Here is a 144,179-nt window from a genome sequence, read left to right as displayed (position 1 = left end):
GATACTCTGAAAGGAAAATGCTGAAAGTGGCCAGCAAGTGATTAAAAGGGGGTGGGGAGGTATTAGGTTAAGAGTAGAGTAATGATGTAAAGAAAGAGTTAGTAAAAGAGACATAAGGAAAAGGAGTTATGCTTACTTAAGAAGTAGAACCCAGCATGAGTACAGAAAGAAACTAATAGGCATCCCAAAGCTGTATCTAAAGCTTAACTAAAGTTTGCATTAGTTCCTAAGCTTATAAGTAAATATATAAGGTAGATTTCTAAAAGTATAGAAAGATAAGAGTACACATGTAGTAAATCAGAATTCACAATCTGGCTTGTGTAAGTTTGTATGGATATGGGTATAATGAAGCACTCTTGTAACAAAATATGTGTGTCTGGCCAGATTACCACCATTCCTTAAAAAGGACCTACAACATATGGATAATAGCAGTAAAACCCTAATAGGAGACACAGGCTGATAAAGAAAGCAATTAATTAGGATTGGGCTCTAGCCATAAACTAGGTAACAGTAAAAGCAAATTAAGGCTACATTTATTTATTCATTCATATAGCTACTCATTCAGCACATGACTCAGGGCAGCATACGTTATTAAAGAACAATAAATGCAATGAAACCACATTAAAAAAGACATAACAAAACGAAGACTATATGCATGAAGTGTCAAGAAAATAACTCATCCAACAGGTCATACCACTCCCAGACCCAATGCCTGAGGGGGAAAAAACACAGGTCTTTAATACCTTCCAAAAGTCAGGCTTAGCTGGGGCTAGCAGGATCTTGGGGCCAGTGCTGTTCCAAAGGATGGGGGCACAGCAACAGAGAAGTCCCATTTCCTGGGTCCTGTGAGATGATACTGCCTTAGGGATGGAACCAGAGAATGCCAATCCTATCAAATCTTACTGGATAGGCAGAAATAATTGAAGATAGGCAGTCCCACCAGTAGGCTGGCCCTGCACCATGAAAGGCTTATAGGTAAGGAATTGCACCCAGCTAAGTGGTAGCTAGTGAAGCTCAAAGTAGAGGTGTTACATGGGCACACTGAGATATGCCCATTTTATTTTTTGCTTTGATTGTATGTTTGGTTTTATATAACTGTTGTAAGCCATCCAGAGTTAGTGTTAAGATGGACAGCCATATGAGTCTAATAAACAAACAACCCAAGCCACTGAATTCTGGACTGAAGCTTCCAAGTGGTCACCAAGGGCAGCCCCACCTAGAGCACATTGCAGTAATCAAGCCACAAGCTTTCTCAGGCATGAGAGGCCATGAACAGGGCATCCTGATCCAGGAGTAGACCATTGATGCACAAGTTGAAGCTGTACAAGGGCTCTCTGCGCCATGGCTGCCGCCTGCTCTTTGAGCAGGAGCTGTGAGTCTAAGAGGACCCTCAAATTGTATACCAGGTCTCTTTGGGGAAGTGCTACCCTATCCAGAACCAAAGATGAAAAATCTCCAGATCCCAGAATCCAACTCAGTCTTCAGAGTGTGGTGTCTGAGCCTGTTCTCCCCCATCCAGCCCCTACAGCCTCCAGACACCAAGACAGAACCTTGAGGGCATCACTTGGAGGCCTTTGGTTGAGAGACACAACTGATTATCCTCAGATGGTATTTAATCTCATCCAGCAGATGAATTCATCCAGCTTCCTCATGGGGAGTGGGAAGAGAACTGAATTCTGAGACATCTCACAAAGTTATATTAAGATGGGCTTGTGAGAGAGAGGAAAACTAACAGCCAGCCTGGGTAGCTCTGTGCCTAAACAGACTTGAAATGATAATAACTCTAGAGAGAAGCTGCAGTAGTAAGAAGAAGCCAGTAGTAGAAGGACTTCAGCTAACTTCCTAGCTGACGGACAGCATCGGAAGCTGGTCTGGGTTGTCAGAGTGGGAGGCAAACAAACAGAGGGCACTGGAACAGTGGGACAAGGATGGGCAAGAAGAAGGGTTGAAGATGGTGTGTGGAGCAGCTCAACTAGACTAGCATTGGAGGAAGAGAGTCAGAGGGACTAAGCCCCTAAGAAAAGTTCTGGAGCTGGTGGTAGAAAGACAGGGCAAGGAAAGAAGAAAAGGAGAACCTAAAAGTCACCAGTAAAATTGCATGTTGACAGCCCTGGGAGGAGTGTGCTGGCAGCCTTACACCAAAGGAGGCTATCAGCAGGCAGGCATTGGTTGAGCATGGGCATCTGCTTAAGGGAAATATGGGGAGCTTACATTGGTTAAAGAGGCAGGGATTACGTGCATTGGCTTCAAAGTGCAAACTGAAGCAGGAGAATAAGAAGCAGAAGTTCTAATCTGGAGGAAAAGCCATGTTTGCATTCTGAACTTCAGCCTGAGGAAGTGAAAGGAAAACCTACAGAAAAGCTTGGCAGATTAGGAGCTGGTGAGGAACAAAAATATCTCAGAGCTTCTGGAAGCTAAATTCCAGTGCTGGCAGAGAATTAGGCCACAGTTGCCGAGTTTAAGATGGGTAGATTTGCTGAATGGAGAATTCTGGGAGTTGAAGTCCACCCATCTTAAACTCACCAAGGTTGAGAAACACTGATTTAGATACTTAGGCACACACAAACCTTCCTGAAAGAGAAATGTGTAAAGCAGCTCAGTTCTAACACCAAGCTGGGAGACAAGGCAGGAAATCTGAGTAGCCCAGCTAAGCTAAGAGTAATTAGGCCAGTTGTTAAAATAACAAAAAAGCTGAAAGAGTTAGGAAAATTGCCTTAGGGAAGGCAGATTTTTAACAGGTAACAGATTAGTTACAAAAGTAATTTAGCAAAAATAAGGAAAGCGAAGTTAGAATCAGGTTAAAGAGTGCTAAAGTTAAGGATAAGGAGAAAGCACTTTATACAGACTATGGGTAATAAAGCAGATTAAGTATTTTAGAAAATAGGTTAACAGAGGTAAGAGTTAATTATAACTGAGGAGGAAAATGGAATTCAGGCACAAAAGAGTTCTAGCCATGTTTGAGATTTAAGAATTTAAGTGGATATAGGAGATGATATGGAACAGAACAATACTGAGAAACCCATCACAAAGAAGGTAAGATTTGAAAATTGGTCTCTCTCAATTCAAAAAAATAGGGTGTGATTAGTAATGCAAAGAAATGGAGGATAAAAATTGAATGGCAAAGACAGTTACAGTAATCAAGAGAAAATTGTATGCAAAGATGGGGGCGATAGAAGATACAGAACGCAAAGTTCTGCTGGAGAAAGAAAATATGAGGAAGAGAGGCTACAAATATCCAGAAGAACTGTACAAAAACAATCCCCAGATCAATGAGGTGTTCAAAGGTCTGATCCCCTGGAAAGTGAAATTAAATGGCCACTAGAAAATATTGCTAACAACAATACTGCAGGAGGTGGAGAAACACCAGCAGAGCTTTCCAAAATCTTACAAGATGATGCCACTAAATTTGTGATTTGTAAGCAGGTATCAAAAACAAGGTAGTGGCCAAGGGACTGGAAAGATCAATTTATTCTAAAATCAAAAAGGGCAGTGTTTTTTAAAAAATGTTCCAACTACAGAACAATTCTTCTTTCTCATGCTAGTAAGACTCTGCTCAAGATTTTGGAATCTAGACTTCACGAGTATTGTTTATTCGTTCAGTAACTTCTGACACTTCGTGACTTCATGGACCAGCCGACGCCAGAGCTTCCTGTCGGTCGTCAACACCCCCAGCTCCCCCGGGAACGAGTCCGTCACCTCTAGAATATCATCCATCCACCTTGCCCTTGGTCGGCCCCTCTTCCTTTTGCCTTCCACTCTCCCTAGCATCAGCATCTTCTCCAGGGTGTCCTGTCTTCTCATTATGTGGCCAAAGTATTTCAGTTTTGCCTTGAATATCATTCCCTCAAGTGAGCAGTCTGGCTTTATTTCCTGGAGGATGGACTGGTTGGATCTTCTTGCAGTCCAAGGCACTCTCAGAATTTTCCTCCAGCACCACAGTTCCAAAGCATCTACCTTCCTTCTCTCAGCCTTCCTTGTGGTCCAGCTCTCGCAGCCATATGTTACTACTGGGAATACCATTGCTTTAACTATGCGGACCTTTGTTGTCAGTGTGAGGTCTCTGCTCTTAACTATTTTACTGAGATTTGTCATTGCTCTTCTCCCAAGGATTAAGCGTCTTCTGATTTCCTGACTGCAGTCAGCATCTGCAGTAATCTTTGCACCTAGAAGTACAAAGTCTTTCACTGCCTCTATGTTTTCTCCCTCTATTTGCCAGTTATCAATCAAGCTAGTTGCCATAACCTTGTTTTTTTTGAGGTTTAGCTGCAAGCCAGCTTTTGCACTTTCTTCTTTCACCATCATGTGGCTCCTCAGTTCCTCTTCGCTTTCAGCCATCAAAGTGGTATCATCTGCATATCTCAGATTGTTAATGTTTTTTCCAGCGATTTTAACTCCAGCCTTGGATTCCTCAAGCCCAGCATGTCGCATGATGTGTTCTGCGTACAAGGTGAATAGGTAGGGTGAGAGTATACAACCCTGCCGTACTCCTTTCCCAATCTTAAACCAGTCTGTTGTTCTGTGGTCTGTTCTTACCATTGCTACTTGGTCATTGTACCGATTCCTCAGGAGGCAGACAAGATGACTTGGTATCCCCATACCGCTAAGAACTTGCCACAATTTGTGATGGTCCACACAGCCAAAGGCTTTAGAGTAGTCAATAAAACAGAAATAGATGTTTTTCTGAAACTCCCTGGCTTTTTCCATTATCCAGCAGATATTGGCAATTTGGTCCCTAGTTCCTCTGCCTTTTCTAAACCCAGCTTGTACATCTGGCAATTCTTGCTCCATGAATTGGTGAAGTCTATCTTGCAGGATCTTGAGCATTACCTTACTGGCATGTGAAATGAGTGCCACTGTTCAATAGTTTCTTTAGTGTTTCCCTTTTTTGGTATGGGGATATAAGCTGATTTTCTCCAATCTGATGGCCATTCTTGTGTTTTCCAAATTTGCTGGCATATAGCATGCATTACCTTGACAGCATCATCTTGCAAGATTTTGAACAGTTCAGCTGGGATACTGTCGTCTCCTGCTGCCTTGTTATTAGCAATGCTTCTTAAGGCCCATTCAACCTCACTCTTCAGGATGTCTGGCTCTAGCTCACTGACCACACCATCAAAGCTATCCCCGATATTGTTATCCTTCCTATACAGGTCTTCTGTATATTCTTGCCACCTTTTCTTGATCTCTTCTTCTGTTAGGTCCTTGCCATTTTTGTTTTTGATCATGCCCATTTTTGCCTGGAATTTTTAATTTCTAATCTTCTGGAAGAGGTCTCTTGTCCTTCCTATTCTCTTGTCTTGTTCCACTTCCGAGCATTGCTTGTTTAAAAATAATTCCTTATTTCTTCTGGCTAACCTCTGGAATTTTGCATTTAATTGGGCATATATCTCCCTATCGCTGTTGCCTTTTGCTTTCCTTCTTTCTTGGGCTACTCTAGCATCTCAGCAAACAACCATTTTGCCTTCTTGGTTTTCTCTTTCTTTGGGATGTATTTTGTTGCCGCCTCCTGAACAATGTTGCGAACTTCTGTCCATAGTTCTTCCGGGACCCTATCTACTAAGTCCAGTCCCTTAAATCTATTCTTCACCTCCACTGCATATTCCTTAGGAATAATAGTGTGCTCATATCTAGCTGATCTGTGGGTCTTCCCTAATCTCATTAGTCTGATTCTGAATTGTGCAAGAAGTTCGTGATTGGAACTACAGTCAGCTCCAGGTCTTGTTTTTACCGACTGTATAGATGTCTGCCACCTTTGGCTGCAAAGGATGCAGTCAATCTGTTGTCCATCCGGTGAAGTCCATGTATAAAGCCGTCTCTTAGGTTGTTGGAAGAGGGTGTTTGTTATGCAGAGTGAGTTGTCTTGGCAAAATTCTATCAGCCTATGTCCTGCTTCATTTTGTTCTCCCAGGCCATGCTTACCTGTAATTCCAGGTGTCATTTGACTGCCCACCTTAGCATTCCAGTCTCCTGTGATGAAAATAACATCTCTTTTAGGCATGTTGTCCAGCAGGTGCTGCAGATCCCCATAGAACTGATGTACTTCAGCTTCTTCGGCATCTGTGGTTGGGGCGTATATTTGGATCTCTGTGATGTTAGTTGGCTTGCCCTGAATTCGAATTGAGAGCATTCTGTCATTTTTTGGATTGTATCCAAGGGCTGCTTTAGCCACTTTACTGTTTATTATGAAGGCTACACCATTTCCTCTGTGGTCCTGTTGTCCACAGTAGTAGATCTGGTGGTCATTTGATGTGAAGTGGCCCATTCCAGTCCATTTCAGTTCACCGATGCCCAAAATGTCTATCTTTAATCTTGACATCTCACCAATAACCACATCCAATTTGCCCTGGCTCATAGATCTTACATTCCAGGTTCCAATGGTGTGTTGATCCTTAGAACATTGCATTCGCCATTCACCACCAGTACTGTCGGCCGCTAGCCGTCCTTTCGGCTTTGAGCTGGCTGCGTCATCATGTCTGGGGCTAGTTGAGCTCATCCTCTGTTCCTCCCCAGTAGCATTTTGACCATCTTCTGACCTGGGAGTCTCATCTTCCGATGGTATACCGACATATCTCTGGTTGTACTGATCCATTTAGTTTTCACGGCAAGAATACTGGGGTGGGTTGCCATTACCTTCCCCAGGGATTGCATTTAGTCTGACCTCTCTGTCATGACCTTCCCATCTTGGGTGGCCCTTCACGGTTTAATTCATGGCATCATTGAGGTGCTCAAGCTCCAGCACCATGACAAGGTAACAATCCTTTGCTGAAGTCACCAGTATTAGAATAGGCATTTATTTATCAAACTTGTCACTGCCCATCTCCTCCCACCAGAGGAATTGCTGGGTATGTAAACTGGATTCAGAATAGATACGATTCTTAGGGTCACATTATCCAACAATGGAGAATGCAAGGGAGTTGCAAAAAGTTAAATTCAATTAAAAATAAATTCAAAAGGCACATGGAACAATAAATGGTTCAAAACTGGAAAAGGAGTGCATCAAGGTAGTATATAGTCACCTTGTTTGTTTAATATTTTTGCAGAATATATCATGAGAAATATTGGACCACAAGAAATACAAATGAGAATTACAACTGCTGAGAGAAACACAACTTCAGATATTCTGATAATATCACTTGGATGACAGGAAGCAAAGACAAGACTTAAGGAATCTCTTGTTGAAGGTAATAGAAGAGAGTGTAAAAGCTGGCATGCTGCTCAAATGAAGAAAACAAACAAAAAACTAAGATTGTATCAACTTGCAATGTCAAGCCAATGAAAATAGGTGGAGAAGAAGCTGAGCTAGTAACAGACTTCATCTTTCTAGGCTGAAAAATTGTTAGGGGTGGTCACTGAAGCCATGAAATAGAGATGTTTGTTGCTTGAGAGAAAGACTGACAGATCTAGAGAAAATGTTAAAGTGCAAATACATCACACTGATAATAAAGGTATACATTATCAAAGCTATGGTTTTTCCAGCTGTAACATATGACTTTGAATGTTGAAGCAGAAAGTCTGAATGAATAAAAATGGATGCCTCTAGACTGCAGAAAATAGTTGAAAATAGCTTGGATTGAAAGCAGAAGAAGTCATTCAATATTAGATGAAATAAGCCTGGACTAGTCACTGGAAGTTCTAAAAATGAACATAAAGCTTAAGTACTTTGGACACCTAATGAGAAAGCAAGAGTCATTGAAGGAGACTCTGATACTTGGACAAAATCAAAGGCAATCGAAAAAAGAGGTTAGCAAGATAGAGAGTGGTGAGATGAATCAAGATCTCAATGAATCACTTACTGACAGACACGTAATGTCTATCAAATCACAAAGAATCAGAAGTGACTGAATGATTGAGAAGCAATCACAAAATTCTCTTAGATGTAATGGAACTCACTTCTGAGTAAGCCTGCATTGGATTGCATTGTGACTAACTGTAAGTACAAATTGTCAAGAGCATAAAAGAGGCACTTCCCCAAGCTCCCTGATACCTCTTGGTTCAAACAAATATGCCAAATCCAGTGAAAAAGCTATTTACAGATATATGCTCCTTTCCATTTGTGACATAACAGATTCTTTCCTCAACCCAATGGAACCCTCATGTTTTAAGTCAGGATGATGAGATTCTTTTCCAGAAAACATACAAAGAAAAACATCCTGGTTACCCTGTAAGTTCTAAAGCTTCTTGTTGGATCAACAGTACATCCAGAGTTGGCCTGTGAGTTGCTCCTCTCTTCCTAAAGTAAGACAAATATCTCTCTTTGAGGTTAAAAAGCAAGGGAGGAGTTTGCTGTATTTGTTTGTACTTTGAATCTTCCCAGGAGCAGAGCAGGCTAGGGGGAAGAAAAAGACTTGAAGACCATTCCAAACTGTGGAATGTAATCTTCTATAATTCAGGAAGTTATCCAATGCTAAAACTTGTAGAAACTGCACTAGAGGTTTGGTTTGGCTTTAGTTTAAATCTGCACAAAGCCTTGCCCAGTTCTTTTGCAGTTATTTTTCTCAGAGGCTTATGCTCCATTTTTGGGATGGGACCCTATTGATATTTTGTTTACAGTTGCTGTGGGCATCCAGAAGAGCTTGTTGCTTTCATCAGATAAAAAATGAGTGCTGCCTTTTTTGCACATGCATGTGATGTCACAGTTCATGTTCAGTAGGATGGAGGTTGAATTGTTATGCCATGGTGCTGCTTTCATTATTCTAATCGCTTTATTCCCCCCATCATTTAAGTGCCACTGACCCTTGTTATTGAAACCTATTTTTTTTTTCCTCCTAAACCATCCATGTTTAGTTTAAATTGACATTTTTGTGTCTTAGCAGAAGAGATGTAATCTAGTAATATTAGGGCTATTATATCTGTACTGTGAAAATCCAGAAGACCACTGTCCCTTCTAATGGTCCTCTGGATTCTCAGTATTTCTCAGTTAGCAAAAAGGAGGAGGAAGTTTCTCTTTTTGGCCTTGTTCCTGAACCCCAGGTTGTGGGAAAAGAAAAGAAGGTGATAGCAGTGAATACCAGTTGAAGGCAAATAGCTGCTGCATTATCCTAGGCTGACCTGGTAGATGGAGGGAGGTCTGTAAGTGAATGATGTGCCTTACAGAGGGATGACCCTTACAGCGGGATGTGCAATCACTAAACAGAAGATGGACATATATTTTAAAGATAAAATATATCTTTATTCAGACAAGCACTTACACCCTGCAGCAACCCAGAACACCAGAAAAAGGAAAAAGATCATCTGTACAGCATCTTCAACAAAATGGATACCTGCTCAACTTTATCAAAAAGTGCCTCACCACCCAACCCACTACAACCCAACCAATGGAAACTATGAAAAGGATAACACTGCAATACATCAGAAACATCTCAGAAACCACCAACAGACTGTTACAACCTCATGGCATCACCGTAGCACATAAACCAACTAAAACTCTTCAAAATATCTTAAGTAACCCAAAAGACCCAATAGCCCGAGAAGAAAAAACAGGAGTTATTTACAACATACAGTGCAAAGACTGTAATAGCCACTATGTAGGACAGACAGGCAGAAGACTAGCAGCGCACATCCACGAACACCAACTAGCAGTCAGAAGACATGATGAGAACTCCTTAATCTCACAACACATGGACAGACTCAACCATAGTTTCAACTGGGAAACTGTGAGCATCGTAAACCAAACCAAATCCAAAAACACCGGAGAATTCCTGGAAGCCTGGCACTCAGACCAAGCAGCCATCAACAGACACATAGAGGTAAACAACATTTACATACCATTCAAAAGAGACAATAGAAAAGCCAAAAGACCAGTACACTCCCTTGCCAGCAATCAACACCCAGATATGCAAAAATCAACACTAGGATTAACACCAGATGAACCATCAAACAGCACAATACACCCTAATCAAGGAACTATTAACTCAGGCAATCAACCAAGCAGCAAACAACAGCCCAATCAAGGAACTCCCAAGGAGAGAACAACACCCCCACCAACACAAGCAGGGCAAGCCACGGTATATAAACTGAGAGGGAGGCCCACTCCCTTTTCGCACTGAAGATGTTGCGTAGTCTGGCAATGAAATGTCTGCAAGAAAACAACAAGGCTCAGAGAGCACCAAGGACTCCATAAAATATATCCCATTTCTCATTCCTTTGACTTTTGTGGTCCTTTACATTTTTATTCAAGAGTTATTAACATGAGATGAGCAGTACAATATTACCAGACCACAATTTTCTGTATAGATTGCTGTCGATTTATTTATTTTTAGTATGCGAGACTGTGAGTTCTAGTCCCGCCTTAGGTGTGAAAGCCAGCTGGGTGACCTTGGGCCAGTCCCTCTCTCTCAGCCCAACTTGCCTCACAGGGTTGTTGTGGGGAAAACAGGAGGAGGAAGGAGTATTAGGTATGTTCGCTGCCTTGAATTATTTATAAAAATAATAAAGGTGGGATTAAAATTTAATAAACAAAACGTTCCATTGTTTTCTTATGGCTTCTCATTACTCACTTTGTTTCCTTTCTTAAGATACATACATACATACATAGGTCTCTGCCTGGCTGAGGGCTGGAAGCTGAGAGCCGGAAGCCTGATTTTGTATGCTGTTGTGCTTAGGATGAACCTCTGAGCTGTGTTGTTGTTTATTCGTTTAGTTGCTTCCGACTCTTCGTGACTTCATGGACCAGCCCACGCCAGAGCTTCCTGTCGGTCGTCAACACCCCCAGCTCCCCCAGGGACAAGTCCGTCACCTCTAGAATCCATCACCCCCAGCTCCCCCAAGGACGAATCCATCACCTCTGAGCTGTAGCAGACTGCATTTCCATTTTTGTTTCCTTTATTCTCTCAGGAAGATGTTTCTTCACCTTATGGCTGGATCTACAGTATTATTGCTGAATCATTGTTGATCTGTCACTGTATCTTATCAGTCAAGCAATCTTTTCAACTGCTTGAGAACCTCAAGGAAAAGAAATGAACAATTCTTCTTTTCTACCTGTTTCCAAAAATGTGTTTGGTACTGCCTTTGGTGATCTGTTGTTGTTGTCTCATTTACATCGGAAGGGAACTGCCTTCTGCAGAATAACTGTTGGGATATTTCTAATCCTATTACATGTTATATTTTATAACTGCCTCTATTAGGATAAGCAACACTATCTTTGGGACAGACAATAGTTATTCCTTGGAAGAACCCATGGGTCCAGACGCAGCTTATGATTGGTTATTTTACTGCTTCCAAAGACAGATATCTGCAGCAAATCAAAATGATATGTGCATGGTGATGTTATGATGGAAATCACGCCATTACACGTTTGCACCCTGACCTCCGATGTAAGTCATGGTATCATGAGATCACAATGCATGTGTTCTCACTTGCCCCCACTGCCCCTGTGGATACCCATGCTCTTGATAACATTTTTTACTCATGAGAGTTGTTTGACTTAATGGTACGTAATCAATCAAGCCTCCCTACAGTTTGGCAAAAAATATTTTCTTTGAAACTGCAGTGGGGCACGGTTACAGCTCTTTCTCCAGCACATGATGTTCCCAGTCTGTGTTATCCTATCTGCAAACAAACAAAAATCACTAATATGGTTGCCAGGATGTGATTAGCTCTGCACATGCTGTAAGTAGGCCCTATAATCAGGTTCTTGTACTCTAGCAGGACTGAGCAGATTTTCACCACTTAACTTTTGGGGAGGGGAAAGTGAGAAAGGAGAGATCAGGAACAGTGGTTGGACAGCCCACTGAGTCAGGTCAGCTAAAATCCTAGGGGCTGCATTGCCCAACTTGCTAAACCGTGTTAGTTTTGACTGTTGTGTGTGGCTGGCTTGGTTTATGATCCAATGTCAGGCAATTTTGCAAAATGAGTTATTTCAGTACCCAATTTATCTATGGGATTGCAAACCCAACCTATGCGAGTTAGCTACAGACAGCAGCCAACAACAAAAGACCTTTGGGAGTGACACAAATAAGCTAATTAACACAAGAAGTATAAAAATATACCTTGGTATAAATTTAATTAAGGTTAAACAAATGAATTCTAGCCCAGCTGTTTCACAATGAATCGATCTTGAGTTGCTGAGAAGTAGAAACAAAGGACAATGGAGTTGTAGCTCTTTGGTAGGAAGATTTCTGTTAGTTAGCTATTTGTTTAGGAATTTTGGCCCTTCTTGCCTTAGGCCAGTGTTTCTCAAACTTGGCAACTTTAAGATGTGTGGACTTCAACTCCCAGAATTCCCCAGCCAGCCATAGGAACTGAAGTCCGCACATCTTAAAGTTGCCAAGTTTGAGAAATACTGCCTTAGGCCACAGAGAGTGCATATGTCTTACCACACACTAACAGAGTTGGAAGAATTATTTTGACCATGACTTCTGCTAACTGTGTCCCATCAGTTGTCTTTTCCCACAGTCCCAACACCCTCTTTTTATTTTCCACTCTTGTACAATTCAAGTTAACCACTGGACGACTGTGAAGTACATTTGTTCAACTAAAAAGCTTTACAGAGCAAGATGTGTTTATACCAGATACAATTGGAGTGTAGTTGAGAAGGTGAATTATCTCATCTCGTGATGGATGGCACTCCCAGTTTAACAAAAGAGAAAGAGTTACAGCTTTTTCTCTGTTTTGTCCATTAGTTGCTGACCACTTCTGCCAAACCAACCTTTATATTTACTAGAAAAAAACTAATGTGTAACTAGATACCAATAGCTGTGCTCTGGAGATTAAAACTCCTCTAGCAGAAAGGCCAATTTATCTTGTAGGTTTAAATAAAACAATCACCAAATAGTATTTCTTGGAAATGGTTTGACCTGCCAAAAGCAAACAAGATCTATTGGTCATATATCATGGAATATAGTATATAGTGGTCTGTGGCACAGGTGGGGAACCACTGGTGCTCCAGATATTGTTGAACTACAATTCCCAGAAGCCTGCACTTTGCTGAATAGAATTGCTACCTATTGTGATTCAGCAACGCTGAAAGACCACATCTTCTTCACAAATGATAGCCTTGGACTATAGTTATAAAACTAGATTTTACAAGATTTTCCTGCATGCTCTATATTGCAGTATACTGTATCCCACGTTTGGGTATTACCATGAACCATTTACACACAAGCAGGTGCTGGTGTTATGGGAAACTAAAATACAGTGTCAAGAGATGGGATAACTGTAACGTTCCATTAGCAAAAACATGGAATAATTCACACAATTCAGTGGGTGATTCTAATTCAATCATCAACACTTCATGCAGTATTGCTTACAGGACTTTTCTGAAGGCAAAATGGGATGACTTCCTGAGATTCTTGGGAAAATGTATGGTGGTAATATTATAATAAATAAAAATGCAGTTATCAAGGCAATTCTAGAAATATGTGTAATGCTGCAGTAAACTGTTGCAAATTATGTCAACTGTCTGGACTGTTTTGGAAACAGTGGATTTTGTCCATTATTTGGAGGTAAAGTCCAAACTAAAATGTTGGCCATTATATCCAACATCTGCCAAGTAGCCAGTCCATAAAACTGAGGTTGATTCTATAAAGATAGACAAGCGAGAGGGTCCTGAAGCTATGCTTCGGAAAATAGGCAATCCAGACCAGTATGTTAGAGGCACCAAGTCTAGCAGCCGTTCAGTACCAAGAAGATTAGATTTTCACTGAGTCTTATTAGCTGGGCATTTTGAAAAGGACAAAGTGGGGTTAGGTTACCAAAAGCCCGGCAGTTGAGCACATGCTCCAATTTTTTCTCCAAATTCGTTAGTGCATGGATTCCTTGATTTTCCTTCTAATCATCTGTTAATGCAATGGGAAGGTGGCTACCCATTTTCCTGATAAAGTAGGAATGTGTATAAGTTCCCAATCTGTAATATTTTGCAAACCACCGTCTTCTTTCTCCGGCTCTGAGAAGCCTATTACACCCACTGATGATCAGCTGTCCTTCTGTGCTGCTTGCCTTGTCTTGATCTCTGACAAATGGTGAGAAAATTGAATGGCATATGTCAGAGCAACCAATCTGAAGCCCCGCCAGTGTCTGGAGGTTTGTCCCCTGATGGCTATGGTGGGTGAGCAAGAGGGGTTGGACTGGAAGCCGCCCAGCTCTCAGCTCACCATCGCTGTCCAGGCTGGCAAACCCTGCAGGAGAAGGTCCTTCTCAGCCTTCTCTTGTAGTTTGAGATTTATGGAAGAAGGCTGAGTAGCTTGCCAGATCGGAACAATGGAAGCAAAGTTGCTTTGCTTCATTCTTAAAAGCAAGGGGGCCACATTGTTTTATAAAGCAGCATTCAGAAAGCAATTCATTCAATATTTCATCAAAGGAGTTTCACACTGCTCTACTTTGAACTTTTGATGTTCCAGTTACAAAAATGAAGGTCCAGTCAGTGTAAGGACTGGTGGAAAGAAAGAGTAGGGATGAATTGAGAAAGGTGAAGGACCACGCCATCCTTGCCTTTCTGGGCCTGCACTAGAGGCTGGAGAGCAGAGTCAGGAAGGCTTGTCAACTAACTACACTGCAATAGTCCAGGTGAAACACCATCAACGCATGAACTAACTGCTTAGCCATCTCAACAGCATGAAACAGACAGAATGTCTGGCTACTCAGAAGGTGAAATTTAGAGTGGTTTTATTGATTAAAGCCTTTAAAGAAATTTTCTCCTAAATAAGAACGCCCAAATCTCGCACCACTGGAGATGCTGGCAGCTGGCTGCCCTGAACAGTAAACGAAGCAAGAGGAGGCAAGAAAGGATGATTCAGACGAATGACAATAATGGGTTCCACTGTCAGACTGCTCTTAGGAAGTTTCTCCTGTCCTCCTAGCAGACCTGCCTTGCAGCACTCTGGAACATGGAACAGCATTCTTCTAGGACCTCTTTAGAGACTGAAAGGTACTAAGCCAGAGGTAGATACAGAGGTTCCTTCCTTCATTACTACTAAACTTTTCCTCAGAAACCAAACAAATCAAAGCTGCTTCTAAGATGAAACAGCCATAATTTAGATGGAGTCTGTTTTGATACCTGTTTAATTTTACTGGGCTTTATTTTGATTAGCATGGATGTAATTAATAACAGAATCAGCCTTTTGTCACACTTTGAAAGCTACATATTTAACAGCACTGGGCAATGGGAATTAAAAATGTGTTACTTATAAAAGACATTATGCTGCAACAGACTATATAAAATATTCAGTTCAATATTACAATTCAATTACCGTTTGTTGTGCCTAACAAATTCCATTTACTAATGTGAGCGGTTCAGCAGCATGAAGAAAATAATTCCAGCCCAGCAAAGACATGCATAGACTACAACTCCAGCAACACACCTTTTTAACTTAAAGGACAGTGTTTAATTCAGAGAAAGCACATACAGGTAGTCCTCGCTTAACAACCATTCATTTAGTGATGGTTTGGACTTACGACAGTGCTGGAAAAACCGACTTACGACACGTTCTCACACTTACGACCATCACAGAATCCCCACAGTCACATGACCACGATTTGGGCACTTGGCAACTGGTTCACATTTATGACTGTCTCAGTGACCCGTGGTCATGTGATCACCATTTTTGACCTTCCTAGCTGGCTTCCAGCAAGCAAAATCAATGGGGAACCACATGATTCGATTAATGACCATTTGGTTTGCTTAACACTGGTGGTGATTTGCTTAATGACCGCTGCAAAAAAGGTCCTAAAATCAGGTTGGATTCACTTAATGACCACTTTGCTTAGTAACCAAAATTCCGGTCCCAATTCTGGTTGTTAAGCGAGGACTACCTGTATGAAGAATGGAGATTTCTTTTTTTTTCTTTAAGAAATCAGGACCATTTTGTTATTTCTATTATGAAAAATGAGAGATGTCAGAACTCAGATATCTACCTTTTTCCTAGCTCCACATTGCTGCAGTCCACTAAAAATCATTGGATGTCACGAAGTTTCCACTGATACCAAGAGTAACTTATTTTCCAGGATTAATCAAAACGTATGATGGAAATTTCATCAGTATTGAGGGGGAGGGCTAAAAACCTCTTTTTGCTTTTTTAAATATAATATATTATAATATATCTAATATAAATATATTATGTATATTTACTTACTGGTTCCTTGGTCTTTGCTGCAGTCATTGGCTCCACTTTTGCAGAGCTGTCTTCAGTTACCACACTTTCCCCAGAAAGAAGTCCCCCAAAACCTCTTTTCGCTTGACATGGTCCTCAGTCCTTGACTGCAAAGCCAACCCAACTGCTAATGGGGAAGATAACCTACATTCATACAGGCATGCACTGTCACAGCTTCTTATTTCTCTTGTCCTTAGAGTGCAATCCTCCCCACACAAAAGGATTACCTCGGCAGACTCAAAGGAACCTTATAACATGTAAAGTACTAAATTAAAAAAAAAAAACACCTAGGGTAAAACAAAGGCTTTCACAAATAGTTTTCATGACTGTTACAAAGATTTCCAATTTAATATCTGAATTTCAGGAAGCTGGCTGGAGAGGTGCCTGTATAGGGACATATTAGGGGCAGCTGCAGCATGTATTGCTGCATCTTTTTCTTTTTCTTTTCAAATTTCAGATGTTCTGGTGAGTAGTTAAGCAAGACTCATAAGGGAGGCAGATCAGAATACCTGGAAGACCGACACTCCATGCTTTAATATTTTACTCTGAAGCCTACCTGTGTTCCCTAATGCGATATTCTTTCATATACATTTTAGAAGGAACAGGACTGTCCTATTGGTCAATGAGATTTATTCCAAAGTAAAAGTTCTAGGATTTTATCCTAATATTTGCCCACCAAAAACCCAAGAAGGAAACACCACAAAGGCAACTTTTATGTTTTAAAAATTGAGAATGGGAAAGATGAGAAGAGGGAAGGGAAGACAATGAAGGGCTAAAGTAGCAAGCAAGGAATGACAACTGATAGAGTTACATGAACCGACCTTCATGTTAAGAATACATCCATGCAACACAATGTTCTGCATATGCCATGCATACAGACCTGTAGCCTTAAAGGTTGTTTCACTTAGGAGTGAAGAGTAAGGCCCATAGAAAGCTGCATTAAAGAAGCTCATTCTAGAGCATTCATCTCGAACCAATGTATATTCTCTACACTTAGTGAAAGTGTCTCTCCAAAATTTCATAGTCCTCTGTGGTTTCAGATGTACTACATTGGCAAGTTACAACTGTTGTTCATTTAAATGGTCATTTTGTGACTCCAGCACCTCTTTAAATAAAAAGTAGACAGTGAATTACTTATAAATGCATTCTACACCCCACTGGACTCACTGGCAAACTAGACTTGATTTTCACAGCTTAGAGTTATGATATTTAAGAAACCTTAATATTTTTGATGAACAAATCAGTAACTAAAATGCAGAGGGTATTTTAAGACCCAGGATAAGTCAGACCTTCCCAGTACAGCCAAAGTTGGGATGGGGAGCCTAATTTTGACTGAGGCTGTAAATAGATCTGAAAGGTACAACTACGTACAGTATCAAAATGATTGAATGCTCCTCCAGGAAAGGGACTATATTTCAATGGTAAAACACGTGGCTTGTGTTCAGAAGGTCTAGGTTCAGTCTTTGGCCTCTCTGGTCAGAAAGAAAGGGTTCTGATAATTAATAGAGACAATACTACTTGATAAAAGGCAACTTTCTATAAAATAAAAACAAAACACACAAAAGATCTTCAGAACAGAAAGTAGTCTCTGGAGGAATGATTCAATCTAGGTCTGTGCAAAATGGATTGGATTTACCTTCATGAAGATCTTCATGCCATAAAGCCAACACAGTTCTTTTCTCTGAACCTTCATATCAACTCACAGGTTAGTTGGCATTTGCAAGAGCCAAAAAAACCCCATCTCCAGTTATTAGCTGAGGGGTCAGGACAAAAGTGGTCACACTGCTTTGTGAAACAGCTTTGAGAAGATGTTTTGCTCAACACTTTTTGGAGGTATCCCCCCTTGAAGATCTGAAAAGCCCTAATTCTGACATGGCCTTCACCCAAATAAACTATTACTCTCATTGCGGCAGTCAAAATGGCATTTGTCTCATCTGTATATTTATAGGAATTTATAAGAATTGCATCTCCCACTTCTGGGGGAAGTAAATTTTACGTCCACATTGATATCTATGTTTTTCTGAAGTATGTGCTGTGTAATGCAACTTAGAAAAAACAGAGTTAAAAAAAACAATAGTATGTGTAGAAATTGCATGTATTGGGGGAAAACTAAACAAAAAAGCATTATAGTACTGTAGAGGAAAATCTTGAAAAATGTGTATATTGGGAAAAGATCACAACAAAAGGCATGTGGTTAGAGTAAATTTTCTTGGAAATATTTTCATATTTTCATGTGGATGTTTTGGCATTCAAAAAACTGAGAAGCTAAGAGTAAATATATATTTCCTGGATTTATCTACCACTGTTCACTTATATGGCTCCTCCCTGCAAGAAGTGGTTTAGCCCAGCCATTGTTTGATTGTGAGAACTAGATGAAATGATGCTGTCTCTTCCTTTCTATGGACCAGATTTCCCTCCACTGCATGTACATACCCTTCATTCTAAGCAGCCTCTGATGAAGATCAAAATAAATTAAGTAGCAATGCCTTAAGGATTTGGAGAATATTTGCCAGGCACACAAAGGTGCAAGAGAAGGAAATCGTTTCTGTGACATGGATGCAGTCTGGTTTTACTGATGAGAATTGCCAGAATGGCAGAGAAAAAGAAAATCAAATTCCCTGAAAAAGTCAGTCCCAGTTAGAAGGAGAGCTTCTTCTAACAAGCTTCTTTTCTTCCTGGTAAGGGATACAAAATGATCATCAAAGATGGAACCAATTCAACGAATACATTAACATTTAGGTAATGATTTTGTGCTTGCTCTCTTGAAAGCTGTCAACAGGCTGGCACACAGACGCAGGTGCTTCTTATTCAATAAGGTGAGGATGGCAATGAAAAGTGAAAGTGCCATTTGCTCCTGGACTCTAATTATACAGCAAAGGATAACTGATTACCACGAGACAAAGATTAACATTAGCCTTGTTATAAAGAGGTCCCTGTGAGGACAAATTAATCACAGCCCAGGCATCAGGCTTGCAAATCAGAGATTGTCTGTAATGGGCAAAAAGTGTCATCGTCAAGCTGGAGTACAGGAGGGGCTTTTCAGACATCTACCTCGTGAGAAAGCTTCGTTCTCTTTGTCTATGAGTGGTTCTTTTTCTTAACTAGTGAAATTTAACAAAGATCAGATTGATTCAACAGTGGGATGGGTGTGGGTGAATGATAAAAATGAACTTACAAAAGAAAAAGGGAAAGTTCCATAGATGTCTGCCCTTGGAGGTAAGTGAGGTCAAGAAACAGACCTCACAAGAAAGGAGAGTATCATGATGTAACTTTAGAAAGAGAGGTTAAAATATAACTGCTGTGAAGTATATTGGAAGTCACTTCTTTGTATCTTCTTTTTTTTTTTTCTATTTTTCTTTTTTCTTTTCTTGAACTTTTAGCTTCCTCTTTGATTTGTTTCTTTTTCTTTTTTCTTCCTTACTTTATATTAGTTTGTATTAGTCTTTATCTTCCTTTTCAAAAGTTTTAATAACAACTATATATATATAAACAGACCCCACAAGGATTCAAGGAATGTTATTTTATTGTTGTTGGGTATAATAACCGAATCTTGAAACCCTGTCCAAGTTTGTCTCTGCCTCATCTTACATTAAACAAAATCAAGGCGGGGTTATTCTGAGTTCTGTTGTCACTGATGGTGAGCAGGAGGGGGCCCCTATCCAGGGGCAAAAATGCATGCATAGTTTAGAGACTTTGAGCTGTCATTCAAAGAGACACAGAACAGACCCGCCTTGACTTTTGGGGCTTATCTGTCTGGGTTTTCTCACACTTTTTCAGTTTGGTAGGATTTTCGGTCTACTGTAGCAATAATAAAGCACTGGAGACTTCTTCCTCATCTCGGCGTGGTTCTTGCTTAGTCAGGACATCTGTTCTCACACTTTTCGATCTCTGGATTGGGGTAATCCCTTGTTCAAGTCTCTCCTTAACTGCTCACTCCTACCTTCTCCATGGACAGCTCGAAATTCCTTTATCAATATAATAAAGTTATTAATAGTATAATACTAGAACAATAATAGTATTAATATACAACTAATTCCGTCCTTTGACTTATTGTTACATCTAGACCATATAGAAAGATACTCATCCATCTTTTCATTTTTACACTGTAAAGACACTTTAAATATCAACAAAGAGACATCTCTTGAACCTATTCTTTGACATCTGCAACATCATTTTCTTTCTAGCTATGTAGGACAATTTTCTTAGCCAGACTCAATATACCTAGAGTTCTTCATAAAATGTCAAATTCCATATCTTTGGAATGCAGTTGAGCATCACAGTTACTTTTTATCTACTATGTTTTTTCCCAACAGTGTATTAACATCTGTAATGACTTGATACCAATTAGAAGCCATAAAAGAACATGCCCAAATCATATGAGTCAGAGATCCTGCAATTTTTTTTGCAAGACTAGAAAAAAAAATAATTAATTAAAATCTGATAATGTGCTTTTTAAAAAACAATTGCAGAGTCCAATAAATACAAAAATAAGGTTTTCTGATCAATTAACCTCATCTCTAGGTGATAAGAACTGTATTAAATGTTTCTTAAAATTTGGGCCCATTGATTTCCAAAACTGAATATCCAAATCTGTTATTCGAAAGATCATATTTATGTCAATATTAACTTTCATCATCTTTTTTTAGTTTATTATAGAAATAAATTGTTGTTTTACTTGTTGTTTATTAAAGTATAGCATCTCTTAATTATCTAAATATTTCAGGTACTCTGAAGTTGCTAACACATTTGGGCCATATTGTTTTAAGAATATAAATTTTAATTATATACAGTATCTGTTTTCATCTGTTCAGTCATATCCAACTTTCAGAGACTTTATAGATTAGCTCTCACCATTCTTTCCAATGTTTTACAACTTTGTGTGATATTTTTAGGTTTGCACCAGTATCTTGTTTGATGGTGTCTATCCAGCATGTTCTCTTCCAGCCTCATTTTCTAGTACTCCCAACCATTTCTGGCATGGCTGACTTTTCTAAGAATTTGATTTTGACATGGCCAAAATAAGAAAGTGTTAGCTTGGCAATCCTAGCTCCCAGGATATTCTGTGTTGATGCAGTCTAAATCTCTTGTTCATTATTTTTGCTTTCCAAGGTATGCATAATAGTTGTTTCCAAACCCATAATTCAAAGAATTCTAGTTTTCTTCTTTGCTTTTTTTTACTCTCCAACTTTCACAAGCATGAAGGAAAAACAATAACGTACAACAATAGTATTTTGCACTTTGTATTAAGATTGAGTTCCTTGTTTTTCCAGACCTTCTCCATACTTGTCATTGCAGAGTGCTCAAGTGATATTCTATGTTTAATTTTAGGTCCCATGTCTCCTATTTAGTTTATTTTAGAAACAAGAAAAAAATCCTGGACTCATTCAATTTACTCATTGTTGATTTCTAGTCACCATTCCCAGCTGTGGTAATTACTTTAATTTTTTTGATGTATAGTGCCAAGCAAATGATTCAGGTAAATTTATTAAAATAGCTGTTACTGATCACCTGAAGTTTTAATCCCTTGCTTTGCTCAAGACTTCTAAAAAAACATTTTCCTTGTCTTAAAATTAGATGTATGCTACATGACTATTTCTCATGTGAATCCAGGTCAAAATTTAATTGCTTCCCCATTAATGCCCAAATATATCTCTCAGCTTTGAAAGCTGAGAAGGCCATCTTTTGCTTACTGTAAATCAAGCCAAGAACTTGTCAAGATTTCAATAATCACAGATTGTCTCTCTTAAACAAGCTCAGGAGATAATAATAATTAAAAAAAATCATTCTAGATGAATATAGATGCTAAAATCCCACTGATGGATGTTAAAATCCCATTTGAAAATCTGGTACATTAACGCCACAAACCAAGACAACCTCAAGTAACCTTGGCCTGCAACATAAACCTTCTCAATATTTTTTTAAAAATATCTGATAGGAATTAACATCAGAATCCCTTTTAAGATATACATCAATCCAGAGATTATATTCATTTTGATCATATTACTCTTACCCCATAGGCTCAAGGATGATTTATATCCAGTACAATAAATTCTATCTATGCATTTAGATATTCAAGGTATTTTGAGATATTTCAGAGGAAATATAGTCCCAAATATTGTATAAATCCATGAAATTAAAAAAAATCTTACATTAATCTATAATTATTTTTATCATAAAGAAAGCAAATTAAGAGTGATATTCCAACAAGCTTTGGTAGTGATATTGAATAATTATCCAAATGTCATCCGCATACACCTCATAAGAAAAGCTGTAAGAGCATTATTTGTAAGTGTATGAGAGGTATGAACTAGCCACTTCCAAAAGTTGTTGTCTCATACAGCACAAATGTTTGTAAGGAAAGATTAGAGCTGTTGATGTTGATGTCACAGGCAGGACTAGTTAGCACGTGCTTCATCAAAACACTCCTTCCACCTGATGTATTAAGAGAACATGTGAGAAGTTCTTTCTTCTGAATAGGGCCCAGCTTCTTTCTGCATAGTGTCCTCCAGATAAAATGGGATCTATAAATCTCAGAAGATTCTCATGTAGCTGTTGGCCATAGTAATTCTGGGTAAGGGATTGGAATTGCACTGAGTCAGTATTTTGAAGGGTAGATGTTCACAGTTCATGAATGAGAGGAAGGAAGGAAGGAAGGAAGGAAGGAAGGAAGGAAGGAAGGAAGGAAGGAAGGAAGGAAGGAAGGTCCCAAATCAAGAACACTTCATTAGATTGAACTTAAATGTGCATTAAATTTAATCATAGTTACATGTATATTTACAATTTGTTCCAATTTGACACACTTCTCTTAACAGCTCTCAAATACATCACATTCATGTTCAATCATCTGTTCAGCCAAAGAATATAACAAGACCCCTGATAGATAAACTTAATGGCCCTTTTAGTTCAGTATTCTGAGGCACACGCTAGCCAACGAGATACATGTGACTTCCATTGTTGCTCCTTAGCAAATGATATTGAATGTATGCAGCAACTGTGAATCCACAGGTCATAAACAGCTATCAAAATCATTGGGGAACTGCATGAATCTCTTAATGACCACATGGCTCGCTTAATGACCGCAGTGATTCACTTAACAACTGCCGCAAAAAAGGTCGTAAAAGTGGGTCAGATTTGCTTAATGAACACTTTGCTTAGCAACCAAAATCCCTCGCTTAACTAATTGTGGTAATTAAGTGAGGACTACCTCTAGTTCATTCATTGGGACACGGTGTGTCATGTTCACCATTTCAATGTATAGTATACATCGTAACGTTTCACATGCCATGGCGCTGACGCGCGTTTCTGTTTGGAAGGGAGCTGCTGTGAAACCTTGTACCAAGCTCTGTATCTGTGTTCATTTCAATGTTTGGGTTACGTTCTCTGTTCAAGGACTTTTCCCGCAGACCATCAGAAACCATTAGGAGCACCTGGGATTGTGAACTCGAGAAGATTCTACGGGGGGAGGGATCTCATGTGCACCGAGGGTTTTTAGTTTGAATTTGGTGCGCTTTCATCATTCTCAGCTTTCTCTGTGATCCTGCACACTATTCTTTAATAAATCAGATATCTTTGAATTCCTGCTCATGAGTCTGATAGTGTTTTAGAATAGGCAACCATTACACGGTGACGTTTTTCACAACACAAATGTTGATGATGGTGAAAGAACACTGTACAGTTCTTTGTGAGTATAGTTGCACACACAAATAGCCAGTGATCAGTTCCTATTTCTTATTTTCTTGGAAACGGAGTACAAAGTTTGGACTGATTTCATGTACAAATGAAGCTGAACTTGGGATTTTAAATCATTTAAGGAGTATGAATATTGTCCTGTGTCTATTGGTTCTATCTCCAACTTCCAGGTATTCTTCTGAAAGCCTGGACCAGGGATAGAAAGCTATGGGTCTTCAATCTCATCTGTCAGTAGGAAGGAATGATGTGAGTTGAAGTTCATTGACACTGATAGTGGCAGATTCCTTATAGTTAATTCTGCACTGAATCTATTTGCAGTACAAATATTTATAACCAGGCTGTGTACATATAAAAAGAAAAACATCAAAACAATACATCAAAAGCCATTAAAAACCAATAGTAACTAACTAACTAACTAACTAACTAATTAACTAACAGTAATAGTTGGTGGTGTTAGTTCAAACAGAGCAGGCTGCCTGTTGGAAGGAAGGAAGGAATTCCCTGGAATCCAATTCAGCCCTCTCCCAAATACATAATTGCCATTTAGGGAAAGAGGCATCTCAGGGTCAATTATTTACAATAAGGAGGGCAAGATGGGGGTGAGGAGGTAGCTTGGTTTCATATTAAGTCTGAAAAACCAGATCCATGTAAAAGACAAATATTCAAAATTACGAGCATAATTTTATAAAAATGATAGAAATATTTAAATTTATAAAGGGACACATTACAAATATAAAAATAATATTAAAAGACTGTGTCAGAGGTGGGCAAAATTAATGCACATAATTTCCTTATTCAGAACAGTTTACTGAAAACCTGCCATTACGTATGAAGAACCTTGTTCTGCTTTTCAGCATTTACTTACAGCTGAAAATTCTGGTATTCATTTGTTGTGTACTATAACACAATTAGCACTGATCTCCAAACCTCAGTCTAGATAACCCCTTCTTTTTTCTGCCACTGGCACTGAATAAGATTCTCCCAGTCCCAATAGTGCTTACTATTGGCAGTGAAAATAAACTAACAGCAAAATATTGATCTGACACAAAAAGCTGAGTTCACAAATTGCAGTAAACCTTAATGTAGCTTTTTTTATTTTGGCTTAGCACACTGAGCTCGATCATTGTTCATTTTGAGCTACAATGTAAAACAAATAATGGCTTAATGCAATGTGCAATAACAATAACGCAAGGTAGAAAGAACACATGATATGATTTGAGGTGATAATAATAAGTGAAATGGCTAAGTGATCCAGAAATTGTGTAAACTTCTTTAAAAAAAATGTCCTGAAATCTATTTCATAAAATTCTTTTATGCTACTCACTTTTCAGGTTGATTCCATAATTTTTTCCTACTTTTTGTTCAGCCCTTCTGTCTCTGTCCAGCTATTCCTGTCTCTGTCCACCAATGATAAGAATTTCAAATCACTCCTTCTGTTTACTTGGCTTGGCTTATTTAAATCAAATACATACAGTTTTATTTTCATCTGTACAAAGGATTAAATCCATCTTTTTCAAAACAGATTTTCTTGCATATTAGATATTGATTTCCAGTGATATTCTCTGGTCACGTTGCCCTTCATTAATTTCACCACATGTGGTACTAATGGATTAGTACAGGGTACCTTTAATTCACCGATCATACTCACACATTGCTAGTAGATGACCTTTGCCAAAAGTATACATTTTGGAGTTGGATTTTTACTTGTTGAATTCAATTTGTCCCAAATGAAGGGCTGATATAAGCATGAAATGAGCAGCATTTCCACCCATCTTTATTTGATTGTTAATGTACATCTTTTTGCTGTTAAAACTCAAGACACACCAAGAAAACCATTGATTCTATGTAGCTGTTTAGCAAGGAGAAGATATTGGAATGCATGATGCTAGATTATAAACCCACTGGGATAATCAAGAAAAAAAAGGATGCTTATTTTAATAGCTATAAAGTAAGGCTTGGAAAAAGCAGTTCATGTTACTGAGTCTTAGCACTCAGTAATGGTTAAACAGTCTAAGCCAGTGTTTCTCAACCTTGGCCCCTTTAAGATGTGTGGACTTCAACTCCCAGAATTTCCCAGCCAGCATAGCTTTAAGGGGCCAAGGTTGAGAAACACTTGTCTAAGCAAGCAGACAAAAAGAGACAAAGAATTGGAGTAGGTACGAAATTACCCAAAATGGAGCAAGCAGCACTGAAAAAATCCCACATGTGACTACATACAGTAAATTTCCCCTGCCTGCTTTATCTCATTGATTCTAGTTCTCCCAGGACTTTTTAAGGAGGTTTGTGCAGTGCTTTGGATCCCAAACAGAAAAGGTGCTTCAGAGACAGCGTATGATGCTCTTATGAGCACTTTTGGCTCGCAAGGAAAACATGCTTTGGAGTTACAAAGCACCTACAGGATGCAGCAAAGTACTTGAGGATGGGTGTATGTGCAATGTCAGTGCTTGCTTTATCCAAATGCATGACTGAACAGCTACTCTGTGAACCAGGGAATGATGCAGCCTTTTTAAGAAGGCACCCACTGGTGCAGAAGGTACTCCCATTCTGAAGCACCTTTATGGCTTTATATCTGAAGCATTACACTAAGCATTCTCACCTTGAGGCTTTAGACTTGGATTCTTATGCCCAGGCAAATGAAATTTGTTTTCTTCTGGGCTTTGGTGAAGAAGCTCCTCACTTCTTTCTCCTCTTATGGAGAGGACAGTGACTGTGCTTAGAGGGTTTTAAGAGACTGCAGCTAGCCAGTTTTTGTTGTTTATTCGTTCAGTCGCTACCAACTGTTCATGACTTCATGGACCAGCCCATGTCAGAGCTTCCTGTCCTAATCAAAATTATGAGTCCCCTTAATTCACTACAAGTTGCTAAAGTAAATTCCAAAAAACGTTTTTTTTTCCTAACGATGGAAATTCTGTTATTTTTCTTATGTAAATTTCCCTGATACAGATTTTTTTTTACATAGAAAACTAAATTTTGTTTGGTCTAGTAGTGAAGGCACCCGGCTAGAAGACTGGAAGTTCTAGTCCCACCTTAGGCATGAAAGCCGGCTGGGCGACCTTGGGCCAGTCACTCTCTCTCAGCCCAACTCACCTCACAGGGTTGCTGTTGTGGGGAAAAGAGGAGGAGAAAGGAGTAATAGGTATGTTTGCTGCCTTAAGTGATTTATAAAAAAGTAATAAAGGTGGGATGGATGGATGGATAGATAGATAGATAGATAAATCAATAAATTCTGAGTGATTCCTGAGTCTGCCAACTTATGCCAATCATAAGATCCCCTATTTTCTATGAATTTTCAAATAGCTCCCATTAGCTCCTATACACATTTTTTTTACTTTAATCTTAGTATTGCACTTTGTAAGTAGCTTCCTCTGACGAAGCCTCCTATTAAAAAATTGCAAAATAACCTGCATGTATTCTTTGTTATTGAACTTATTCAGGCTTTACTGATGTAGAGTTCCCAATGAACACCCTTTTCCCCCTGGCTAAGCTCCTTAACCAAAGCACCATATGGTAACAAAAACTTTATTTTATGTTTATTTAAGTTAAAATAATGTTATTATTTCAGAAAATTCTGGCAAACCAGAATAATATTCCAGTTATCACCAAAGTAAAACAGATAGAATTTCTACTGATTCGTACATCCCTAAAATACATTACACTGTAAAAAAATTATGTCAAACTAAATGCTAATCTTTTAGGGTTGTGTGTGTTTTGAAAATGATTCGAAATAAGTACTTCAAACCTCATACAAGAGGGAGTTCAGCATCATATATTTGCTATTTGCTATTCACTCAAGCAACCCTGTCTTGTTTCTGGCTTCCAAACAAGTCCAACAAAGGTGCTTTTGCTTTAATAAACTAAATCATGAAAGCAGTGAATCCTTTTTTCACAAAGGCCTAACAAAAGACTTGTTTGCTTTACTGAACACCAGAGACAAGCTGTGCTTGTACAATATCTGAAGCACTTCTGAATAATTTCTAAAGCATCTCTTGATATGCAGCACTGTGATAAACTACTGACAATCTGCAGTATCACAGCTTTGCCCATTCTGATATCCTCCAGATGTTTGGGGATTGCTGTTCCAGAATTCCCAGATCTGCCATATTAGAAACACTGAGCATCTTTATAGAAGGATAGATTGAGATCACTTTAAGCAAGTATAAATATCGATCTGTACCATTCAAAATTCAACCACTTCTGATGCTAAATTCTGCATATTGCAGATCTATTATTATTTAACTGGTGTGTTTCTCCCAGGGCTCAGGAGCGATACAGCTCCCCTTAGGCCCTGCAAACAGGAACATAAATTAAGCCCTAGGAAGTGAGAGCATTCATACAGTTTATGGCTTGCCACCAAAAGCAAAACTTTCTAGATCTGCTGAGAATCCCCAGTGTGACATCATGAAATGGAAAGAATCTGCTTGGTGCTATACCATCTGTTATAGATCAAAGGAGTTGTGGGGAAAGTTAAGAAAATGAGAGAGGTGGGGGAAGTGCAATAGCTGGCCTGAAAAAAAGAGGTGAGTTGTTTAGGGACAAGGAAAACCCCCCAGCACTTCCATATGCCTAAATTATAGATAGATTTTTCTACTATAATCACTACGAGCAACTTAACCCAGTTTTGTACCAGTCAGATCTAACACCCCCTGAAGGTCCTGCTACCTTGCATCATGTGGTGGCAGTGGGGTTGTTCCTGGGAAGGATGAGCAAAGAATGCTGGGAGAGTCCGCCAAGAATATATACTCTCAGCAGGGACTTCCATGAGTCCACTGGAGCTGGGCGGCCAATAAATTTGAACGAATGAATGAATGAATGGATGATCATCCCAGCCACCCAGCTAAAACAAAGAGGCAACTGTATGAGTATTAATGATATAGGAACATGCTGCAGATGGATGATGACAACAGCAAAGGCTTCATTTTGTGCAAAAGAATGCAGTGGTAAACCACTCCTATATTTTACCAAGAAAATAATATATGGATAGACAATATAAACTGATTGAAGGTATAGTAACAGGTGATAGACCCCCTCACGTTTATGCCATTCAACATGCTACTGAGGAAGACCTGAGGAACTTACGGCGTATTAATGGTCTTCAAAGCCTTTGGGACATCATGTTGCTAATGTCGCCACGCAGGAAAAGAAAATCCAAAGCTGCAAAGACAGAATTACACTGGAATATGGGATGTAAGAGTGAAAGATGCACAGTGAAAGATGAAATGAATCTACTGCATGTTAACATCTTAGATTTTGGTGGATTGAAATGGACCAGAATTGGACACTTTCAGTCAGAAGATCATTATTTATTACTCCAGATACAAAAAACAAAGAAAGAAGGTCATTGTGCTGTATATAATTTCTCCTTATTTAGTTAACATATATGTTGAATATATATTGTTGGGGACTGGGTTGGAAGAAGTTGAGTGTGGTTTTAAAACTGGGGGGGGGGGGGGAATCAATAATTTTCACTATGCTGATGCCACTACTCTGATAGCTGAAAAGGCAAATGATCTGCACATTCTAGCAATAAAAGCCAAGGAGCACAGGGAAGAAATGGAGTAAGATTAAATCTAAAGAAGACCAAAGTAATGACAACCGGTCCAATAATTACAGTACCATTAGAATTGACAATGAAGATACTGAAATGGTGGTTGGCTTCTAGCTTTTAGAATCAGCGATCAAAGAAAAGAACCAACAGGCAAGAAATGTGCTACAGTCTAGCCCTTGGTAGAGTAACAATGAAGGCCTTAGAAAATATATTCAAATGGTGTGATCTCTCTATACCTACAACAGTTTAAATCATGCAGGCATCCACACTGGCATTTCTTCTGTGAATTATAGTCTTTCCCTCGGATTAGTTGCTATAACTTCTTGATTATTTGGGGTTGCCATTTTCAAACCTGACCTTATTTTTTAATAGTGACCGAATGAAACTGCTGTGTTCCAAATGTGATGACATTATAGGCTTATCTAAAGGCAATTTTAATTTTATACACACAATTTCCTGATTCCTTTTTTTTTTTTTGGTTCCTTCAAGTCACCGTTGACTCCTGGTGACTGCCTGGACAAGTCCCTGCAATTTTCTTGGCAGAGTTTTTCAGAAGTAGTTTGCCATTGCCACCTTCCTAGGGCTGAGAGAGAGTGACTGGCTCCCCCAGCTGGCTTTGTGCCTAAGGTGGGACTAGAACTTATGGTCCCCCGGTTTCTGGCCTGATGCCTTAACCACTACACCAAACTGGCTCTCTTCTAATTCCTAATCCATGGAATTTACTTTTTTCAGAGTAATTAAACTTTGTGATATAGTCAAAAATATAAATGTACACAAAAATGTGAATGCAAATGTATGCTATCCTATATAAATGTAATTTTCTCTTTGAAGAATGCACAAAAATAGGGCCAAGTACTCTAAATAATTTGGTTCTTGTTAGTAAGCTTAGCCATTTTACAGCTCACTTCTAACTTCAACTCATTTATAACTGAGTTTTTTTTAATGGCATCTACACTGGTATTTCTTCTGTGAAAAGCTCCAAACCTTGTAGTCTTTTCCCTGGATGGGTTAAGTCATGTAGTAGTCATGAAATTTGAGGAGTGATCCTCTTGCAATTGCTGAAGAATAGAAAACAGAGTGGGAACAAATATACAAGGTTCACAGTAGAGAGAGAGATATACAGTGGAATATCTCGAAGACGTACATTGGGAAGAAAGTATTATTGGCTCTAATAGCTTCCTTGACACTGCTATATAATCATGCTGGCAGTCTCTGGGGAGATGGTAGTACCTTTCTGGATCTGTAATTTATATGCCCTACTTTTTAAATGTAGTTGTGGCCTGGGCAACCAATGAACAGACTGGAGAGATTTATCTCTCTCTTGACTTTTCTTTTAAGCTTCCATGTTTGATACTAGTGCAAAAGTGTTAGGCTTTTAAAATACTGCCTTCTCCTTATGTTCACATCATGTTTGACACCATTGTGGTCAAGATTTTGAACTGACTGAACACACTGATTTTACACAAGTGTCTGTGAGGCTACTTAGGATTATGTCCTTTTTCCTTTCTCTCTCTCTCTCTCTCTCTCTCTCTCTCTCTCTCTCTCTCTCTCTCTCTTTCTTTCTTTCTTTCCTTTTTCCTTTTTTTCTTTTCTCTTGCCTTGGCTCCTCCTCTATCTCTCTCTTTTTAATTATGCTCTGCTAGAATGAATGGCATGAAAAATACCATCTGGTTGCTTAGATCAGCAGGTGATGTCCTCCTGCCAGAAGTTCCACTCCCAGGAATAAAGAAAAGGGCCCCTCCTGTGTGGCTCCCAGTCTATGCCATGTGCTCCTCAAGGAGGTACCTTAGCTCACCCCCCCCACCCCACCCCAGAATCTCTTCCACCAAGCTTTTAATTCTAAATTATTGTAATGACTGGCTTTAATTTGGTTTTCATTTTAATTGCATTACTTTTGTTTGGCTTCAGACTTCGCCATTTTTGTTGTTGGAAGGGGCCTAGAGTGTTGGCATCAATTAAAAAATGGGGGTGGGGTGGGGGAGAGGAATCACGTCAATGAGAAATAAATAAATACATAAATTGGATGTGCCACACGCATAGCAAATCTACATCTAGCCTTTGAACCTCATGCACACAAATTCCAGGCAAAATGCCTCAGCCCCGTCTCCCTAAGTACTGATCCCTTACCCCCAGCCCCAGTGATGTTTTCCTTCCTTCACAGCTTCTTGGAGAGTAGGTACAGCTTTCTGGGAACATCAACACACAGCTTCCTATTTTTTCTGGCAACTTCTTCCAGGCCCATTTAAGTTTCAGGGCCTTCCTGAAAACAAGAGAAAGTTAGAATAGTTGAAGCAAAAACTCCACAGGTGCCCAAGATAGAAAATACTTTAACCATTCAGTGGAATAGTCCTTTTCCCTAGCCAAGTATCAAGCAATACGACTATTTATTATTTATTTTTCCTCATTTTTTACAGTAAACATCCCATAATCTTCACTGCTAGTGTTTTTGGGCAAATTTACAAGAGACCTCTGCATCCCTTCCCTCCTCCTCATTATATAAATCTGCATAAAAAAGAAATGTAATCTATCCTGTGTAATGTTATGTAGTCTCACAACAATACTCAATCTGTTTAGTGTAGCTAGAATGAAGCCATTATATTCCTCATCAAGTTACAGAATGGAGTAACCTTCAAATTACGCCTATTCAGGCTTGGAAGAAAGAACTGGTAAGGTCATTAATCTAAGAACACAAAACAGATTTGCTCTGGATTCTAGTTTCACAATTAAATAACAATCCAACACACATAATATATGAAATCTGCATTTTTCAGGGCCATTTTTGAATTATTTAAACAGAAGCTGGTCTAACTAGAAGAGATTTAAAAGGAAAAAGCATATTGAAAACCTATTCCTTCTTTTGTTATGACAAAGGATGCATTCCATTTAATTTGTCTTTTACTTAACAATAATATATCATTCAGTAATTTCAAAAATTCTTTCAGGAAAGGTAGAAGCATAACACTGTTTTATTCCTGCAACAACCGAGAAAATTGGAATATAAATATAGGCTGCGATCGGCAAAGACTATTCAATCTCATATCCCATAATGGATATACAACTCAGATAGTCCGGGAACCCATAGTTGGCCTTTATAGTTCAGGTCAAATTTAGGGTAAGTCCACATTGCACCCTACGCTGTTTGTCTCCCACGCTGTTCCTGGCTGTTTCTAGTGTAAACTTCAGAAATTCCAGTCTGGATTGCATTGAGTTGACAATGGAGTCAGGGTGGTGTTCAGTGTGGACACCACAAGCCCTGATTTTTGTCCTTCTCACCCATCATATAGAGAAGGCAAGCCTTACTGTCTGGCTCCTGTGTGGACCAGTCTACCAGTGCCCAACTTTTCTTTTTAGGGATTGGTCTTTCTCACCAGTCCCTGTACCTTTCCTTTGCTTTCACAGATGTTTGCACCCATGGATGCCTTCACCCACATTATTCCACTAATGCAATTCCTTTCTATTTTTCTTCTTCTTCTGGTTCTATTGGAGCTCTGATGCTACAATAATCAAAGCAGCAGGGAACAGATTATTCTTTCATTCCTATACTACAGAGTTTCTCAACCTTAGCAACTTTAAGATGTGTGGACAACTCCCAGAATTCCCCAGCCAACCATGCTGGGAGTTGAAGTCCACACATCTCTTAGTTGCTAAGAGTGAGAAACAGTATTGCTATACAGTATTGCTCTGTAGGTCCATGGAAATTGTAGCAAGGAAGCACTGATAGTTCATCTTCAAAGAAACAAAGTAGCAAAGTTCCTGTGCTGCAAATTTAAAAATAAACAGGAGGGGAGTTTTGCAGTGCAATGGGCAAGGAGTGGGAAAGCATGGAGGCAGGAACGGAAAGGCTGGATTGAATGGAACATAAATGGAACAGGGTTGAATGGAACATGAGATTCTAGGGTTGAGGACAATTCACTGACTTAACAGGCCATCAGTCAATCAACTGCAAGATTATAAAACCCCCAGCAACTGCTGCTCAGCAGCCCAAGACAAAATGGCTGCCCAGCCAGTGACCAGCTGCTGTAGGGAGGGTGCATGTCAGCTGGGGCTGCTACTAGGATGTAACACAGGCCAAGAGACCATCCACCTTTTTGCTGTCAAGGACTTTAGATGGCTGGGTCAGAAAACAACAGTTCTGAATCGAAGCTGGAAAAGATGGGCACGGTATACATTTGCCATGGCCTGGGAATGGGAGAAGGATGATGTCATCCATTCCTATGTTCCGGAAGTGTTGAGTGGGAGAGATGCATACATGTAGACATTCCAAAAGTCCTAATTATTTTAATCTCTTTTCTGAATTATTTTTACTTGCAGTTTTATGTTCAGGTAAATCTTGCACATAGCTACCTGCAATGTAGCAGGCTTCATCCATTTGAGAAGAAGTGACTATGCCAACAAGTGTTATCCAGGTTTGACAACATTTTCAAAAAAGTGGAGAATCAGTTGTTCATTTCCCCATGTGAATCATAGTGGAGACATATAAGGCTGAAACTCAGCTTTAGAGCCAAGGCAAAGCATGTTGCATGGACAATCCAAATCAGTTGGCCCATTTTCCAAGCAGCCAAAGCAGAAACTAAATTGAGAATTTTCAAGGGATAAACCCCTCTAGGAAAAGAAAGCTTCACAGACAAGGGATGAATTTTTTAATAAATAAATACAGAAAGAAACTTTGAAGGGCAGCCATTCAGTTAGCAGTCAACTTATATTACCTAAGAATTATAGAATTAGGAAGCTGGAAGGAACCACAAGGATTGTTAAAATCCTAATTTCTGGAATCTCACTGTGCCAACTTTAAAGACAAATCTCTTGGCATTACAGGTATCTTGAAAAGAGAGAGCAGCCTTGTTATATTCCTTCTGGACTCATTCATTACAATAGTTCAAAAACCTGCAGGTGCCTGGGACTAGAGTTTCATTGCGGTGGAAATAATGTAACAATATACAATCCTGTGCATCTTATTCAGTGTTATGTTATTACTTGGCATACAATTTTTTTGCAAACATCTTTATGTAATATAATAGCCTCTAAATTTAAATAAGGAAGCTTTTCATGTTATGAACAGAAATGGATGCAGTTTGCAAAATGTGACTATTAGAATATGGAACTCAAAATATACTAATGGGCTTTATGAAATAGGCTCAAGAAACAGCAGCTTTTTAAATGATGCGCTTAATGCCATGGTCCAGAAAAGCTTTGAGTGATGATGCAATGGTCTGCATAAAAGAAAACTTTGGAAATTATAGATCTATGAGTTTTCTTAAGACCTGTTGTTCAACTCAGTCAACAATCCTTCCTGAAAACACACATTTGGCAGCTTGGGTTCAGAGCCACAGCTGTGTTTCTGGAAACTGAAACTGCTTCCAAGTCTTCTTTATGCCTAATTTTACTGTGCCCTCTCAGTAACCCAAAGATCTCATTCACCCACAAAAATTAGCCTCATGTAATTTTAGAACTGCATTTTTCTTTATTTTTTTTTCTTTAGATCTAGTTCAAGGTAGATAAAACATTTATAGAGGAAATGTGTTTCTAAAGCATCCATTTTTTATACAAAGTCAACCAAGTGGGGCCTAGGAGATGTACCTTCTCTGTTGCAGTGCCTGCCCTGTGGAATAGTATCTCCCACCCCCATGATTTGGATGGCCCTGATCCTGTGGGTCTTTTGCACAGCCATGGAAACTTGTTTTTTCCCCCCTGGGGACAAAGTGCTTGATGAGCCCATGAAATTATATATGCTGTGATTGGCCTCAGTATTCTGTTCTAGATGTTTGTGTATTGTCTTTATGGTTCCTTTTTCCAACCATAAGGAAGCCACTGAGAGTTGCTATTGAGAGTTGGGTGCTTATATAAATCATATACTGTACATGCGTACTTCTTAGAGAACAGTTACAGAGTGGGAGTCTGGACATAAATAGATGGGAAATTCCCATCTAATACAAGCTAAAGTAGAACATCAGATTAAAACAGAAAACAAAACAAAACCCCAAGCTGATGGAGCTATGTGTATCCTTTTTTTATCTGTAACACTCATCCCGTTAAGAGTGATCTAGATCAGCGCATATGGATAATTTTAAATATATCCATAATGATGTCATGTGATACAGGGACAAGATATTGCCAATATCCATAGTGCTGCCATGAAAACAACATGAATGTTTCCATGTAGTCACCAGGAATCAAGCATAACTTGAGGGAGACTTTACCATTAGAGTTCTCAGACTTGGCAGCTGATGAGCATGGGACTTGAGTGCCTCATTGCTCCCAACTACTAGCAGTTGTTGTGTTTAGCAACTCTTAGATACTTGTGGCAGCTCTCCTATGGAACTGCTGAATGTCCCATTTCTAGATGCATTTGAGAAAGGTGAAACCACCTACAAGGCCCACCTTGGTCCCTCAGAAGTGGATTAATGTTAATCCACTTCCCAGTCTTTGTGCTTGATCCCTCTTTGGCAAAGGGAGAAAACATTCTAATCTACCTTCCTGAAGTTGATGTCTTTCAGATGTATTGGACTTCAAGTCTCATACTCCCTTCCCTAGATGGGGAAAAGTTGTTCTATAATCTCCTAAAGGAAACAATATTGTGTGCAATCAATGACAGCTTTCTAAGCCTTCTGTACTGGAACTTTGTGGGCTCTTTGTATCTGTCATCTTCTTTGCTTTCCCTGTACATAAGGAACCTTTCTCCTGGAGAAAGAAGGAATGGCAGGGATGCAGAGCTTCAGGTACAATCTTTAGTTGAACCCTGTCCTGTCTATAGAATATAACATCTTGCTGTCAGAAAGACTCTCTGTATTGTTGACTCTCATTGTTCTTTGTTTTGCAGTTGGCTAACAAAATGTGTCATCCTTGTGATGAATATTTTATAGATGAATATCGTGGTGGTGCTGATTGATAGAGAAGGAGCCAATGATATGTCTGTATTGTCTTTCCTCCAAAGGTCCAGGCACTTTCCTCATGTTAATGGCACCTGGATATGGGTCTGAGCTGGTAATCTACTTACCTGGAAAAAACATTGTGAATTTTGCTCATTATGGTGATATCATGAGACTCTGGAGTTTTAACAACCAATTATTGTGTGTTTTGTAGTAGGGAAAGCAGCAAGATTAAGCTGCATAAATCATGGCCTGTGGGCTAACAGTCATAACTTAGGCACATGAATCATGGGAACAGGGAATAAAATTGAAGCTGGTAGTGTATATGCCCCAATTCATAAAAGACTGGCTTTATACATCTACTTCAAATGTATGTTTTTTTAGTTTCAGCAGGAATCCTGGGTTCTCCCCCACCTCCAACTAGATTGAGCCTTAGCTCTGATGTAGCCATGGATTTCATTTAGCAACACCAGAAGGGAATGATTGTTTGTTTGTGGACTTCCTGCTCAAGGGCTTTCCTGGAGAAGATGAGTGGCCACTGTAGAAAATATGCTGGCCTTTGGTGTGGTCCAGAAAAGCTCTTCTTCTGTTCTTGGTGCTTTCTTCATATTCAACTTGATCATGTTTTTCCTGTTCCAAGAAATCACTGTCCCCAGAGACAGGCCATAACTGAAGTATAGTTTGTTTCAAGAGAATTGAATGAATCAAGAGTGCTGCCAGAAAAGAGGAAGTCCTGAGCAAGTGCCTTGAGGTACTCACATATACAGTATTCCACACAAACATCCTGTTTATCACTCCCCCCTCCCATTTTTATCTAGTCCAGTTCTCCATTCCTATTCTTGTTGTCTCCTTCTCCTTCTCCTTCTCCTTCTCCTTCTCCTTCCCCTTCCCCTTCCCCTTCCCCTTCTCCTTCACAACCACCATCATCACTCTTTCTCTCCCCTTTTTTTCCTTGACACACATACTCCTGTTGGTTTTTCTGTCTCCCCCTCTTCCCAGGGATGCCTTACTCCTATCTCACCCTGCTCATTCTCCCACCATCACTACCATTACAAGAGGCCAAAAGGAGAAGTCTTATAGTACATCCATAAGCTATGCAGCTTCCTGGGCAATGCACAGATCCTCTTTTGAGAGTTATTTTTATTTAATTTTTTTAAAGGTAGGTAAAAGAACTTGATTTGGGGGTCCTCTGGCAATGCCACTGAACTATACAGGTAAAACAGTGCCAATCTGAAAGTAAAACCCTGTCAAGAAAAATTCTTGTAATGGTAATCCTTTCCCTCCTGGTTTCATATCCAAACATCAAATCAATACACTTGATTTTGTTCCTTAAGACCATAAGCAAAAAACATTTTAATCCTTCAGTCATAAAGAATTGTATTAATACATCTTTCAAAAGGCTAAACTAATCCTTTCCCTTCCTCCCCCCACCCCATTTCTCTTCGTGTATCAACTATCTTGGCACTACTTGGCAGGAAGAAAAGCACTACTCAGCACTGAATTTGTGGTTTGCTTCCTGATTCTTGTTAAAGTACAGGAAATAAGAAAAATGCAATTTTGAGTTTACTGAAGCCAGTTGGGTGACCTTGGGCCAGTCATTCCCTCTCAGCCCTAGGAAGAAGGAGGCAATGGCAAACTACTTCTGAAAAACTTTGGCAAGAACACTGAAGGGACTAGCCCAGGCAGTCACCAGGAATCAAGACAGGTCCTGCAGACTAATCGCAATATGTTTTATTAATTCTATTACGTGATTTGGTTTTTCAGAGAAAATTTTACTGTATTTAGGGATATTCAAAGGTTATATATCAAATGGGTAAGGAAGTGTTTAGAAAAAAGTGGAAAGTGTTTAAAAGAATGCATTTAGAAGAAAATTTGAACAGTTAATGGAATTTATATAATAAATTGTCTATAGGACAATTTACACACACACACACACATACACACACCTTTTTCACTGGGTATCTCATTCCAATATTCAGGCTGTGAGTAGTTTGGTTAGGTGGCTGAAATGGCAGTGCCCACACTAAAGAGAGAGGGAGCAACCCTCTTTGGTGGGCTGGATGATATGGTTGCTGGCACAATTCAGTGAGAAATGAGTGACAGAAACATGTCATGTTGCTGAATGTGGTTTTGTGGTAAAACTCTGTGAAGGTGCAGTTCCAAAGGAGAAGAGCAGTCACCAAAGCTTTCTGGGCCCTCTGCAGCTGATCAGTAAGTGGTCCTTTCACTGTTCTTTTGTAGGAATCTGCTGAAAGAGTCTGCAGTGGAATATAAAGAAAAGAAGCAAGCTACTTGAAAATTATTAGCAGATGAATATCCCCTTCATGGTTTCAGGCAACACCAAATTTATTCCCACTTTATGCTGCTAGATCAGCTTCTTAATGGAGACCCTGCATCAGATTTCACTCTCCCAAGTTAGTCACACGTTCTGAACTGCACTGGAGTTTTCCTGTCTAAAAGAAAATAAAAAAGAGAAAAATATTTACAGTATATAGAACTAAAAACTAAGACAAAAACAAATGCACATCCTGAATTAGAACACACACATATATACAAACAAGCCTTCCTTGCTTCATCAGACCAGAATGCAAACTCAAGTGAAATCTTTTGATGTTCCTAACACAGATGTTGTGGCCAAGATCTTCCACGGTGATGCAAAATGAAAAGGAATTGAACTACAGGAAGTTGTGGAGACCACAAGTATCTGATACTGCAGACTGAAGCTGCAGTTGACAAAGACAAAACAGAAAGGAAGAGATGAAATCTTATGATGAAAACATGGAAATCTGTGCTCAATAAATATCCATTGAAGGAACAACTGCACTTCCTGGGGGACATATCACAGAAGCACCTACCAACAAAGATATTTTGAAAGGGCTGCAGCCCATTATGAATGCACAGCTTTTCTCTCTGGAGATGATTTGTCTGTTGTGGCAGAAGATCAGTTGCAATAAAAAAGTTCAAAACTTCCTTGGTTGTGCCAATGTTTCCTATCAGCCCACATGAGGATGGTGTAGAATTACCATCATAATCTGGACAAAAGCTAGAGTAAAAATTGAATTCCAGGTCTAAAACAGGAACATTGGCCATCTCCCTGATTTTATCATTAATTATCATTCATTTATCTGTGTGTTTAATGTTGCAAATCCTCCAAAGTTCAGACTGTTTCAAAAGAGCTCAACAAACAAATTTAAACAGTTTAAACACATAAACCAACAAAGGCAAGTAAAAAACTCTTCCCTTTTTGTTCATGCTTTATAATATCTCATGTAGCAATAAGAGCTATGCGGTGACCCAATATTTCTATAAGCACAAATGTCAGGTATAAATTTAATTATAAATACAATAAAAGGAGCTAGTTATCTATAACAGCCTTCTTCAGTCAGTAATGTTGGACTACAATTCCCATAATACCCAAACATATGGAGAATGAGGTCCTTGCAGTTCTCCATGCTTTCTAACCTCTTACAACAGCCCACTATGCTGTAAACGTGGCCACTTAACTATTCACAGAAAATAAAATCAGAAATGAACCATAAAGGAAAATTTGTTGTTGTTTATTCGTTTAGTCGCTTCCGACTCTTCGTGACTTCATGGACCAGCCCACGCCAGAGCTTCCTGTCGGTCGTCAACACCCCCAGCTCCCCCAAGGACGAGTCCGTCACCTCTAGAATATCATCCATCCACCTTGCCCTTGGTCAGCCCCTCTTCCTTTTGCCCTCCACTCTCCCTAGCATCAGCATCTTCTCCAGGGTGTCCTGTCTTCTCATTATGTGGCCAAAGTATTTCAGTTTTGCCTTTAATATCATTCCCTCAAGTGAGCAGTCTGGCTTGATTTCCTGGAGGATGGACTGGTTGGATCTTCTTGCAGTCCAAGGCACTCTCAGAATTTCCCTCCAACACCACAGTTCAAAAGCATCGATCTTCCTTCTCTCAACCTTCCTTATGGTCCAGCTCTCGCAGCCATCTGTTACTACGGGGAACACCATTGCTTTAACTATGCGGACCTTTGTTGTCAGAGTGATGTCTCTGCTCTTAACTATTTTATCGAGATTTGTCATTGCTCTTCTCCCAAGGATTAAGCGTCTTCTGATTTCCTGACTGCAGTCAGCATCTGCAGTAATCTTCACACCTAGAAATACAAAGTCTTTCACTGCTTCTACATTTTCTCCCTCTATTTGCCAGTTAGCAATCAAGCTGGTTGCCATCTTGGTTTTTTTGAAATTTAGCTGCAAGCCAGCTTTTGCACTTTCTTCTTTCACCTTCATCATAAGGCTCCTCAGTTCCTCTTCGCTTTCAGCCATCAAAGTGGTATCATCTGCATATCTCACATTGTTAATGTTTCTTCCAGCGATTTTAACTCCAGCCTTGGATTCCTCAAGCCCAGCATGTCGCATGATGTGTTCTGCATACAAGTTGAATAGGTAGGGCGAGAGTATACAGGCCTGCCGTACTCCTTTCCCAATCTTAAACCAGTCCATTGTTCCATGGTCTGTTCTTACTGTTGCTACTTGGTCGTTATACAGATTCTTCAGGAGGCATACAAGATGACGTGGTATCCCCATACCACTAAGAACTTGCCACAATTTGTTATGGTCCACACAGTCAAAGGCTTTAGAATAGTCAAGAAAACAGAAATAGATATTTTTCTGAAACTCCCTGGCTTTTTCCATTATCCAGCGGATATTGGCAATTTGGTCCCTAGTTCCTCTGCCTTTTCTAAACCCAGCTTGTACATCTGGCAATTCTCGCTCCATGAATTGCTGAAGTCTACCTTGCAGGATCTTGAGCATTACCTTACTGGCTTGTGAAATGAGTGCCACTGTTCGATAGTTTGAACATTCTTTAGTGTTTCCCTTTTTTGGTATGGGGATATAAGTTGATTTTTTCCAGTCTGATGGCCATTCTTGTGTTTTCCAAATTTGCTGGCATATAGCATGCATTACCTTGACAGCATCATCTTGCAAGATTTTGAACAGTTCAGCTGGGATACTGTCGTCTCCTGCTGCCTTGTTATTAGCAATGCTTCTTAAGGCCCATTCAACCTCACTCTTCAGGATGTCTGGCTCTAGCTCACTGACCACACCGTCAAAGCTATCCCCGATATTGTTATCCTTCCTATACAGGTCTTCTGTATATTCTTGCCACCTTTTCTTGATCTCTTCTTCTTCTGTTAGGTCCTTGCCATCTTTGTTTTTGATCATACCCATTTTGGCCTGGCATTTACCTCCCATGTTTCTAATTTTCTGGAAGAGGTCTCTTGTCCTTCCTATTCTATTGCCTTCTTCCACTTCTGCGCATTGCTTGTTTAAAAATAATTCCTTATCTCTTCTGGCTAACCTCTGGAATTTTGCATTTAATTGGGCATATCTCCCCCTATCACTGTTGCCTTTTGCTTTCCTTCTTTCTTGGGCTACTTCTAGTGTCTCAGCAAACAGCCATTTTGCCTTCTTGGTTTTCTCTTTCTTTGGGATGTATTTTGTTGCCGCCTCCTGAACGATGTTGCGAACTTCTGTCCATAGTTCTTCCAGGACCCTATCTACTAAGTCCAGTCCCTTAAATCTATTCTTCACCTCCACTGCATATTCCTTAGGAATAGTAGTGAGCTCATATCTAGCTGATCTGTGGGTCTTCCCTAATCTCTTTAGTCTGATCCTAAATTGTGCAATGAGAAGTTCATGATCGGAACTACAGTCAGCTCCAGGTCTTGTTTTTACCGACTGTACAGATGTCCACCAGTTTTGGCGGCAAAGGATGTGGTCAATCTGATTTCGGTGTTGTCCATCTGGGGAAGTCCATGTATAAAGCCATCTCTTAGGTTGTTGGAAGTGAGTGTTTGTTATGCAGAGTGAATTGTCTTGGCAAAATTCTATCAGCCTATGTCCTGCTTCGTTTTGTTCTCCCAGGCCATGCTTACCTGTAATTCCAGGTGTCAACTGACTGCCCACCTTAGCATTCCAGTCTCCTGTGATGAAAATAACATCTCTTTTAGGCGTGTTGTCCAGTAGGTGCTGCAGATCCTCATAGAACCGCTCTACTTCAGCTTCTTCAGCATCTGTGGTTGGGGCGTATATTTGGATCACTGTGATGTTAGATGGCTTGCCCTGACTTCGAATTGAGATCATTCTATCCTTTTTTGGATTGTATCCAAGCACTGTTTTAGCTACTTTACTATTAATTATGAAGGCTACTCCATTTCTTCTGTGGTCCTCTTGTCCACAGTAGTAGATCTGGTGGTCATTTGATGTGAAGTGGCCCATTCCAGTCCATTTCAGTTCACTGACGCCCAAAATGTCTATCTTTAATCTGGACATCTCACCAATAACCACATCCAATTTGCCCTGGCTCATAGATCTTACATTCCAGGTTCCAATGGTGTGTTGATCCTTAGAACATCGGATTCGCCGTTCACCACCAGCACCGTCGGCCGCTAGCCGTCCTTTCGGCTTTGAGCTAGCTGCGTCATCACGTCTGGGGCTAGTTGAGCTCATCCTCTGTTCCTCCCCAGTAGCATTTTGACCATCTTCCGACCTGGGGGTCTCATCTTCCAATGGTATACCGACATATCTCTGGTTTTTCTGATCCATTTAGTTTTCATGGCAAGAATACTGGGGTGGGTTGCCGTTACCTTCCCCAGGGATCGCATTTAGTCTGACCTCTCTGTCATGACCTTCCCGTCTTGGGTGGCCCTTCATGGTTTAGCTCATGGCATCATTGAGGTGCTCAAGCTCCAGCACCACGACAAGGTATTTTCCTTTGCTGAAGTAAAGGAAAATAAGAAACCATAAAGAAAGAAAATGCTGTTGAAATTTGAAGGTTATTCTTAGAAAATCTTTTGTGTTTAGCCTCAAGCTCTAGGAGATATGATTTAGAACTCACTCCTTGCCTTGTAGAAGATGAATGAGAAAATACTAGTTACACAGTAAAGATTAGCAGAGGTTTTATTCAAGGAGTCTTTACTAGAAAGCAGATTTCAACATAAAGCAATAGAATAAAAGCAGAAAAGGATGTGATACCTGCAGTTTCTAATCCCAGGGAATTTTTACTGAACGATGGTACAGTAATTTATATAATAAAGAAACACTAAATAAATTAACAATTAATGTGTCGATTAAACAATTGGTGTGTCTTTGGCATTAGCATGTACAAGAAATATTACAAAGATTAAAGCTATGGCAAATCTCAAAACACATGTTCCAATGTAGCACACAGAAGTTAAATGGACTATGATGATGTAAATAAAACTACACTGCTAAGCTCATTTTTGTGATGTTTTATTGATTATTAAAAAACTTTTGTTTATTTACTTATTTGTGTACTTACTTGCTTATTTAATAAAATTGACAAACCACTTTAGTAACATATGGCTGTGAGAGCTGGACCGTAAGGAAGGTTGAGAGAAGGAAGATAGATGCTTTTGAACTGTGGTGTTGGAGGAAAATTCTGAGAGTGCCTTGGACTGCAAGAAGATCAAACCAGTCCATCCTCCAGGAAATCAAGCCAGACTGCTCACTTGAGGGAATGATATTAAAGGCAAAACTGAAATACTTTGGCCACATAATGAGAAGACAGGACACCCTGGAGAAGATGCTGATGCTGGGGAGAGTGGAAGGCAAAAGGAAGAGGGGCTGACCAAGGGCAAGGTGGATGGATGATATTCTAGAGGTGACAGACTCGTCCCTGGGGGAGCTGGGGGTGTTGACGACTGACAGGAAGCTCTGGTGTGGGCTGGTCCATGAAGTCACGAAGAGTCAGAAGTGACTAAACGAATAAACAGCAACAACAACAAACCACTTCCCAGTGTTATAAATCATGAAGTGGTAAACAGTCAATTAAAATGCAAACAATAGATTAAAACATTCTTAACCAATATAAAATAACCTTGGATTAAAGAATGAAAGGGGAAGAAAGGGGAACAAAAATAATACCCAAAAGGGAACCCCTGGGTGAAAAGAGAGGTGTTTAATTAAAGTCTTTCTCAAGTTGAATTCAACTCTGGTGAAGACACATCCATGCACATGTTGTTTTCTTAGCTACAGCTCTGAGATTTCCTAGTTGTTTCCCATCCAGATACTAACCAAGTCTGATGATACTTAGGTTTTTTGAGATCAATCAACAGTGGTTAGGAGCTGCCACCAGCTGAAGTTATTATAGGTGATTCAGGAGGGAAAAGCATTGAATATGAGATGTTTGACCATAAAATTTAACTGTTCAATTATGATACTACAGAGTTTGGGATATATCCCCCTATCCTGCCCCTGCCATTAAAAGGAGAATTGCAATGTCATGTAGGCTAATCCCACCTCTACTGAGCCTTCCCACCTCTCATTTTCTGTCTTTCACTTCAGCTCTTGATAAGACTAAAGATCTGAACTGAAGATCTTCTGAGACTTTGGACAACACAACCTAATTAATTATCTCCTTTCTTCCTCTCATCCATAGCAAGGCTTAGCCGTAGGAAAAATGTGTCTCACATGATTTGCTTCTTCTTATTTTTGAAAGTAAAGATATAATTTCACAATTGATCCAGTGTATTTTACTGGATGAACTCAAACCATTCAATTCCAACATAGTTCAGTATCAAATCAAGTGTGCAGAGTATTCATATGTGTTTTTAAAGAAAATGTGAAGGAGGATGAGGAATGAATGAGCTCATTCTACCCTCCTCAGCTGATGTGCCATCTATTGCATAATCATATCCCCACTGCCTACATGCTCAGCCACCACTGGAAAAATCTCTATCTACACCCTAATTTCCGCAAGTCCCCTCCACATAAAAGCAGACCTGGGTGGTTGAGCTCAGCAGGAGTGTTTCCCCATAGTTATTAATGGAATAAATTGGGCCATTTCCCCTCTTGTAGGGAAATATTTCCACTGCAGAATTGTGGATACCTTAGAAATGTTTCCACTAATGGTGGGGGGTGGGGGCATAGGGACAGTTCATGGAGCTCAGCAATCATGCTAAAAACCTTCATATTATCTCCAAAATCTGAAAGACTTCACAGTGAGTTGACTGCCATATGTATGCATCAGTTTCCCCCAAAATGGGCTCCCTCCAGTTGAGTAAACTTCCACTAATGAACCTACTAGATAGGATGAGAAGCAACTTGTTCAAAGTCTCATTCATTTTTTTTTTTCATGCCAGGACATTCCTTCTCTCTGTGCTAATTATGCCATTAGTGATCCTTGTCAGTTTAAGTGAGCTCTTGGGGGAGCTCTTGAGCCTAACTGGACCTACCACTTTTTGATTGTTCACTGATCCTTTTTCTCTGGATTCCTGTTTCACTGCCTGGAGAGAAAAAGCAAATAAAGTGAAGTTGCTAGTCTTCTAAAGCAGTCTAATCTCTACCAATGACCTACAATATTAGCAGTGGATTTCATTTAGGAGCTGAGCTCTCTCTTGGCACAGAGTTTTCCCATCCCAGCCTGTAAACAGTAAATAACATGTGAGATGATTGTATATTTCTCTGCCATGCAATGGGAAAGAAAAACAATGGTGTCCATGGAAAGGAGAAAGTAACTTGAATGGTGGCCATGGCATGAGAACAATCATGTATGGAATATTATGGGTTTTAGGAGAAAGGAGGAGGGTAGATGTTGCAGATCACACCCCTGTTAAATGTTCCCTCTAATATCCCTTGCTCGGTTGCCTAACAAATGTAACTTCTGGCCATGTGATGCTGGCCAGATCACGTCAGAAGACCAATCTGGCATTTAGTATAGAGACATGGGTGAGTGCATTGGGAGGAGTTAACATGATACAGTTGCGTCTACCTGGTTATTCCATATAAGATCAGCATAGAACAAAAATTAAGATGGGCAGTTGACATAATCAATAGAGATTTCATTTTTCTCACTAGGAGATATCTCTCCCATGGTCTGTATCTTCACTTGGGCCAAATGAGCAGACTGAGGCCATTGATGGTGTATGGCCCACCTTATTGCCCAGCTGTATCCCTGACTGAGCTGGCAAAAGTAGTGGTCTTGGAAATGGTGTTCAAAGGCCTCAGTGTTCATGCTGAGGCTGAGATGAGCAGCCAGCTTGGATTTTCATTACCTCCATGGGGCTGTCTGTCTATTTAGTTACTGGTCTAATCTATAAAGCAAGGCAATAACAACTTGAATTAGAATTTGTCTCAAGAGATGCAATAGGTTCTGTGGTTATAGACTGCCTATATGTGAGTTGGCTATGCTGGTCTATAACCGCAATAAAGATTTGATTTGATTTGATTTGATTTGATTTGATTTGATTTGATTTGATTTGATTACATGAGTTGGAGTTTGTGATAGTGGTTATGCAGTACTTCCACTCTTACTTACAGGGTACATTAAACTGCTTGGCAGTCAAGAAACCATTTTATTACCAATCTTATTGAATGTCTGTAAGAAGATGCTGATGAGGTCATCAGGGGATTTGAAATTAGATGTCAGAAGGATTCTGATGGTACCCAGCTCTATTTCTCTTTAAGTTCTGAATCAGGAAAATCTATGCAAAAGCAAAACCAGGTCTTGACCATAGTTGTGGACTAGACAAGGGTGATTAATGAGAAGGTGAGAAAGAGAGCAAAGGACAATTAAGGAAGAAATGTTCAGAAATATCCACACTTTCCAATCTGCACCCTTTATCTTTTTCTTAGCTGTTTTCCCCTATCAGCTGAGTGGTATTCAGGATTTCTGTGCTGCCGTGGCTATTTCCACATTGTGCCCTCATTATGCTGTTTTCCTACATGTTATGTTCTTTTGCAAATTTTGGAGTTTCCTGAAGCCTGCTGCTATCTCCTGCATGCATTCCGTTGGTTTGGCTACATAAAGACTGACATTCTTGCATTTTACTTGGCATTAGAGGAAGGGATGGTATACAAGTTAAACTGCTTTCTGTTGGGGATTGTTATGGTGAAGGTTGCAGGACAGATTCTTGGTGAGGTTTCTTTCAGTAGCAAAGGAACATGTAATGGCTTTAAAAACAGAAGGAAAAGGAAAGTTTAAAGGACATTCTTAATAATGTTTGGATTTGATCTTGAAATCTGAAGCTGACAGGCTCTAATGAGATTTCCATCTATATGTTTGTTACCATGGAAATATGAAGGCTGTGTATGTGTGGGTACATGCACATGCATACATACACACTCACACACCTCTGATGGTCCTCCTATTATTACTGGGAAAAGCATGTGATGAAATTGGCAAACGTCAGACTCAGTGAACAGAAATGCTGCAGGCCTGGTGCTCTTTCAGAGCTGCTGTTTTAAATTCTCAACAATATAAAGCCATTGCAAGCCAGCTGTTATCTGATGTAGGAAGAACAAAGGTATTTGTGTCATATGAAAAATGGTTGTCTATTTAATTTCTCAGTAGTGACCTTCTGCTAATAAAAGACATTCTTTTCAAGGATGGAAGGAAGGCTCACTCATCGGATTAAAGAACACCCGGCAGCCTCTCTCATCTAAGATGGTGCATTTCTTTCGGAAGGGTCTAACCAGTTAATGCAACCATCACCATAACAATCCCCAAGAGAAAGCAGTTTAACTTGTATACCATCTAATATATACAATGCTAGACAAACTCCCTCGTGTTCCTTAACCAGTTCAGCCATCAAAGACCTGTCTACTGCTCTGTCTTACAGCTCATCCCATTTGGATGCTTAAAAGCCACATTCAAACATTTGGAAGATTCTGTTTATAGTCAGCAGGAATGTCCATTGATAGCTAATTATTTTCAGATGGAATTTCAACTGTGCACAATTTTTGCAAGGCTAGCAATGATGTTTTCAGGAAAATGGATTAAACAGGAAACACATGCACATAAAAAATGTGTGTGGTTTTCTGCCCAGATCATTATCTTTTCTGACCTTTCATTATGGAAATTCCTGACCTTGATCATATTTGGTTGTCACTGTGGAATAATTCATAAATACTAGATAATGATTCAATGGTATATGGATGGATTGCATAGAACTGTACAAAGGCTTGAGTTCACATGGCCCCACCCCCATCTCTCTTTCCCTGTTACCAGGAATGAGGATTTAAACTGATTCCATTTCAATGCCTACAATTCCTAGCTTATTGTTATGAAAAAAACTGGAATTCTGGCCTATGATAGAGGTGGACAGCCTCCTTCTGACTAAACAGCTGAATTTTGATGGCACAATTGCCAAAAATTGGTTATAAATATTGGGTACTGGGGAATATTTTCCTATGGGGAATATGCGGTAGATAGATATAGATATATAAATGGAACACATGAGCCATTTTGAGTTTTACTCCATCAGATCATAAGGCAGCTAAGACTCTTCTGGTGGAAGTATAGTTTTCCATTAAAGTCTTTAATTCATCTATTTTTTTACTGGCATCCAAAAGCTGATCAAAAATAGCAATGACTGTTTGAGCTGTTAAAAGGCAATTCTTTGCAACCAAGTCCAGGTCTCCTTTGAAATTTATCCTGGTATAAGCAATGTCCTATTAGAGCCTCATTTTCAGAGGAAGGGCTATCATCCACATCCCAGTCTAATGAGGAATAAGGATTATTAACGGAGGTTACAAGGGGAGAAGGAGAAGGAAAGGGAGACTTACATGCAATGTCCTTAAGCTGGAATAAGTCCTTTATCTTTGGTTGTCTAGAAGTCATTGCAGCCTTGTCTTGTTTGGGATTTTCTCTGAGTGAATGTCCTGTTTGTGCCTCCTTTAATCTTTCTTTTCAGGTTCTTTTTTGTTTCTGCTTTATAATTCCGTATCCTTAATTAGAATTTGAAATTGTATACAAATCCTGGTACTCTAAAAATTTTGGTTAGCTGGAGAGGATGAACCAGTACAACTCCCAGGTTTTCAATGCTGGTATACCCCTGCCCCAAAATTTAAAAATAAGGGGTGAGCCTCTCGGGGTTTATGCATTCTTACTAGGGAAGAATTGCAATGGCAGGGTGAGAAATATTACTCTCCCCTGTAATACTACTTCCCACTAAACTGGCACACTATTATGTTGTTGTGTTGCTAGTTAAGAAACTTCCAGCTTATATAGTTTTCCAAATCAAATGGCAAATTCTGCAAATGAATAGCTCCACTGCTTTATAAATAATTTTCTTATTTGTCTTATATGTATTCTTACACTGGATGCATGCAATGGGAAACGAATATCAAAATGCATTCTCCTTCAGTAAAGTTTGAACTTCATTGTAGATACACCTTAAAAGGTGACTGATCTTATGTTTATACTAATGCCACGGACCCTATTGATTTTCAGTTCCATTTTTAAAGTAGCCAATCTCTAAACGCTAAACACAGCTTTATCCGTAGTTTAATAATAACCAGCTCGTAATGTGATACCTTGCACATCTGCTTTCTTGTTATGCTGGTCTCTGACTGTAATAAAAATTTGACTTGACTTGACTCTTCTGATGGAACATTTTGAGGGGAACACTTTTTTTTTAGCTCAAAACAGCACTCGTTTCCCATTACATGCACAACCCTGCTGTTGACTAAACTAAGCTAATAAACACATTTGAAAATGAAAAACAATTTCCCCAGCCCCACCCTTCAAAACCCCGGGAGAAGGAAGAACGTTCCAGTTCCATCTATCTAGTATTATTACCCACCCCACCTGATCCATTGCACACCTTGGCTATCAAGACATCATCTACCCTGTCTTCAAACAAACCTGTTCAAATCCGTTCAGATCTGTATCTTCCAATCGTAAGGTGGCTGTGCTTATTTCTGAGCAAGCAGACTAACTAAAAGATAAAAAGATGAAAACAATTGGCATAACTTTTTGCTTTCACTCATTACATGCGTAGAAACACCAAATGTTATGGCAGGAGCCGGAGGGTGGGCCATCATTGGGGAAGACACCCCCGGTGTTTGTTACCAGTGGCATGTTCCAGCCCTCAGTGCTCAGACCCAGGTCCTGGTCAGCAGATTAATAGGGGCCCTGGACTCCGGCTACTGCTACTTAAAGCCAGGTCTGTTAACAACAAAGCCCCCCTCATATGTGATTTGATCATTGAGGAGGGGGTGGACCTGGCGTGTATTAACAAAACCTGGCTGGGCCCTGAAGGGGGGGTGCCCCTTTTGGAAATGTTCCTGGCCAGGTTTAGGGTATGGCACCAGCCGAGACCCCAGGGCAGGGGAGGAGGGGTGGCTGTTGTCATCCGAGAGTCTCTGGTGGCCTTCAGGGGCCCTGCTCCACAAGTGGCTGCTTGTGAGACCCTGTTCTTCAAGTTGGGCTCCCGAGAACAGTTGGGAGTGTTGCTGCTGTACCAGCCTCCCTGCTGTGTAGCAAATTCCCTGCCTGAGCTGCTGGAGGCCATCTTGGGGTTGGCGGTGGAGTTCCCCAGGCTTATGGTTCTGGGGGACCTCAATCTGCTGTCCCTGGGGCATGCCTCGGAGGCGGCTTGGGAGTTCATGGCTACCATGGCAGCCATGGGCCTGTCCCAGATTATTCAGGACCCAACTCGAGACAGTGGTCTCACCCAGGACTTGGTTTTCTTGTCGGAGCAGTGGCAATGTGACCTGAGGGGAGATTTACAGCTGTCCCCATTGTCATGGTCAGACCACGCCCTGATGGCCCTGAGATTCTCCTATGCTGTCCCCCTCCGCAGGGAGGCTGGACCCATTCAATTGGTCTGCCCCTGGCAACTGATGGACCTGGTAGGGTTTCAGAGGGAGCTGGGGGTTATACCCAAGGATCTGCTGCACAGTCCAGCGGAGGCCCTGGCTGCTGCTTGGAATAAAGAGGCAACTGGGGCCTTGGACAGGATCGCGCCTGTGCGACCTCTCTTACCCCATCGAACCCGAAACTCCCCATGGTTCACGGAGGAGCTGAGGGTTCTGAAGAGGATTAAGAGACGTCTAGAGTGCCACTGGAGGAAGTCAAAGACTGAATCTGACCAAACACTAGTTAGAGCCACTATTAAGGCCTACCTGGTGGTGATAAAAGCGGCGAAGCATCAATACTTCTCCACCCTTATCATGTCCACAGAATGCCGCCCAACAGCCCTGTTTAAAATCACTCGATCCCTTTTGGGGATGGTGGGCTGGGTGGCCCACCTACAGGGCTGTGTGGAGGAGTTTTCAGAGCATCTGCAGGATAAAATCGCTCGGATCTACTCTACGCTAGACTCCAAGCATAAGGCATGGTCCGTGGAGATTCCAAGGGAGCAGACTTACCTAGTTATCTGGGAACAGTTTGATCCTCTTGGACCCGAGGAAGTGGACAGGATCCTCCAGACAGTAAATGCCACCACGTGCCAGCTAGACCCCTGTCCCTCCTGGATGGTGAAAGCTGCTCGGGAGGTGACATGTGGATGGGTCCAGGCGATGGTTAATACATCTTTGAGGGAGGGGTTGTTTCCATCTGTCTTTAAGGAGGCATTGGTACAGCCCCTCCTCAAGACCCTACTATATTGGACAATTTTCGTCCAGTCTCCCACCTCCCCTTCTTGGGGAAAGTGGTTGAGAAAGTGGTGGAGTTACAGTTCTAGAGGGTTCTGGATGAAACGGATTATCTAGACCCCTTTCAGTCAGGATTCAGGCCCGGATATGGGACAGAAATGGCATTGGTCGCACTTATGGATGCTCTCTGGCGAGAGCAGGATGGAGGCAGTGCATCCATCCTCGCTCTTCTTGACCTCTCAGCGGCTTTCGATACCATCGACCATGGTATTCTTCTGGGACAACTCAGGGAGTTGGGGGTGGGCAGCGTGGTTTTGCGCTTGTTCACCTCCTTCCTCCAGGGCCGGTCCCAGTCAGTGTTGATTAGGGGGGAGAGATCCAGCCCTCGACCCCTCCTTTGTGGGGTGCCGTAGGGCTTGGTTCTCTCTCCTCTATTCAACATCTACATGAATCCGCTGGGTGAGATCATCCGTCACCATGGGATGAGGTATCATCAGTATGCTGATGATAATTGTATATTTCCATCCCAGGTGAGGTAAGTGATGCCGTAGCTGCCCTTTCCAGGTGCCTGGGGGCTGTAGGGGCCTGGATGGGGAACAACAGGCTTCAGCTGAACCCTGGTAAGATGGAGTGGCTGTGGGTTAAGGGCTCTTCCTTACCCGGGACTTTGTTATCTTTGGTTCTGGATGGGGTTGCACTGCCCCAGACAGACCTGGTGCGTAACGTGGAGGTCCTCTTGGACTCACGGCTCCTGCTCAAACAGCAGGTGGCAGCTGTGGCCAGGAGGGCCTTTGCGCAGCTTCGTGTTGTGCACCAGTTGCACCCCTTCCTGGATTGGGAAGCCCTTCAAATGGTCACTCATGCCCTTGTTATCTCCCGTATTGACTACTGCAATGCACTCTACATGGGGCTACCCTTGAAGAGTATCCAGAAGCTTCAGCTGGTCCAAAATGCAGCTGGGTGGGCTATTTGTGGTGCCCCTAGAAGGGCGCACATAACACCTTTGCTATGCGAGCTGCACTGGGTGCCAGTTTGCTTCCGGGTCCAATTCAAGGTGTTGGTTACCACCTATAAAGCCCTACATGGCATGGGACCAGGTTATGTAAGGGACCACCTCTTCCCTGTTACATCTACCCGCCCCACCCGATCTGGCAGAGAAGGCATGCTGAGGACCCCGTCAGTAAGAGAATTCCATCTGGGGGGGTCCAGGAGGTGGGCCTTCTCTGCAGTAGCGCCTGCCCTTTGGAACATCTTGCCCCCGGAGGTGAGGCTAGCCCCTTCGCTCCTGGCCTTTTGGAGAAATTTGAAGACCTGGCTCTGCCAGCTGGCCTGGGGCAGGGAGGAGAGGAGTCATGCCTGGGGTTAGCTAGTGCCTTGAAGTAACCCTTCCACATGAAGAGAGAATGAGATATAGCCATCTGGACTTTATTTTTATTTATATTATTAATAATATGTAATTTTATAATGTATTTTATATATTTATTGTTTTATTGAGGATTTTGTTGTAAACCGCCCAGAGTCCCTCCAGTGGGAGGAGATGGACGGTGACAAATTTGATAAATAAATAAATAAATACCAAATAGAAATCAGAAATACCAAATTTTAACTGAAACACAATAGGTTGAATCACTCTGCCTCAGCATTATGTGGCATCTGATTCACTGGGTTTGCACACACACTAGCCTAAGGTAAGCTAAATGGGGTTGGACAGTTTGTTGTACAGCATGCCTAGGGAACCCAGTTATTTAGTTTGTTCACCCAGGTTTGGGGGTTTTAATGTGTATGAACCCACCCGCTGGGTAGCTCTAAGCACCCATCTCTTCTCTTTAATCCTAACTGTGGTATTGACTTCTCTTGCAGATTTACTGTTAAGTAGTGTTGGATACAATGCAAAATAGTTTGAACCCTCTAAAATGTAAAGCCATCTAACCATCCAAAACACTGGATAATGGTAACATTAAATTATTCTTAATTTGTAGGGTTTTGCCTACATAAAACTGCAGTCCTATGCTCACATCCCTGGGAATAAGCCCACTGAACACAGAGGCAAATAACTGTGAGTAAACATGAATAGAATTGGATGCCACATCATTTGTCCCAGAGAAAGCCTTAAACCATCCTGAACTCAATGGAGCTTTCATCTGAGTCAATATGTATAAGATGACATAGTAGTTGCCTTAATACCCAATGAATATTAATTTATTTTGGTAGTTATGGTAGTAGTTGGGACCAGGGCCCCAACCCAGCACAAATGGTAGCAAACCTAACACACCCATTGAGATGCAGAGCTTAAGCACATCTAGTTTAGCATTATGTCTTCTTTGGCATAAAGAGTTCTCCCCTCCTTTAATATAAATTCTGCTTTATTCAAAGACTGCAATCCATTCCTATTTCCCCAAGCTGTCTTTAGGCTAAAACTGACTGACTACCAGTTGCTCATAAAGCAGCACTCTGGTTCTTGCAGTAGCCTGAAGAAAGGTTCAGAAGAAAAACCTACAGTTTTTGTGATATTCCCCCATATTCCCTGCTGATCTTTTGGAGGCAACAGAAGTATCTCTTAAAAGTGGGAATGTGATGAATAGAAGGCCAAAGAAAAGATAGCAAGGCGGAGTAGAAAGGATCCTGTCTGGAAAACAGACAGCTATCAGGCAACGGGGCTGTCTGGCCATGAGATAACAAGGTCTTGCAGTGTCTGCATAGAGGTGGAGGTAAAGTTAGTTCTTCATCACAGCAAACGTTTTTCTCAGTGACTCATATCGTAACTATCCAAATAAGTCCAAGAGAGTGTCTTGTGTTTGCATTTATAGTTTCTCTCCCCTGCTGTGAATTTACAACCTTTAAAAGCGGCAGTTAGTTCCATCCAAGGAAGCTTTAAAAATAAAAATTGAGCCTGGGATATCAGCCACCCTTCCCCGCTCCCCCCCCCCCCAATTTACTTTCTTGGCTCCAGTGCAAGGCCATCTTGCGGCCATCTTGATCTACAAGTAAACACAATCCTTTTGCTTATCTCTTCACGGTCCCTTAGATTCCCCCACTCCCAGAAGTTGAAAAGAAAACAAAAAAGGGGGAAAAAAATCAAAAGGAAAGAAGAACAAATAGATGAATAAGAAGGGAAAGACTTCCTCTCTCTACCTCTGTATAATTTGAGTATGAGATCTAGAAAAGAAAGATCTTTTGTGATAGTCAAAAATGCTTTCACAGCTTTGTTATAAAGTATCCTGGTTCCCCAACTTAAAAATGTGACATTTGAAGCACTTATGTACATCGACCCACTGACACATGTACATTTAAGAACAATTTTTCCAGGAACTGGAGCCAATCACAGCACCTCCCCCACATATGCAGTAGCAAAGCAGCACCAAGTTTACGTAATTCTGAAAAGACTGGAGAGATTGCCAATCTGCAGAGTTCGTTTTTTTCCAAAGAGTGAGACCCATTCATGGAATATTTTTTTTAATCTGTTCAGTCATGTCCAATTCCCACAGACTGCCTGGACAAGTCCCTGCAGTTTTGTTGGCAAGGTTTTTCGGAAGTGGTTTGCCATTGCCTCCTTCTTAGGGTTGAGAGAGAAGGACTGGCCCAAGGTCACCTAGCTGGCTTCATGCCCAAGGTGGGACTAGAACTCACGGTCTCCCAGTTTCTAGCCCAATGCCTTAACCACTACCCCAAACTGGCTCTCTTCATGGAGTATAGGAGTAACCTAGACACATTTACTAGAAAAATCATTCATGTACAGAGGCAGTACAATTATTTTCATTATTATCAGAGTACCTTCTGAGGCAAAATCCTCTCTAAGTAATGGATAGTGTGCTTGTAAGTTTCCCAAGGCATCTAACTAGGCTGGTGGGAAACGCAATGCTGCCCGCTTATCATATCTGCTGCAATTGTCTATCAGGCACTCATTTCTAAATGTGAAGTCGGTCAAAAGCCTTGCTTTGTGGAATGTTTATTTCCTAATGGATATATTTATTCTGAGCACAAACAGCTAAAGCTGAAACCCCTCCAGCAGTGCACACTATGAAGAGAGGAATTGCTGAGGACACTGAACAGAAACAGTGTGCTGGGTAGACCCAGGTTCTAGCTCACCTTCATCCATGGAAGCTTGTGGGTGATTTGAGACCAGCCACTCTCTCTTTGTCCAACCTATCTCACACAGCTTTTGTGGGGAAAAAATGGGTAGAGGGAGTACTTTGTAGGCCAGCCTTGAGCTCCTGAAGGAAAGATGTATTTTAAATTGAACTAACACACAAATGTCTAACTTAGCTGGAGTCATGATGGCAAGTCTGCTCTTCAGAATTTATAATTCAGTATTATAAATGTACTTAGAAGTTAGACTTGCCAATAATATTACTTTCAATTAAGTAGGTATAGATGTAGAGCTAAGGGGCCTACCCATCTGAGATGTGGCTAAAACATGAAGATCTCTAGGGCTTTTGCCCACCCCAAACTACAATAGAAACATCTCCTTATCTTATCTCCAGTGCAAGTGTTAATGGGTATGACTTAAGTCGGCGTGGTGTCCTTAGCTATATTGGTGCAAAAATAGTGTTTTCCCCCTTCAGCCAATGACATCCAAAGACAACCTTCCATTACTTCAGAGGTAAAATCAGGTGATCAGTCCTGGGTGGGATCTGAGTGGTGGTTTCAGGCTTATGCAGGCTTGACCTCTACCCTCTGGACCCTGGAGAGCCTGTATGCAGCTATATGGCTCTTGTTTCAGGAAAGAGCTGGACAGAGCAGGGCCATGCCAGTAGACCATCAAAACTGCACAATAGGACTAGACTGCTCACTTCGCAGGACTGTCACTTCTTTGACTCAGTGACTCCTACAATTTCGTGCAAGGCTCAAAGAACAACAGCAGCAATAACAACAACAGCCAAGGACATGACATATCAGTGGAACAGTATTTACAAGCTATCTCCTCCCACTTTCGCCTTCTGAACAGAACACAGTGATATTTGGAAGGTGGGATTTGCTGCCTGTTTTTAAAAAAGGAATGAGAGGAAGAGAAACAGATTTAGACACAAGTAAAGTAGCTGCTTCTGTCTAAACCCCTTTCATGACTGTGCTGGTTTTTTCCCCACTGAATCCAACTTGGGTTTTGACTGAATGGAGAATAAGAGAAGAGGCAAAAGAAGCAGCCTAGAAACGATAGACCCACCTCATTTCTGCTCCAGTGGCATGACTGGCTTTGGGCAGAAGAAGAAGGATGTCAAAGCCCAAGATAACAACTGTTTGCTTTGATAAACAGACAGAACAGAGGCAATAGGCAGGGGGTCCCAGGGGAGTACAGTAAAAAAAAAGTCAAGATGGCAACAGCAACCATGCTGTCAAAGCCCCACCTCTTTTTTACATGTATCACATGTAGAAAGAAGGGGCAAGGCTCAACATCCTGGTAGACACTCCTGGTTGTTTGCAATTAATTTGGGTTACTAAAATGTAGATAATTTGGTCTGAACTGCAAACCTGACCCCATTCACTGCTCAGCCCTAACTCCAAGTGGCAGATGTTGGATGCATATTCTCCCAGATGTTCTCACTGATTTTTTTATTGTCCCCAACATTAGCAAACCAAGGTATGTACACCACACAACCTATTCTGGTACACCTAAGCTAGATTGTTTTGAATCTGTGATTTAAGACTTTAATCCATTGTCAGAAATCAGCTATCTTCTGCATCGGAAATTAGGAGAGACCATCTTGCACCTTGCCTTAGGTAATGAAACATTTTGGGCTAGTCCAGAAGTCATGGGCTAGGCCAATGAGCTCATTAAAATTAGGGCTGTGAGTGTTTCGATGAGCTGATTTATCCAAGCAGTCACATCTTCCCCCCCCAACCCCCCAGGCTCAGTGGAAGACATAGGGGTACTTTAATGAGTAGTAGAAAGGTGCTGTGCTCAGGTCATTGGAAGTTCATAGCCTTTCCTCTGAATCATTTCTGAAATATGTGCAACTGTATGAAATATATCACCTGTTTTCAGCCTACGAGAAAGCCCACTGTGCCAATATGGCTTTAACAACCAACTAGCAAACCCATCTCAAGAAAATCAGCACACTCTATGACAGGACTGGACATGCCCTTTATTTGGTTTGGAAACGTTTCTGATCAGTGTTTACATTTTGTAAGTGTTTAGCCCTTACTTTGGGAGGGCTGTATACATTTGCAGGCCCCTTTGCTCCAAGTAAAAGCTTGATGCATTGTACACATTCTCTGTTGTTTTCAGAGACCTGACGCTCCCACATGTAGCCAGCTGTCTCCGAATCAGCTTGGAGATTCAGCCGCTTTGCAAGCCAGCAGTAAAGCTGCCCTTAAGCTCTCGAGGGCCAACTGCTGCCTTGCATTATTAGCATTCTTCTGCAGAGTCCTTTTCACAATAAAGAGTGTCTACAGATAATCCTCAGGCTCATCTGTTTCACGTCCTCAGTAGCCAAACTGTGTGGCTCTGGCTGCCTCTGTCTTTTTTTTTTTTTTAAATCAAGACATAGGACCTAGCATTAAACACAAGTTTGTCAAGCTTATATCTTACATTTCCACCAAACAGCACCTTTAGCTGACATAAAATAGGAAACAAACTATTAGCAGTGGTGATAGTGTTACCTAGAAAAAATGAATAAGTGCAGAAAAAGAAGTAAAATAAAATAGAGACAAAAATAGCAAAATAACATGTGAATGGTGCTTATACACATAGTATGGTGAGCCGCACAGGCTAAAATTCTGATTAAAATATTGTTCTGGCAGAAAGGCTTTGCAGAAAGAGATAGACCAGCCTCTGTTATCAAAGACTATTAATGCTCGGAAGCCATCATCAAGATGGCCTTGTCTTGAGTCTCAAACACTTTGGGTACTTGATAGTATGAACAGAGAAGCCTGTCTTGAAAAGTTTCTGTAAGAAATTGCAAGTGAAAATGGATTGTTAGTAACGTGAGTATCACTGGCTCCCTGTGAGATTTCTGGTCAATAGTCTGGTTATAACAATAGGCCCATCGAAGAGAATATTTGTAGCTCAGGGTTGAACTGTGGAGTCCTTGGTGCTCTCTGAGCCTGGTTGTTTTCTTGCAGACATTTCATTGCCAGACTAGGCAACGTCTTCAGCGCCCTGAAGATGTTGCCTAGTCTGGCAATGAAACGTCTGCAAGAAAACAACCAGGCTCAGAGAGCATCAAGGACTCCATATAACAATAGATTTTGAATACTTTTCAAAAGCACTCATTTTCAGACATGGTGCTCTTACACTGATGAATTCTCAAACTGTAAAGGCAACACATCACAGGAATTATTGGTCTTCTCCTTTAGGGCGGTCTTCCCTAATCTGGCACATTCCAGATGAATAGGACTTCAGTTCTCATAATACCTAGGTACGCTGGAGGAATTGAAGTCCCTAACTTCTGGAAGGCACCATAATGATCAGTAAGTCCCTGGGAGAATCATGAATGAAAAGATCACAATTGTCCTGGCTTTTTCTGTTTTTTTTGGGGGGGTGTGTGTGTGTTTTTAAGTGAAGACAATTAGATCATTAATTCTATCCTGTTTCAGTTGTTGTCATTAAAAGCTGAATGAAGGTCTGTGCCTCCTTTTGCATCTGCTCAAAATGTGTTTTACAAGCACACTGCTTTGCACTGCCAAGTAGTACTCCAGGGTCCCCTGAAGTAAAATAATCATTCAGAAAAATACTATACTTTCACAGCTGGATTCCTGTTTTGTTCTGCAAATCAGAAACAAATTCTTGATGCAACTAAAAAGAGAAAATAATGACCTGCACATTTATACTAGTATCCAGAGATTATGGACCTGATGCAAGACTATGAAGAATGATGTGTGAGATTCCAGCAAGGATACACAGAACTTTTGGATTGAGTGAGGCTAAGAGAATGAATGATGAACGTATTGGACCAGTCTGCTCAAAGTGAAATACTGGGCAGGAAACAGTAATATGTGAAAGAAATTGTAGAGCAAAAGGTAAGATGGTTTTCCAGGAAGGCATGCTGTATATCTTTGTCTTCTCTGCTTGTTTATAACTTGTTCTAAGTAGCAACAAGAGGAAGTTCTTGGGTCAGGATCTGAAGACATATGATATGGCAAACTGTTTTGCTACTAAGCAGTGCTGTATCTGGATGGGAAATTGACAGACTGAAATCTGTAAGTCAGTGCCGTGAGATACATAGAAGGAAGAAGGGGTGTAAATACATGATATAAGAGCACTCTTCAGTAATATTTACAGTTTGGTATGTCACATCCCCTTGCATTATCTTGCTGGTTTATGTACTATCTTTCTTCAGGCCCCTCTGCCCAATTCTGCAGAGATGATTGCAAGTAAAATAATTTACTTTGCCACTTCTATTTTTGTTCTTTGGGTAGATGCCTTTTGCAGCTACAGGTAGTCCTCAACTTATGACCGTTTGTTTAATGACAATCCAAAGTCATGACAGCCTCAGAATGGTTGCTTTATGGCCTGTAAAGCACTTCCAAGTGTTGCAAAACATTGCACCATCTCTTCAGTCACATGATCTCATTTTGGGCGCTTGGCAACCAGCTCACATTTATGACTGGTTGCAGCATCCCATGGTCACATGATCATATTTTGTGACATTTTTTGCCATTTTCCAGCAAAAAACACCCATTGGGGAAGATGGATTCACTTAACGTCTGCCATAAAATGGTCATAAAATCAGGTTTGCTCACATGGTGACTCGACTTATGACTGCAACAACTTACAATGGAAATTCTGGTCCCAAATGTGGTCATAAGTCAAGGACTACCCGTATTAGAGTGTGTGTGGATATGTCTTAGGGCATTCCTCCTCTGCTAAGTTAAAGTGCTATCTACCCATCCTGGAATTAGCAGAACATTACATTGGCAAGAAATTTGCTGTCTCCATTGATGATCCCAATGCTTCTTCTATTGTAAATTTAAGTATTTGTCTAGCCTAGCCTGCTCCATCCTGGCATCCTCAGCTTTCTGGCAGGACATTCTGGAGGAAGCTATTCAAGATGTTCAGAGGGCATCAGTTGGGGAAGACAATCCTTCCTCCTTAGATGCCATTTTTCTATGAGCAGTTCCTACTGTGATCCATAGAAGTTATTTAGCTGGTTCAGTCCAGTGAGAACCAGCAGTGCAATTTCTTCTAAGACAGGGTGCCTCTCTGCTCAGCCTTCAGTGGGGCTGTCCAGCAGTTCACTTAGGAGAGTGAAGGGACAATAATACAACTGCAAAAAAAAGGTGACTGGCAGTGCCATCCCAGAAGCATCAGGGATTAAGCACAAGGTAGGCACCATCCTCCAATTTCCAGACAGCTGAGAAGGAGGAAGGGAACCCCCCCACACATACACACACAGACTAGGAAGCCATCTCTGAACATATTGATCCAATCGACCCAGCCTCCTGCTGTTTGGCTTACTACATCTGCTCGGGAACTGGTTGCTGCTAAATGTAGCAAACCCCCTTGCAGAGAGCAATGGCCTGGACAGGGTTGAACCAACTGTAGAAGCAAAACAGTTTAATCCTTTAAGAGTTACCCAATAAATTGTTATCCCACTCAGCACAGAAAAAGCCCTTCGTTCAGCTTTCCAAATGTGCCATCTAGTTCTCTCTCTGTATTATATCAAAGCTAATGTGTTGTCAATTAGCTGGGCGGCTTATAGAGGCTTTGAGTAACTTAGGGATAACACAAATGACTTGTTAAACAAAGATGTGCAGCCTTGTCTAAGACTCCTAAATATGAAAAATAGCAGTTTAAATATCACATTGACATAACTTCAGTTGCTTAATTCCACCAGCTTCCTAATAGCAAACATTAATGGAAGTTACCAGAGCAATTCTGCAAGCAATTTTCTGCTTCTGGCCATCAATACACATCTTGTTTTATGAAGTAAGGTTGTGTGTTATAAACTTCTTGCATTAAAATTGTCCTATACGAATCCAGTTAATATGCCAATACTCACAAAGAGTTAGAATAAGAACCTGATGAAAAAAAATGACACTGAATTCCTGGTTGATTTCTAAATAATTCATTGATTTAAGTAAACATCAAAGAACACTGACTTGATAGTTGAATTCATAGCATAAAATCACCTCTTTCTGGACCATGCTGTTCTTTAAGCAATTATCTGCCAACTTATTTTTCCTTCTTTCCCCTCTGTCACATCTTGAAAGGCGTAATACATTTGTTTGCAGAATAGAGCAGAAAACATTAGCAGTCTAGAAGACAATAAAATCTAGAAGAGATTCTGTCAGGGGCCCCCTGAGGAATTTTTTTAGGGTTCCAGTCCACCATGCCTTCCTGTCAGATGGAGAGCTTGTCTTCCTGAAGAGGCATCTGTATGTTATCAACAGGGCAAACCACAGGCCTTGCATTTCATCTGGAGGCCTATCTGAATGGGGGATGGGAATAACAAAATAGCAAAAACTACGGCATGTATCACCTTACTCCTTGAATCCGATGGAAGAGAAGATAACTATTCTTCAATATAACAAACCTTTGGCACAAGAACAAAGAAACCCCTATAAAGTGAGAGGTTGTTTTTTTTTTCAGATGAGGGGAGGGGTGAAAGCAAAAAGAATGGCAATGATGTTTTGTTAGTGTTTGCACAAAATAGATATCATGGTTCAATTAATATCAGAGCATTTTTCAAAGAAGCAATTATTGTTTGCATGTATAAATCATGGGAGGTATGCAGCAATCACCTCATTTTTTGTGGGTTTTGCAAATTAGAGTTTGCTTGTATCCTGGCAGTGTAATCCTATCTGATCTCCACAGATTGCATACCACTATTATTATGTATTTGTCTCTCCCAGGCTGCCAAAATTGCATACAGCACAGCATTTGCAATTTGACCTCTAGCACAAGCTGTACAATGGAGTCGATTCCTTGTTCCCCACCCCTTAAAACACACACACACACACACACACAGAGGAACACACACATGCACACACAGAGGCTCTTTTTCTTCCTTTTCCATGGCTAATATCCCTCATGGTTGTTCCAGTAAGAGTTTGGCCTACATGAGATATGCCAGTTGGAGAGAATGCTAAATTATGTATTGTAGGGTCCGTTATCTTTAAGTAACAGAGTACAAGGTAGAGCCGGTATTTGACCTGATGGTTGAGGCAGCCAATAGAAATGCCTTATTATAATCCTCATGGATTATAAAGCACATTTTTCCTCTACTGTACCTTTTACGCTATTGGTTATGAATAGCTTTTTAAAGAGATACAATAGACTCACTGTATTCAAACACCTGTTTGAGGGCCTCCTTTACATTAGATTCAAGATGCCAAAGGTCATCAGTCATAATTATTTTTAAACAAAACACTCTTAGTTCACAAAAGCCAGACCATGAATCATGAAAGATGTAAGGGTAATGGAGAAACATAAATTAAAATCTGGTTTAAGAAAGGGAGCTTTCACCTTGGGTCCAAAATGTTCCAGTTGATCCCATGAGAAATATGAATGCCAAATCAATGTGAGAAATTCAGCCTCCACTTCTCTGCTGCTGGACAGTCCTGGATTAACTGTTATGGCAAAGATGCTGTACATCCAAGGCCTCATTCTCAAGGCCCCTTAGTTAAGAATTTCCCAGCTTTTAAAGAAAGCACGCACACAAGTGGCTAGCTCTGCAGAATCCAATACATATGACTGCTTTTTGAGAAAGAAGCCTGCTCCCAATTTTCATAGCGTTTAGTTGGTGATGTCTCAACAGTTCAGGCCTTTCTAGTTAGAACTTCTTTCATATCATTTTATTTCTCACTTTGTAGGCTTTTAAAATCAGCTTGCACCATTTCAGTACAGCTATACAAAACTGCAGGTGCTGGGAGAGTGTGGTATAAAAAGATGGATGGGTGGATGGATCAGTGATGCTATCTAACCATCTCTGCCATCCCCTTCTCCTTTTGCCTTCAGTCTTTCCCAGCATCAGGGCCTTTTCCAGTGAGTCCTCTCTTTGCATTAGGTGGCCAAAGTATTTGAGCTTCAGCTTCAGTATCTGTCCTTCCAATGAACAGTCAGGGTTCATTTCTTGTAGGACTGACTGATTTGACCTCCCTGCAGTCCAAGGGACTCTCCAGCATCGCAGTTCGAAAACATCAATTCTTTGGCGCTCAACCTTCCTTATGGTCCAACTCTCACAGCCATACGTCACTACTGGGAAAACCATAGCTTTGATTATATGGACCTTTGTTGGCAAGGTGATGTCTCTGCTTTTTAATATGCTGTCTGTTTGCCATAGCTTTCCTCTCAAGGAGCAGGTGCCTTTTAATTTCATGGCTGCAGTCACCATCTGCAGTGATCTTGGAGCCCAAGAAAATAAAATCTGTCACTGCTTCCATTTCTTCCCCTTCTATTTGCCAGGAAGTGATGGGACCAGATGCCATGATCTTAGTTTTTTTAATGTTGAGTTTCAAGCCAGCTTTTGCACTCTCCTCTTTCACCCTCATCAAGACTCTTTAGTTCCTCTTCACTTTCTTCCATTAGGGTGGTATCATCCGCATATCTGAGGTTGTTGATATTTCTCCCAGCAATCTTAATTCCAGCTTGTGATTCATCCAGCCCAGCATTTCTCATAATGTACTCTGCATATAAGTTAAATAAGCAGGGTGACAAAATACAGCCTTGTCATACTCCTTTCCCAATTTTGAACCAATCGGTAGTTCCATGTCCAGTTCTAACTTTTGCTTCTTGACAGTTTTCTCAGGAGAAAGGTAAGGTGGTCTGGTACTCCCATCTCTTTAAGAATTTGCTACAGTTTGTTGTGATCCACATAGTCAAAGGCTTTAGTGTAGTCAATGAAGCAGAAGTAGATGTTTTTCTGGAACTGTCTTGCTTTTTCCATGATCCAGCGAATGTTGGCAATTTGATCTCTAGTCCTCTGCCTCTTCGAAACCCAGCTTGTACTTCTGGTAGTTCTCGGTTCACATATTGCTGAAGCCTAGCTTGTAGGATTTTGAGCATAACCTTGCTAGCGTGTGAAATGAGCGCAATTGCACGGTAATTTGAACATTCTTTGCATTGCCCTTCTCTGGAATTGGGATGTAAACTGACTTTTCCAATCCTGTGGCCACTGTTGAGTTTTCCAAATTTGTTGGCATATTGAGTGCAGCACTTTAACAGCATCATCTTTTAGGATTTTAAATAGCTCAGCTGGAATACTGTCATCTCCGCTAACTTCCTAAGGCCCGCTTGACTTCACTCTCTAGGATGTCCGGCTCAAGGTCAGTGACCACATCATCATGGTTATCAGGGACATTAAGATCTTTCTTGTATAATTCTTCTGTGTATTCTTGCCACCTCTTCTAAATCTCTTCTGTTTCTGTTAGGTCCCTTTATCATGCCCATCTTTGCATAAAACATTCCCTTGATATCTCCAATTTTCTTGAAGAGAACTCTAGTCTTCCCCATTCTATTGTTTTCCTTGATTTCTTTGCATTGTTCATTTAAGAAGGCCTTCTTATCTCTCCTTGCTATTCTCTGGAAATTTGCATTCAGTTGGTTATATCTTTCCCCTTCTCCCTTGCTTTTCGCTTTCCTTCTTTCCTCAGCTATTTGTAAAGCCTCATCAGACAACCACTTTGCTTTCTTGCATTTCTTTTTCTTTGGGATGGTTTTAGTTGCTGCCTCCTGTACAATGTTACGAACCTCCATCCATAGTTCTTCAGGCACTCTGTCTACCAGATCTAATCCCTTAAATCTATTCATCACCTCCACTGTATATTCATAAGGGATATGATTTAGGTCATACCTGAATGGTCTAGTAGTTTTCCCTACGTTTTTCAATTTAAACCTAAATTTTGCAATAAGAAGCTCATGATCTGAGCCACAGTCAGCTTCAGGTCTTGTTTTTACTGACTGTTTAGAGCTTCTCCATCTTTGGTGGTGAAGTACATAATCAATCTGATTTCTGTATTGACCATCTGGTGATGTCCATGTGTAGAGTCATCTCTTGTGTTGTTGGAACAGGGTGTTTGCTGTGACCAGCGTGTTCTCTTGACAAAACTCTATTAGCCTCTGCCCTGCTTCATTTTGTACTTCAAGGCCAAACTTGCCTGTTATTCCAGTTATTTCTTGACTTCCTACTTTAGCATTCCAATCCCCTATGATGAAAAGGACATCTTTTTTTGGTGTTAGTTCTAGAAGGTGTTGTAGGTCTTCATAGAACTGATCAGCTTCAGCTTCTTCGGCATCAGTGGTTGGGGCACAGACTTGGATTACTGTGATGTTGAATGGTTTGCCTCGGATTCGAACTGAGATCATTCTGTCATTTTTGAGGTTGTACCCCAGTACTGCTCTTCCCACTCTTTTATTGACTAGGAGGGCTACTCCATTTCTTCTAAGGGATTCTTGCCTGCAGTAGTAGATTTAATGGTCACCTGAATTAAATTTGCCCATACCCATCCATTTAAGTTCACTGATTCCCAAGATGCTGATGTTCAATCTTGCCATCTCATGTTTGATCACATCCAGCTTACCTTGATTCATAGATCTTACATTCCAAGTTCCTATGCAATACTGTTCTTCACAGCATTGGACTTTCCTTTCACTTTCAGACACATCCACAACTGAGCATCCCTTCTGCTTTGGCCCAGCTGCTTCACTCTTTCTGGAGCTACTTGTAATTGCCCTCCACTCTTCCCCAGTAACATATTGGACACCTTCCGACCTGAGGGGCTCATCTTCTGGCATCATCTTTTAGCCTTTTGATACTGTCCATGGGGTTTTCTTGGCAAGGGTACCCACTTCATGGAGTGGGCTGCCATTTCCTTCTCCAGTGGACCACATTTTGTCAGAACTCTCCACCATGACCTGTCCGTCTTGGGTGGCCGTGCATGGCATAGCTTGTGGCTTCATTGAAATATGCAAGCCCCTTCACCACAACAAGGCAGTGATCCATGAAGGGGAGGTAGTTTTAGAAAGTTGTTAAATTATGCCTTAAATACAATAATATTCCTTGAGTACGTATCTGGGAGGCCCATTACAGCCCTTTAGTTTCTGGGGTTAACCTGGTCTTGATGTGGTCCTGCCTCCAGGTTGCTATGACATCATGCTGCAATGACAAAAGCCTCAAGTGGCCTGCTGAGAGGTTAGGTTGAAGACCTTATTGGCTTGTTCACTGCCTCCCTGTCACATTGCAAAGCAATTTCTAGGTGTCAGTTGATGAAGACCCTTTACTGGGTTGTTTTATTCCATTATTTGAGAAACTTACCACACCCCTGTGGATTTAGGTAGTCACCCAATGAAGCAAGCTAGCATTTGCAGCTCCACTGACAAAGGCCAGAGATGTATGGAACCTTGTTTGACCATCTATTCAGTCTTTGTAATTTTCAAGTTTCATCCCTGACTGACTACTGTGAATATTTAAAGGCCAGAGGCTAGTCTGAAGTGCCTATGAACTCCACCATTCTCACTTCATGGAAGTGGGCAACCACTACCAAGTTCTCTTAAGATAAACATGTCAGGCAAGTTGAGATTGATTGGAGGAGTAGGTCAGTGGCAAGTCATGTAGGGCTTCAAAGATTATAACCAGCACTTTAAACTGCAGTTGGAAGCAGCATTGTTAGGTGCCAGCAGGCTGCCACAATTTGGACCAATTGAAGCTTCTGCATGGTACACACAGAAAGCCCCATTTACAGGACATTGCAGTAGTTTAATACACATGCACACACATATATAGTGGCCTTTATCTAAACAACTCATTTTACTCAGACTCAATCATAAGACATGGGCTTATGTCTTGGGATAAAGCCTAAATTTCCTTTTAGGGAAAATAAAAATGCAGATACATCTCTTTTTACAACACAATTAGAAACCAGGCCTGAAAATAAGTTTCTCATCCTCCTTGCTTAAAACCATATGTAAGAAATATTATATAACATTAATACTTTCAAAAAATAAAATACAATTTCTGGCTATAGTTTTATATTTTTTGCTCACCTGACCCAAGGCGATGCAAAATGATTGAAAACTCATCCTTTAACACCAAAAAAAGTAGAATCATTCTCTTGTTGCCCTTCAATGGACAGTGAATGGTAGAAAATAACTCTAGAGTAAAAAAAAATGTGGAGAGACTTAATTTGAAAGAGAGAGAGAGATTCAGCGAAATAGTTTCCAAAGTTGTTCACAGTAAGAAACAAATTAAGTGTAATAAAATCAAGTCTCTGGAATCAAAAATACCAGATAGAACAGGTAGGGTTCCAATATAATGTTTTGTTATATGGTTTGTTTAACTTTTGTTTATGACTTAGTCATGCAATATGGGAATCCAGTATAGTGAATAATTTATGAAGTCCAGAATGTTGATTGCTGTGTTCTCTATTAAACCATAATATAACTTTCTCACTATTAAAATGTTTCTTATCCACTCTGTATTGTGGTTCTCTGAGCAAGGTACAATTGATTAAAAAAAAATTAGTTAAAGCAAAACACAACTTGTTAACAGATTCATTTGCTTGAGCAAATAGCCAGAACTTAAATCCTTCAGCATGCTGTCAGGTACTGTGCACTGACAACACTTCAGAAAAGGAAAAAATTCTGGGCAGAGATGGTCCAGGAGATCTTTATAGATGCCTTCTGCACATGGTTCTATGTACTGTAGACAGACAGCAAATGTGTGTATATTAAAATAATCAGAATGGCATGTGATTTCATGGGAAACTAGCAGCATTTGGCACCATTAAAGTAAAGGTAAAGGTTTCCCTTGACGTAAAGTCCAGTCGAATCCGACTCTAGGGGGCGGTGCTCATCTCCGTTTCTAAGCCTTGGAGCCGGCGTTGTCATAGACACTTCCGGGTCAAGTGGCCAGCATGACGACTCGGAACGCCGTTACCTTCCCGCCGAAGCGGTACCTATTGATCTACTCACATTTGCATGTTTTCGAACTGCTAGGTGAGCAGGAGCTGGGATTAACAACGGGAGCTCACCCCGCCGCGCGGTTTCGAACCGCCGACCTTCCGATCAGCAGCTCAGCGGTTTAACCCGCAGCGCCACCGCGTCCCCTCCACAGCGCCACCGCGTCCCCTAGCAGCATTTGGCACCATTACATAAGTGATATTACATGAGATGTCATAGAAATATCAAATACAAAGTTAGATAATAGGCTGCAGACTTATATGTTATGATTTAATATCCTGAATGAAATTATTTAAATTTTCTGAAAGCAAGATAAGAAGATAAAAGAGACAGGAAAGAAATCCTTTGCCACAACAATATTGAACAGAGTACATTAGTGTGGTTTTAAATCTCTGTGACTGAACCAGTGCATATTTTTAAAAAAATAAGAATTCAGTGATGCTTCCTGAAAGAACAGATTTTGTCTTTAACATTCAAAACAACAGTATCATTGAAGTTACTCAATAAAAGGACATAAAAAGGAAGACCTAGGATACAAAGAAGAAAGCTCTGATACAGAACATTAGTTTCCATTTGAGCGAATAGTTTGGTTCAGTGTTCATTTGTATGCTGAAATACAAGGCAAGTACAATTCTGTTCTTGAATGTTACTGTTACCTCTTCAGTTGTGTGAAGCTGTTGAAGTACAGCCGAAATATGACTTGACTGAGTAATCCTAATCATTCATTAATAAATTGTGTCAAAGCCAGTCACAACGAGATGATAAGAATGATACCAACAGTATGCAAACACTATGTATATTCAGAAGTATGAAGAGGATATAGTATATGTTATATTAATACACTGTGCACAAAGCATGAGCCATCATTTCAGTAATTTCAAGCTGTCCAATGTATTTAAGTTCTGGTATTTTGACTTTCCCCAACAGAAGAGTGAAATTTTTCGGATAGATTTCTTGAGCCAAAAGAAACGTCAGTGCCTTAGAAGGAAAACTTTCCCATAAAAGAAGACACAACCTAAAATAATCTATCAATTAAATCTCAGCATATGACATTTTATAGTGTCCAGAAATATGCTACAACTTCCTGCACTGGGAACTTTCATCCTGCTCAAAAGCAAATTAAAAAGAGTAGGATTTCATCTGGCACCAAATTCCAAGAGGAAATGGCCAATCCACTTCCCTACACATTCCGATCTTTCCTCACTGATATTTGCAAATATTTCTTCAGAAAAAGTTACATGGCAATAAAATGTGTTGCTTGAACACTGAACACCTATAAATTTATTTCTGTAGTAATCCTTTCTGTGGCAGAATGTTATATTTAAAACTATAATGTGCAATAAAACAGTGATAGAACAAGAATAAAATCAGGTTAATAATTAAATCTGAGCTACCTGCATCCGATGAAGTTTTAACTCAATGGACGAGTTCATCCATCTTGGTAAGGTATGGATTTGTTTTAACCATGGTTTGCAGAATAAGCCACAAGCCCTGGGTGGCTAGTGTTAAACACAACCCATAGTCCGCAAATCACAGTGGCTGGTTTCATACATTGTGCAATCCACCTTAAGCTTTAGCATGATACACAAATGCAACCAGTCATTGTCCAAGGGAACAGATAGGACTTGAAGACCTGTAACAATGGGATTTGGCGTTTATCAGTTTGGAACAGACTCTCACAAGCTAGAGCCTTCCCTATTCTTGCATTCACATCATTGCTTTCACAGAACAGCCTGGTAAGAGTTACCAGTGTGAATCTCACTGATATTTATGGCCATTTTCTGTACATGATAGCAGTGTTTTTAAATGGAATTAAACATACATTGGTGCAAGAATATAACTTTCCAAGTCTCTTATACGGAATTTCAGTTTAAAAATGTGAAACTACATTTTTATTTTATGTATTTATGATTTATTTGTTCTTCAGCAAATGATTGTTACCTTGTCGTGGTGCTGGAGCTTGAGCACATCAATAGTGCCATGAGCTAAACCGTGAAGGGCCACCCAAGACGGGAAGGTCATGACAGAGAGGTCAGACTAAATGCGATCCCTGGGGAAGGTAATGGCAACCCACCTCAGTATTCTTGCCGTGAAAACTAAATGGATCAGCACAACCAGAGATATGTCGGTATACCATCGGAAGATGAGACCCCCAGGTCGGAAGATGGTCAAAATGCTACTGGGGAGGAACAGAGGATGAGTTCAACTAGCCCCAGACGTGATGACGCAGCTAGCTCAAAGCTGAAAGGATGGCAAGTGGCCGACGGTGCTGGCGGTGAACGGCGAATCCAATGTTCTAAGGATCAACACACCATTGGAACCTGGAATGTAAGATCTATGAGCCAGGGCAAATTGGATGTGGTTATTAGTGAGATGTCAAGATTAAAGATAGACATTTTGGGCGTCAGTGAACTGAAATGGACTGGAATGGGCCACTTCACATCAAATGACCACCAGACCTACTACTGTGGACAACAGGACCACAGAAGAAATGGAGTAGCCTTCATAATTAATAGTAAAGTGGCTAAAGCAGTGCTTGGATACAATCCAAAAAATGATAGAATGATCTCAGTTTGAATTCAGGGCAAGCCATCTAACATCACAGTGATCCAAATATACGCCCCAACCACAGATGCTGAAGAAGCTGAAGTAGAGCAGTTCTATGAGGATCTGCAGCACCTACTGGACAACACGCCTACAAGAGATGTTATTTTCATCACTGGAGACTGGAATGCTAAGGTGGGCAGTCAGTTGACACCTGGAATTACAGGTAAGAATGGCCTGGGAGAACAAAACAAAGCAGGACATAGGCTAATAGAATTTTGCCAAGACAACTCACTCTGCATAACAAACACTCAACCTAAGAGATGGCTTTATACATGGACTTCACCAGATGGACAACACCGAAATCAGATTGACTACATCCTTTGCAGCCAAAGGTGGCGGACATCTATACAGTCAGTAAAAACAAGACCTGGAGCTCACTGTAGTTCCGATCACGAACTTCTTATTGCACAATTTAGGATCAGACTAAAGAGATTAGGGAAGACCCACAGATCAGCTAGATATGAGCTCACTAATATTCCGAAGGAATATGCAGTGGAGGTGAAAAAGAGATTTAAGGGCCTGGACTTAGTAGATAGGGTCCCGGAAGAACTCTGGACAGAAGTTGGCAGCATTGTTCAGGAGGCGGCAACAAAATACATCCCAAAGAAAGAGAAAACCAAGAAGGCAAAATGGCTGTTTGCTGAGACACTAGAAGTAGCCCAAGAAAGAAGGAAAGCAAAAGGCAACAGTGATAGGGGGAGATATGCCCAATTAAATGCAAAATTCCAGAGGTTAGCCAGAAGAGATAAGGAATTATTTTTAAAGAAGCAATGCGTGGAAGTGGAAGAAGACAATAGAATAGGAAGGACAAGAGACCTCTTCCAGAAAATTAGAAACATTGGAGGTAAATTCCAGGCAAAAATGGGTATGATCAAAAACAAAGATAGCAAGGACCTAACAGAAGAAGAAAGGATCAAGAAAAGGTGGCAAGAATATACAGAAGACCTGTATAGGAAGGATAACAATATTGGGGATAGCTTTGACAGTGTGGTCAGTGAGCTAGAGCCAGACATCCTGAAGAGTGAGGTTGAGTGGGCCTTAAGAAGCATTAACTAATAACAAGGCAGCAGGAGACGATGGCATCGCAGCTGAACTGTTCAAAATCTTGCAAGATGATGCTGTCAAGGTAATGCATGCTATATGCCAGCAAATTTGGAAAACACAAGAATGGCCATCAGACTGGAAAAAATCAACCTATATCCCCATACCAAAAAAGGGAAACACTAAAGAATGTTCAAACTATCGAAAAGTGGCACTCATTTCACATGCCAGTAAGGTAATGCTCAAGATCCTGCAAGGTAGACTTCAGCAATTCATGGAACGAGAATTGCCAGATGTACAAGCTGGGTTTAGAAAAGGCAAAGGAACTAGGGACCAAGTTGCCAATATCTGCTGGATAATGGAAAAAGCCAGGGAGTTTCAGAAAAACATCTATTTCTGTTTTATTGACTATTCTAAAGCCTTTGACTGTGTGGACCATAACAAATTGTGGCAAGTTCTCCAAGTAGCAACAGTAAGAACAGACCATGGAACAACAGACTGGTTTAAGATTGGGAAAGGAGTATGGCAGGGCTGTATACTCTCACCCTACCTATTCAACTTGTACGCAGAACACATCATGCGGCATGCTGGGCTTGAGGAATCCAAGGCTGGAGTTAAAATCGCTGGAGGAAACATTAACAATCTCAGATATGCAGATGATACCACTTTGATGGCTGAAAGCAAAGAGGAAGTGAGGAGCCTTATGATGAAAGTGAAAGAAGAAAGTGCAAAAGCTGGCTTGCAGCTAAACCTAAAAAAAAAAACAAGATTATGGCAACCAGTTTGATTGATAACTGGCAAATAGAGGGAGAAAATGTAGAAGCAGTGAAAGACTCGGTATTTATAGGTGCAAAGATTACTGCAGATGCTGACTGTAGTCAGGAAATCAGAAGACGCTTAATCCTTGGGAGAAGAGCAATGACAAATCTCGATAAAATAGTTAAGAGCAGGGACCTCACACTGACAACAAAGGTCTGCATAGTTAAAGCAATGGTGTTCCCCGTAGTAACATATGGCTGCGAGAGCTGGACCATAAGGAAGGCTGAGAGAAGGAAGATCGATGCTTTTGAACTGTGGTGTTGGAGGAAAATTCTGAGAGTGCCTTGGACTGCAAGAAGATCCAACCAGTCCATCCTCCAGGAAATCAAGCCAGACTGCTCACTTGAGGGAATGATATTCAAGGCAAAACTGAAATACTTTGGCCACATAATGAGAAGACAGGACACCCTGGAGAAGATGCTGATGCTAGGGAGAGTGGAGGGTAAAAGGAAGAGGGGCTGACCAAGGGCAAGGTGGATGGATGATATTCTAGAGGTGACGGACTCATCCCTGGGGGATCTGGGGGTGTTGACGACCGACAGGAAGCTCTGGCATGGGCTGGTCCATGAAGTCACGAAGAGTCGGAAGCAACTAAACGAATAAACAACAATTTATTTGTTATTCATCTACTTATTTGTTTGTTAAGGCCAGCCAACTCCCAAAAGACTACATTTTGGAGTAGGTTACATTTTAAATCATACATCATTAAGCTCAATTGCAAGAGAAAATAGGAGAAAGCCCAAGAAATAATAAATAATGAAAAAGCGCTAAATACATAGACAAGCTTACAAAGGACACCTCTTGTGCTGTCAAGCAGACTCTGTGCCACTATCTACTTTTTCATTTTTTAAATATGAAAAAGTTATTTCAACTTTAAACACAATTTAAAAGGAAGATGTTATGCTGGAAAGTACCAGATTTCAGAATGATCTTTTTTTCAAAGAATGGCCTTAGACTCCTTATCAGCTGTTCTTAGGTATTCTTAGAACAAGAAAAATGGTAACATTACACAGTTTGTAAATATGTCCCCTGCAAAGAAAGAAAAAAAAATCAAGGTAAGGTGGGCATGATAGTGAACATCTTGGGCAGCCAGGAAACTATTCATCAGTTTGCTTTTCGATAACTTGTGATTAGACCAGGGTTTCTCAACCTCAGCAGTTTTAAGATGTGTGGACTTCAACTCCCAGAATTCCCCAGCCACCCTTGTTAAGGTTGAGAAACCCTGGATTAGCCATTTTTATGAATAGGTAAGCAACTAGTTACTCAGAGCACTCACAACATGCTCACTCACAATGTGCTTTTTTCTACCAAAAAGTTGGGGACCTCAGGAGAAGATACACAGCAAGCACCACAGAAAATTCTTTATCTGCTTCTGGAGACCTCCTACTCTCACACAAATGGCCTTGCTAACTTTTCATGGGTTGGCCTTTCAAAGTTCCGTAGCTATAAGAGAGGGGCCCTCCAGATTTTGAAACACAAAGTGACCTTAATTTAAGATGCTCTTTTCAGCAAGTCTTTCAGAATGGCTTGATGCAGGAGTCATACAGAAAGAGATATTTCTTGGGATAATCAGAATCTAGACCATATAGGATTCTGGCACTAGTTGATATCAGTCGGTGGGCAAAGAATGTGGAGTAGTGCCATCAAGCAGCTGTTTCCCCCTCCCCCCATTAAAATATTTGGAAAAGAGCAAGAACCACACCACACCCTTGCATGAGAATAAAGAAGCTCTGTTTATAGGTTTTGTAGAAATACAAAGATTTATAACTAAAGGCAAGGGTATATCCTTCTACAGACTGTCTCTACCAAATTCCTGAATGTAAACCTGATTAACACTCAGCACTAACAAAGAATGTACCAGATCTAATCCCCTGAGAAAAATATGTTCCATTTGGTGCTTTCAGGTACAACATACTTTCAGGAGAAAATGTTTTTCTTGACTACAGTATCATTTAAAACTTCTCTTAGAAAAGAAGTAAAAGAATAAAGGATAGATACTGTAGATCTCCTGATTTATTGTGAAGCAAGATCCACCACTAGCCCAAACAAAAGGAGGATCAGATAGTTGCAATTTGATTCCCAAAAGGGATGAACCTGTCACATTAAAAAGGGAAACTATAGTGGTTATCTGATCCTTCTCCTCTTAAAGGAATGAAATCAAGTTTCCAGCCTCTTGAGCAAAGTAGATTTTCTGAGTTACAATGCCTACAGTCATTTGCCACTGGCCAGAGTCTAAATTTCATTTCAAAAAAATAGAGAGACCCATTAAAGGAATTCCACATAAAATTGCTTGACTCAATCCTTGGAAATTTCCTTTGGCCTCCTTGCTTCCAGAATCTACATTCCTTAGCTTTTATGCCTGTAAATATTGGTTCCACTTATTTGGAGGTTCATTCCAGCTAACCTCATTGCCTTCCTGTCACTCAAACAGTTGTATTTTGATCTGAATTGAATCTTGGATATTATAGATAATTACACTGACTCTACCAATCAACAGATTTACGCCTTTGCTACTTGTTTGTCGGAAACAATGAATCACAAAAGGCGGCTTCATATAGGGCTCCCATGTCTTTAATTCAACCCCTAATTTCTTAATTTTCAGAATGGCAACTTGTCAAGAAACTTAAATGAAGAGCATTTTCAGATTTTGCTCAGCAGAGACTCTATGGCACAGAAATGATCACACATCAGTGCAAGTTTACAATTTGGAATTTAGCCACATTATTAAAACATTTTCTCTAAATAGTTATCAGCACATAAGTTATTGCTGCAGAATATTAATTCCTACATGACAAAACTATGAGTGTTCTTCAGATATTCTCATTTGAATGACATTTTTCCAATTAAATCTTTAAAAAAACTTGCTACTTCTGAACAATCTGTGAAATTCAATCCTTTCTAAATGTTATTTTGTCCCTTTTATTGCTTTTCATTCCCCTATCTCTGTATAGTGTAGAATGATTTGTAGGAGGATAGGCATACATACATAGATCTTTCTAAAACCATAGCTTGGTGATGCATTGCATCCTGAATAGCTGAGATCCAAAAGTGACCAAATTATGGAATCAGCAGATTAGAGATCATGAAATGAGGTAGTTTTATAAGCGGAATAATGTTGCATAATAAAAACACTACAACATAGTGGCCAATATTAATCCATGGACTATAAGACACATAAATAATGGGAAATGCCATGTCAAGGTTCATATAATTCAAGCAGATGAGATCAAATGTTATTTTCACATAAGCATCATCGAACACATCAGTCCAATTCATTTGGAGGGCACCAGGTTGGGGTGGATCACTTCCCACATTCATATTTCTCTTGTGAAGTCATAATGCAGCCATTATCACATGGTGGAGATTAATCTAGGGAATCAGACCTGATTATTCTACCTGACCATAAACGGCATACATAGTGTGATCAACTCATTAATATGTAACATGTGTGATAGAATTACAGAAAGGTCTACTACGTTATTAACTGTTTAAATGTACTTCATCAAAATATGTGATTCTTCAGTTTCCATGGTAGCAAAGAAAACAAGGTTACTTTATTTCTCTCTGGATCTCTTCCCACAATTACTGGATTTCCTATTCTTTATTCAAACCCTTGATTAAGGTCCAGATTCACAGTAGGCTACAGTATTCCAAATGATGCTGATTCAAACACATCAGGAGAAGACAACTCATGGCATGCAGGCTATGATATGCCATAGAAATTATAGTGCTGAATTTTGGCAACAACCTGCTGAGAAAGAGAAGTGCTATTTTTCTGCTATTTTTCAGCAGAAAAAAAAAATGTAAACAGCATGAAAAGATCCTACTGAGAGGATCATTGGCATAGATCTTTATAATTTAGTCCAGTAGAAGTCTATGGCAGATTTCTTTTACATCCTAATGAGATCCATGAGAGCTTTCCTCCAGGTTGCCAAACACTGTTCCACCCTGTGCTGCCTCTGTAGTTTTCCTTGGGAGAACCATAACGATTTTATACAAAAGATATTTTGTTCTACCCTATATTGATAATACTATATCAAGATTAGGTTGATTGTATGAACATCTACATCAAAATATGCAGTAACTGTGTGACACATGGTCATGAGGTGATGGATGATGATATGGAGATTGAAGGAGTGGCTCTTAGGATGTTTTATGTTATGACTTATCACAAAATGTGGAGTCCTTGGTGCTCTCTGAGCCTTGTTGTTTTCTTGCAGACTAGGCAACATCTTCAATGCAAAGAGGGAGTGGGCCTTGCTCTCAGTTTATATACTGTGGCTCTCCCTGCTTGTGTTGGTAGGGGTGTTGTTCTCTCCTTGGGTGTTCTTTGATTGGGCTGTTGTTTGCTGCTTGGTTGATTGCCTGAGTTAATAATTCCTTGATTAGGGTGTATTGTGCTGTTTGATGGTTCATCTGGTGTTAATCCTAGTGTTGATTTTTGCATATCTGGGTGTTGATTGCTGGCAAGGAAGTGTACTGGTCTTTTGGCTTTTCTACTGTCTCTTTTGAATGGTATGTAAATGTTGTTTACCTCTATGTGTCTGCTGATGGCTGCTTTGTCTGAGTGACAGGCTTCCAGGAATTCTCTGGTGTTTTTGGATTTGGCTTGGTTTAGGATGCTCAGTTTCCCAGTTGAAACTATGATTGAGTCTGTCCATGTGCTGTGAGATTAAGGAGTTCTCATCATGTCTTCTGACTGCTAGTTGGTGTTCATGGATGCGTTCTGCTAGTCTTCTGCCTGTCTGTTCTACATAGTGGCTGTTACAGTCTTTGCATTGTATGTTGTAAATAACTCCTGTTTTTTCTTCTTGGGCTATTGGGTCTTTTGGGTTACTTAAGATATTTTGAAGAGTTTTAGTTGGTTTATGTGCTATGGTGATGCTATGTGGTTGTAACAGTCTGTTGGTGGTTTCTGAGATGTTTCTGATGTATTGCAGTGTTATCCTTTTCATAGTTTCCATTGGTTGGGTTGTAGTGGGTTGGTTGGTGAGGCACTTTTTGATAAAGTTGAGCGGGTATCCATTTTGTTGGAAGATGCTGTGCAGATTATCTTTTTCTTTTTTCTGGTGTTCTGGGTTGCTGCAGTGTGTAAGTGCTCATCTGAATAATGTTCTTACACAGCTTCTTTTGTGGGAGGTTGGATTATCATCCAATAGGCTGAGATGCAGCCTACTACACAATCTACCTCCACCATCTAAAAACCATTTGGTCTTATATTTGGCAAATATACATAGCTAAGATATGCCTACCTGTTATCTCTTGTGGTCACCAGAATCCACAAACCAAACACCATCTTGAGATATGCTCTTGAGGGAATGAATATATTTAAAGTTAAGATGGCTTGAGCTGTTCAGTGGCTAGTATTAATATACAGTATCTGGCTTCCTCTGTGTCTTCTAATTCAGATGAACTAGATCACATTAGGCTGGATTCCCAGGCAAAAACCTTTGCCAGCTAACTCCCCAAATAATCTCGAATGTTTGTGAGGGATAAAGCACTAGATTTTCTACATGCAGGTATGGGTGTTTATGAATTATGATCACTTGTTTTGGATGCCTTGTCAAAATCAGGTCCAAGTGGTTGCAGAAGAGGCTGTAGGCGCACAGGCACACTGCACAACCACTGCTTTCCTTTCTGGATGGGCCTTACTCAACACTGATTCTCAGCATGTAAATTAAATATATATGTACAAGGTTAAAGCTTGTTGTTGTAAGCCCCCAGAGTCACTCACTGAGATGGGCGACTATAGAAATCAAGAAAGAAAGAAAGAAGGAAGGAAGGAAGGAAGGAAGGAAGGAAGGAAGGAAGGAAAGAAAGAAAGAAAGAAAGAAAGAAAGAAAGAAAGAAAGAAAGAAAGAAAGAAAGAAAGAGGAAGCAAGCAAGCAAGCATGAAAGGCACACATATGTAGGCACAATAACTTTAAAATAAATTGTCCTTTCTTGCATTTTGCCATAATGTATGCTGTACCTTCTATTACCTCCTGCTAACCTAGCAGTTCAAATGCATGCAAATGCAAGTAGATAAATAGGTACCACTTTGGTGGGAAAATAACAGGGACATGAAAGGAGCCCCCTTGGTTGTCCACCAGGCAACGGTGATGTCACTGGCAAATCCTTTCAATACAGAAGCGCCTTGGTAGGTGCTTCTGACACACACACACACTTTCTGTTACAAGAATCGCTCAGTAGAGTAGTGTTTATAAAACTTGCCTTTTACATAGAACATCATGGTTCAAAACCTTCAAGAATGGCAGCATTCAGCAGATAAACATGTGGTCTTTATTTAATCTCACAGAAAGTAGCATTTGCTAAATTGTGCATGTGGTTCCATTTTTTAAGATACAGAAGCAACTGGAGGGAGAGGACAGGAACAGAGAATGCTAATTAATGTGTAGGGAAACAGGAAGAACAGTGGAAGGACTGTGAGACACACTATATTGCTTCTTCATTCATTGCAGGGTTTCTCTACAAGTTGTTTACCTGATGAAAACAATTAATTGTAAACATGGGTATACTTTACTCCCTATCAAATCCATTGACACAAGAACCTTTCTGGAGTTCCCATCACAAGCTGCAAACCTGTTCTTGCTTGTCTAGAAGCATATCTTACTGAACACACCATGGTTTCTTTCTGAGGATAAATACATGGAATTGTATTGCTAAGACAGATTGCTTAGTCATGTAAGGAATGTTAGAATGAATTCAGACTTGTGTATACAGTATGTTGCTGTCGTGTTAGAACTGCTAAGCATCCTTTTCTCAGCTTGAGAAATGGAATGAAAAGACACTGTTTGCACAATCAATCTGCTACATAATCTAGCCATAACTTTTCCGGTAACCAGTCCCATCTGTCATGTTTGTTGATATATAAGTTGCATTTAGCAAATATGATCAAAAGCATTAATTAAAATTTTGTCCTTGTAGGTCCAACTTGTTGTCTTGTTTCTTAATCAGCATGACTAGAATAGAAACTGGCTTTGAGAAGCAGGATAGTGGAGCTGTTGGTGCACCAGGAAAAAAAGAGACCCTACATTCAGGTCTGTAGAAATCATGGGAAATCTAATTCATTCCATGGCCATGCCATAAATGTATACAGTAGAACTTGCTTATGCTTATTGAAGTACTACTGATAACTTTTATTATTTTAGAAAGTTATTCCAGCTTAGGTTGAAAGTAGAAAGACAGCACCAGGGAAAATGAAATACAAGGGGCCCTCAGTGATGTTATCTGGAGATTTGTAAGAAGTAAATGAATGAAGGATAACAGTTCTGGAGAAAGTGCCTAAGACACATCTCCCTGTATCAGTCTGAATGAAAGATAGCACACTTGCACAAGAATTTCTGTTTAGGCTGATGAAGTAAATGGTTGTGCAGAGCTTAATAACTCTGGTGATATAAATAAGCTAAGGGATGCCCTGCATAGAAAGAAAGAAAGAAAGAAAGAAAGAAAGGAAGGAAGGAAGGAAGGAAGGAAGGAAGGAAGGAAGGAAGGAAGGAAGGAAGAAAGAAAGACACCTCCAATGTTATTGTAAAAGTTAGTGCTTGTGTAAGACATGCCTGGAATGAATTCACGAATGCATCAATTCACTGAGCTGTAAAAGATGCTGTTCTTCAGTCATTGTCCCATAGGTATCCTTCACAGGTATCAAGGCTACATAAGGCATCCAGACACCCTCTCATCCATTTTGAGACCTGTTATGCTTCAGTTTAACCGTAGTCTCATATAAAATGAATATGTTCCAAAATCCTACATGTGATATCAGGATCCTTAGACTCTTGCTCCGCTACTTAGAGTTGTTCATGTAAGAAGTAGTATAAGGCCCTGGTTTGTTTGGCTCTGTGAATGCCTCTTGATCAAAGTTACTCCTAGGACATCACCAAGTTGAAGAGGGACTTCAGCATGTCCTACATGGATCTTTTTCACTGTTACATTTTCCATAATATCCAAAGCATTCCTCCACCCAGGAATAAGCCATTGGGAAAAATTGCAGCCATCTGTGGGGCCCAATATTTGGACAATGTTAGATAGTAAGGAGTATTTCCCAATACGACAAAGACAGATAATCCTTCCTACAGTTGTCATCATGAAGGAAAAAATGGATGCTTCTACTTCAAACTGTTTGTATTTCCTGTTAATGTTTATTTGATTAATGTAAAATGTATTTAATCCCCAAAACCTCTTCGTTTTCTTACAATCTCATCATAAAATAGTAACAAAAAAGAAAACACAAAAAATACATAAGAGAATCAATCATCATCAAAAGATGAAACCAGCAAAATAACAATGTGCACTCAGAACCCCATTAGCAATCAAAGTATCGCCTCCTCCTATTCTAGGCGGCTTTGAAGGTGACAACCAACCCCTTGAATCCCATTTGGAAGATGACTAGCAACCATTGCAGTTCCCTAGGCACCCAGGTATACCAGGATACCCACCATTACTGCCTGGACAGCTGAATTCCGTACCAGCTGTAGCTTCCAAATTTTTTTCAAGGCAGCCTCATGTAGAGCACATTACACATTAGTCTAAGGAGGAGGTGTCTATGGCATGGGTGACCTTGAGAAGAGCCTCACAACCCACAAATGGCTGCAATTGGCGGTCAAGATGTAACTGTGCAAAAGCCCCCCTAGATACCTGCTCCTCAAAGTTGTGAATGACCTATTGTAGGGGAGACCAGCTGGTCCTTTAAATCATCTGACCCCTGAGAGCCAATAAAGGAAAAGAAGGGGGTTCTGGCAGGTTGGGTGTGGGAGAAGTTTTGGAGAAAGTTGGCTGCAGTCCTGGAGGAGGGAGTGACCTCAGGCAAGGCTGGAAATTGAGTTGTTTAGGTACTCAGTTTCAGTGACTGCCTTGTTTAGCGACCATTTGAAGTTATGATAGTATTGCATAAATAACTTTATGACCAGTCCTTGCATTTACAACATTCACAAGTCTGTAAAGCAAAGGAAAGCTGAAGTAAGATCATAAGCACAGTCACATTTTACTTCGCGACCGCTTTGCTTAATGACTTGCTGGGCCCTAATGTGGTCGCTAAACGAGGACTACCTGTAGTTAGAATTGTGTTAGGATTGTATTTTATCTTTTTTTTTCCAAACTCTGTGCTGTGTGTAGAACCCAATCTTCTTTTGGTACCTTTAATAATGTTGATTTTTGTTTCAACCCTGGAATTGACTGGTGGCCTTCCATTAGCCACCTCAGCTTGGCTCAGCCACAGACTCTCAAAGTTTTTGTTTGGTTTCCCTTTCTGAATTTAGCTATGGGAGGCCAAGGATTTCCCCTTCAGTCTTCTCCTGGTTCCCCAGAGGGCTGGTGTGGAAGGCAGAAACTGGTTTATAATGAAGGGGGGTGACAGCAAAGGGACCTAATTTTCCAGTCGCTGTTCACCCACATGCGTGATTGCCTCAGAACTGAGGGACCTCAGAGGGACAGGCTGGTTCCATCCTGAGTGCGCTTTTTCCCTTATTTCATTTCTGAATGAGGGAGTACGACTCCATTCAGAATCAAAGAAGATATTTCGCTGGAATCATTAGGCCACAAATCCAAATCCACTCCATCTTGGAGGGATTCAGTCTTAATTTGTTCCTCCCCATCCAGGCCCTGTCAGCCTCCAGGCACTGGGTGAACAATTCTCCTACAGTTCAGCCAGGGCTGACATGCATACCTGGGTATCATCAGCATATTGGCAATACTGAACCCCATCCCAAACATTTGTTTCTGAGGATCATATTTAAAAAATTGTTTAAAAAGACCTATATATAAACAAGCAGCCATTTTGATACTTTCAGTAAAACAAAATGTAACTGTTTATTTAGAAATGAACATCAAAAAGACAAAGACCTTGTGCTTAGAAATACAGACAGAATTTCCACCTGGACATCCCCCTAAAATAATGGAGGAATCCATCACATCTGAAGTAGTCCAGATGAGGCAATTACAATTATGTTAAAATACATTATATTTGCAAGGTTTGCATTACTGTATATACTCACGGATAAGCCAAGAATTTTAGGTGCCAAAATACACCCAAAAAATCAGGTTCATCTTATCTGCAGATGAGCTTATCCGTGAGTATATACAGTAATATGGGTTGGTTTATCGCAGGTGGTTTCATTTTTCATGGTATTTTGGTTAAAAATTCGAGGATTGGCTTATCCGCGGATGGGCTTATATGTGAGTATATATGGTAATTTGCCTCACTTGGGTAGTAATGTTATTATACAAATGATGGAGATCACTGTGAGTGAAGTTCTTTCAGGTTTTAGTGGATATTCCAGGGTGATGGAAGCTCCTTCTTCAAATGGTCTGATAAATCAAGGTTCTACTGGAAGTATGACTAGCATCTGTTCTTATGGAAAAGTTGTTTTTTTCAGAGAACAACACATAAGATCTGGTCTTTGTTTCACCTAGATTTCATGATTATGAAATATCCAAAACTGCTATGAGCAATATCCATGTTAGTGATTCTATTTAATCCTTAAGAGCATCCTTGAAGATTTCAGTTAAATAAATACAGTAATAATTAATTGTACCCTTGATTGGCCCCTTGTCAAATAAACCTTGGCCTCTTTCAGTTGTATGATTGTTTGTATGGTGTTTTGTTTAATATTATAGAATAACAAGTATTCTCTTGATCTCTTTCCAAATAAAAATCTTAGTAATATGTAACTTTGGGTTTGCTATATGCTATCTTTAATTCTACCCTCCACCCAGTCTTAAAATTCTATGCCAATTCTTTAATTAAAGGAACTCGTGCAGCAGAACATAGTTAAGCCATGTTGCACATACATGAACCAATGTGCAGTTAGGGAGGATTCAATAAAGGTAGCTGAAAGGTAATTGTTAAATTATATGTATGCATCATCGCAACTCAAATACGCAGTTTTTAATTGTTTTTTGGCATCCAAGGAAAGAGGGGGAAAGTGCTGAGCTAACAGACAACATGTAATCCATCTGTGTTTGTTTTGGTGCATCCTGGATTTGTGAAAGATATTGGCAAGAATTGTTGCCTGGGGTACGGTGACCTTTGCACACCCAGTGAAGTAATAGCACACGAGACTAACAGCGTGTAAAACAAGAAGGCTGCTTGTCTTTAGATGATGACCTGGATCACTTCAAGCATGTGGGAAAAATGTGTTCAGATAAAAGCAACAACACCGTTAGCACTTTTAATTATACCTAGATTACTGGGGGCATTATCCAGTGAGCAAAGTTCACATTATTGAAAACCTTATCAGCTGCCATTCAGTGAATGGCCTGGCTAGCAACATCTTGGGTGGATTTTTCTGGGCACATTCATTCATGTTGTTTGTCTGTCCATTCAGCTGGATCTTAATCCCAAACCACAATAGCAGTTTCATTCAGTTCTTCATTATCACACGGTGCTTAAATCACTTCCTTGCCAGAACTGCCTGTTTTTTATGTGCTGGGTTATTTGGCACAAGTTTCCAATACAGCTGGCCCTTACTCAAATAATTCTGCGCCAAAACAATCCAGTAGGAACCTAAGGTGCTGTTTCAGTTTTTATAACCTTGTGACTGCCTGTTATGGGTCACTTCACATACTCTGTTTTTAGTTTTGTTTAGGATATGGGGGCCCTATTTTGTCCTTCTCCTTTAGCAACAAAGTATCTTGGGCTGAGCCAAGATTTCCTATTACTTTTAACTGAACATATATTCAGTGAATGGACTCGAACAATATGCAGAACTATGATTTTGTTAACCATGATTTGTTAAATCACTGGCTATGTTCACTCAATACGATGGTTTATAAGTCAGAGTAGCTGGATCCACCATATATAGTGAAGCCTGTTCAGTCAGGCCTTCTCTATTAAACAGTCCTTTGGAGTCCTTGGTGCTCTCCAAGCCTTGCTGTTTTCTTGCAGACATTTCATTGCCAGGCTAGGCAACATCTTCAATGCAAAACAGGAGTGGGCCTTGCTCTCTGTTTCTATACTGTCCAGCTTGTGTTGGTGGGGGTGTTGCTCTCTCCTTGGGAGTTCCTTGATTGGGCTGTTGTTTGCTGCTGGGTTGGTTGTCTGAGTTAATGGTTCCTTGATTATGGTATATAAGCTGGACAGTGTATAAACTGAGAGCAAGGCCCACTCCCTGTTCTCACTGAAGATGTTGCCTAGCCTAGCAATGAAACGTCTGCAAGAAAACAACAAGGGTTGGAGAGCACCAAGGACTCCACAGTTCAACCCTGAGCTACAAATTTTCGCTTTGATTGGTAAACAGTCCTTCCCTGATTTCCATTCACCTAAGAGAGCCATTTGGGTGTTGTGGTTAAGGCACCAGGCTAGAAACTGGGAGACTGTGAGTTCTAGTCCTGCCTTAGGCACAAAGCCAGCTGGGTGGCACAAAGCCAGCTGGGCGATCTTGGGCCAGTCACTTTCTCTCAGCCCTAGGAAGAAGGCAATGGCAAAGAACTTCTGAAAAACCTTGCCAAGAAAACGGCAGGGACTTGTCCAGGAAGTCTCTGAAAATTGGACATGATTGAATAGAAAAATATATATATATTCCAGTTGCAAGATGAGAGTAGCAGTCAGTACTTCAGCACAGTGAAGAGGGAGGAGCTGTCATTTTTTCCCCTATTCATTACCATCCCTACCAAATGGCAGGCTAACTGTTTTAGAGATGTAGGTCACAATAGCAGCCCTTGGGACAACTGTCTCTTCCCATTTTTCCATGGTATTTGCAGCCCATAACACAGCGCTGATTACAGTGAAGGTAAGAAAAAGTGAAAGACAAAAAAAACAAAGAAAAGAACTATTTCCTCACTGATTGCTAGGACTTCCTTGATTCCTTCCTTCCTTGACATAAAAGGGATGGAAATGCTGGACTGGCTGTGATGATGTGGGTGTTTTCAATATGAGATTGATTTCAAAAGCATATCAATTTCCTTGGGTTTTTTGGGGGGAGAGCAGGGATAGAATAGAACAATTATAAATTAAATGAGGAAAAATGTTTGGAAAGATTGCCCATCTGTAGCCCAGACTTTTCATAAGCTTCCAGGATGACATCTCTCATAGTTGAGGGCATTTTAATTTGGAAGCTAAAAGGTTCCATCACAAATGAACTAGCCATTTTCAGGGTCATGGATTCTGAATGCTTGTGGTGAAAGCTATCCAGTCCACCCAGAAACTGTACCTATTTAATAGTTGTGGCTAAAGAGCTTGTAACCTGGGATGAAATGCCATACACACATTCAGAATAACAATAACAAGAGCAACAACAAAACCCTATCTTGAAGTTAATTCAGCAACCTATTTCCAAGAGTGGCCAGCTGGATATTTTTAGGGATCAAAAGTAATGTGAAGGCTTCATACCAAGCTTGTCTATGAAACCTTCTCTCTTTCTGATCTCTGCATCCCAAGCAGACCCAAGAAGGTCAGACACATAGTTTCACTGCAGAGAATTAGGAAACTATATGTACAGAGAGTTCTGTGTGTAGCATCTCAAAAGAAACTTGTTGGATATGCTTGTTGGTCTTCAGGTTCAAATTCTGGGCTGTTCACTCCTGCTTTTCCGAGTTAACAGACATATGGCTACTCCTTTCCCATCCTTGAAGCTGAAGCTTGAAGTTTCTTGCTTACAAAATGGTTTTTTCCTGAAACATTTATAGATCTACCCACTACATATATAATCATCATTTAAAATCATCAAAACCAATTGTCATATTCCATTTGTTTGTTTCTTTGATTGGTTGATTATGTACTATTAGTCTTGGATGTTAGTGGCCACATAGAAATATTTTCTCCAAGATGATCTGTCTCCAGTTTGCTCCTTCAGGGTTTCCAATAATGCATGCATCACCACTGTAATTGAATCCATCCACCTTGCTGCTGATTGCCCTTTTTTTCCTATTTCCTTCTATCTTTCCCAATATTATGCATTTCTCAATCATGCAAGGTCTTCATATTATGTGTCCAAAATAATGTGATGATGATAATTAGAATCTGATCATTTGTTCCTTGAGTGAGGATTCTGGAATGATCTGTTATATGACCCATTTGTTTCTTTTTTGGCTATCCATGGTATTCTCAGGAGTCTTCTCCAACATCAAGGTTTAAAAGCATCAATACTCCTTCTATCCTGCTTCTTTGAAGTCCAACTTTTGCTTCCATAAAGTGTCACAGAAAGAACTATTGCCTGCACAATACTTATCTTTGTAGATTTGGTCACAACATGACCGCAGAATATCTTTTCCAAGGCCTTCATTGGTACTCTATCAAGTGGTAGTCTGCAGTATATTTCATGACTGCTGGTTCTTTTAGTGTTGATGATTGATCCTAAAAGGCAGAAGCTTTCACTTCAATATCTTCATTATCCATTCTAGGGCTGGTTGCTGTACCTGCTGTCATTAGTATGATCTGTTTTATATTTAATCTTACTCCCATTTTTCACTGTGCTCCTTGACTTTCATTTACTTGAGTTTCATTTGCATTTTCAGTTGTCAGGGCAATGTGATCAGAAAAGCACAGGTTATTGCTGTTTCCTCCTCCAGTGTTAAAACCAGATTCATCTCCTTCCAAACAGCTCCCCTCAATATGTATTCAGCATATAGGTTGAATAAATAAGAGTATACAGCTTTACATGATTCCTTTGCCAACCTGAAGCCAGTCTGTTTTGCCATGTTCTATATGAATTGTGTCTTCTTGACCTTCAAGGATAATGAGATGTTCTAGCATTCCCGTTTCCCTAAGCATATTCCATAATTCAACAGAGTTGACGTAATTGAAGGCCTTTCTATAATCAATGAAGCATATATTGATTTTTTTTGTATCCTTTGGCTTTTTCAGTTATCCAACATGCATCAGAAAAAATGTCTTTTGTTCCTTGGCCTTTTCTAAAGCCAGCTTGAACTTCTGGCATATTCCTTTCCATGTAGAGCTCTGTGGTTGATGATCCTAAGCATTATTTTTCTAGCATGTGACCTATCCACATTAACTGGAACAACTTCCTTGCATTGATCTTCCTTGTCTGATGCCCTCCAGATATTTTGGATTATTTTGACAGTCTACGAGGATGGGTCATTTTGCTTGAAATTATGGGAGAATAATAAAAACAAAAACCATTGGGGGAGTACCGTTTGAAGATGTTTGCCATATTTTACAGTGTGTAAAAAGAATGGAATATAAGAAGTTTGTACTTCCCTGAGGGAAAAAAGTTTGAAATCCATATATGAATAGTTTTCTTTTTAGTGAAAGAGAATGTATTACGCCATTTTGTTCCTATTTGTATCATTTCAGTTAGAGAATAAGACATCTTTTCTTAGAATCAATCTCAATATGTTCACATTCACATATGTGAGAGGTACAAATTTCTTTTCAAACGAAAATATATCCACTGGGGCTCTTCATCATGTAGACTTTGCATATACACAGTTAATCATGCAGATTAAATAATTAGGAACAGAACCTGAATGAGTAATGTAATTGGAAAATGTTTACCTGATTATGGATATTCTTATATTTTACCATTTCAAAGGCTGTGTGAGTTTTGACCCCAGAGATGAGAGCTTTTCAAGGATCAATGTGGTCCATATGCTTGATGAATTGTTTATCGAAATGTTGCATGGAATTGTGTTTCCCAGAACACCAGATCAGGCAGTCAAAAGAGAAAAGAACAATTAAGATTACACCTGACAGGGAAGCAGAAGATGGGGAGGAATTTAGGAGTCCAGAAAAAGAAAGACTATACTAAATTTGTTTAAGAAAAATCCAGCATATCCATCTTTTGTTCTTTGTTTTCATTATGTTGCAGAACTGTTTGGGAGTAATCATATACATCTCTACATTTTTTACTGCGCGTGATCTGACCTACAGGATCTGGCCATCAACTTGAGGAGACTCAGTGTCTCAGTGTCAGCCCACTTCTTCTGTCTCTACAGGAACATCCATGGGGGGGTCAACAACATTAAAAGGGCAGGCACACCTAGGTAAATATTACATCTCCCTTTTTAGATGTGTATAATACATGCAACACACATTAGAATCACAGAATCATAGGGTTGGAAGGGACCTTGGAGATCTTCTAGTCCAACCCCTGCCCAAGGCAGGAGTCCTCAGACCATCTCAGACAAATGGTTGTCCCATCTTTTCTTGAAAACCTCCAGCGATGGAGCACCCACAACTCTGGGAGGCAAGCTGTTCCACTGCTTAATAGTTCTCACTGTCAGGAAATTCCTCCTTATTTCCAGGTTGGATCTCCCTGAGACGAGCTTCCACCCATTGCTTCTTGTCCTATCCTCAGGTGCTGTGGAGAGTAAGTTGGTGCCCTCTTCCCGGTGGCAGCCCTTCAAGTATTGGGAGACCGCTATCATGTCTCCCCTCAGTCTTCTCTTTGTTAAGCTAAACGTACCTAGTTCCTTTAGCCGTTCTTCATAGGATTTGGCCTCCAGACCCCTTATCATCTTTGTTGCTCTTCTCTGCACTCTTTCTAGGGCTTCAGCATCTTTTTTGTATTGTGGTGACCAGAACTGGGTGCAGTATTCCAACTGTGGCCTCACCAGTGCGGTATAGAGCTGTACTATCACTTCCCGTGATCTTGATACCATCCCTCTGTTAATGCAGCCCAGGACAGCATTAGGGCTTTTTTTTTTTTTTGGCAGCTGCAGCACACTGCTGACTCATACTTAAGCAGTGGTCCACCAGGACACCTAGATCCCTCTCATAGGCATTACTATTGAGCCGGGTACTGCCTATCTTGTACCTGTGCATTACCTGTGCATCTGGTTTTTCCTGCCTAAGTGCAGGACCTTACATTTCTTGCCAGTGAACTGCATCTTGTTGGATAGGGCCCAATGCTCAAGTCTGTCAAGATTCTTCTGAATCTTGAGTCTAACTTCCGAAGTGTTATCATTTCTCCCCAGTTTGTGTCATCCACAAATTTGATGAGCGTCCCTTCAATCCCCTCATCTAGGTCATTTATGAAGATGTTGAAGAGCACTGGACTCTTGAGGTACCCCACTACCTACTTCTCTCCATGTAGATGTAGTTCCATTGAGGACCACACGCTGAGTGAGGTTGGTCAGCCAACTGCAAATCCATCTGGTAGTGGTACTGTCTACCCCACATTGCTCTATCTTACCAAGAAGTAGGCAGGGGTCTACTATATCAAATGCCTTACTGAAATCTAAGTATACTATATACATCACATTTCCTTGGTCCACTAATTTAGTCACTTTATCAAAGAATGCAGTAAGATTTGTTTGGCATGGCCTGTTCTTAACAAACCCATGCTGGCTTCTAGTAATCATCTTGTTCATTTCTAGGTGCTCACAAACCTGCTGCTTGATTACCTTTGCCAGGATTTTCCCAGGTATTGATGTCAAACTGATTTGTCTGTAAACATTAAAAAGAGGTGGGGCTTTGATTGCCCAGTCTAGCTCACTATGTTGATGTCATTAACCATCCCCCTGTGGACATCCCTGTATTCCTATCCAAACATAGGATACCAAGTATAGCTCATTTAGGTATATTTCATTTGCGCCTATCTGTTCAATGACACTTGCATCCATGACATGCTTTTCTGAATGGCTTTCCGTTAAGCTCTGGTAATCATAGGAAATGTATTTGTTTATCTTTCAAATTTCTAGGCCACCCAAGTCCAACAAAATGGACCCAGTTATTCCTGCCTTAATGCACAATAGGCATTTAGAGCTGCCAGTTCTTTTCCACATTATTTTTAAGCCACATTTTTTCTTGGTTTTCAGCATGGACAGTTACAGATCATTCAGAAGGCTTTAATATTTTTTTTTTCATAAAGGATGAAAATAAAGCAGAATTTTAAAGCATGACAAAATAAGAACCACCTAAATTCAAGAGTTCAGCACTGGCTATGCTTTAAAACCTTGACAAGGGGAGGGGTCCTCCCTTCCCTTCATCTTAACCATTTTTTTCATTCATAATAATTGATTATTCATCTCAGCCCATCTCCATTTTAACACCCCAGGAATCTAATGAAGTTAGTTCAGCCAGAAGGTAGAGGCGGCTGATTAAGATATTTGTCAAATGGCTCCAATAATTATATAACTAATTGCTGTAAATATTTATTGCAGTGATCAGTAAAATGGATGCCCACAAACAAGTACTCTAAAGAAGCACTTTTCCTTCATAATGATATACAACAGCTATTTGACTGCATGTTGTGAAACAATGTCTGGTAGTTTAACCAGTGAAGGAATGCTGCTGTTTATTTCTGGATTTCTTAAAATAATTCTCACTTTGTTTTTCTTTTCTTTTTTAAAAAGTATTTCCTAAAATCCTTATTACTTTGAAGACTCTGGTTAATATGTATATTTTGGTCATACTTCCCAACTTTCCTGTACCAAGTTCCCTACAATTTAGCCAGTGTACAATTTGCCCACTGAAGTACTGCAAATATAATGTAAAGAGAATGTCTCATCCTAAGAAAATTCTCAATTTTCATTGCTGCAGTTCATCTTCAGAAAATAGCATTTCAGTCAATGGCTTTATCCCCTTCTTTGTTGTCCACTTATCTGAGGCCTTTCTGGGGGCCTGGAAAGATAAATTAGTGTAATTTAGCCTGCCATTGTTTGTAGCAGTTAGGGTTTTTAATTACCACTGATGTAATCCCAGGAAACCAGGCTGTGATTCTTCAACAGCGATTAATAACCACTGTGGTAGCAAAGAGCTGAGAGGTAAGCTAGAGACAGGTTAAACTCTCTGAAGTGCTTGTTAATCCTCAAACAACAGCTCAATACAGCTATTAACATGTTTAGCCATTTCAGAGGTCCCTACAAATGGGTGCAGTGGTGGGAAATGGCTAGCAGTAATTGCTTTGTACAGCCTTTGCCTTGAGCTTTGAAGATAGGCCACTTCAAAGTGATGGCACCTCACTCCTTTGTCTTGTGACTTCATGTCAATCGCATGAGCTCTGAAGGGACTTACTTGTGGTTTTATGAACATTGGGGCTGTCAGTATCCCCCAACACTGGATGAACTCTAGCAGTAAATTGTTTCCAGAAAATCCTTGCCTCAGCTTGTTTCCATAGTGTTAACTTTCAGCTTTGCATTTTTGCTGACCAAGACTTTGATTACCAACTGAGCATCTATTGCTAGAAGCACCAAGCATGTTTTTTTAAGAGAACCCAATTTATTCATGGATAAAATATGCCACCAGGACTGATTAGACAAGAGCATCATAGCTGTTTCTTCTTCACCTTCTCAGCACATGATCAGTAGTCACATTCATTTATTTAATGGTCTCCTGAATGTATAAATTTTTGGGGAAGTTTGGGAAGGGGATAAGCAGTATGTTTAAAGTGCACATATAAAAGCCAACCTGTTCATTTAAAACAGGTAAAGCTGTGTAAATATTAGTATTATGTTTACTTGAGTTTGACATGAGACGTTTAAAATATAAATGCTTATTTATAGGGGAGACAACACAGCATTCTTACAATGCTGCCACATACGGATCCTCCAAAAAAGGCATTTCCAAAGCTTAAAGCTAGCTAGTTCTCTTACCACCCCCAGCAATTTCCTCCAAAACCTTCATAAGAAAGTGTGTTATGAAAATACAGAATAAACATTAGGGAACTTTGGAAGAAGTCAAAGTCATCTACATTAGAAGTAGAAGGAACAGGCCAAGTGTTTTCTTTTCTTTTCTTTTTTTCCTCCTCCAATTAAATCAGGAATGGGTAACATATGGATCTCCAGATGTTGTTGAACTTTGTCAATCTACCCAGTCTGATCAATAAAGAGTGATGATGGGTACTGCAATCCAGCAATATCTGGAAGGCTAAAATGGTTGTTGAGACCTAAGTGATGATATAGACACTTTCCCAGGGACAGGCACGAGAGGAGGAAACAGAGCCGCCCCCAGAGGCAAACATCACTGGGATAATACAGCCCATCTTTAGAACATGGCTAGTCAACACTGCCAGTGCATTGGCCATAGGAAAATGTGCAAATTTATTTCTTAAGCACTGAATCCAGTTTTCTGACATAGCATATAATTAACACATGATTCCTAGGTATCCTAGGTATTTATTTATTTGTTTGTTTGTTTGTTTGTTTTTATCCCGCCTGTATTATTTTTACAAATAACTCAGGGCAGCGAACATACCTAATACTCCTTCCTCCTCCTATTTTTCCCACAACAGCAACCCTGTGAGGTGAGTTGGGCTGAGAGGGAGGGACTGCCCAATGAAGAAAAGATTAGCTTACTATTCTTGAATAAGACATGTTTAGCCTGATTGCATGGCTATTAGACATAACATAGCCAAGCATTGCCAGTTTGTTCTCTTCTTTTCCCCGTAGACCATCTTCCCCGTAGACTAACGTAGCTTGGAAAGAACTTATTGTCCAAATGTTCTTGGCATGTTTACATAATCTTTCCTTCAGTCCCGCCTCATGGGCTCCTTTATACTCCAGCTCCCATGTGGGAAAAAGAATATAGCATGCCATGCCCTGAGCAGAACAACGTTGCTATGAAAAATTTCACTTTAAAAGTTACCAATATAAATGATCTCTGGAAAGATGCCAAGATTACAATATAGACATTCTTGATCAGCTTATTATCCTTGTGTGAACTTCGTAGATATTAGCAAGCATCAGCAGCCTACAGAAATCTGAACTTGGGACACAAATATCACATGTGCAGTATGTTTAAAAATGGCATCCATCTATCTAATGTTTTCCTTCCTTGTGTTTTCAAGTAAGTTTAATCATCAGGCAGTGCTATGTTTTCTTCCCACTAATGTGTTGCAAATGTGTTAATGCAGTTGCAAAGCCTTTTGTAAAAAGCACCTTGAAGACTGCAGTTGATTGAGTTCAAAGGTTTTTTTTCAGTGTTGGTTCTGGTTCAATGTATTAAACTTTAACAACTAAACCCACGTATGATCTCTGTCCTTACAGCAGTTCAGTGAACTCTGGAGCATTTCTCAGCCAATTCTGATCTGGCTTTGGAATCAATACGCTCCTAGAGTCTTGGCGAATGCTTTGTAACTAGGAGATATTCCTGTATGTATGTATGTATTTCCTTAGTTTATAAACTACCTCAGTTAATGAAGTATTTTGATATGGTCAATTGACTAACCAATAAAGTTATTCATTCATTCAGTTAATGAAGTAATTCTAGGCAACATGCAATCCATGAAAACCCAAAAACAAAGTAAAAGAAACAAAACCCCTAAACACAAAATGAGTTAAACTTGTTCATCTAGTTTTGAAACCCTCGGGTTTGTGAAGATGCCTTCTAAGGTCTCATGGCTAGTGATGACAGTAAAACCTCTCCTTTGACCTGCTGGCTTTGATACTGCCTGCCAATATGGGGCATTTGTAAAAGAAAATACTATACTAGCTGCTTTTGTTATTGCTGCTGTATTTGCTGCTATACAAAAATGCGTCCACAATTCTCTTTGCTTGGAAATGCTACAATGTTTTCCTTAGTTTGATTTTTTGGTTCGGTCTCCGGGTTGATGCTGAAGAAGGCTTTGCCTCTTAGAGGCATCTCACCCTACCTTAATGCAGCAAAGCATGTCATTAACCAGCTGCTTTACCATATAGTTGCAAACAGTACACAAAAGCCATTGCTGTTGAGCAAAGCATTCCCTCTACTCTACTGATTAGGAGGAGGGTACTACCTGCCTTGTGGAGGCCCTTGAAGGTGACACTTCCTTCAAATCTCCTAGATGCAAAGTGCCTCAGAGAAGAGATGCACAGCCCTAGTAATCTCCTTCACCAAGTCCCATTCTGCTGCTTTATCAAGGTGGAAGAGTATTTCTGGGAGGAATGAGAGAAGAATGCCAGAAATGTATGACAGGAATATCCCAGCAGAGTCATCCAAGGCATGAAGGTCATCCCAACTGCCCAGATAAAACAAACAGGTATCTACTGTATATCAGACAGCAGTGATATAGGAGGATGCTGGAGGTGGATGATCACTTTAGTGACAATCGTAAAGGCAGCAATCCATATTGCATAGGAGAAGGCACTCCTGTATTCTACCAAGAAAACCACAGGGGCAGAGAATATAAAGTGCCAGATGATATAGTGCCAGAAGATGGGTCCCTCAGGTCAGATGGCACTCAACAAGTACTTAAGAAGAGCTGAGGATCTTTCTGAGTACTAATGGTGTTTATGACATGGCAACATTAAAGCCTTTGGAATGTCTAGTTGCCGATGCTGCCATGCAGGAAACGAAAATCTGAAGCTGCAAAGACAGAATTACAGTGGGAGCATGGAATATGAGAAACATGAACATGGGAAGCACAAAACCATGAAAGATTAAATCAATCAGCTACATATTGACATCTTAACCATCAGCAAACTGAAACGGACTGAAATTGAACATTTTCACTCAGAAGATTTACTATTCAGGTCATGAATAACAAAGAAGGAACAGTGTTGCTTTCATAGTCAGGAAGGAAATAGCAATGACAATACTTGGGTACAATGCAGTCAGTGATGGAATAATAACAATTAGGGCTTGTGGAAACTATTTAATATGATGATTATCCAAGTTCCAACCATTGTTGCAGAAGAAAAGGAGCTTGACAAATGTTATGATCAAGTTCAATCCGAAATCAACAGTGTATGCAGGCAAGGTACGCTGCTTATGGTTGGAGTCTGGAATGCCAAAGTTGCCAATTATTTCTTCACTGATAACCCAGTCTTCCAACAACCAAAATAGCACCTATATAAATGGACATCAGAAGATGGAATACACAGAAATTAAATCAATTGTATTATTGATTGATAAAGGTGGAAATTTTCAGATATAGCAGCAAAAATGTGGTCATCAGCTCACTGTAGAACAGATCACAAACTGATTATGTGCAAGATCCAAGACAAGCTAAAGTGGAACAAGAAATTGAACCAATTTCCACAATATGATCTTGAGCGTATAACCACAGTTTTTAAAGAGAACATCAGGAATTGCTCTGGAATTCTGAATCTCATTGATAGGGAACTAGAGGAACTGTGGAATGAAATCAAAGGAGTTGTTAAGGATGAATATGAAAAGAAACTGCCAAAGGTCAACAAACAGAAGAAAGCAAACTGGATGTCAGAACAAACCATGGAAATTGCCAAAAAGAGAAGAGAAGCCAAAGCCAAGAAAGCATAGATCTCAAGAAGGAACTTAACAAAAATTTCAGAAAACTGTTAGAAGAGTCAGGAGGAAGTATTACAACAATCCCTGTAACGACATTGAAAATGGAAACACACACACAGAAAAACAAGGAATGCCTTTGAAAAGGTCTCTGAACACAAAAGGAGTTTCTAACCTTGAATTGGTATGCTAAAAGAAACCAATGGACAGATAGTGACTGATGCAAAGAACCTTGAACAAAGTTGGAAGGAGGATACAGAAATTCTGTACAGTAGAGATGTCAACATCCAAGATACTTTAGAAGATATTCCATACTTACAAGAACTTCTAGTACTGGAAGATGAAGTTAGATCAGCACTCTGGTCATCACCATGTTGGAAGGCTACTGGAATGATGAAAAAGCTATAGAAATATAGTAAGCACAGAAGACAAATTGTAAAGGTTCTCACCAAATTATGCCAGCAAATTTGGAGAAAAACACAGTAAACAACAGATTGGAAGAGGACAGTTTATCTACCAATACCAAAAAAGAAGACTTAACAGAGTGTGCAGAGTATCATACAAAATCATTAATTTCACATGGCAGCAGAATAATGTTTAGGATTGTCCAACCCAGATTAAAGCCCTACATGGAAAGGTTCATGCCTGATGGTCAAGCTAGCTGGCGTATATGATTAAGGAAGGAATAATTAAAGATGAAATCTTCACCATTTGCTTACTGTTGATATTTTTGGGGAGAGTCTAGTTTACACATTGTCCAATGACCATAGAGTCTGTACAATACAATGAATTACATGTTTTCATTTCTATTCCAAGAAGTCTGTATGGTCATAAGGCCTTGTAGGATGAAGGTGATTTCTTGAATAATCTGTCCTTTGCCTTGCAAGGCTGATTAACTACACAGACCACTTGGTCTGATTTCTGACTTAATGATCAATAAGCCTTGGAAAAAGAGGACAACTCAGGAAATTGTAAACAGCTGCAATATCAGTAAGTTGTGAAAGACAGAGAAGTGGAAGGGAATGGAGAAATTGCAGGCACCTATGATGTGTGCCCCTTCCTTATATAGATTGTTAGATACAGTATATATATTTTAATTAAGAATAATAATAAAAATGGTGCCCATATTACAGCATGGTCTTATCAAGATAATTTAACTTGATGTAGCCATCTCTGGAGCAGGAAAGAAACAGAATAAATAAACAAAGTAACCATCTGGAATAGCTGATTCTTTTTCATTTATGCTAACAACCAGAACATACCTTAATTGCAAAGAGAAGCTTATGAGCATTATTACATATTATAAACATGTGCCTCTTAGTCATACTCATAATCAGTAGCATCTGGCTGCAGTCAATGGCTTTCTTTCAAAAGGTGCTGAAATTGTCTGGTTCATTGATCCATGCACACAAGCCCTGGTGCCATTCAGTTATCCCTTACCTGTAGCAGTGATGGCGTCATAGGCTGCTTAGTTCAGCACATATTTATAAAGAAGGAAAGGCTGGTGGATAACTATGATAAACCACATATCAAGGATGAGAATCTCTGCTCCTTGACCACATGCAGCCCCAGCTCCCATGCTGCATGACCAAGGCCACCCCAAGTGCATCATCAAAATAGTAGGATATCTGTATGGCTCAGTTATTCACATAGAGCAAGATTTGGTTCCACCATGCTGTAGCTTGGCAATGATCTCAAGCAGCAGTCCTGATAAATCCTCAGACTGGTAAAGAAGCAAATTGGGCAGAGATAAAATATTGGTATCGGGTCTGATTTGCAGGCTCCAGTTCCTCCTTTTATCTAAACAGGCAGGTTAAAAGAGAAATCTTTTTATCTGAAAAGACACGTTATCTCTTCAGAAAGCATAGGTTTTTCTGTAAGTATGTGAAATTTACCTCTAAACACGATTTGCTGATCATGTATATAAAATAGTCTTGCATCAAAGGCTTTGGAGCCTCAAACCTAAATCTGGGTCTACTTTCTGACATGTAGAACGGCTGAAGGAACTGGACAGAGACCGTGGGGTGGGGAAAAGGAGGCCAAAGGAGAAATTGGCACCTTTCACATAGGATGCCTGTTCCAGCAATTCCAAATTCAAAGTTTCCATTATGACCCTGTTTATTTGGAATGTCCTAATGATAGTCCAGTGTGAAAATCCTCTATGAATGTTATTGTTATTTATTCATTTAGTCGCTTCCGACTCTTTGTGACTCCATGGACCAGCCCACGCCAGAACTTCCTGTTGGTCGTACACACCCCCAGCTCCCCCAGGGACGAGTCCGTCACCTCTAGAATATCACCCATCCACCTTGCCCTTGGTCGGCCCCTCTTCCTTTTGCCTTAATCCCAAGGATTAAGCGTCTTCTGATTTCCTGACTGCAGTCAGCATCTGCAGTAATCTGCGCACCTAGAAATACAAAGTCTTTCACTGCTTCTACATTTTCTCCCTCTATTTGCCATCAGCATCTTCTCCAGGGTGTCCTGTCTTCTCATTATGTGGCCAAAGTATTTCAGTTTTGCCTTGAATATCATTCCCTCAAGTGAGCAGTCTGGCTTTATTTCCTGGAGGATGGACTGGTTTGATCTTCTTGCAGTCCAAGGCACTCTCAGAATTTTCCTCCAACACCACAGTTCAAAACCATCGATCTTCCTTCTCTCAGCCTTCCTTATGGTCCAGCTCTTGCAGCCATCTGTTACTATGGGGAACACCATTGCTTTAACTATGCGGACCTTTGTTGTCAGTGTGAGCTCTCTGCTCTTGACTATTTTATCGAGATCTGTCATTGCTCTTCTCCCAAGGATTAAGCGTCTTCTGATTTCCTGACTGCAGTCAGCATCTGCAGTAATCTTTGCACCTAGAAATACAAAGTCTTTCACTGCTTCTACATTTTCTCCCTCTATTTGCCAGTTATCAATCAAGCTGGTTGCCATAATCTTGGTTTTTTTCAGGTTAAGCTGCAAGCCAGCTTTTGCACTTTCTTCTTTCACCTTCATCATAAGGCTCCTCAGTTCCTCTTCGCTTTCAGCCATCAAAGTGGTATCATCTGCATATCTGAGATTGTCTATGAATGTACAGTAGATATATGATAATTGATTTTAGAGAATGACATCATTCATCTTTCAGACAAGAAGAAGTCAAATATTAAAGAAATAGTAAAGAAACTGTCAGCTCAATAGACCGTACCCTTGAACTTTGCCAAAGGATGAGAAGTTTTAATTCTCATTAATTTTAGCCATGCTTAGATTTTTTTAAAAAAAATATTTGTATTAGTTATTTTTATGAACAATAGATGCTATTATTGGTATTGATATTTTCCACTAACATTTTCTATATTTAGGATGTATTTAATATTGTAACCTAATTATCCTGTTGTCAGGATAAAATGACCTTCATTTTCCTTGAACTTTCAAGGAAAAAAGTCAGGATCTAAATGCAATACTTGCATGCATACATGCTACAGCTTGTTGCAGCTCAGTATAATGCAGATTTTTATTCTGTTTTATTGCTTTAAAGGGAGGGAGAGAGGGGGGAGGGAGGAAAAGACAGAGAAAAGAAACAAGAAAATCATATTATGTTAGATATAAGAAATCCTTCAGTCTAATTTTTAAACACACTTGACCACTTGGAATAATACTCATCAGTCTTCCTATTATATGATTAGAGAATCAATTTGTGAGCAGAAAGCAAACGTATATTGGTCATCCAAGAGTGTAAACCTAAGGTCATATTGTTGTTCAAAAAGCAATCTTTTCTGCTGCCTCTCATGCTTGATAAATCAGTGATTCTTCAAATAGTGAAAAGTTCCAAAGTTCTAAGTATATAATCCAAAACTACATTCACATCTGTAAACTTTATTAATCTTTGTAATAACATGTTGAGAAACTTACGGATAATTAAATCAAATGGGACAATAGTAGAACAAGCTCATACCATATGACTCAGTGTCCTCTTATTCATTTTACACTTCTAACATAATAAAGTTGACAACCAACCTTATCTAAACATTATCCGGGATGTCTAGTAAGTACAAAAAATAACCTTTCGTTGAATTAATCTCCTTCTCCATGCTTAGTTTTTGCAGAGCTATAAAAACTTGGCTATTGGATAAGGCCTTCAGGGGATGTATGTTAGGGGCTGCCCCCAATGGATAGTGCTTTTATTACAGTATTGCTTTCATTTCTTGTTTCTACCGCCTTTTCTTGTAAGCCACTCAGAACCAGCCTGGGATAGAGCAATATAAAAATCTGAATAATAAAAATAAAATAAAATCTTGGGATCATAATCAAGAACTTTTAACCCCCATAGCCTTTGATTTGTTAATATAGGATATTCCAGCCCTTTGTTCCACACAAATACACACCCATAGAATTAGAATAACTTAAAACACATTCCAACAATGTGGGAGTTTTAGATGGTACGAATGTATCTGGATTATATTGTGAAATCAGTTGAGGTTTTAATGGAATATGCCACCATTTTGTAATTTATCTGGACCACATTTAACATTTAACAAGTTAACAAATCTTGCAATAACTGAAATGTTTAAAAATTTCATTTGGCAGCTGACCAAACATGTGTCCTCCTTTTTATTTTAGTGAAAGATGAAAATAGGTAATCGGACAAGTAAAGTTGTTTAAATCACCATCCTGTCCAATAATGTTTGGGAGGAACTACATTAAAAAAACTGGATTCTGCTGAGCTTCTTGGATTCAGATTCTCAAAATTACAGAGTCTGCAATCTTTGGAAGAAGGAAGACCGCAGTGGGTGCCACCTTGAGCTCCTAAAGAGGGAGTTAGATATGAAACTAACACAATAATGATGAAAATAACCTGATTTCACTGATATCTGAGGAAATTAACTAATTCCAGATATTGATAGGCTACTATTCCCAACAGCCTCAGCTAGCATAGCAAATAATGGGGGATGTTGGGAGTTGTAGTTCAGCAACATTTGAAGTGACATCGATTGCCTACTCCTTTATATATGGATCTCGCTAGGACTTAAAATGTTGGGAAGTCTTTGGTATGTGTGCAAGATGACAAACTGAACTGCATTACTGTCAAACTGGAGATTTCTATCCAGCCAATGGAAATGGGCAAAGGGAATGGGCAAAGGAAGGATGCCCCTCAAACTTTCTAGATTTTATTGCACATCCAAAAGCTCTGACAAGTTACAGATTGAAGTGGACCAGCAATAACCTCTTCTGATGTGATGGGCTTAAAGTCTTTTACCTAGCAATAGCATTTCTCCTCTCAAAAGTCTTGCTAAACATATGTTGCCATCAAGCATGAAGTATCAAATAAACCAATTTCATAAGAACGTCCTGTTCTGTGCAATAAAACTGTGCTGATTTCTAGCTTGCTCTTATCTGTTCCTCATAACCATATTTCTAATAGTTCCAGCAGTTACAGTATACTTTTTCATGTGGTTTTCACTTTGCTCTTGTAAATAGATTAAAAAATGTTAATGTTGTTCACGTAGGCTCTATTCACTGACAAGACAAACTCAGAAGGAAAATAGGGATCTTCCTTCACCTCCTGGCACTGAAGGAGCTGATAAGGCAGACTCTAGAGTTTAAAGAGGTCAGGCCTAAAAAAACAAAGGCAATGTTGGAGCGAAGGACAGTGTTTGGGAAAAAAATCAGTTTCATTTCATGAATAGGGTTGTTTTTCCATGTATCTGGCCATTTGAAGTGATACGTTCAGTGGCAACATAAATCAAGGTTCTGATAGTTAAACACAAAAAAGGTAAAATTGAGCAATTTCTATTTACTGTAGTGAGATCCATATATAACAGGGGTAGGCCATCTATGTCACTCCAAATGTTGCTGAACTACAACTCCCAACATCCCCCATTATTTGCTACTCTAGCTGAGGCTGCTGGGAGTAGTAGCCCATCAATATCTGGATTTACACAAGTTAATTTCCTCAGATATCAGTGAACTCAGGTTATTTTCATTATTATTTTGTTAGTTGTAAATCTAACTTCTTCTTCAGGAGTACAAGGTGGCACCCACTTCCTTCTTCCAAAGTTTCCCAACAACATCTATGGGGGGAGATTGGGCTGAAAGAATGTGTCCACTAAAAAGAGAGTCAGTGTGCTTCCATGGCCAAGGACATACTTGGACATGGATATCCCCAATCCTCATAAAACCCTAACCATTCCACCAGATTTGCTTTCATTTTGGTTTGGTTGTATAGCCAGCATGGAGACACTGTGAAATAAAAAATAATAGAACTAGAGCCAGTTTGGTCGAGTGGTTAAGGCAATGGGCTAGAAACCAGGAGGCAGTGAGTCCTAGTCCTACCTTAGGCATGAAATCTGACTGGGTGACCTTGGGCCAGTCCCTCTCTCTCAGCCCAAGAGCCAATCAGGCATGGTATGAGAGTTTTAGTCCCGCCTTAGGCATGAAAGCCAGCTGGGTGACCTTGGGCCAGTTGCTCTCTCTCAGCCCAAGAGCCAATCAGGTGTGGTAGGAGAGTTCTAGTCCCGCCTTAGGTGTGAAAGCCAGCTGGGTGACCTTGGGCCAGTCACTCTCTCTCAGCCCAACTCATTTCACAGGGTTGTTGTTGTGGGGAAAATAGGAGGAGGAAGGAGTATTTTGTATGTTCGCTGCCTTGAATTATTTATAAAAATAATAAAGGCGGGATAGAAAATAAATAAATAAAATTAAAATAAATGAATATTAGCATGCTTCAGGAACCCAAGCATTTGCAATGCCAGGAAAAAAGTGTTTTAAAAAATTAAGGAGAAAGGAGGAAAGAAAAGTTCCAAAATGACTTGATGCTAGTCCAGAAATCTTGCAATTGCTTCTGGTTGCCTAACTTCTGACTTTTGGATTCCTTGGAAATTCTACTTCTGACACATCTGGAGGGCACCAAGTTTGGGAAGCTAGCCCAGGAATTTTTGAGAAGTTCCCTGTACTGACGTATTATCTTCATTTAGTGCCAGACACGCTTTTCATATCTTAAGAGGAGCAGAAGTGAAAGATCTTCAGGGACAGAGTTTTTGGATGACAGTTCTGTAATGCCTTTCCCTGATGTAATGTTAACCTTATGGCAATACTTTTCCTTTTTATCTATAGTTGATCTCTTTGCCTCATGTTCTTAGTGGGATGGTTCCACCTCAAGAAAGAGACAATCATATGCAAACCGTATAACATTTTCTTTCTTCTCCTCCTGCTTGTCTGTGCAAACTCTGAAAAGTACTCCACAAGACAAATATCTTTTTTCAGAGCCACTCGTGCTATGCATGGGTATGGAGGGTTTATTATGTCAGATTTGCCTGGGAGCTTTTGAAATAAAAGTGAGGTGGGGGAGAGATAAAATGTTATATGCTGTTATGAAATTTTAAGTTTTCAACACACGGTAAATTATGCTTGTCATACCAACAATGAGCATGCTGCAACTAAGACCTAACCAAAGTACTGGAACAGACGTGACCATCTTTTAACTCCCAGAACTACACACACCCTTCTCTCTGGATGGTTGGGTCATAAACATTTAAGATTCTGGAGGGGCAGGCCAATTGTCCATCTATTTCAGCATCCTATTTCTCAATATAGCCAATAGGCATGTCTGAGATATCTACAAGTGGAAGACAATAGACTTCTGTTTTGCTCACCGGCAATTGGTATTCAGCAATGAACTCTCCTATTTTTACTACTTGTGGCAGTCATAATTAGTAACTGTTGAAAGACTTTGTGTATGTATGCATGGCAACATCTGATTACCACCTTATCTAAGCAGCTCTAGGTGGTATATTTTTCTGGTAATCTTTGAAAGTACTCCAAACCAGCACCCATCACAATTGTGTGTCTGGATTAAGTTTTTATTTCTTTGCCTTCAATGAATCTATGACTGACATCTTAATAATGATTTAGAACTTGAACATCTTTCTTGGATTTGGACAGAAAAGAGAATTAGAGTTGGTGATTCTGAGCCTCAAAATCCTGAAACTCATGTATAAGTAATATGGGAAGCAAGATGGTTCCTACTGAATTATGAATAAGCTATCAAGCAGCTATTTCCCAGTGCCATCTTTCGAAATCACTTTTCCAAGAAAGTGTGAGGTCCTATGAATCTGTGCCTGTTGTCTTCCTTTTACTTGGTTTAAAAGGACATTGTGGTTTATAGGATTGAAAATAGTTGAAAAGTAAAGCAGAACCAATAGAGACATGCACTCTATCGAGTTCCTGTCCAAGGTGTTCAAAGTAGTCTCTGTCCTTTAACCAAGACTGATGTCATGTTCACTGTTTCAATGTGCAATGTACATTGTAACATTTCACATGCCATGGTGCTGATGCACGTTTCTGTTGGGAGGGACCTGCTGTGAAACCTTGTGCCAAGCTCCGTATCTATGTTCATTTCAATGGAATGTGTTTGGGTTATGTGCTCTGCTCGAGGACTTTTCCCGCGGACCAGCAGAAGCCGTTAGGAGCACCTGGGATTGTGAGCTTGGGAAGATTCTACGGGGGGAGGGATCTCATTTGTACCGAGGGTTTTTAGTTTGCATTTGGAGCGCTTTTTCCATTCTCAGCTTTCTTTGTGATCCTGCATACTATTCTTTAATAAATCAGATATCTTTGTGATCCTGCTCATGAGTCTGATGGTGTTTTTGGATAGGCAATCCTTACATATAGCTGAGAATCACCAAAGTTGTACCGTTAGCTCCTGCCAAGATTAGTTTCTTGTGAGGGAAAACAGTTAACGATAGCCAAATCCAAACCCACGATCGAGAGACTCAAGGAGCCGACTAGCTTGATGCCTGAGTCAACGGTCAGGAGCAAAGAACTGAGCCTCACCCCAGAAACTTCAGGTTCATGGCAGCATTCGAGTTCCAGCCCTGAGGGAGAGGAATCCGAAGATGGGAGAGCACCAGAGCAACCGGCACCCAGCAAATCGCCCGCAGAGTTGATCACCTGGGATGAAATGGGAGAACCCCAGCCAGGGACGTCCCAGGCGTCCTGGAAGTATCGGTTCCCGCTGGCCCCAAACGTAGAATCTACCACAGTATCAACAGGGAGACAGACTAACACGCAAGGGAGGGAGGAATCTCAAACCCCTGAAAGGCTAAGAGTGGTAGAGGCCAAAATAGAATCGATGGAGTACATGCTAAGAAACCTGTCTTTGTCATGGGGGGGGGGCAGCCGAGGCGCGAAGGAAATTCCAGCTCCACGCAATCATCCTCCATCCCCTCACCCAGACAGCTGGTGGAGCGGGGCCGGAGACAGCGCCGGGATGAATCTCCACCCCGCAGAGCTCATCCATCAGTGTCCCCACCCCGAGGAGGGAGAACTACTGTAACCTGAGGCCCAACCACTCAAGCAGCCACTAGTTCAGCTCCAACAGGAGTGGGGGTAAAAGATTTTTCTGTCAAGTTTGATGGGGATCCAACTAAGTTATCTTTCTTTCTCACTAATGCTAAAAGTTACATGAGGCAGTTTGGACCATACTTCCCTTCCGAAGAGGCTAAAATAACTGCCATTGCCACCAAGTTGAAGGGACAAGCGGCTGACTGGTATGTTCAATTAAGTGAGGCTGACTCCCCTGAGCTTGAGTATTTTGAGGACTTCATGTGGGCATTAAAGCTGTATTTTGAGGATCTTCTAGCCAAGGCAAGAGCTAAAAAGGCACTGAAAGATCTTACCCAGGGCCAACTGTCTGTAGCTGATTATGCCCTGGAGTTTAAGGCTTTAGCTGGGAAAATCCCCGACTGGTCTCAGTCAACCTTAATAGAACGGTTTAAAGAGGGACTCAACAGGGGCGTCCTGTGGTGGGCATTGTGTAGAGACGGCCCAGAGACATTGTATGAATGGATCTGTCTGGCCGGCAAGGCTGAGCACGCCCAGCATACCTTCATGCAAACCAAACGACCTGAAAAGTAACCAGCCACCATGAGGGGACCCCGAAGTGCCGCAACTGCTACCCAGCCAGGCTATAGAGCCTGGGAAGAGGAGAGAGATCGGCGCTATGCGAGGGGTCAGTGTCTAAGATGCGGAAAGGAAGGGCACTGAGCAGTTGATTGCCCAAAAGCCAAGGCTGGAGACCGAGTGGGCAAACTGCCAGCCAAATCGCTGCTCTCATTGCAGCGGATGACGGCAGCCAAGGGGGCGGCCAACGCTGAAGAAGTACCCTACTTCTTGGGAGAGGCTGAAGACAACTCTAAGGAACCGGTGGGAAACACCAGCCACCTGCCATGAAAAGCGCCTGCGGGCAGGTGGAGGAGGATGGGCGCGAAGATGCTATGGTGAGTGCTGACTGTCCCACTCTAGCAGTAAAAGTGAAATTGGGCTCCTGCACAAAGACTACAGAGGTCTGGGCTTTAGTTGACTCTGGGTGTTCCAGGTGTCTGATTCACCCTGATCTGGTTGCTGCTTTGGACCTGCCTAGCTTTCCCCTCCAGCAGCCTTTGATCTTCACACAGTTGGATGGTTCAACAGCGGGGGGGGGGGGGCGGCGGTGACCCATTTCACTGGAATTGTCACAATGCAAATGGGCAGCCACCGTGAGACTTTAAAATTTATAGCAGCACCCGTTGGCAACCCCTTAGTGATTCTGGGAATTCCCTGGTTAACTTACTGAAGCCCCCATATAAATTGGGAACACAGAACTCTGACTTTTAAGGATGGGTTTTACCAAGCCCCTGCCACAGAGAGGGCTTCAAGAGCAGGGGTTGGAAGGGCTGCAATTGCCATGCCGCACCCTAGTTTGGCACGTTTAGAGGGCTTGCTCAATCGATACCAAGATTTTGCAGACGTTTTTGGAGAAATGGAAGCAGATCAGCTACCCCCTCATCGGAAAACTGATTGTGCCATAGAGTTGGTTCCTAACGCTCAATTGCCCAAGCCAAAAATTTATCCAATGACTCAGAAGGAGCTTGGGGCATTATGGGACTTTATCAACAAAAATCTGTCAAGGGGGTTTATTGAACCTGCAAATTCCCCAGTTGGGGCCCCTGTGCTATTCCGGGAAAAGAAAGATGGCACACTTCAACTCTGTACGGACTATTGGGGGTTAAATTCCGTCTCGATCTGCAACAAATATCCTCTACCACTAATGAAAGACATGTTAGCCCATTTGTCAAAGGGCAAGATTTTCTCCAAGCTCGACCTTCGTGAAGCCTATCCACATACGAGCTGGAGATGAGTGGAAAACCGATTTTAATTGCCCATTGGGTTCCTTTCAGTACAAAGTCCTCCCTTTTGGGTTAGCAGGGGTGCCCGGGGTCTTCATGCGATTGATTAATGAAGTATTACATGATCATTTGTTTAAAGGGGTCCTGGTTTATTTGGACGATGTGCTCATTTACACTGAATCCGAGGAGGAACACGAACGCCTTCTCAAACAGGTGTTAAGCAAGCTTAGAAATGCCAAGCTTTATGCCAAGCTTTCCAAATGTGAATTTCACAAAACCCAACTTGACTATCTAGGTTATAGGGTATCTGACAAAGGCATTGAGATGGACCCTGAAAAAATTCAGGCGATTTTAAGTTGGGAACGTCCCCGCACCCAGAGGCAACTACAAAGTTTCCTAGGGTTCAGTAATTATTATTGGCAGTTTATCCAGGGATTTGCTGAGATTGCTTTGCCCCTTACTGACTTGCTACATACCAAGGATTTGGGAGAGACACGCAAGGTGAAAAACCCTGGGGCAATGCTGAATTGGACGCCTGAATGCCAGGCGGCATTCGAGAAGTTAAAAGCCCTCTTCACTGCTGAGGCTATTTTACAGCACCCCGATCCTGAATGCCCCTTTGTGGTCCAAGTTGATGCTTCTGACTCCTCAATTGGGGCTATATTGTTACAGAGGGATTCTGACAATCACTTAAAACCCTGCGCTTATTTGTCTAGAAAATTTTCTGAAACTGAACGCCGGTGGCATGTTTGGGAAAAAGAGGCTTTTGCTGTAAAAGCCACTTTGGAAGCCTGGCATCACCTCCTGGAAGGCGCTAACTGCCCTTTCGAGGTTTGGACTGATCACAGGAATTTGGAAGCCCTCTGCACCCCCTGGCATCTCAGTCCTAAACAAATTTGCTGGGCTCAATTTTTCAGTCGCTTTAACTTCCAGTTAAAATTTATTCCGGGAAAGAAAAACTTTCTGGCCAATGCTTTGTCACGGTTACCTCAGGACTCTGACCACGTGACAGATATAGTTGGGACTGTTCTCACTGAACCACAACTAGGCTTGGTTGCCGTCACCCAGAGCCAGACCTGTGCATAGGCAACCCCGCCCCCAGCCCCGTCTGTGAGGCGAAAAATGCAAGTTCCTTGTCAGTTACAGAAGGACTTTCTCCAGGCACTGAAATCTGACGCTTGGTTGCTAGCTAATAGAGACAATGTTTCTTTTGAACACGGTCTAGCGTGGGTGGAACACCGCCTTTATGTGCCTGAAACTTTGAGAGCTGATGTTTTGCAGCATTCCCATGATGACAAACTTGCTGGACACTTTGGTTTTGTCAAAACCTTGCATTTAGTTTGCCGTCAATTTTGGTGGCCAATATTAAGGCGTGATGTAAAGGACATGTTGCTTCCTGTCCTGTTTGTGCCATGTCAAAGTGAAAAGGGGGTAAACCACAGGGGCTTCTGCAGCCAGTGGCCAGCCTATCCCATCCCTGGGATGAGATCTCTATGGACTTTATTATGGACCTACCCCTCAGTCAGAAGAAAACTGTCATTTGGGTTGTAAAAGGTTTTTTCTCCAAACAAGCCCATTTCATTCCATGTGCATCCATCCCGTCGGCCCCGCAATTGGCCCACCTATTTCTCATCCACATCTACCATCTCCACAGTAGCCCCTCCCGTTTAGTCAGCGACCGCGGGACACAGTTCACTTCCCAGTTTTGGAAATCATTTTTAAAATTGATTGGCACCAAACAGGCGTTGGCCACATCATCGCATCCTGAGACTGACAGATCTACAGAGGTTTTGAACTCTGCCCTCGAACAATTCCTTAGAGCATACATAAATTACCATCAGGACAATTGGGTGGACTTGTTGCCCTTTGCTGAGGTGGCTTACAACAATGCTGTTCATCAGAGCACTGGGCAGACCCCTTTTCATGTGGTTTCTGGTCACGACTTTGTTCCCATCCCTGAGCTGCCACAGGCCCCTCCCCAGTCCTGTTCTGCCTCTGACTGGGCTGTTAAGCTTGCTGATTCCTGGCTGGTGATTCAACAGGCTTTGGCTGATGCCCAGGCTGCTTACAAGTTCCAAGCCGATAAACGTTGTTCTTTGCAACACAATTTCAAAATTGGGGATCAGGTTTATCTTTCTACCAAATTCATCAAGTCCACACAGCCCTCGAAAAAGCTTGCTCCCAAGTTCATTGGTCCTTTCCCTATTGTTGGTCTTATCAATCCAGTTACTGTTAAGTTGGACCTGCCTCACAATTTGAAACGCTTGCACCCTGTTTTCCATTGCAGCCTGCTCAAGCCTGTCCATCACTCTTCCCGCTGGCATCCCCAACCTCCTCCTCCTGCTCCGATCATGATTGACGGGCAACAGCACTTTGAAGTCAAGGAGGTCGTTGATTCTCGCAAGCTTCGGGTACCTGATCCACTGGAAACACTTTCCTCATCCTGAATGGGTGCCTGCTTGCCACGTTAATGCTCCTGATTTAGTTAACCATTTCCATTTGGCTTGCCCATTGAAACCTTCCGCTTAATGTTTTCTTTCTTTTGGCGGGCAGTATGTCATGTTCACTGTTTCAATGTGCACTGTACATCGTAACGTTTCACATGCCATGGTGCTGACGCGTGTTTCTGTTGGGAGGGAGCTGCTGTGAAACCTTGTGCCAAGCTCTGTATCTATGTTCATTTCAATGGAATGCATTTGGGTTATGTGCTCTGCTCAAGGACTTTTCCCGTGGACCATCAGAAGCCGTTAGGAGCACCTGGGATTGTGAGCCTGGGAAGATTCTATGGGGGGAGGGATCTTGTTTGCACCAAGGTTTTTAGTTTGAATTTGGTGCGCTTTTTCCATTCTCAGCTTTCTTTGTGATCCTGCATACTATTCTTTAATAAATCAGATATCTTTATGAACCTGTTCATGAGTCTGATGGTGTTTTAGGATAGGCAATCCTTACAACTGAAACTAGATTGAAATGGATCCATATAATCCATCTAGAAACTCCTCAAGCTAAGAACCCCATCATCACCAGTTTGGAGACCGAATGGTAAAGGACTACCAGCTTTACAGAAACAATAACAGAATAAATTTGCCTCCACTAAAGCCTCCAGCAGAGACAGATAAGAGTAGACATACAATTTAACATGGGGAAGCACAAGAAGCAGATGCCTCCTCTTGGATGTCTGCAGTACGAAGATAAAGTAGCAATAGCTTTAACTTCTCATCCCAGCAGAAACTCAAATGGCTACAAATAAATCATATTTCAGTGGAAATGTGTGCAAAGTTTGATAGGAAATATACTACCCATATATATCCATATATACAATATCCCAAGGTATGGGAAACTTAAGACAAAGGTGCAGGTATCTTTTCTAAATGTGTATATTGTATTATTATATTGTACATGGGAACCCTGTACAATTGGAACTCTGTCCTTCTTTTAAAAAGAAAGACTCTTGAAATTTAATGTCCTACTGAATCCCTTGCAGTGTCTGTGGCCAGCTAATCTACCTTGGGACCTGAAAAAATAGTTTATCATTTTAAAGGGCTATATGAACTTTAGACTGATTTTTTAAAATGTGCTACTGAGTTAACATTTCAAAAATCATAACTAAAGATAGGCATAGCAGTCTACATATATTCAGTTGGGAGACACAGAAACCTACCATATCTTGGCTGCAAAATTTTCAGAAAACCTTTAGATGGCAGAAAGGAGATAAACTCTAAAACTTTGCCGCCATACAGTGGCTGCCTGGAGTTTTGCAGCTCAGCTATTGTGAGACTAGCTAAAAGGAGGCAGAAGAAGAATGTGGATAGCAGGCTGTGCAGAGGACTGAATCCAAAAGGCAAAATTGATTTGGAGGACATCTGAACACATATGCAACACCTGTTGGGAACACCGTATCACAGCTGCCTCTTTTCCTGGGATTATGCAGCTGCTTTCCACAGTTGGTGCATGATCCCAGGAAAAGACACGCTTGGTTTCAAACATTCCCAGCAAGAGCTATTTGAGGGCCCAATCTCTCTCCAAATCACATTCTGGTCTTTGGATCTCTGCACTGCCCTAGTGAGGGCTGTTGACAAAACCTCCTTTGTATGTCAATATCCACTGAGTTGAAGGGGACAGAGGGGTGAATGTGCCAATTTCATATCCCAATGTCTGCACATGAGAAGCAATCTTAGAGCCATACTGACTTTTTCATGCAGAAGAAAGCAGTTCTCCTGGATTCTTCAGGAAGTAAGTAAAATTTATTATTGTAACCACAGGTCATAACATAGGAATGCAATCAAACAGAATAAAATAGACTCACAATAAAACAATAAAAAAGTGAAATTATAAAATGAAGTAATAAAAAAGCATTAGATATAAAAAGGTTACAACAAAATAAAGCCAAAGCTACAACTAAGAACTTAAATATTTCTTCCTAAATTTAAGTGAGAGCAAAAGTAGCAACTTGGTTGCTCACAGTTGGAAAAACATCTGCAAGAAGATAAATCAGCTTTTCAAGGTCAGAGCCCTTGAGTTCATCTGCCATTAATAATCTGGCCCTGATCTCACTGTGTTTGGGGCAGTGGAGGACATAATGGATAACGTCCTCCACTTGACCAGCACCACAAGGACAGAGGTGTTGTTCAACAGGGAGCTTACAGAATCTCCCTTCGAGATGTGCGGAGGGCGTGGCCTGCAGGTGAAGGGATGTTAAAGCCCTTCTCAGCAAAGCACTGGTTATGTTAACCAGGTACTGGGAGAGGCTTCTGTGTTTCTTATAATGATGGTACCAGGATGAAAATTTGGATGATTGTACAACAGTTGCATCTTTATTAGCATCTTTTTCAAAAAGCCGATGTCACGAGCACTGATGGTGAGCAGGAGGGGGCCCCTATCCAGGGGGGAAAACGCATGCGTAGTAGAGAGAATTTGAGCTGTCATTCAGAGAGACACAGAACAGGCCTGCCTTGACTTTTGGGGTTTATTTGTATGGGTTTTCTCACGCTTCTTCAGTTCGTTAGGATTTTCTGTCTAATGTAGCAGTAATAAAGCACTACAGACCTATTCCTTGTCTCGGCGTGGTTCCTGCTTGTTAGGACAGCCAATCTCTAATATTTTCTCTATTCCTTTTCATTTAGGCTAACTGCAAAACAGCAGCAGCAGTCTTTATTGGGATCATTAACCAGCACAAGGAATTTAGTATTCAAATATCCAAAATATCCAAAACTAAATCGACAATATCAGGGTAATTAGGAAAAGTACATAATTTTGGTTAACAGATAATATTAAATCAAAATATGCTAAGGGGCTTGCTCAGGCTACACATTTTTTCTATTCCAAGATATAAGTTCTCCCAAAGGTGGTAGGGTATACATTTGTAGAATGGGTGACAAAAGTTTAGTCCATTTTTAATAAATTAGTCCAGATTTAATCCATTGATTCCCAGCTATGTAAAAACATAGTTTGACAAGATGGGATTCTTGAAGGCTGCCCTGCCTCTCCCAAAAAGGAGGTCAAGATTTGCATAAAATTCTTGTCCCTCCTTTTTTCTTCCCTTCCAAAGGAGGGGGTTTGAGAAAAATGACAGAATTTGAAATACTTCTACATACCTAAGATCACCTTTAGGACACATATATAAATTGTTATTGAAATATGATATGTAGATGGGACAAATTAAAAGTTATATGACAAAGTGGATGCAAAACTTCAAAGATATAATCAGAGTATAACAGTGGGAAGATTTAGGGAAAAATCAATAAAATTTACTGCAGTACACCCCCTTATAATTTAAGGGAAAATTGGTACAAAATGTTTTACAGATGGTACATAATTCCATCAACAATTACCAAGCTAGACAAATCATATAATCATAAATGCTAGCATTGACATAACAAAGAAGGAGCATTTTATCATATCTGGTGGTTATGAAAAAAAACTCAAAAGGACTGAAAAGAAATACATCAAAATATTCAGAAATTTTTAAAAATAAAATGAACTGTGAACTGAAACTACAGATATTTTTATTAGGAATAATCTCAGAAAACATAAATGAAAAAAAATCACAATTTATTAAAATATATACTGAGAGCTGCAAGAAGAAATTTGGCACAATTTTGGAAAAGAGAAACCTTGATGACAATATCAGATTGGGAGACCAAAACTGGAGTACACGCAACAATGGCAAGATTGACAATATATATCCATAATAGAAGAATTACCTAACCAAATTTAAGCAAGAATGGCTCTCTTATATACAAAACATTTCACATCAGGGCAAATTAGATATTTGGAATATGGCTTAAAGGACTTAAATAGATTCTAGCAATAATCTGTAATATTCAGTGCGAAGAATAAGGATCAAGGTCAGTGTTTCTCAACCTTAACAACTTTAAGATATGTGGACTTCAACTCCCAGAATTCCCCAGCCAACAGTTCAACTCCCAGAATTCCTCAGACCATTCTTTTAATAATGGTTCAAAAGTGCTTTATGACCTGTACTTGCACTTTACAAGCTGTACTTGCACTTATGACTGTCGTATCACCCCATGGTCATGTGATTGCATGATTTGCAACCTTTTTTGCCATTTCCAGCAAAAAATGTCCATTGGGAAAGCTGGATTCACTTAACGACCATGGCGATTCATTTAACGGCTGACATAAAAAATGTTCATAAAATCGGGTCCAGTCACATGGTGAGTTGACTTACAGCCACAATGATTTATGACAGAAATTCTGGTCTTTCTCCTGGATCTCTATCTTTAAATAGCTCAGCGGGGAGCAAAAGCAAACCAACTTTGGGCGAGTTAAAAAAAAACAAACTTGGATGGGAGACAACAAAGATATTCCAGGGCTGTGAATTAAACTCACCATTCAAGAAAACATCTTGGAAGTATAGAATACACCCTTCCCATTTTACCTAAAACAGGACTTTCTTCTTATTTTTAAAGTAAGTAAATGGGTATTATAGAATAACATATGGATTACAGCTATGCAGCAACTTAAAGTGTGTTGGTTCAGTGCACACGTGAATGGCTCACATCACATCCGCTGACACCTCTTTAAATGAAACACTTCTTTTCCTGGGGCAGCCATGCAAGCTGAAGAAAAGACACAACGTCTTTAAGAAGATTCCGACAAGCGGGACATGCTTGCCCATGCTTGCTCTATACCCTCTTTTCTGTTTCCAGTCTGGATCACTGCATAGCTCAGATAAAGATTACTGTGTCTTTCAGAACCTGAAAACAGACCTTTTTTGTAAGGGTACTGTTGTGTCTCTCAAGGAAGGAATTTTGCAGGCACAAGTGGTGTGACCTTTTTGCAGGCACAGCTCTTGTGTTGAACTGACCTGGTTCTGCTAGAAGATAAGTTTTCTTCTTTTTATTACCTTCTGCAAACAGAAAGATAAACATATCAGCTGGTTACTAAGCAAAACAGTGGGTTTGGTGGTGTTCTCACTCTTAACAAAGCTTTTTTTTTTGTTCTACTGCAACTAGGGTCTTCTTTCTTAATCAAGATTCGGCTTCTGAAACCAACCAAATGCACATGCAGTTTATTCAGAATTAGATCTTACCGAGTTCCATGAGGCTTGCATCTAGGTAAGTATGCATATTATTGCAGTCATAAATGCCTTAAAAATAAATGAAGTCTGAACTGGTTGGACTCATGGTGCATCTCAGGCTTTGCATGCAGGAAGGGCTGGATAATATGCTTTAAACTCCAGAAAGCAGTTATCATTCAGTGTTGAGAAGACTAGAATAGATGCTCCCCCTAAATCTAATGTATTTTCCTAAGTTCTTCATAGTTTAAAGATTTATTTATTTATTCATTCATTCATTCGATTTCTATAGCCACCCATCTCAGTAAATGACTCTGAGTGACTTACAACAATAAAAACTATAAAACAATTAAAACAATTTCAATTAAAGCAATTAAAATACAAAATAAATATACATGACCATCAAGTAAGCAATGCATGGATGTTAATATAACCAAGAAACAGGATCCTTCACATACTCGGGGTCCCAGACCCAGGCACATAACCAGATCTTCACAGCCTTATGGAAGGCCAACAGGGTTGGGGACATCCTAATCTCTGTAGGGAGAATATTCCAGAGGGCAGGCACTATGGAAGAGAAGGCATGCCTTCTAGTCCCTGCCAACCAACATTCCTTGGCTGATGGGACCTGCAGCATACCCAACCTACTAGATCGAATTGGATGGGCAGGAACAACTGGGAGAAGGCAGTCCCTTAGGTAACCCAGTCCCAAGCCATGAAGGGCTTTAAAGGTGACAACCAGTACCCTGAATTGCACCCGGAAACACCGGCAGCCAATGCAGCTCACATAGCAGTGTGTTACGTGTGTCGAATATCCAACTCCATTTACTACCCGTGCAGCCACATTCTGCACCAGCTGAAGCTTCCAAATGCTCTTCAAGGGCAGCCCCATGTAGAGCGCATTGCAGTAATCCAGACGGGACATCACGAGGGCACGAATGACTGTGAGCAGGGCCTCTCGGTCCAGGAACGGGTGCAACTGGCGCACAACCCGAAGGTGTACAAAGGCCCTCCTAGCCACAGCTGCCACCTGCTCTTCCAGCAGGAGCTGTGAGTCCAAGAGGACCCCCAGATTGCACACTGGGTCCATCTGGGGCAGTGCAACCCCATCCAAGACCAGTGATGGAAAAACGTTGTCACCGGGAGGCCCACAAACCCAAAGCCACTCAGTCTTGCTTGGGTTGAGTTGAAGCCCATTGCGCCCAATCCAGGCCCTTACAGCTTCCAGGCGCTGGGACAGGACATCCACAGCATCACTCAGGCGGCCTGTGGTGGAGATACAAAGCTGGGTATCATCAGCATATTGATGATACCTCACCCCAAACCATCAGATCACCTCCCCCAGCAGCCTCATGTAGATGTTAAATAGAAGAGAGTTAAATAGAAAAGATTGCATGTGAATTCTTAGTTTTATTTCTCTTTGGATCTAAAACAACACCACTCTGTTTTTATCAGCTTGCAAAGATCTATACCAATACCTTCATTTGTATGTTTTTCACTTACATTCAAATCACTGGAGAACATTTAATATAGACTTTTCAGTGGCCACAGCTGGTAACAGTCCCCTCATACACATATACTACAAAATATACATTGTCCAAGCCCAGAGCTCTCCTTACTTTAGGCTGTGTGCCATGCATGGCCTACTCTGATTCTCCTCAATGTAGCTTGTTACCTTGCAATGTCAGCAGTGTTCTGGTGCCTTTTCTTAACTTTCTCTTGGGCAGCAAATATTTTGGCCCTGTGTAAACCTAATTCTCCCCTGCCCACTTTAAGCCCCAAGCTAAAGGAAAGCAGATGGCAAATACATTTATCTCAGTTCAGCCTTCCCCCCACCCCCCAAATATTTTTTTGAAGCAGAAGGGAAAACCCATCCTGTTCTTGGTGCAGCTGCCTCCCAGATCAGTTAAGGTCCTTTATCCTTAGTGAGGAGATGGGCAGTGATAAAAACAAATAAAATGTAAACCTTTTAAATACAGCCAACAAAATATGGTAATTAATATTAGTGCTGGTCAGAAAAAAAATCTGGCATTTTCTTTTATTGGTTGTCATTCAGTTTCATGAAAAAGTGTCCTTTAGAAATGTATAAAGACGAGCCTCTGAGGATAACCACGGCATCTGGGCAAGTTTCATGTGGAAGAGGCCCATTCTTCTTAAGGAACTGCAGGTTTTGGAAGACTAAGTAAGAGAGAAGCCAGGACCTTGAAAGGGACCAGGACATGTTTTGGAATCCAGTTCAGATGGGTTGTGCTCCATGTGCCACCTCCAACATTTTGTTCTAATGGATGTTTTCAAATTATCCTCAGAGCCAGACTTGGAATTTCTTCCAGGATTCCAAGAGGGACACTACCAGGACATGGATAACTACTGCTAGATTGAATAGCATTCCTCAAACTATGCAACTTTTCTCAGTACATCATTGCAATCTAAGCATAAAGGTAAAGGTAAAGGTTTCCCTTGACGTAAAGTCCAGTCGAATCCAACTCTAGGGGGCGGTGCTCATCTCCGTTTCTAAGCCTTGGAGCCGGCGTTGTCATAGACACTTCCGGGTCATGTGGCCAGCATGACGACTCGGAACGCCGTTACCTTCCCGCCAAAGCGGTACCTATTGATCTACTCACATTTGCATGTTTTCGAACTGCTAGGTGAGCAGGAGCTGGGACGAGCAACGGGAGCTCACCCCGCCGCGCGGTTTCGAACCGCCGACCTTCCGATCGACAGCTCAGCGGTTTAACCCGCAGCGCCACCGCGTCCCTTAATCTAAGCATAGTCCCATACAAATTACAGTTAACCATGACAGAATATAGTGGCCACAGCATGCGAATTAGCTCAGTATGTAGAATCAGAAATGGTCAGAAATATAGGGAACCCCCCTTTAATTAAACAACACATCTATGCATAACTCTGTCCCATTAAAAACAGATCTGTAGCAGGAGCATGTCCTAAATTAGCAGCAGGCAGCTTTTCTTTGGTGTAATTTCATGTAACCAACAACCCAGTTTCAAATCTGCTATGAGGAATAAATCAATTCAGGTCTTCAGTAAGAACTATGTGTCTTTTCTCTTATAGACATTTGCTTAATAAAGGGAGAAGACTGCATCAAAATAAGAGGATTCAGAGAAAGAATGCATGCCCCTAGCCACTTCGGATGTATAGTTCTGGCCCCTTCCACCACTGGAGTGTAGAACCAACAACTTATTCCTCAAAGAACACAGTTCACATCAGAAGAAAGTCAACTCCTTTTTCTAAATCCAAAGGGACAGTGCAGCACCATTAGAAGTTCTGAACATAATCCATACATTTTTTTTCCTTGAGCTGCCTAGCTCATACGTAGTCATCAAGGAAAGCCATGATCTGTTTAAACCAGCCTTTCTCAACCTTTTGACCCTGCAGGCACCCCTGAAATGTTTTTCAGGCCTCAGGGAAACCCCTGCACATTCAGGCTCAAATATAGTCCAGAAGTTACAAAATTATTATATTCATTTCATGGGTAGGCCTGTATATGCATTAACAGTGTTCTTAGACTAAAAATAAAGAATGAAGCTTACCTCTTTAATGTGAAGTTGCCCAAATTTGACATAATTTTTTTAATAAATTGTGATCTCCCAGGGAACCCCTAGTGACCCCTTGTGGAACCCTAGGGTTCCACAGAACCCTGGTTGAGAAATCCTGGTTTAAACAGTTTGGTATATATGATCTCAGCATAGAAAAAACTGACCAAAGTAGAAATATACAAAATCACTCCAGGGATCCTTTTCCCTCCACCACCACCCAGGGTGGGGGAGGAGACCTACAAATAATACATGATCACTGAAGATGGAGCTAGCTCATCTTTCCCCATCCTACTACCCTCCAGACCAGTTCAGCTTCCATAATTCAGAACCATAGGAATTAAGAAAACCTACTGATCTGGATAACATCAGTTTAGGAAAAGTTGGGGAAGTTCAATGGGAAGCTCACACTTGAGTTCAACCTTGTTTATTTCTCAGAAAATGTTATTTGTGGTGTAATGGTTAAGGAACTGGACTAGATCCAAGGGTTTAAATCCTCCTTCAGCTATGGAAGCTCACTGTGTGACCTCTCAGGGTGGTTATTGTGGGGAAAAATTGGAGGAGGCAGTGCTGCGTATATCACCTTGAATTCCTGGAAGAAAGACAGGTTATAAATCTAACAAACTAACAACAGAAGCAAAGCAAAAGAGTTGGAATAAATGGGCAATTTTCAAGCACCAATCTTGGGGATTATTTGTTCACTCAGATTCCTTTTGTTAGGATCAACATGAAGCTCTAATAACATCCAGTAGCAAAATTAAGGAAAAATTCAGAGAATCTGAAGGGGACTTGACTTTTTCACAGAAATGTATACCCTGATGTTGTCAAGCTTCCCATCAAAACTGTCTGAAATTGTCAGACAGACATCTTGACACAGCAAGGCATGGCTGCTCAGCTTAATTCTACCACTGTTTTTCAGACACACAACATGGCATGGGTGGATAAGAATTTTTATTGCATACCAGGATGAAGCCACTTCAGCAGTTGATTGTCCTCTGACAGAGTGGGAACACAAACTCCCTCTTCTATCCCAGGGCAGTTTAAACTACTACTTCTACTTCCTGCTTCATTGTGTGCTTGTGTACTTCTTAAACTCAGAGTTGAACAGTTGTTGGTATACTGACATCTCTGCCCTGAAAACCGCTGTGGGTAACCAGAAAAGAGACCGTGGGGTAGCTCAACAAACATATTGGCTTAGGATGTGGCAACTGTGAAAATTCCATACTAGATAGGAATCATTACAAAAGGGATTGAAAACTTTAAAAAATGCCAACATTGTAATGCCCTAATATGTACCTAAGGAATATCTGCGGCTGGAATACTGTGCACAGTTCTGGCTGCTATATTTGGAAAGAGATATAATAGAGCTGGAGAAAATTCTGAAGCAGGCAACTAAAACAATTAGGAGGATCGAACACCTTCTGCACAAGTAAAGGCTGAAATGAATGCTTGAGCTCTTTAGCATGAGGAAAGATGTTATCGAGGTGCATAAAATCGTGCATCTCTCAAGACACTAATTAAATATTATGATTGCTATTACTGATTAATTTAATTATTTTAGGATACACACATTTCCATCTTAACTAATTCCAATAAATTAAGAAGTATGACAAAAACTCCAACCTATTCTCTTATACACAAACTCCAGTCCCATATACAGAAAAGGTAGTCAAATGCATCAGAAAGAGGTGGTCTGGGTGAAGGAGTTGTTGCTACTGGGGAGAGAAAAATTGGCAAGACATTGGGGGCTGCACAAGACCCCACGGCAAGTCACATTTGACTCCCAGACAAGATTATGCTCCTCGGGACTGAATCACCATGCCCCACTCTTCCCACCAGCGATCCAAAATTTGGTGGCAAAATGTTCAATTTTCAGTGGCACAGATTTTTGTGGGGGCCAACAATAAGGATGGAAATGGAAGTAGGAGGTGTTTGGGAAAAAGGTGTATCAGTTTCCACCCTTTAAACCTCCCCAATCACACCCAGCAATTGCGCTAGCCGTGGGCTAGATGGTCAGATAGAGATGGAGAAAAACAAAGTGACTTTGCTTTGGAGACAGGTAACTAAAGACACTAAAATATTGTTCATTTCCAACCTTATTGAACATAAATTGAGGAACAATGAGAATTGCAGTATTACAGTATTGAGGTAGTCACAGTTACCAACCCCTGAAATAAATAGATTTCTTTCCTTTGTCTGCATCACATCTTTTCATCAATACACTTGTTATAAAAAAAAGTTCTATGCCATGTTTTCCTGTCTTTTGCCATAACAGCTTTTCATATTTCCAAAATATTGTCCTTTCCAACAAAATGTATTTGTGAAGATTGTTACTTGTCCAGATGGGTGGGTAAAATATTAAAGCCATTTGGATTCTACTTTTATCTATGATTATTGTATTTGTAACTGTATTTTAAATATGGTATTTTTATATATTGTATTTTTATTATATATTTATTGTTTTACTGACTATTGTTGTAAACTGCCCAGAGTCCCTCTGGTGGGAGGAGATGGATGGTGACAAATTTGATAGATAGATAGATAGATAGATAGATAGATAGATAGATAGATAGAGAGAGAGAGAGAGAGAGAGAGAGAAAATAAACAGAGAAATGTTGTTCAGCTTAGTATAACAGAACCCTGGGCCTAACTAAAGCTCTCAAAAACTGCTGCAATATTATTACATCCCTACTCTTGCAAGAACAGACACAGTGGTGCTAATATTTATGTCTCTGTTCTTCCATGTGTTCCTGAATATCTAATTCCTTGAGCTGGCTTTATTTCTGTTTTATAGCTTTTCACTTCATTGCCCTTGTCTTATGTTTCTCTCTGTCTATTCATGCATTAAGGCATTCCTAGTTGCAAACACTCTGTGTGATTTCAGTGCAATTGAGTAGTTCCATGGGAACCATCTACAGTAGGTGTCTTTCACCATAAATGTGCCTTTTTATATATATCATTGTAAGGTCTAAACCAAACAGCCTAAGTGAAGCATCAGGGTTTTTTTTTTCCCTTTATCTGTGGCCAGCCATAAAAGCTTGGGTGTGCCTACATTACCAGGACTCACCAGCGCCTGGAGACCTCTGACCTGCATGCCCAGGAGGAAAGCCTTGTTCATCATGTTCAAAAGTCCTACTGCATTGGGGAAGAGGGAGAAGTGATAGAAAGAGGGGAGGGTTTCACAATATAGCACCTGCACAAAAAATTCTAGGCTCAATTTCTGGCACCTCCCAGTAAGGTTGGGAAAACTTCCACCTGAGAAAACAGGGATCTGCTATTTCTACCCCACAATTCTAGTTTGGTTGGGCCTGGATAATACCTACAGAGATGTACCATATAAGCTACAGCTTACTTAGTGTGCCCAGTGTATTTAGTGCCATATATTTAGTAGTAAAAGACATGGTTTTTTTACAGTTAAGCAGCCATCCTACAGCCTCTAAGATGTCAGAGAAGAGGAGCCCCCTCCCCAAGGTCAGAACAAGACCCCTGTAATCCCTCCTGGCTCCTTAGGAGCTTTCAGTGCTGGTTCTTCTTGAGGTTTAAAAGAAGGCATGCTGGCTTCATTTTTTTTCCATCACATGCAAAAAAACGAAGCAAACATGCCTTCTTCAAACCTATATACGTTGAAAGTGAATAAAGTTCTCATTTAAATAAATAAAAAAAAGGAAAGAAGGCATGTTGGGTCATGCTCTTCATCGTCTGAAAGACAGGAGACAAAGGCAAAGGGGACTCTGTACTTACCTTGAGACTTTTTCCATTGAACATAGTTCTTTGGGACAGTTCACACTTCGCAGGAATAATATAGTCCAGCTCCCACTTCTTACAGCCTAAAAGCAATAAAATTAAAGAAAGAAGGGCCATGCACCTCCAGGAGACCTTGAAAGGGGTCAAAGCAGCCATGCCAAGCCTGAGCAGCAGCTGTTGAGGCTTTGCAGCTTCAAGAAGCAGATACGAGGAAGGACGTTTGCTCACAAGCAAAGAGCTCTATTGCACAGGGCTTGGATTAAAAAGAGAAGTGCCCCCAGGAGCTGGGATGAGCTGGAATATCATGGCATCACCAAGGCTTGGGAGCAGCAGTTTTAAGATCCTTGGGAGGAATCTGGCTCCTGTCTCCATAGGAGACACTTCTCCTGTGGAGAAGTGGAAACCTCCACAAGGTTTCTCAACCTTGGCAACTTGAAGATGTGAGGACTTCAACTCCCAGAATTCCCCAGCCAGCATTGAGAAACACTTTTCCATGGTGAAACGCTGGCTTTGACACACAGTGTCAAATGGCTTTACAGCTGGGATCATGACTGGGTGGCAAAGAGGGCATTCCCTACCATAAGTTTGTGACTGATTTACAAAGCAGTGGAAGAAGGGAAATTTCCCCTCTCTTGATTTTCCTCTTCAGTCCCTCCACCCTCTTTTCCCCCCTACCAGCCAGGGGAAGAGATCCCAGGGGTTATATGCTGGGGAAGGTTTAATTCACATCACCTGTCCAGCACACTGCTTCTCCCCTGCTGATGCCCCATTTCCCCTCCTCCCCAGCCACTTTGCTTGTAAGGAGCGAGAGTGTGATTGAGGAATTGGCTGCCAGGCCTGCTGTGCCACATTGGGGGTCAGCCATGGGTAAACAATCTCACTGGCTTTGTGAGGGGATTTTTCTGAATGAAACGGTGCGTTTGAAAGCAGCTGCCAGGATGCTATGGCAACCACAGGATCTTCCATATGGCTTCACTTCAAATGCTCGCATCCCGACAATCAGCAAAGGAGCAATGGGAGGGGGTGGGAAAGCTGAAGCACAGCTTTTGCTACTGTAGCTCCCAACTTGTGTTGACATTCTCAACCTGCTCTTTCTCCAGAGCTGCTGGTTGATAATAACATTGGTCAGCAGGAGTGTCTGGAGGCTGTGGTGAAAAAAGTCATGGTGGTATAATTGAAGTGGAGTTTTAGACTGCGCTGCCACAGCCGCCATCTTGACTTTTTTCACCACACCCTCCAGACACTCCTTCTGGTTAGTCAGCTAAGTGCTATGATGAACTTATTAAAAGCATTATTTTATGTATTCATTTTGTTTTATATTATGCCTGTCTTCCAGCAGCTCAGGCAACATATGCATCATCACCCCCTTCCAGTTTTTCCTCACAACTCTGAAGCAGGCTAGGCTGAAATATCAACACCTTATTTTCTGTACTATATCTATATTTATATATCTCTAGCTCTAGCTCAACATCTTGTTTTCTGTACTATATCAAATGACTCCTACTTTCCAGAATGGGGAACATTATTATACAAAGCAAAATATGGGGCTGGGGGCATGGAATTTGAATTTATTTATTCAGATTTATTCTTGGAGTTTTAAAATGTAATTCACCCATTTTAAAAATCTGTATTAGGGAAAACCTGCAAAAATGCATATATCCAGGGACAATAATATACTAATGTATTATATTAGGAAAAAAATGTCTATTTTAGGCAAATTTTCCAATTCTTTCCATTCTTTCAAATTTTAGTGGCAAACATAAAAACAACTCTCAGACCAGGATAGGCATACCATGAACCAATCTTAGAAGAAACCGAAATTGCCAGATTCAACTATTCCTACTGTGTCCTGCCCTCTTCAGAGCCACACCAGGAAATAGTCAAAGCAACAAGGTAATAGTTATTGCTTTCAGACATTTGCTGGGTTCACCTATCACTCTAATGTTTAACCATGGGTTCTTGAATAAGCTATCATTGGTTGGATTCATCAGCCATCATGCTGAGCCCTAATGCATAGCACACCTTATAACCTCAGGTAGAAGATTTATAGTCTGAACACACAGATTGCAGATTGCACTAAACTGCTTATCCATGGTTTATTGAATAAGCTATTAAAACCTGGATTCAGCCAAAACCAGACAGATCTCTTTGTATGTCAATATGTTGTTTAAACCAGACTTCAAAATCCTCTTCAAGGACCATCGTGATCCTGAGAATGTCATCATAAGAACTGTTCCTCTCAAGTTGCATAGACTGTATCATGGTTTGGGTTTGGCTTTGTATGTTTTCTGAAATGAAGTAATTATGGGTTTGTCAACAAATCATTAACAAGCAAATCGTGGCTTAGTATAATTTAGGGATTTAGGGATCATTACATTGTCATGGTGCTGGAGTTTGAGTACCTCAATGATGCCATGGGCTAAACTGTGAAGGGCCACCCAAGATGGGAAGGTCATGACAGAGAGGTCAAACTAAATGCGATCCCTGGGGAAGGTAATGGCAACCCACCCCAGTATTCTTGCCGTGAAAACTAAATGGATCAGCACAACCAGAGATATGTCGGTATACCATCAGAAGATGAGACCCCCAGGTCGGAAGATGGTCAAAATGCTACTGGGGACAGAGGATGAGTTCAACTAGCCCCAGACGTGATGACGCAGCTAGCTCAAAGCCGAAAGGACGGCTAGCGGCCGGCGGTACTGATGGTGAATGGCGAATCCGATGTTCTAAGGATCAACACACCATTGGAACCTGGAATGTAAGATCTATGAGCCAGGGCAAATTGGATGTGATTATTGGTGAGATGTCAAGATTAAAGATAGACATTTTAGGCGTCAGTGAACTGAAATGGACTGGAATGGGCCACTTCACATCAAATGACCACCAGACCTACTACTGTGGACAAGAGGACCACAGAAGAAATGGAGTAGCCTTCATAATTAATAGTAAAGTGGCTAAAGCAGTGCTTGGATACAATCCAAAAAACGATAGAATGATCTCAATTCGAAGTCAGGGCAAGCCATCTAACATCACAGTGATCCAAATATACGCCCCAACCACAGATGCTGAAGAAGCTGAAGTAGAGCAGTTCTATGAGGATCTGCAGCTCCCACTGGACAACACGCCTAAAAGAGATGTTATTTTCATCATGGGAGACTGGAATGCTAAGGTGGGCAGTCAAATGACACCTGGAATTACAGGTAAGCATGGCCTGGGAGAACAAAATGAAGCAGGACATAGGCTGATAGAATTTTGCCAAGACAACTCACTCTGCATAACAAACACTGTCTTTCAACAACCTAAGAGACGGCTTTATACATGGACTTCACCGGATGGACAACACCGAAATCAGATTGACTACATCCTTTGCAGCCAAAGGTGGCGGACATCTATACAGTCGGTAAAAACAAGACCTGGTGCTGACTGTAGTTCAGATCACGAACTTCTTCTTGCACAATTTAGGATCAGACTAAAGAGATTAGGGAAGACCCACAGATCAGCTAGATATGAGCTCACTAATATTCCTAAGGAATATGCAGTGGAGGTGAAGAATAGATTTAAGGGACTGGACTTAGTAGGTAGGGTCCCGGAAGACCTCTGGACAGAAGTCCGCAACATTGTTCAGGAGGCGGCAACAAAATGCATCCCAAAGAAAGAGAAAACCAAGAAGGCAAAATGGCTGTCTGCTGAGACACTAGAAGTAGCCCAAGAAAGAAGGAAAGCAAAAGGCAACAGTGATAGGGGGAGTTATGCCCAATTAAATGCAAAATTCCAGAGGTTAGCCAGAAGAGATAAGGAATTATTTTTAAACAAGCAATGTGTGGAAGTGGAAGAAGACAATAGAATAGGAAGAACAAGAGACTTCTTCCAGAAAATTAGAAATATGGGAGGTAAATTCCAGGCCAAAATGGGTATGATCAAAAACAAAGATGGCAAGGACCTAACAGAAGAAGAAGAGATCAAGAAAAGGTGGCAAGAATATACAGAAGACCTGTATAGGAAGGATAACAATATCGGGGATAGCTTTGACGGTGTGGTCAGTGAGCTAGAGCCAGACATCCTGAAGAGTGAGGTTGAATGGGCCTTAAGAAGCATTGCTAATAACAATGCAGCAGGAGACGACGGCATCCCAGCTGAACTGTTCAAAATCTTGCAAGATGATGCTGTCAAGGTAATGCATGCTATATGCCAGCAAATTTGGAAAACACAAGAATGGCCATCAGATTGGAAAAAAATCAACTTATATCCCCATACCAAAAAAGGGAAACACTAAAGAGTGCTCAAACTATCAAACAGTGGCACTCATTTCACATGCCAGTAAGGTAATGCTCAAGATCCTGCAAGGTAGACTTCAGCAATTCATGGAGCGAGAATTGCCAGATGTACAAGCTGGGTTTAGAAAAGGCAGAGGAACTAGGGACCAAATTGCCAATATCCGTTGGATAATGGAAAAGGCCAGGGAGTTTCAGAAAAACATCTATTTCTGTTTTATTGACTATTCTAAAGCCTTTGACTGTGTGGACCATAACAAATTGTGGCAAGTTCTTAGCGGTATGGGGATACCAAGTCATCTTGTCTGCCTCCTGAAGAATCTGTATAACGACCAAGTAGCAACAGTAAGAACAGACCACGGAACAACGGACTGGTTTAAGATTGGGAAAGGAGTACGGCAGGGCTGTATACTCTCACCTTACCTATTCAACTTGTACACAGAACACATCATGCGACATGCTGGGCTTGAGGAATCCAAGGCTGGAGTTAAAATTGCTGGAAGGAACATTAACAATCTCAGATATGCAGATGATACCACTTTGATGGCTGAAAGTGAAGAGGAACTGAGGAGCCTTATGATGATCTATTGTTCATAAAAATAACTAATACAAATATTTTTTTTAAAAAAATCTAAGCATGGCTAAAATTAATGAGAATTAAAACTTCTCATCCTTTGGCAAAGTTCAAGGGTACGGTCTATTGAGCTGACAGTTTCTTTACTATTTCTTTAATATTTGACTTCTTCTTGTCTGAAAGATGAATGATGTCATTCTCTAAAATCAATTATCATATATCTACTGTACATTCATAGACAATCTCAGATATGCAGATGATACCACTTTGATGGCTGAAAGCGAAGAAGAACTGAGGAGCCTTATGATGAAGGTGAAAGAAGAAAGTGCAAAAGCTGGCTTGCAGCTTAACCTGAAAAAAACCAAGATTATGGCAACCAGCTTGATTGATAACTGGCAAATATAGGGAGAAAATGTAGAAGCAGTGAAAGACTTTGTATTTCTAGGTGCGCAGATTACTGCAGATGCTGACTGCAGTCAGGAAATCAGAAGACACTTAATCCTTGGGAGAAGAGCAATGACATATCTCGATAAAGCAATGGTGTTCCCCGTAGTAACATATGACTGCGAGAGCTGGACCATAAGGAAGGCTGAGAGAAGGAAGATTGATGCTTTTGAACTGTGGTGTTGGAGGAAAATTCTGAGAGTGCCTTGGACTGCAAGAAGATCAAACCAGTCCATCCTCCAGGAAATAAAGCCAGACTGCTCACTTGAGGGAATGATATTCAAGGCAAAACTGAAATACTTTGGCCACATAATGAGAAGACAGGACACCCTGGAGAAGATGCTGATGCTGGGGAGAGTGGAAGGCAAAAGGAAGAGGGCCGACCAAGGGCAAGATGGATGGATGATATTCTAGAGGTGATGGATTTGTCCCTGGGGGAGCTGGGGGTGGTGACGACCGACAGGAAGCTCTGGCGTGGGCTGGTCCATGAAGTCACGAAGAGTCGGAAGCGACTAAACGAATCAACAACAACAGGGATTTAATCAATCTTCTGACACAAAATTTTCCCAATAGATTCTGAATATAAAAACTAATAAGGAGGAAGCCAATGGGGGGAAAATTTTAACATTGTGTTTAAAAAGATTACAGACCAGTTGTGATTTATACAGATAGACCTTAAAAGGGCATGGTCCCCTCATAGCAATTCATTTATCATCATTACTATAGGTGACATAGGATATATATTATTAATTTATCATAACAAATTTGCCTTAGTCTTTCATTTTTCTTTCCTTTTAATATTTTGCCCTCTTCGGTTTTCAGCACTAATCCCCTCTCAGAATCCTATTTATCATGTATTATTTCTGCTGCTTGCTTGCTTTTTTTTCACTGCTTCGAACTTTAACCCACTGCAGATTTAGAAGTTTTCCTCTCTCTCATTAAGATGTTACTTCAAAGCTCTTCCATTTAGTTTTCCTTCTCCTTTAAGAACCTACATCATTTCATGCACCAAAGTGGGCCTACAGTTGGTCACCTACAGCATTTTTTTAAGCTCAATCCTATGTAGCCAAAATGGTAAGACACAGCTAAATTGAAAATAGGTTGACAAATCTACACTGAGTCCAAATCTAGTCCAGAGGGCCAGAAAATGATGGTGGGGGGAGGGGAGATGGACTTCTACTGCATTAGGATTTAGAATCTTCTCAGCAAGACATAACTTTTTGGTCCTATTGTACGCTTTTCCCTAGTCTGTCTTAAATTGGGAAAAGTTGTAACTTGATGTCTCGTTTGCTTTTCCGTCCTAGGGCTACCATATCAGGGCTGTAAAAATTCAGAAGACAGCTAGATGGCAGCAAAGAGACTTTTCTGAATCTTTCTGTTGCCACCTAGTGTTCATCTGTATTTTTGCAGCTGAGGTAAGGTAGCCTTAGTTGCTTCTCCCCTTCACTTCAACAGATTTTTCAGCCAGCTCAAGTGAATTGTGATTTATTTTAACCCAGCCAAGTCAGCACCTTTTGAAAAGTGTGTTTTGCATCTTACTTGGTGGTTATGTTGTAGTTTTGCTGCCAGATATGGGGAGAGAGACTTCTGGGGGTTTTCTACCTCAGATGCCAAAAAACTTGGTTAGCTCTGCACTGTACACTTTGATTTAGGGAACAAATGTGTGTATATGTGTATGTGCCTTCAAGTCATTATTGACTCCTGGTGACTGCATGGACTAGTCCCTGCAGTTTTCTTGGCAAGTTTTTTCAGAAGTGGTTTGCCCTTGTCTTCTTCCTAGAGCTTGGAGAAAATGACTGGCCCAAGGTCACCCAGCTGTCTTTGTGCCTAGGGTGGGAGTTCTAGTCTCCTGGTTTCTAGCCCGGTGTCTTAACCATTACATCAAATGAGGCGAGCAAATGAGGGGCACAAAATATATTCATATCTTATCAACCTTTGGCACCTTATTCCTCTTTTCCCCTGATTTCTTTTCTCTGGGTTTGAACTTTAGCAGAGTTCTTTGCCTTCTAACTTTGCATATTGCTTCAGTTTAGCAACAGGTATGAGTAATATATCACAATGAAGTAATATATCACTCTTTTTCTCTGAGTTTAAATCCCAAATTTGGTGGCACTTACCCAAGCATAGCTGAGGGTAAGATTGCAGTCCACTCACACAGATACCCTTTGAATTTGGGAGCTCAAGATATCCTTTTCGCATTTCACTGAGATCAGGCTCTGATGAGAGGAGCACACTTCTGAAGGGCTTATTGAACACAACAGGACAGAAGCAGTCAAGCAGCGCTGAGCACATGGTTTTACACAGTAGGAAGACAGAAAGAAGAAAAAGCAGGCAATAAATTGGAGGGTAGTTTTACCGAAGTCTTATGGTGCTTTTAGTATACCCTTTGTGGAAGAAAGGCAGCAGAGTAGATGGCCTTCAAGGTTAATGCAGAAATCAGTGAAGGAAAGGGAGATACAGATACGGTATCATTTTTCACCATCAGAGCCCCCAGGCTCCAGAGACACAATTGACAAAATCAGTCTCAAGATAAATGGGCCTCAGCTCTCAGTTGTGGAGAATAAGACAATGTTATCTCCAAAGTTGTTTGGTTTGACTACTACGGTAGGCACAGTGAGATCCTTCCTTCCTTCCTTCCTTCCTTCCTTCCTTCCTTCCTTCCTTCCTTCCTTCCTTCCTTCCTTCCTCCCTCCCTCCCTCCCTCCCTTCCTTCCTCCCCTCCCCTCCCCTCCCCTCCCCTCCCCTCCCCTTCTTCTATAGAAATAACTTCATCAGTGGGTGATATTACTGTCAGAGTGCGGGAAAAGACCCAACAAAATACACTCACCCGGTTCGTTGGCTCGAAGGAAGGAAGTTTATTTTCAACTTTGCAAAGCTGGGCTCCCAGGTTTTGGCTCTACTCGCAGGTAGACCAAAGTCCCGAGAGCACCAGGTTAAGCATTTCAAGCTCTTTTATTCCCTCTCTGCCGCCCCTCCCTTAGGAGGCTTGGCTCACAATCTTCCTCTTATTATTTGACACATAAGCATTTTAGCATCAGCAGATGAAAGCCAGTTATGGCCAGCTTCTACCACTTCCCTACTTCCATGAGTTTGAGACACGTGTACACTTTTGAACTTTTTACCTTTTCCTTTTTGAACTTTCTAACTTCCCCTTTTTCTGCAAGCAAGTTAACCATATCCTTACGAAAGCGAGAAGCACCCACCCCAGTTGCAAAGCTTCCTCAGCTGCAAACCCACTTGCCGGAGCATATGCGGTTTCTTGTGAGCAAGCATAACAGGGCATCAGAAGGTCAGTTACCCACATCCGTGTCTTCAACTTTCGTTAGTCTCTTCCTGTTTACTACTCCCTTGAATTTGAAGTACAGTTATTAAATTCCCCTCTCACATTACCAATGACAAGGCTGCATAGAATTCATAGAATTCATGAATGATCTTATCTTGAAACCATCCCTCAGAAACTGTATTTAGGAGCAGACTGAATGAGGGGAAGCACTCCAAGGATATTCCTAGGACATATAAGGAGACCATAGGGAGAAAGGCATTGCTTGCAGCTCAGTAGTAGAGTGCATAGTTTCCATGAAGGTTACAGCTTCAATTGCTTGAATCTCCAGTTTAAAGAACTGGTATCATGTAGTGGGAAAGTCCTCTTCTTGATGAAGTAGGACAGTACTGATCCAGATGGCCTGATCTGCCATGTTCCCCATATTTAATCACAAATTAGTCAGCCACATGTCAGCCTAGAGTATTGTGCAAATCTGGACCACCCAGATAGTTTATAGTAGATTGCACCACCCTAGGAGTCTGGTTAAAGGAATAGACCATTGTTAAGGAAAGCATGGACAAGCATATCATGAGAACAATCCAGCAGAAATCCTACAGAGTTCCAAGCAATATCCTAAAGCGTTATCTTAAAATATCAGTTCAATAGAAGCTTATCTATAATGGCTTATTTTTATTACTCAGAGCACTTCAGTCTGAGGAAAGGACAAGAATGTGAGTTCACACAATATGCTGAATCATTGTTTGCTGAACATAGTACAGTGGCTAGATTCATACAGCACACTGAGCTATAGACCATGATTTGCAAACAAACAATACCATATTCATGAGCCTAACCCAGTCAAGCACATGATGATTTAATTGAGGGTATGACCCCATTTATAATGTGCCTTTGGATATAATTTCAGACATACTCTTGTCCCTCTCACTTGGAAGTGAGCTGTACACATGGGTAACCCTTGAAAAACATTGGACAAAGCTACAGACACCCCCCCATTTCCCCCCAAATTTCAATCGCTTGTGAGAAAAGGCAGTGTTTAGTTCATAAACTGCTAAATACTGAAGTCAATATCATACAGTCAGTCCCAAGGAGCTGCATGGACTGAGGAAAATCTGTTCTGCACACATTTAGAATATTTTTTTTATTTCTTATGTTTCCAGTCTTTCTAGGATTTGATTGCACAGATGCAGTCAAGGTAAGGCTAGACTAAGACTGGGGAGACTTAGTTTTAAATCTCTACTCAATCAGGGAAGCCCACTGGGTGATTATGGGCCAGTTATTATCTCTCAATCCATCTCACCTCCCAATGTTGTTATGGGTTTAAGTTTGGAGAAAAGCGTACTTACCTAAGTAAAGTCCTGGAGTTATAAGGGGGAGATGTGGCCCTCAGTCTGAAAAAAGGGAGTTAAACCTGGTATAAAATAAACCCCCTCATTCACAATGGTACAAGCCACAGTTCAGGGTTTCTTTGGAACCATGTGTGCATGATAGAGAGTGAAAGACTGAGAAAGAGTATGTGGACTTAGCACACAGGATTTTTCTCTTTCATAGAGAAAATATATTACCTTCTTTATATAAATATGAACAGAGCAAGATAAACATTAAAATTGGCATGGCAACCAAGGAAAATACTGAGAGGTCAACTGAGACATGGAGGCAGAATTAGATGATAAATCTGTCTTTGTGTCGCAGTTAGAAGTAACAAACCCTACATGATCCTCCCACTGCTATCAGACAGACATTTTTGAAAAACCACTTCTGCAGATATGCTTTTATATGCTTACATTATCCAATGTCAATATATCATGTTTTGTCCTTCTATCCGTTACAAAAGTGAAATAAGCCAATGATAGTTTAACCCTTGCCAGGGGACATTCAAATTTAATTTTAATTCCTCTCCATCTGTTTTAAAAAAAAACTCTGGTGCCATAGATGTGCTTCCTGAGACATATGGCTGAGGTGGAGCCTTGTTTTATTATGTTATTAAAGGGACTATAAACCAAGCCCTGAAGATCACAATTAGAAGGAAATAAGCAGGTAGACAAACTTGCCTGTAAACCATTTCTGGCCTTTGGAAAGTGAATAAAGTTTAAGGAGTGGCAAGATGTTGTGGTGGTTGTCCTTGTGCAACAAAAATCTAGTGTACCACCCATGCTAAGAACTGGCACTGAATCCATTCCCTTTAGCACGACATTTATTTTTACGAGCATTACATAAACGATCAACATGCACCACTGATTTTATTTGTTTCCTTGCTGCCTTCAACAATGATCATAGCTTTGCCTTGAATAAGATTTGAATTATTATAGCTTTATGATGGCATCTACATTGATTGCTCACACTGGTTGTTAATTTGGTCATACATTTTATTTGTGGATAGATGCTGTCAGGTTGATTATTATGTTGAAGCAGAAGAGCAGCTAACATAAAAGCCTTTCATTTTGAGATCATTTATTTATCTAGTTTAAGGTCTTGGCCTATCCCAGATTGTGGAATGAGTCTTCAGAAAGAAGGACAGAAACTATCAATAAGGAACTTTCATTGAGACATAAATTATAATTTCTCCAATACAAGACAAAGTTACCAATTTATTCTTTTGGCCTGTATATAGAGAGATGTCATTTTAGAAAGCATTTTGGGAGAGCAGGAGAAACAGAATGAAGTCTGGTTGACTTAGCATGCTGTGAAGGCTCATTTTATACATTTTTTTAATACCCCAAAAAAATAAGGCTGCACATTATAACTTTTCATTACTCTACAAAAATCACAATTCTGCTTAACTCCTTTACTTATGAACTCCATTAAGTTTGTGAATCTCTTTGAATAATTCAGTTGCTTTGACTAACAGGGACACAAAGCACTTGTTAATTTGACCAATCAAGAGGACATGTTGTTTATAGGATGTAACTTAAGGAAGTGTAAACTAAAAACAGGAAAGGTAGGAGACAAAGAGCAGATGATCTACTGATCTTGTGTAGGCTACAAGTACTAACCAAGTACTAAGATTCAAACCAGGATTCAAACCAAGTACTAACACAATAGTCCTAAGGCCAGACTGGCTTGAATTAATAATAAAGATATACCTGAAGTAATATCCCTGAAGTAAATAGTGCTGAAGCATCTGTTTCAGGAGTCCATGTTCTAAAGGATATTACTCTATTTTGTCAGTGTTATCCAGATGGCATGAGCTCTGCTCTCATGTGTGTACACACAAATACATTTATTTGCTTGATTACTTTTTGTTTCCCTGAATTCTACCATCTGCTCTCTGAATTTTTCTTGGATATTAAAAGCATCTGACTCTGGATTATCAGACTGGATCGTGGAGTTCAGTGGCATCTTCTATTTTTCTAAAAGACATGGCTTAATCCTGTTTAAAGAAAATAAATCTAGACTCAGTGGGTTCGAATAATGAAACAATACTGTCAAACTCCTCATTTTTAGATAAAATACTAAACAGAATTTCACTTCCAGATGGTTTAGGATGATAATGATTGTTTATATTCATTCCAGTTCTGGCCACTGGACTGAACTTGAATCATTGTCTTGCTGCGTGACCTTCACTGGGAGACGGGCAGAAAGAAAAGAACCTTTTTGGTACATGTCTTGATGGAATAAAGCTTGGAAGCCAGATGTTATGGGGATTACTGTTCTTTCTGAGGAAAGAGACCAGTTGTGGTACTATTTATAGCCCATGTGGCTGTTGTGTTTGCAATGCCTCAAGATTTCAGCCTGTCCCTACTGTTTGCTAGTATCTATTAGAGCTGTGTGAGCTTTGAAAATGCTCAGAAGAGTGGCAGAGACAAATAACTAAAATTATATGGTCTAATAAAAGATTGAGGATCAAGCTTAAAATTTTATAAGACTTGAAAGAATAAGGTGGATTAGCAGTACCAAATTTCAAACTGTATTACCAAACTAGCTGCTTCATTTGGATTACAGATCAGATTATATCACTTTATGGCTGGATTTTGTTTCCATCATGGGAGCAGGACTTGCATAAACACCTTTGGTTTGATGCAAATAGTAAAATGCCCAGAAGCTCCTAGGACTCTACTTTTTCTAGATGACTATAAGAAAGCCTTAATAATCCATCTTTTGAGCCTGCCTTTTAATAATTTTTTGTATCTTAAATGATTTTGATTTTATATTGACTTTAGTCTGTTATGTTGTTTTAATGGATTTAAATAAGCTCACTATTGTAAACCACTTGAGCCATTCAGGATAGGTGGATTATTATTATTATTATTATTATTATTATTATTATTATTATTATTATTATTATTATTATTATTAAAATTTATAGGCTTCCCAAGTCTGTATGGCTCTTGGGTGGCTTACAACAGTAAAATCAATACAAAATACAGAAGATATAATTGAAAAGAAAGTCCGGAGAAAACCAACAATCAATTAAACAACCAAAGCATCCCACAAAAGGGACTACCAGCCACCATAACCCAGGGCTTGGAGACAGAGTGGGATTTTAAGGACTTGTTTAAACAGGGCCAGAGTGAGGTGGCTTATTATTATTATTATTATTATTATTATTCACAACAAAGTGAAATCATAGCTGCCAGTTCTTTAGCTGGCGTTGGCCTTCATTTGCATCAAGTTCTTCCCAAGAACCTAGGATGTTGTAATGTATCAGGGTAGTATATGCGCTGATCCAAGCAGTGTGGCCTTTTGTAATTGACAGATGGAAATTTTGTCAACATGCAGATTTTCTAAGAGCCGTCCAAGGTTTTTTGGTATGGCACCATAAACCCACCATGGCCGGTTTATGCTATAATCCCACGGCCAGTTTATGCCGTTGTCCTCGTCATCTTCATCTTACCAGGCACAATTTAAATTGTTGGTATTAACCTTAAAACTGTAATTGACTTGGCATGCAACTCTCTGAGGGAAGCATCTCTTCATGACAACCCTGTAGAAGCCTTAAGATCTGCAGGAGTGGCCCATCTGAGAATACCACCCCAGTTTTTCTTCTCTGTTGCTCCCAGGCTATGCAATGTGTGCCTCCCTTGGACATTGGGCTGAGACCCCATTATCTCAGCAGTGAGACAGTTGGTTCAGGTGCATGTCTTTCACCAGGGATTTAGCTAGTCAATGGATTTAATTAATACATTGATTAGTATTATCTGTGTTGCTTTTTAAAAACGTAATTTAGTATTTGTGTTGTGTTTTCTTGATGTTGAGTACCTTCAGTGCTGATTTGAGCAGAAAGATGGGCTAGAAAGCAAGTAAATAATTGAAAAGGGGAGTGATACTTTTGGCTGGCCCCTTATCTCATTAACTCATAATAACTGATGGTATGTTGTGTGTGTGTGGTGTGTGTGTGTGTACATACATACATACATGCACATCTATCCCCCATAATTATAATGAGTTAATATATATGTGTGCATGTGTTACTAATTGTTTGACTTTTAAAAAACACATTTATTATAAGCTGCTTTCGGAAGTAGAGGAGAAATATAAAGAATAAATACATCTGATGTGTATCCGATCTAATGGCATAATGAAGTAGCTGGAGCTGAGTCAGCAGGTACAGGGAAAAGCCAGAAAAAGTGCTCTTCCTCAAATGCATTGAAATGGCCTTTTGCAATTATCTACACAAGTTGGCAACGGAGAAAGTTCTCCCAACTTCTCCACTAGAAAGAAAACAAATTACCTTTCAGCAAATTGAATTAAAACTGGAAAGAAAAAGATTATGTGGGATTAAATTTCGCTCCATACTTCTGACCCTGTGTGGTGACTGGTACCATATAGGGAAGTCTGTATCAGGATGTAGGTACCTGAAAATCAAGAGTAAACACAGCTTTCATTTTTAATTTCTCTTTGAAACCCACAATGAAGAGAGACTATTTTTGTACCTTTGTTAACAATACCCTAATTGCCTGGAATTTCTTAACACCCAAAAGGCCATATTCATCTGGAAAAGGGGGCTGTGACCTTGTTGTCAAAAACAAAAAATAGTGAACTATCCAGATGGTATATGAATCACTAGCCGTTTTAGGATGATTGCATTTATTATTTAAGATTTCCATGTGCTTTTCTCTTTTAGCCTTCTTTCCTGGGAAATATGAAACTTTGACACATTAGAGGAGTGAATGATGTATCGAGTGACTTTTGAGCACTGTCCCACAGAAAGGGATTACTTTAGAAGTTTGGTCCTCCAGAGTATTTGTTCCTTACTGCTGCAGAATGTCATCCATACAGCCAGGAAGCTGCTATCCTGTCAAATATGCAGGATCCAAGCCAGCAGGATACATTCAATGGATCCCTTAGCCAGTGTTGGAAAATGAATTGAATCTGTGACCCAAAACATAGGAAGTATATAGATGAGCACTCAAATACAGCTGTTGCACTTGGAGCTTGTCACAGATACAAGAAAAGTTTTGTGTCCTTTAAAAAGCACGCTGGTTGTTTGTCTCTAAACTCTTACCAAGCCTACACCAGAGTGGTTGGTAAGGATGATTCCTGCACATTCTTCAAATATTGTGTAATATTTCAGTTGGGAAGGGTTTTTGTCAATGGAAGGTTTCCCATTCCAAGGGCTGGTTGTATCTCTTTCTCTTCCGTGAGGTATCTGAGAAATTCAGAAAGGTTTCAAGCATGCTTGGTGTGGTATTTGCCAAGAAACTTAGTTGTGCCTGGCTGCTGGGTATAGGGGGGAAATCTTTGGCATGCTGAGGACAGTAAATTATCCATGCTTGTCAAAAGCTTCACAGGGTTGTTTATCAAGTAGAGTAGCATGAAGGAAAAGAACATGAATACCTGTATATGCTTTCACCACCGCAGTTGTTGAAGATGACCTTCTTTCTTCAGAGAATTACTGGTGAATTTGGAATGTGTGCAGCAATGTCCACAGGGGGAATCAGAGAAGTTAAGGTGGCAGTCACAACTGCATGATCAAAGCCCTGCCCTTTTTTATTTTACATTATTATTATTATTATTATTATTATTATTATTATTATTATTATTAAAATGTATAGGCTTCCCAAATCTTTTTTAATGTGCATGTGGGCAGACCTTTCATCACATGGTTATGCCTATTACCTTGACTTTTCTACCACCACCACCACACTCCCCGCCAATGCACACCCCTGGAAATGTGCATGTGCATTTGCTGGGAATAATAGGAGACACTGGAATGGGCTATGGAAATGCATTTGGCCCTTATTCTCCCAGTATTCAGGAAAGTGACCAAATCATCTTTCCCACCAAACTTTTCATTGTTAACCAGGTTGATTTTAATGATACTGATTTTAATTTTAACATTGATTCTAACTGTATGGTTTGCTTTTTTTTTAATAGTTTGCATTTTATATTCTTCAAATTTGAATAGAAAGCCTAGTCCAAGGAAGGAATTCTTCAACTATAGATTTTGGATTGTTTTCATAGAAGACCGTGGCTATGTTTTGTGGTGACAATCAGGGCCGCAACTAGGGGGGGCAACTGGGGCATGTGCCCCGGGCGCCGCGCTGGTGGGGCACCAAAGTGAGTGCTGGGGGGGCTCCACAATGGGCACGGAATCCATGTTTGCCCTGGGTGACACAGACCCTAGTTACAGCCCTGGTGACAATGGCAGGATTTTTCTACTTTTTGGCCGATTGGCAGCTACCATCCCCAAATTCAGTAATATCTGACCTGGCATAAGGGTCAGGAATAAATTTTACTTCAGAAAGGTATTCATTACTAACTCTTTAATTTTTATTAACAGCAGAATGAAAGTTTTTTTTCCATTTTGCAACTCACTCATTTGCCATCTGAACTGAGATTCTGGCAATACTTTCCACACCTTACTAATTTTATTAGTACCACACCAGACTACCACACCTCACTAATTTTATTAATTGAATTATTAACAATTAACAATTAATTGAATTATTAACAATTAATTAACAATTAACAATTAATTTTATTAATTGAATTATTAACAATGGAATACATTGGTGATATGTTTCAGCTTTATTGTTGTTGAGAGGTAGAGGTTCTGCAGCTTCTCACGCTTCCTGATCTGAAAAGGCTTTGTAGAAAAAGTCCCCTCATGATGCTTTTCCTTAGATTCACCAAAGAGAAGAAGCCGGGAGACAAATGATTGTACAATGAATGCAAGACCGAGCTAAACAATGCAGTGCTGCTTGGCTTTCCATAGCTTTCTTGAAGCAACTTGCCACCACCATATAGAGAAGCCAGTCCTGCTACCTCAGTGCCTCCAACTGAAGACTGGCTTCTCTGCTTTGCCTGGCTGTATGGCTTCAGTGGATAAGTTTTCTGCACACACACACTAACCAAGACCAACAAAGAGGCTACTTTGTCTTAAGCAGTCCCTTTGGTGTGGCTACTAGAAGTGGGGGGCAGCTCCATTTTTGGGGAGCTGCACTGAAGGGGCACTTGGACAAAGGCTCTGTCAAAAAGAAGCTTTTTGAGGCTTTTCAGAGGCTTAGCTAGCCAGCCAGGCCTATTCCACAAGGAAGGCATACCAGAATCTTTCACCCTACCCATAAACATTTCACATACATTTCCTTCCTAACTGAATGTTAAGACAGAATAGATAATTGGCACAGGACTAGCTGTCACTAGATCCTGTACTATACTTCTTGCATAGGATCTTAAGCAGCATTCCTTATTTGACAATGAAATGTCTTGGACTTATGGAATCTGAATTTTACTAGCAACAGTTTTACTAACTTCTTAAAGTTGTCCTCCTACCAACTTGCCTGAAACCTGAAGAATCACTGCAAGGTTGGAATAGAAAAAATAGTGAGTTAAGTGACTCTCAAGATTTAGAAATCATATTTCTTTATTCATTTTGTCAGCAATTGGAAATGATACATTTCCAGAAAGAAGATTCTTGAACAGATCATATCCAAGTTTTCTTCATTTGGTCTCAATGCCTTTGTACTACTTTCCTGATCAGTTTCTCTGAACCTTCCAAAATTCTAATTTCCATTCATTTTAGCAGCATAAGCAATATTCTTACAAATTACTGTAATTAGCCTTCCTCTAATTTTTAAAATGCTGCAAGTGCTGACAAGCAATAGTCTCATTTTTACTGGCTTTGTAAACACCAACTTGCTAAGAAATAGGTGGTTGAAAAGAACCAGGTGAAAAGAAAATAGATGTAATGAGGTTACTTCTAACCCATATTTGCAATTTAATATACTCTGTAAGGTGGGCAGCAATAAATTTAAAGTCATGAAGTAAATATTATTAGGCAGTTTTATGTAAATAGAGAGAACTGTTCAAAAATCAGAAAGCTATAAAATATCAGAATAAGAGTAAATTAAGCAAGACTTCAGGGTTGATAAGTTTGAAATACCCAAGATGTTTTCCCGTGATATTTACTAGCGAAAAAAAACAGCCAGAGGGGCTAAAACCTTTTATATGGAAACAGAGTCTTTCTGCATTAGAGTATGAAAAGGTGGTGGAGGAACCCAAAACACTTCCATTCTTCTATTGTCGTCTCTTGCATTCTAAACTTTGTAGTTATACCTGTTGATTATCCCTGCACTGGATTAAAGTTATTTACTTTTAATCTTCTTGAGAATTGCACTGTATTTACAAGTGTTTTTTGTGCTGCCTTTCGAGAAATCTATAGTGTGACAGGCCGATGCATCTAGCCTTTTTGCAAGCAAAGGCCCAACTCCACCTTTGCTTTCAGCAAAGCTAGATACGTTGGCACCTCTGTAAATTTTTACTGATTTTACCATATATAAATAGAATAAATAAATAAACTTGGACTCATTTTTGTGCATCTTTTAACATACAGACATAATGTAGCGTGGCCCCATGCCTCTTTTTATACATATTCCCATATTTAAATGTATATCTATATTTTAAATGCATATAAAATTTATGTTCAGCTTGTTAGAAGCATGGCACTCCAACCAAGTAATACACTCCAACAGACATATAAACTTAAATCCTGCTTCCAGAAATCAGTGGCCAAGGAAGCAGATTTGTCTTCATGTCTTTGAAGATTGGGTTCTTCAAGCGTCTATATTATCCTAGTCATGCCTAGCTGGATTGAGGACCACTGGGCATGAAAGATTGAACCAAAGTCTATATACATAACAATCCCCAAAGACAATGGAATATTTCTGGTTTAATAGACATACAGTATGTATCAACATCTTCTCTGTTCTTATAATTATTTCTACCCTTTGTTTGTCTGTTTCCAAGTGTGCTAAAGTTTGGTTTTTTTTTTTTTCTTCAGACACTGATGTGCAAAACGTTAGGCTGTTCCAGCAAAGGAAATTGTGTTAATATGTGATTCAGTTTTTTTGGCAGCTGATGACAACACTGCAACTTAAAACCTCTTCATTTTCACTGTTGTTCTTTTTTTGTTGCCTTTGTTTCAGCTCATTACAGACACCCCAGTGAAAAAGATTGGGTGGCCTTCTGTCAAATGTTTGAAGATTACATATTGTGTAGCTTCCTTCATGAAAGAAAAAGCTGCATGATTTCTATTTAAAAAATCATTCAAAGTTGTAATTATAGTTGAAAGGAAGTTCTGTTGAAATTGGTGGATTTACTTCCAAATCAATGTGTTGGAGGGAGCCACTGAGAGGGAAAGACACACACAGGCTTTCTCTGCTAGAAGGAGGAAGAGGAGAGATGAAAACAAGTTGGTAATAGTTAATGAAATCCTAGTTTGCGAAGGCTGTCCCACTTGTAGTGAAGGATAGAAACTTCTGTAGAAAGTCTAGTAATAGAAAGATATCAATTTCCTCCTGGGCTGGTCCAAAATTTTGTTTCCTGAGATGGAACAAGCTGCCTTCTCTGTCATGGCACCTGCCTTATGGAATAGCCTCCCCCCTGAGATCTGGGGGTGCAGGTGTTGGGCTGGGAAGTCAGGGGAGACCAGTATGTGTGTCTTTGTCTTGTAAACTTGTGATATGGTGCCTCAGGCTTTTTTAGACTGAATGAGAATGTAAAATCCTTCTACTTCTCTGCGGCCTAAGTATTCTCAATTTCTTTGTGGTTCATGACATTCAAAGAAAACTATCTATCCTTATGGTTTCCAGCGGTTAAAGATGTTCCAAAGAATGTTCAGAAGCATCATTTCCAGTTAAGGAGGGTCTGACAAAGTGTCCCTTTTCTCAAGCATGTTCTGCTTTGCACAGCTGCTTGCTTTTCCTCTTCTCTAAGATTCTGGTTTTGCGGCTTGATAAGTGGACAGGAGACTCAGGAGATGGAGCAGCGTTTGTTGTTCACACTTTCCCACAGAATACTTGGAGGAAGGGTATGGATGCCTTTTTTTTCAATAGTCTCCAGGAAAACACAATGGGCATGAATGATGAGGAGACTTCTTGTGGCTATTTAAGACAGATTTGGGTAATACCGATTTGGTTGGATTCTCTCTCCTGCAGACTTCTCAAGGGTGATGTGTCCTGTCCTTAGCTTGTGCTTTCAGCTTGTTCCAGTGATATGGCTTGAATCAGTGCAATGAATTATCCTACATAACTTTCCATATCAGCATCAATTTAGCAGCTTCGATCCTCCTTGCATTCTTTTTTCCTGCCTTATTTCACTCCTTTGATTAAAAGAGCAACTCAGCCCAAGAAACGGTACCTGGAATTAATCTCTTCCAGAATACATTCCTTCTGGTCATTAATTTAGCAGGTTTATGCCATTCCTGCAGCTCAGCTTTCTGCTTCATGGCCAAAGCAACAAAGAATGCCATTTTAATCCATTAGCTGCAGTATCTCCTACATTATGTACTGAGCATTAGAAAGTCCTTTTCATTCTGGTACGCAATGGTATGCTGGAACATTTTCTAAACTGGGTGTATAGCAAAGTATGGAAATGTTGAAGCAAAAAGTGGGATGGGGCAGGAAAAATCCTCAATAAACAGACTGCTAAGGTATACACCTAAGGATTTGCTAGTTATATGAAACCATGTTTTGCATAACAATGGTTTACTGAACAAACCACAAGTGGCTGGGTTTACACAACACACAAAGCTATAAAACCTATTTTATAAATCACAATAGCTGAATATGCACAGGTGGTCCATGAGGCCAACACAAGTAGGCAGAATAAAATATTGGACATTTTTTTAAATGGTCAAATCTCACAGACTTATCAAATCCTGTGAGACTTTGGCATATTCACTCAAAATCTTACAAGAACATTGAAATCTCACAATAACTGGTGATCTGGTAAACTCATCATTTTTCTTTAAAAATAATTATTGTTTAATCAATTGTGAGGTCCCAAGGAAACCTCTGAGGGTTCATACATGCCATGTTACTGGCCCTTGATGTATGTTTGACCCACAAATGTTTTTGATATTGATATAGCAGTTCATGTAAAGGAAAATATTAGAAACCACTATACTAAGGCCAAAGGAACCACATTATAGCTTAGTGAGATCCTATGCATCAAGTTAACCTTTAGCCTGTTTATAGAGCTAGTGAGAAAGTCTCTCAAAATTATCAGCTAGAACTTGGGCCTGGGAGTGGGGGAGGGGGGAAGGGTGCTAGAAAAGAAATGAATATTGCAGCTTAGACATCTGGAGTTATGTTAAGCATTTTTGAACCTGCTGATGGAATTTATGGCACCTTGTGGTGTAGATTATAGGAGTGGTCTAGAATATTTGAGTCCTATATACTTCAACAGACTTGTAATATTGGGTGCTATTCAATACCTTTGCAGAACTGGTAGAGAGTGTTGGACTGTTTATTTCAATATTGGAAACTCCAAACTATTGTGTCAGTGCTACAGTATAACCTTAGCCACCTGGTACAACCATTTTCCACCTAGAAATCTTCCAGGTTGAAGTGTGGGCTTCAAATCTCAGAACTCCCCAACTGGTATGGCCTTTGCTGAGAATCTTGAGAGCTGAGTCCACACATCAGGTGGACACTCAGACTGAGGAAACCTCATTTGGAACTAAGTTATGGATGAAGAACTGATGACCTGCAATCCAGATTCAGCCCTTCAAATATTCATTTTAATCTTACAGTCTCCCTTTCTGACCGCCCCAGCATAGCAGTTATGTTTCAAAAACAGAGGAATGCTCCCTTTTCAAATCTAATTGCTGAGGTGGGTTTGGGGATCCATCAAGATGATAGCTGGGAAAAGTACATCTAGTAGAGTTTGATTTGAGAGTCTTTAGGGCCTGGTCTTTTGATACTGGAATTTCACTTTGAAGCTATTAGTGGACAGCTAGGATCACTGGAGCAGAGCTTAACACAGCAGAGATGCTGTGCACAGAAAAGGAATATTATCTTAAATAGCTTTAATGAGCACATTAGAGAAACATAGGTTATTGATCTTATACACTTAGCCCTCCCAAGCATAAAGAATTACACGCTTAGACAAAGTAGGTTTAAGATAAGTAAAAAGAGTCTTACTGACTTTATTCTTGGTTCAATTACATCCATCTTCAGTGGAAAAATGAAGTTCCTTTGTTTCTTCTGTTCCCTAAACTTAATGAACTCTTAGCCCTATAGCTGCTAAGAGCTGCATGGAAGAAAGGGGCAAGCACATAGCTTTAGGCCCAAGATGGAGAGAGAAGCAAAGCATGCTTCTTCCCAGATGGTGAAGAAGGAGGGAGAGAGAGAGAGAAGAAGTGGGAGTGGCAACAAACAGCTTCCTTGCACATATAGAATTGCATCATGGGATCAACTCATCTACTGTATATGCTAATGAGGCATGCGATTTGTTAACATCTCCAA

The sequence above is a fragment of the Candoia aspera genome, chromosome 2 (assembly GCF_035149785.1).
Source record: "Candoia aspera isolate rCanAsp1 chromosome 2, rCanAsp1.hap2, whole genome shotgun sequence".
NCBI classification, from domain to species: Eukaryota; Metazoa; Chordata; class Lepidosauria; order Squamata; family Boidae; genus Candoia; species Candoia aspera.
The sequence above is the reverse complement of the archived record's forward strand: the minus strand, read 5'-3'. Positions refer to the sequence as shown.